The 144,179-nt window shown below is 39.8% G+C and overlaps 1 protein-coding gene and 1 long non-coding RNA gene across 4 annotated transcripts; both read right to left on the reverse strand.

The window, feature by feature from the left end:
• Nucleotides 1-5,906: 5,906 nt before the first annotated feature.
• Nucleotides 5,907-9,216, reverse strand: LOC129723363 (uncharacterized). Of its 2 annotated transcripts, none has more exons than XR_008727752.1 (3): nt 6,486-9,216; nt 6,324-6,398; nt 5,907-6,252 (listed from the first exon to the last, which is right to left on the reverse strand). It is a non-coding gene; the product is annotated as an uncharacterized LOC129723363 (long non-coding RNA). The 2 variants fall into 2 exon arrangements; XR_008727751.1 differs by having other exon boundaries at nt 6,477-9,216.
• A 2,416-nt stretch (nt 9,217-11,632) lies between these two features.
• On the reverse strand, nt 11,633-101,439 carry LOC129720837 (zinc finger Ran-binding domain-containing protein 2). 2 transcript variants are annotated; one of them, XM_055672650.1, is made up of 5 exons: nt 101,322-101,439; nt 100,835-100,921; nt 100,455-100,738; nt 90,849-91,203; nt 75,513-75,843 (listed from the first exon to the last, which is right to left on the reverse strand). In XM_055672650.1, the coding sequence occupies exons 2-5, from the start codon at nt 100,912-100,914 to the stop codon at nt 75,744-75,746; spliced, it is 819 nt and encodes a 272-aa protein (XP_055528625.1). In that variant the 5' UTR covers nt 100,915-100,921; nt 101,322-101,439; the 3' UTR covers nt 75,513-75,743. The 2 variants fall into 2 exon arrangements, with proteins under 2 accessions (XP_055528626.1, XP_055528625.1); XM_055672651.1 differs by lacking the exons at nt 75,513-75,843; nt 90,849-91,203; nt 101,322-101,439 and adding an exon at nt 11,633-12,012 and having other exon boundaries at nt 100,835-101,256.
• Nucleotides 101,440-144,179: the final 42,740 nt, after the last annotated feature.

A 144,179-nucleotide genomic window follows, 5' to 3' on the forward strand; every position in this document is an offset into this window, starting at 1 on the left:
GACCAATCATTTACTTATGATGTATATAAAATATAGAGTGAAACTAGTTCTGTAAAGTATCTATGTCATAAAAAATATGTTCTCAAGATAATAAAACTCGAAAATAAATATTTGATTCTTATATATATTTATATCACTTAGAACATTTAACTCTTTTCTTGAGAACCGTTCGCCCAATCGTTTTGTTGTCAAAGAATGAACTGTATATTTTTATCAAGCATTCCAATGAACGTATGGTTTTTGCTGGAGAACCATGGACAAATTAAGAAAAACGTGTATTTTCCTAAATAATTATAATTTTTCGAGCTTAAATTAAAAATAACTCGAAAACCAATGCCTTTAGAATGTTTACTACCATTTGATTTAAAAGGACTCTCTGCATCTTTTAAAATCATCAGAATACAAATATTTTGAAAAATGTTTGAATTAGAATTTTTATAAAAAAATTATTCTACCAAAAAAAATATATTTTTCATTTCTCCATCCTGGACTTTTTTTTTTAGAGTAGCGTATTAACGTCAAGCTTCTTTAAAAAAAAAAAAATTCAACTCTTTTTTTTTTAAATTGAAATTTAATAATTATTTTTAATTTTTTTTGGTCAAAAATTTTTTGTGTATATTTTTTTATAGCGCATTTTTTATTCCCTACAACTCATTCTCAGACAGTTTTTCTATACAACCAACGGTTTCTGGGCTACAATGCTTCGAATTAAACCTATGCCAAAAGGCATACGCCCTTTTAGAATGTAACTCATGGGTGTAAAAAATCTGTCCACCTGTGAAAAATGCTCAGTTTGCTAAGCCAAATACGTGTGCAAATTTTCGCGTTTTTCCAGGCGATTTGAAATGATTCTGCTCAGGCCCATATTTAGAAGATTTTGCTGGGGTTGTGAAAACTCGTACGAAGACCTATTGACCACAAAGTCGTCAATGAGGTGTACTTTGGCTGTCTTTCTACTACTGTTATTTCGTAGAAGCAGTTGATTTAACTTTTTTAATCCCAATTTTCGTTTTCTTTCCCCTTCACACTTTTCGGCTACTTTAACTTTAGTTAGAAAATGTTGAAATTCAAAAGGAAATTCTTTGGCAAGTTTTAAATGAAGTGAATAACATTCCAGAGTTGTGGAGCTGAGTTTACTATAAAGAAACTTGATGCTACTTTTCAAAAACTCCCGTTCCATATGTTTATGGATTGAAAACCTTAAATCAACTGCTTCTACGAAATAACAGTAGTAGAAAGACAGCCAAAGTACACCTCATTGACGACTTTGTGGTCAATAGGTCTTCGTACGAGTTTTCACAACCCCAGCAAAATCTTCCAAATATGGGCCTAAACTTCGCAATTCCTTCACGACCCAATATTGAACAATCGATCATCGATATAGAAGCTGGGATGGACAGTTGCAAACTTTCCACAGAACAAACTGGTGAAGTACGCCAATTTTTTTCAAAAATTACTAAGACACTGCCACGTCATGAAAATTCGTCTGATATAAAGACAGTTGAGGAATTACGTAAAAATCCTGTTTTCTATTTAAAAGCAGATAAGGGGAACAAAACCGTCATCATGGACAAGTCTGACTATGATGAACAAATAACCCAAAAAATTGATAAAGGTCCATATTAGCAACTGCGACTTAATCCTCTTGCTGATATGGTAAAACGTGTAGAAAATACAATAAAAGAATGCAAACCCGTTTTGGGTAATGCGTTACAAAATCTTCGTGTTTCAAATCCAGTTCTTCCAAGAATAAAGGGTCTCCCCAAAATTCACAAACCTGGAAATGAAATGAGAGAAATTATCTCAGCGATAGGGGCTCCCACAGAAAAATTGGCTAAATGGCTGGTAAAAGAATTTCAAGCCATGCCCCATAAAATTCCAAGTCGATCAGTAAAGAGCACCGGAGATTTCGTTGAAAATTTAGGATCCTCGGGTAACATCCAATCTGATGAGATAATGGTTTCATTTGACGTTACGGCCTTATTTCCTAGCGTTCCAGTGAATGAAACCTTAAACCTTTTAGAGGACTGGCTTCTTTCCCAATATTTTGATAATACTTGGAAAAAGAAAGTTGACAGTTTGTTGAAACTTTCACGCCTTTGCATGAAAGAAAACTACTTCACATTCCGTGGTAAATTTTACAAACAGACTAAAGGGGCACCAATTGGGAATCCTCTTTCTCCCTTTCTATGTGAGCTCTTCATGGCAAATATAGAAAGTACATTAGAGAAGAGGAAAATCTTACCGATTCGATGGTGGAGGTATGTGGATGATATTTTTTGTATTTTGAAAAGGGCGGATCTTAAAACTTTTTTTAAATCCCTTAATAATACCCATAAAAATATAAACTTCACAATTGAAAAAGAACTTAACAACAGTCTCCCTTTCTTGGACGTCGTTGTAATCAGAAAGTCTACGGACTTGGAATTTGAAATTTATCGGAAACCCACGAATACGAAACGGGTAATACCTAACACTTCAAACCATCCCTTCCAGCATAAAATGGCATCCTTCCATCATATGATCCACCGCATGGAAACTTTACCTCTAAGTGAAGTAGCCAAGCAAAAGGAACTGGAATATATTTTCGAAATTGCTAAACTTAATGGCTACAATGAAAGTATCATTCAAGCCATTGTTGATAAAAAGAAGCGTGCTCAAATTCGGAAATCTTTTACAACACTCACCCCAATAACAGAAGATCTGAAAAGGGTAGCCGTTGAATATGACGTTAACTTGACACGCCCCATTTCTACACTAGTAGAAATACCCAACTCAAAACAAAATTAGGGTCTACCAAAGACCCTATTGATACCCTGAACAAAGCTGGAATTTATAAAATTGCATGCAGTCACTGTGACATGGTTCACATTGGACAAACTAAACGTAACCTAGGGATACGTTTCAAAGAACATTTCGCAGAAGTGACCAAAGCAAGTAAAGTTTCAACAAATGCCCCACCACACCTTTTCAAATCAAAAGTGGCTGAACATATTTTTAACGAGGAACATCCACTAACTTCGGATAACATTCACCTCCTCCGCCCCGTTAATAATTTATGGAATTTAGACGTAGCTGAAAGTTTAGAAATTTATAAACAACACTCATGCACGCTTCTCAATAAAGACGCAGGTAATCACCCCTCATGGCTATTCAATCTGCTTCCCAAAAACCCCAGACATGGTACGGTAAACAATCAACCGCATAATTCCCTACCTAACTCCAATTAAGGGTGCTAAATTTTCATTTTTACCTACTACAAATAAAAAAACAGGATTTACGCTCTGCTCTTTACCGGTCCACATAAGCAGTGAGGAAGACTGTATGTCACAGTCGAAATGTATATTTGCGGACTGAATTTCAATATTTATTTCCAAAAAATTTAGTAGAGTATAACGGAAACCGATAACTATTTCTTTGATTGATATTAAGCAATTTTCAAAAATGTTGCTCATTACCACACAACAAAATTAAATATCTTAAGAAAATCAGGACAAATGCTAAAATATAAAAAATAAATCAGGACGCCCAAATAGAACTTCAAAATCAGGACATGTCCTGCTAAATCAGGACGAATGGTATCCTGATGTTGGTCGGTCTGCTCTCCCACACGGTTGTGATATCGGGTTCGATTCCCGATCAGGTCGAGGATCTTTTGGAGCTGTAAATTTTCTCGACTCATCACTGGAGCACGGTGTATCGTTGTACTTATCCTACAACATGCAAAATGTGCCGAAAACAATATTGATAACGAATTCTCTCAACTAATCTAGTAGATCGAGACCGCGTTAGCCCCCCAGACTAGCGTGCGATTGAGACAAAGTCTAGAATTTCTGTTGATAAGAGGATACAAACATTCTATATATTTATTGCACTTTGTTTGGATATTTTCAATGTGCTCCTTGAAGGTAAGATTTTTATCATAAATAAGCCCTAAATACTTAACTTGGTCAGACCAATTTAAGATTCCACCGTTCATCTTAACAACATGATTATTGGTGGATTTGGGAAAAGAAACTCTTGGTTTATGGGGTAGAATAATTAATTGTGTTTTTGATGCATTAGGAGAACACTTCCAATTCTGCAAATATGAAGAAAATATATCTAGAATTTTTTGCAGCCTACTGCATATGACACGAAGGCTATTTCCTTTTACGGAAATGCTTGTATCGTCACAAAACAGAGATTTCTCACATCCTGGTGGTAAATCAGGAAGATCAGAAGTAAAAATATAATATGAGACTGGGCCCAAGATACTTCCTTGAGGTACACCAGCTCTAACAGGCAATCTATCAGATTTTCTATTCAAATAGTTAACCTGAAGAGTGCGGTCAGTCAAGTAACTTTGTATCATTTTTGTGATGTAAAGAGGAAAACGGAAATTGGACATTTTAGCTATCAAACCTTTATGCCAAACACTGTCGAATGCTTTTTCTATGTCTAGGAGAGCAGCTCCAGTGGAATAACCTTCAGATTTATTAGTACGAATCATATTAGTTACTCTAAGTAACTGATGAGTAGTCGAATGCCCATGGCGAAATCCAAACTGCTCATTTGCAAAAATTGAATTTTCATTGATGTGTGTCATCAAAAAATTTGCTTACAGAAGAAAGGTTTGGAGTATGATTTTAGTTGTTCAACTTTTCTCATGAAATTTTCATTTCGCAAAAAAGTGAATCTATGTTTGATTTTCGTTTGTAAATCTTTAAAAATAACTTTCGAAGCAGGATCACGAGTTCTTTGATATTGACGTCTCCGTATGTTCTTCAAACGTATAAGAAGTTGAAACTCATTGTCAATGATTGGTGTATTAAATTTCACTCTATCCTTAGGAACTGATAAGTTTCGGGCATTGAGTATTAAACTGCACAAATCATCCAATGCTCCGTCAATGACAGCACTGTTGTGTAAAACATTATCACAATTCAAGCTTTCTTCGATCTATTTATTTATTTGCTATCCGTGAGTGTCCACTTGTGAGTGCCGTCAGAATTTTTTTTTTCGCTCTAATAAAAGATAGTTTTTAACATGTTTTACTACATATAAATCGCAATAACCATTATCAGATTATCAGTAACGATAAACTTCGTTTGCGTTTAGTGGAATACTCACAATTACTTCATTATTCGATCGCTTTATTTGAGCTTTTAATCTTCGCCTACCGGTACAATGGCAAGCATTTGTTTTTCTTGCACAAACGATTTGTCAAAGGAGGAGGAAATAAAATGTAAAGGATTTTGCAAGTCGACCTTCCATCTTCAATGTGTCAAACTCACGGAAGATATTAGGGATATTGTTCGGAGTTGCGGACAATTGTTCTGGATGTGTGCTGCTTGCACAAAAATGATGAATAATGCAACCTTTCGACAAGCAATCGCCTCCACCAACGAGGCTATGCTTCATCTTGAGGTGCAACAAAACAAAGTGCTAGAGGAGTTGCGAAGTGAAGTACAGAAAAACACCGCAAAGATCAATACATTCTTGATCTAACACCCCGTACCCCTAAGCGTGCCGCGGTTTTCAATTTCCCGGCACAAAATGCTAAACGTCCCCGAGTCGGTACCAGCGTGGAAACATCAGTGCCGAATCAACGCGTTGAATTTGTCGGGAACAGAGAAATCGAACCTGATATAATAGTGCCACTCGCTCGAGAGGATACAAAGTGCTGGTCGTACTTGTCGAAATTTGATCCACGCGCCACCGTGGACGAAATTTTTAGATTGGTACGCAGCAATTTGGATATCGAGCCGGCTTCGATAGTTGAAGTAGTAAAGCTAGTTCCTCGTGGCCGTAGACTGGATGAACTAACCTATGTTGCTTCCAAAGTGGGAGTGAACTCGGATTATAAGGAGAAAGCCATGTCTGCCTCGTCTTGGCAGAAGGGTATTTATTTCCGGGAATTCGAATTTACCCGTGCTGGCCAACCGAAGCCGTTTCGTGTCCCTCCGCCAGTCCAGCCAAACAACGAACAACCAAACAATGAGCAGCCTCCGACAGTCTAGTTCGATTTCACCCATGCCGATGCTTCCCGCTACAGGACACAATGTGTTTATCTCTCGTTTGCCTGAGCCGTCTGTTACAGAAACGAGTTATAACAAAAAGAAAAGCGAAATTAACTTGCATATATACTACTATATCGTTTGCAGTTAACCGTTGTGATAGATCCTCAACCAATTCCGATAAGAGCAGTGGTGGCGGTGTTCTCATTGCTGTTAATGAACGGCTTTGTAGCAATGTAGCTTTTGAATCCTCCTGCAATGAGCAAATAACCGTTAAGATTCAATTGGGAAAAACGGAGCTTATTCTATATTGTGTATATCTACCTCCCGACTCGAACTTTTGCCGTTTTGCATCGTACGTTGAAAGCATGCGAAACATAGTCGATTCGTCACTTGTAGCTGAAAGTAAAATCATTGTAATGGGCGATTTCAATCTGAAAAATACGATCTGGTGCCGTGAAACAGAAAATAATTTACATCTCTTACTGTTTGATGTCCGTTAACCAGAAGAAGAGCTCCTTGTTGATTCTATGGCTGCTTGCGGGTTTTTCCAAGTTTGCGACATCCCGAATCAAAACAATAGATTTATAGATTTGTTGTTTACCACTGACGATGAGTGCTGCCGGGTCGAGGTAAGTGATCCAGTGATTAGGAATGAAGTGCACCACAATGCCATGTCAATTGACGTTAATATGAGAGAGCTGCCTGTACCAGTCGAAACACAAAAGAAAATGGTTTTGGACACTCATTTGTGAGTGCACACATAACCGAAGAATTACTACATGTAGACTGGCACAACGTTTTTGTCTGTGATGATGCATTTAGCATGGAAGGTAGTATGCCCAGCGTTGCTTCTATGTTAGAGTCTCTAAAGAAAAAATGCATTTTTGATGCAATTGATGTTGATGCCTGCTTGGTGGAAACAGATACTGACTTCAATGTTGTTGTCTTCTATTTTGTGGTTTATGGTATATTGGCGCGTCATTGTAAAATGCGAAAAGTTAAAGCTAAGTTCAATTATCCGGCATGGTTTGATCAAGAAACAATAACACTGCTTACACAGAAAAAGAAGCTTTATAATAGATTCCGTCGAACAAGGTCAGAAGTTGATGAAAATGCGTATAGGCAAACCAGAAACGCCTTTGAAGATAGACACCGGTCACAGCATCGGCTGTACATGGACGAGCTACAACGAAACATTCAGTCAAACCCTAAGCATTTTTGGAAGTTCGTGAACGATAAGCGCAAAAAAAGTGGTATTCTCACGAATGTTGTATATAATTCTAAGAAAAGTGAATGTATTCAGGATGCTTCTGACTTGTTTGCTGAGCATTTCAAAAGTGTCTATGACCATAATGCTTCTGGTAATGTGCCTCAATTCGCGTCCTCCGAATCTAGTATGCCCATTCTAGCCGTATCTATGGAAACAATTCGTGAGAAAATATTGTCGCTGGATGTATCTAAGGGATCGGGACCGGACGGTATACCGAATTCATTGTTGCGAAGCTGTGTGGATGGTTTTTTGCTTCCGCTTCTCACGCTCTTCAATGCATCTTTAACGTAAGAAATTTTCCCGAAAATCTGGAAGATATCGCATATTGTTCCCAACCATAAGAATGGTTCGAAAATATCAGTCGCAAATTATAGAGGCGTAGCTATCCTTTCAGCAATACCAAAGATTTTTTTTTCTCACTTATTTTCCGTCGGTCTAGTTCCGCCACTGTTGTGGCCAATCACCGACACCCAGGGAGGCGACTCCACACCCAGGACCCTAACTCACGACCCGTTTATTAACGGACCGGCGCCAACGTCTTTACTTCCTTATGCGATGGAAGGCGTGATCCCAGAAATTTTTTCGCCTCAGAAAATCTCCCGGTGTCGGCTAGGATTGAATCTAGACCAGTTGGGTTGGTTGTGAGTGGATCACGCCACCTCACAACCATCGACACCTATGTCGGCGGTGGGATTTGAACCCAGGCGTCGAGCGTGGTTGGCGGAGACGTTACCAACCACACTAGGCCCCCGCTCCAAGCCAAAGATACCAAAGATGTTTGAAAGCATTTTTTACGAACATGCATATAAGTGGATTGAACCACAAATCCTCAGTTGCCAGCACGGATTTTTGAGAAAACGCTCCACCGTGACAAATTTAGTGGAATTTGTATCTAAGACAATACACTGGATGACAGAAGGCTACCAGGTTGATACAATATATACAGACATGTCTAAAGCATTTGACTTGGTCAACATAGATGCGATTATTGCTGTGCTAAGAAAGTATGGTTTTAATGGAGTATGTTTCAAATGGATACATTCTTATTTGTCTGGCCGGCTGCAATACGTTAGACTTCATAAGACAAATTCGAAATCGTTTGTATCTAGCTCGGGGGTGCCTCAGGGAAGCCATTTGGGTCCTCTGCTGTTCATTATTGTCATGAATGAACTCCCGGGTCTGCTTACTGACGTTTTCATACTAATATATGCGGATGATGTAAAGATTTTCATGCCAATACGATGCCCGAAGGATTGTGTGACGCTTCAGAACAATTTGTGCCGCTTTCTTGTTTCTTGCCAAATGTTTGGTCTAAACGTCAACGTCTCTAAATGTTGCGTAGTGTCATTTGGTCGTAAAACCAACAAAATCGCTTACGACTACAGCTTAGATACAGATGTAGTTAAAAGAACAACCTGCCATTGTGACTTAGGTGTAGAATTGGACAGCGAGTTAACCTTTAGAAGACACATCGAGAAGGTAGTGACGAAAGCAAACTCACAATTTGGTATGGTAAAACGTTTTGGCCGTGAACTGAATGATCCCTAAACAATTGTTGCAATATACAACGGACTGGTCCGCACAAGGATTGAGTATGCTAGCGTGGTTTGGCGGCCGTACTATAATGTACATATTAACCGGATTGAACGAGTACAGAAAAAGTTTGTACGGCTTGCGCTGCGCAATCTTGGATGAAGAGACGAAATGCCTGACTATCGGTCTTTATGCATGCTAGTGGGAGCCTTGGAGACCGTAGAATGCAGATCGACGTCCTATTTCTAAAGGATCTGGACTCAGGGAAATATAGTGCACCGTACTTATGCAGCCAATTGACGAGGTACGAAGGTAGAGCCGATCTAAGGAGGGTAAGGCCATTCCACTTGTCGAACAGGGTTCAAAATTATGCCAGGAATGAGCCGTTATATAGAATGATGGCTGCCTACAATGATCTTTGGCCATATGTAAAGCTGGAGATGCCAACGGAACAGTTGAAAACTAACCTTAGGCAATATTTTAACAGTAATGTGTAATACCTTTTTTTAAGTCTGATAACGGGGAAATCCTATATATCAATAAAGACCATTATTATTATTTGCTCTCAAACAACAGACATATATTGTCCAAATGGTGACTAGTTTACTACACTAAACATTAATACTATAAATGTCTAAACATAGCAACAAATTTAGAACGAAGCACTTCAATCGACAGATGAAAATCAAACATTGACGAAACTTTGTTGAACGCTCGTTGAAGGCCAATGATTGCACTATTGGAGCTGTAGTTTGTACGACGAAAAGGTAGGTGCATTGCAGGTACTCTCCGCAGAGTTCTGGATGGAGCAATTATATTGATCTGGCGAAGAATGTCAGGACAATCGATCAGTGCTGTCAGCACGTTAGACACAGTCATAGCACGAGCAGTTTCACGCCGAACTTGGAAGGTGTCAATATGGAGAAGTTGACAACGATCCTCATAAGGAGTGCTCCACATAGGCTGTCTCCATGGCAAGAGGCGAAGAGCGTAGCGGACGAACCGGCGCTGGATGCTTTCGAGGCGTTGAACAGCGTTGTTGTAGTGTGGTGTCCAAACCGTGGAGCAGTATTCGAGCTGTGACCGAACAAGCGAGCAATATAATGCGGTCAGACAACTTATGTCTCTAAAGTCGCGTGTCATTATAAAAATTAATCCCAACTGTCTGGATGCTTTGGCGATAATAAAAGAAACATGTTGCTTGAAGGTAAGTTTAACATCGAGAAGTACACCAAGATCTTTGACAACATCGAAACGCTGAATCGATTGATTGTTGAGGCTGTAATCGAAAAGTATCGGATGCGTTTTTCGAGTGAAGGTTATAACCGAGCATTTGGAGGGGTTCAGCGTCATACGATTAATTGCACACCGATTCCCGAATAAATTTAATTTCTGCTGAAGAGAGGATGCGTCTGAGTTGTTCACAATTTTGAAAAATAATTTCAAGTCGTCTGCGAATGCAAGGCGTGGGCCTCGTAGCGAATTATTAACGTCGTTGAAATACAGCAGAAATATCAGCGGTCCCAAGTGACTACCTTGAGCGACTCCAGATGATGCAGGGAAGAAATTGGAGAGCTCGTCTCCAATCTAAACGCTGATTGTTCGACCCGTTAAATAGGATTCTAATCCGATGATTAACTTTATCGAAAGCAGCGGAAAGATCGGTATATATCACGTCTGTCTGCGACCGTTCGTTGAAGCTCTTGACCACGTAGCTGGTAAAACAAAGTAAATTTGTGGCGGTAGAGCGTTTTGGTAGAAAACCGTGCTGATCATCTGATATGGCGTGCTGACAATGTGAGAAGATAGGTTGTGTGATGACCAGTTCAAACAATTTCGCTACAGCACAAAGAGCTGATATCCCTCTGTAATTTTCCACGTTCAACCTGTCGCCCTTTCGTGCACTGTAATTAGCTTTTCGAGAATCGTAGCGGCTTAGACAAGATACTTGCTGATATTCTTTGCTGATTTTAGTTTCTAGAACGAGAGTTAGGGCCGGATGATGACGTACGATTTTAACTAGAGGTGCCGGGGCGTAGGTTAATATGGGGGCAATGTCGCGGCAACTAACGAAACACAGGTCGAGACAACGTTCGTTTTCGTTAGTATTGTCGTTGATTTGCAGAAGGGTGGCTGTGCAGTAGCCATCAAGCAATGCTAGAGTACAAGAATTAAACGTGGAATGAGCCGGATCGGGGTAAAGAAAGCCATCGTGTGATGGGCGCCAGCATGAATCCGGAAAGTTAAAATCACCAAAGATAATAATTTCGTCACACGGTTTTGCTCTCCTGGCGATTGATGAGACCGATTGAACATGAGTATCGATTATTTCTTTGTCACGCGTTCTATCAGGTGGAAGATAAATGACGCAGATAAAAACATTTCTATCGGCCAATTCTATCGACACCCACACTTGCTCAAGATTACTCCAGGTACCCGATCAAAAAGACAAAACAAAAATGTAACAGAGGCTGTTAGTTTGTTATGTGAAAAACCATTCAGATTGTGTTTTAAATTTGATCCCGTTAAGTGTTAAAATAACAGAAATCATAACAAAAAATATTCTACTAATATCAAACCGATATCAAACTTTGTTACTAACGTATCAGTTTTCTATCAAAATAAGATAGCACATAGAACAGTATAATAACAACCATTGATATGAACAACAGGTTTTGATAGAGACGCAAAAATTGTTAGATTTGTTTCAGAACTACTTCTTTTCAGGCTTTGTTATTATAACTCATCCAGATTTAATTTTGTTATCAAAAGCAAATGGATAATACAAAATCGTATCAAAATATTTTATTTGTATCTTCCGTTGACAGAATTTTGTAATTTTTTAGTTATGCTTTTCTGATCGGGTAGTGTCGTCGATTCGATGGGCCTTAAGATTTCGACGAACTGCGATGAGCACACCTCCTCCAGTCGTTTTTCGGTTATTGTGAAGGCCGCGATCGCAACGAAAACCGTTATATTCATTCTCAAGCACGTAAGAAGATTGGGTGCGGTTGTCCAACCAAGTTTCGGTAAGCGCGATGATGTCGTAGCATCCTCTAGAAAAAGCAAGCATGTAATCGTCAATAGTAGAGTTCATACCGCATACGTTTTGGTAGTATAGGTGAATGGATGAGTCATGTCCGCTGGCAGAAGTCGATCGTGGTACGATATCGATCCCAATTGACCTTGTGATCATTAAACGCAGACCTGGTGGAATTAAAAATAGTTTCACGGGATATGGAAAAAGTTATAGGAAGATGATCAGAATCAAAAACAGCATGAATTAACAAATCACTGCATGAATGACTTTGATATGTTATTCAATTGTGGATGGATTCCTAACAGAAGGAGTATTTGGAAAAAAAACTGAATAAAATCCAGCCTAGCAATCCACCTCCGGGAACATCAATGCAATTCCACCTCCGGCAACATCAATTCTATCGAACCTGTGAACTATATAGTTGGGGTTTCTTTTTAGTTTAATGTTAGGCTTTAAAAGCGTTTCAGTCACAACTGTAATATGCACACCATCATGGGCGTAGCCAGAATTTCGAATTGGAGGGGGCAAGGTCTTCAAAATTTTAGAGGTAAAAAAATGTTAATTTGAAAAAATAGAAATAAATCTAAACACTAGTGTTGTTACATCAAGGCAACCAGTGAAAAGTTGTCCTTGACATCAGAGTGGAAAATTTGATTATTCTTTGTCCAACATCGAATATGAATAGATGTTCTTTAGTAAAAACTCTTAAGTTCATTTAAACCTTTGGACATATCATTTAGGCGACGAGGATCTCAAGAATCCACGAACATGGCAGAAGATAGAGTTGATCAGTAGCCGCAACCGGGAATTCAAGATCAGCAGATGGCGGCCCAGCAGCAGCAGCAGCCTCAATATCAGCAGATTTTGGAGTCCCTCTCATCGAACATCACCGAGTTTGTCTTCGACGAAGAAAACGGAGTTACGTTTGAACGCTGGTTTAACCACTTCCAGAACCTCTTCGAGAACGATGCAGGCCAGCTGAATGATGCGGCTAAGGTACGTCTACTTATTCGGAAGCTGGACACCCATTCGCACAGCCGCTATCTCAACTACATCATGCCAAAGCTCCCAAGGACGTGAAGTTTGAAGACACAGTCAAGATTTTCAATAAAATCTTTGGGCATCAAGCGTCAACGTTCCGGAAGCGGTTCATGTGTCTGCAGTTATTGAAATGCGATTCTGAAGATAATATCAGCTACGGCGGCAACGTCAATCGAGCCTGTGAAGATTTTCAGTTCCAGAATCTAACACCGGACCATTTCAAGTGCTTCATTTCACACTCACTCTCAGTAAAACTCAGCAAACAGAGAGCACTCAACCGCTGTTCAACCATTGTTGACCTCAGCCAGGTTTTCACTCGACGTAATGTGCTGAACGAGCGTTCGATCGTGCATGTTTCACATGGTAGAGCAAGTGCAATTTTGATTGCTTTCTCAGTCGCGGGAAGAAAGAACGGGCTTCAACTAGCAAGTCTCTAAGATCCTGCTCTTCCAAGCTCTTACGGTCTGCTCTCATGCTGCTGCAATGTTGATACTAAACTTCCACCTCTCCAACTTGTCAACTTTGTAAAAAATTACGAAAGCTTCGGTTTTGCGCTTGAACTCGTATGCGTATAACGTTAGCGGGATGCAGCAATGATAACGCGTAGACAGGTGCACCATCTTCACCGAACCGTGTTTCCAGTGAGTTTACAAGAGAATCAAGGGCTACGTTACAATACTCCAGGTAGTTGATGCAGGCGGATTTGCCCAGTACTTTCGCCGCTGCGATTTCCTCGGTGGATCAACTGAAAAACTTGTGCAATTCCGCGCAACATAGGGCAAGCATTTCAATCAATTATTTTTGATCTGGTTGATTGGCTGATACTTTACACAGATGTTTCTATGGGCTAAAAATTCTGCACCAATGTCAACAACTAGGAGGGGGGGGGGGGGATAACGCAACAATCTTCTCGGGCGTTGGACTATCTAAATCTATACTGGCTGACTTTTCAGCACCTGGTGGTGCCTGAACAGGATTATTTGTTTTCAATTTGTTGTTTCCTGATTTTGAATTATTACCTACAGACACACTAGCTACAGGAAAGGCTGGTGTTGTCTAGGGTTTGCAATATTCCCGGGAATCGATTTCCCGGAAAACGGGAATAAAAAATCGCATTTTTCGGGAATTCCCGGGAACCGGGAACAGACAAATGTTTTAGCAAAATGAGATTTTTAATCAAGTTGATCAGAAAAAGGTAACAAAAAATTGTTCAAATTTCATTCTCAATTCGCATGAAAAACAAATGAAATACAAAACATATTCAACTCAACATCAAAAATTCGTGATCGATTTTTGTAGCATATTTTTGCAGAAGAGGAAAATTAAAGGGCTTCATGTCGTTAAACAATCGCTTCAGATCCGCTGAAAACTTTCCGTTAAGCTCAAAAATTTTATTTCCATCTGTAAAACTTTGTTCAAGTCTGCTGAATCACCGCTGATGTTCGATTTCTAGAATACCTTCAAATCACCGATTACAGCTTTTGCTACACTCAATTGAAAATTGGTGTCCAATTCTTTCAGTTTGTTGAAGAGAAAACTAAGTGTTAGGCAGGCATTGGACGCGGAAAATATTTGCTATATTCGGTACGGACTTTTTTGGCAAAATGTTTTTTACACTACAGTAAATATTTACTGTTTACTTGAGCGGTGGCAAACCTATTCGCTATTTTTTTTTCGTTTAAATATATTTGCTATGCTATTGTGAATTTTTTAAATAAACTGCGTTTTAAATCTAGTTTTCATTGACAGAACAACATTTCAAACCCTTTTGAAGTTTATATCATTATTGATTAGAACGTAAGATTTCGAGGGAGAATTTTGGTTAATTAACTACGTTATTTCGTTGTTTCGCCGTTCGGTGGTTTTCTGTGACCGACAAACCGGAAGTAAACGATAGACTACTAAATAATCAGTTCAATACGAATCAAAATAAGACAGTCTTAGAGCATTTGAAGGCTTACTAATTAACATGCAAAGATGATTTTTACGTTGAAATATTATATTGACTTCAGGTTTTATAAAATGATTTATTTCAGGTCGCACCAGTTTGACTTATTTAATTTTATTGCGATATTGCATAAGAAACTGAAGTGAATCATACAAAATTTTTCGCGGAATTCGGGAATCCCGGGATCCCGGGAATCATTATTTTCGTTTTCGGGATGCGGGAAAAGCTGTTTCCCGGGAAATCGTTCCCGAGATTGCAAACCCTAGTGTTGTCTGAACAGTATTGAAAGTCTTTTGATTACCCACATTAATATTATTGACAACAGGTTGTTTTGAATACCTACGTTGTCTTGAGGAAATAATTATCGACCTAACAGGACAATCAAAGAAATTTGATTTGTGTTTACCCCCACAATTTAAACACTTGAAATTATTAGTGGTCTCTTTCACAGCACAGATGTCCTTTGTGTGGGAAGAGCCACCACAAATCATGCATTTTGTTGTCATATGGCAGTTGCGAGATTCATGGCCATAGGCAAACAATTTCGATACAGCACAAAGAGCTGATATCCCTCTGTAATTTTCCACGTTCGACCTGTCGCCCTTTTTGTGCACGGGAAACATATAAACCTGCTTCCAGCCGCTTGGAAAATTACCACTTGCCAGTGATAAGCGAAACAGATGTGACACGAGAAGAGGTAAAATACAGTTTTTTAACAAAGTGGCAGGAATTCATTCGGGCCCAGGAAAGCTCGAGTGTTTAAGCTTCCGAGCAGCAGTAAGAATTGCATTTTCGTCGAAGTTAATAGATGCGATGCAACTGTTTGTAATAGGAACGTTGTTTCCGGCTGCCGAAATTTGTTCAGCGGTAAGTGATTCACTGGAGAATACTGAAGAAAATTTGTTCGCAAATAAGTTACAAATAGCGGCAGTATTGTCAGCAGTCTCGTTGGCTGACACCATAATCGACGGCTATCCTGTTTCCTTGTGTTGTTCGCAGATGAAGTTCCAATTTTTTTTGGGATCGAATTTTAGTTTGTCTTCCATACGCCGTCGGTGCGCAGAAAAACATCTTCGGCTTAGTGTTTTGTAAGAGCTATTAATCCGGCGAAAGCGGTCGCGTAAGGGTAGGGGCGACATTTAGAAAATTTCCTGAATGCAGCGTTTTTAGCCCTTTTGATCGACGCAACTCCGGGGTTTGCTAGGGGCGTTTATTTGTATTCTTGCAGACCATTTTTGGAACAAATTGATCGATTAGTCCTGAGATTATGGAGGAAAATTTGGATACGGATATGTCGACGTCGGTTTCATTAGAAATGATACTCCAATCACTGTTATCAAGTGCTCGAATCATCGCACTCTAAATAGCTTTTCGAAAATCGCAGCGGATTTGACAAGATACTTGCTGATATTCGCTGCTGTTTTTAGTTTCTAGAGCGAGAGTTAGGGCCGGATGATGACGTACGATTTTAACTAGAGGTGCCGGGGCGTAGGTTAATATGGGGGCGATGTCGCGGCAACTAACGAAACACAGGTCGAGACAACGTTCGTTTTCGTTAGTATTGTCGTTGATTTGCAGAAGGGTGACTGTGCAGTAGACATCAAGCAATGCTAGAGTACAAGAATTAAACGTGAAGTGAGCCGGATCGGGGTAAAGAAAGCCGTCGTGTGATGGGCGCCAGCATGAATTTGGGAAGTTAAAATCACCGAAGATAATAATTTCGTCACAAGGTTTTGATCTATTGGCGATTGATGAGACCGATTTAACATGAGTATCGATTATTTCTTTGTTACGCGTTCTATCAGATGGAAGATAAATGACGCAGATAAAAACATTTCTATCGACACCCACACTTGCTCAAGATTACTCCAGGTAGTGTCGTCGATTCGATGGGCCTTAAGATTCCGACGAACTGCGATGAGCACACCTCCTCCAGTCGATTTTCGGCTATTGTGAGGGCCGCGATCGCAACGAAAACCGTTATTTTCATTCCCAAGCACGTAAGGGGCCATCCACATACCACGTCGCCAGTTTTTTAACGATTTTGACCCCCCCCTCCCTCTCCGTGGACAACTGCCCATATGAATTCTAAAAAATTGTATGCACCGTGTACGTTAGTCAACCCCCCCCCCCAAAGCTGTCCACGTGGTATGTGGATGGCCCCTAAGAAGATTGGGTGCGGTTGTCCAACCAAGTTTCGGTAAGCGCGATGATGTCGTAGCATCCTCCAGAAGAAGCAAGCATGTAATCGTCAATAGTAGAGTTCATACCGCATACGTTTTGGTAGTATAGGTGAATGGATGAGTCATGTCCGCTGGCAGAAGTCGATCGTGGTACGATATCGATCCCAATTGGCTTTGTGATAATTAAACAAAGATCTAGTGGAATTTAAAATAGTTTCACGGGATGTGGAAAAAGTTATAGGGAGGTGATCAGAATCAAAATCAGCATGAATTATCAAATCACTGCATGAATGACTTTGATTTGTTTATAACAAATCAGTTGTGGATGGATTCCTAACAGAAGAAAAACAACAGGAGCATTTGGAAAAAAAAGCTGAATAAAATCCAGCCGAGCAATCGTTAAACAATATTTTTCCATTGGAATTGCTTTGTGCATTATTCCACGATCGATGTTTTGCATTAAAATTACCGATGATAAAAACTTAGATTTATTTCTCGTGAGTTTTTGTAAATCTCCCTTGAAATGATTTTTCTGCTCACCAGTGCATTGAAAAGGTAAATACACTGCGGCTATAAATAAAATACCAATATCTGTTTTGATTTCAATTCCCAAACTTTCAATAACCTTCGTTTCAAGATGGAGCATAACACGATGTTTTATTCGACGGTGGATAACTATTGCAATTCCACCTCCGGCAACATCAATTCTATCGAGCCTGTGAACTATATAGTTGGGGTTTCTTTTTAGTTTAATGTTAGGCATTAAAAGCGTTTCAGTCCCAACTGTAATATGCACACCATCATGGGCGTAGCCAGAATTTCGAATAGGAGGGGGCAAGGTCTTCAAAATTTTAGAGGTAAAAAAATGTTAATTTGAAAAATAGGAATAAATACTAGTGTTTAGTGGTTGTTACATCAAGGCAGCCAAGCAGGCAGTGAAAAGTTGTCCTTGACATCAGAGTGGAAAATTTGATTATTCTTTGTCCAACCTCGAAAATGAATAAATGTTCCTTAGTAAAAACTCTTAAGTTCATTTAAACCTTTGGAATATCATTTAGGCGACGAGGATCTCAAGAATCCACGAACATGGCAGAAGATAGAGTTGATCAGCAGCCGCAACCGGGAATTCAAGTCATTCAAGATCAGCAGATTGCGGCCCAGCAACAGCAGCCTCAGTATCAGCAGATTTTGGAGTCCCTCTCATCGAACATCACCGAGTTTGTCTTCGGCGAAGAAAACGGAGTTACGTTTGAACGCTGGTTTAACCACTTCCAGGACCTCTTCGAGAACGATGCAAGCCAGCTGAATGATGCGGCTAAGGTACGTCTACTTCTTCGGAAGCTGGACACCCATTCGCACAGCCGCTATCTCAACTACATCCTGCCAAAGCTTCCCAAGGACGTGAAGTTTGAAGACACAGTCAAGATTTTCAATAAAATGTTTGGAATGCGAATCTGAAGGTAATATCAGCTACGGCGGCAACGTCAATCGAGCCTGTGAAGATTTTCAGTTCCAGAATCTAACACCGGACCATTTTCAAGTGCCTCATTTCACACTCACTCTCAGTAACACTCAGCAAGCAGAGAGCACTCAACCGCTGTTCAACCATTGTTGACCTCAGCCAGGTTTTCACTCGACGTAATGTGCTGAACGAGCGTTTGATCGTGCATGTTTCACATGGTAGAGCAAGTGCAATTTTGATTGCTTTCTCAGTCGCGGGAAAGAAAGAACGGGCTTCAACTAGCAAGTCTCTAAGATCCTGCTCTTCCAAGCTCTTACGGTCTGCTCTCATGCTGCTGCAATGTTGATACTAAACTTTCACCTCTCCAACTTGTCAACTTCGTAAAAAATTACGAAAGCTTCGGTTTTGCGCTTGAGCTCGTATGCGTATTACGTTAGCGGGATGCAGCAACGACAACGCGTAGACAGGTGCACCATCTTCACCGAACCGTGTTTTCAGTGAAATTACAAGAGAATCAAGGGCTCGGTTCCATTACTCTAGGCTAGTTGATGCAGGCGGATTTGCCATGTACTTTCGCCGCTGCAATTTCCTTGGTGGATCAACTGAAAAACTTGTGCAATTCCGCGCAACATAGGGCAAGCATTTCAATCAATTATTTTTGATCTGGTTGATTGGCTGATACTTTACACGAATGTTTCTATGGGCTAAAAATGTCGTTTTGTGCTATTAGAGTTATTGAATTCTGCACCAATGTCAACAACTAGGGGAGGCCGGCCCCCTTCGGCTGCGCCTATGCACACCATGGACTGTTAAAAAATTAAAAAATTCATCTTCTCTCGCTTTTAAAGAGCGAGCATTCCAATTTAGAAAATTTACAACATCATTTAAATTCATTGCTGAATTTCAATTTCATGACAATATTAGTTGTAAATTTTATACCTTCTTGAACAACCTCGTGCATCGAGTTACAGTTCAACAAAACGGACATTAGCTGCAGCATGATTCGTTGTAGGTATTCAATCTTCTCGGGAGTTGGACTACCTAAATCAATACTGGCTGACTTTTCAGCACCAAACACGAAAGGCTTGTTGCTGTTTGAATCCGGAATTAACATAAAATATAACATATAATAACAGGACAATCAAAGAAATTTTATTTGTGTTTACCCCCACAATTTTTTTTTAGTTTAAAATAGTTTATTTGACACGGCACGATACAATTTATGTTTAACTGAGCCAAGTACATTTTTTTTTTAATTCTAAATTAGCAGGGAAAAGAGGGAGGCTCATTTTTTATATCTCGCTGCCGACTACGAGCTAGTGGGGATTTAAGGTGAGAGGAGGGGAGTTACAATTTTGATTTTAACTATATTGAGTTACAGGATTTATTTATTTGTACATGGCTAAGCAGTGATGTTCCAGTTGAGCAGTTTTGGTCTGAGGTGTCTCCGCTTCCCAGAATGTCTCTAACGGGTACGTTCGGTTGTTTTCCTCGGGCCCGAAGGGAATCTATAAGCTCGGACCTAACACCACAGTATTCGGTACACGACCAAACAACATGCTCGATGTCATGGTAGCCATCGCCACAAACGCAGTGATTACTGTCTACAAGCCCTATACGAAAGAGATGCGTGTTTAACGTGTAGTGATTGGACATAAGTCTGGACATCACGCGAATGAAGTCCCGACCTACATCCAACCCCTTGAACCATGCTTTCGTCGATACCTTAGGAAACATGGAATGTAGCCACCGTCCCAGTTCATCAGAGTTCCATGATAATTGCCAACTGTTGAGTGTTCTCTGACGCAAAATGCTATAAAATTCATCATAAGCAATTGGTCTTTCATAAATATCGCCATCAATAGCACCCACCTTAGCTAAAGAGTCAGCCTTTTCATTACCCGGAATCGAGCAATGAGAAGGGACCCACGCTAAGGTAACCCGGTAATTTTTATCTGTTAAAGCACTTAAAAACCGCCGTATTTTCCCCAGGAAATACGGGGTGTGCTTCACAGGCTTCATCGATCGCAGAGCCTCAATGGCACTGAGACTATCTGTGAAGATGAAGTAGTGGTCTATGGGTAGGGTTTCGATGATCCCAAGAGAGTACTGAATAGCAGCAAGTTCTGCGACGTACACGGAAGCAGGAGCATCGAGTTTGTAAGAGGCGGTAAAATTTTCATGATAAACACCGAAGCCAGTGGACTCATCTAGATTAGATCCGTCAGTGTAAAACCTTTTATTATAACTAACATGATTAAACTTATTGGAAAAAATCTTAGGGATCTCTTGTGGTCGCAATTGATCCGGGATACCTATAATGTCTGTTTTCATGGTGGTGTCGAAGAATATAGCATTGTCAGAAGTACCTTAAAGTGCGACATTGGAGGAAACGTATGAAGAAGGGTTAATATATTGAGCCATATAGTCAAAATATAAAGTCATAAATCTGGATTGAGATTGAAGGTCGACCAACCTCTCGAAATTTTCAATTACTAATGGGTTCATAACTGTGCATCGGATTAGCAACCGGTAAGAGAGATTCCAAAAGCGATGTTTCAACGGGAGAATACCTGCTAGCACTTAAAGACTCATCGTATGGGTCGACTGCATGCAGCCTAAGGCAATACGCAAACAACGATATTGTATTCGCTCCAGCTTGATCAAATGTGTGTTTGCTGCGGAGCGGAAGCAGAAACACCCGTACTCAATTACAGACAATATCGGCACCCCACCAGGTTCTGGTAATCGTACGAAGAAAATTAATCCTCTGTTGGCATTTTCGTGTTAGATACCTAATATGACAAGCCCAGGTGCATTTAGAGTCGAACCAGACCCCGAGATATTTAGCGACTAAAACCTGAGAGATCGTTTTACCCGTTAGTAGGAGCTGCAGCTGAGCTGGGTTATGCTTCCTAGAAAAAACGACCAGCTCAGTTTTCTCCGGAGAGAATTCGATACCCAGCTTAAGAGCCCATTCAGACAAATTGTCTAAGGTATCTTGCAATGGTCCTTGCAGATCGCTAGCCTCGCTACCAGTAATGGATACAACCAGTGGTGGGCACCATTCCGCTAATCCGCTAATTCGCTAATAAGCGACGCTAAAATTCAGTTAGCGATTTAGCGATTTCGCTAATTTTTGAGCTGGTTAGCGAAACTGTTAGCGTCGCTAAAATTTTGGCCTTCGAAACGCTAATCGCTAATTCGCTAAATTTGGTAGAGAAGCGACAATAGAAATATTTAGAAAAACTGTGAATTGCTGATGGCGTACGTAAATTGTTTCGAAAGATGAACATACTTTACTGCGAAAGTTACTTTTGTCAGTTTTTTTACCCTAGAATGGAGTTCCAGTTATCGTACAAGCTACAGGAGCATTTTGAAGAACAAACACAAGGTCTAGATTGAATTTTCGGCATATCAAGAACTTTGGTAAATTGCAATGCGCTTGAAATTATGACAACTTTGGTTCTACTTTTTCGATTCAGATAATAATTGAATTTTTATGAGATCTGGCAGCACAGTACTGAACGGCTGCAACGCGTTAAAAATCGTTACGAATATTAGTGATTTTTTACACGATTTTTGGGTCAAAAAATCAATAATTTCAAGCAGGCTTATTAAGTCCGGTACGCCGCGTGTGAAATCCGTGAAATTCGTCAGGACAAGCAAACTTGCAAGTGGAAATTTGAATTAAAGATGCTGCTTCTGTCGACATGCCAAAATATGTCTGCTGTTTCTCGTTTCTTTGGTGATAGTTCATGTAAAGTGTTCGAGAGAGAGCGGGAGCGAGAACATGTAACCTACAAGTCAAGCATTTCGGTAGTGAAATCGGAAATCAGATAATGTATTCCGACTATTAAAAATCTTTTTCTCCTTTGAACATTCGGAAACCAGAAGCTAAGTATCCCTTTTATAACTGAATGTTTTAATAGCTCATTTAGACTGAAAATTACTACATCCATCTTCAATATGACAACATTCCAATTGGAAAAAAATCAATTGGAAAATTACGTACTATTGTTGCCTCTTAAGAGCTCTTTTTTCTTATATGTGTAAGATCTGATGGTGTTGCCGATCTGGCTTTAAAATGGAATACCTACTCGTGTTTGTCTGATAAAAAATGTAATTCCGCCGAGCGAAGAAACTGTTGACAGTTGTTGACGCCTTTGAAGTGTGTTGTGGTTGTTTTGGTGAAGGTTAGGTTGACATACGTGATGAATGTCGAAACAGGCATGCCAAATACTTGAGTTTGTGTTTATTATTTTTTATGTATTGGGATGCAAAATTTTTGCTGCTGGTGCCAGCAAGTGCCGCCTACTGTGCAGAGCATATCTTTCAGAGTCCACGGACAGATTTCTGATGATCTGATAAGTTTTTGTTTTATAACTTCTCTAGCTTTTGAAAAATAGATAAAAATTAAATATTGACCATAATAATGTTTAGGCGTTTTGTCAATTGATTTGAAATAATACATTGTTACCCGAGCCAATACGCATTTTATATACTTGTTGAGCTTGAAATGCATGCATTTTGCCAATTTTAAAATTCTAGATGTATATTTTCTTGTGTTGCGTTGACTATAAGAATGTCAGGTCGAGAGTCGGTTTTTCTTTTGTTTGCGTCTGACCTAGATATAAATTCTGCCGGAAAACAATAAATGTGATTCCATTTAGCTAGTTTCACTGTTCCGATTGAATGAGCGACTATTCGAGTAAGATTAGATTCGAGATAGATGAATGAAAAACTGTGCAAACGTTTGCCAAAACATAATAATCCTCATCGGTTACGCTTTGTATGCATGAGAGTTTTCAAGTTTATAAATTCAGTAGGTATCAAATCACAATTATTATTGTAAGTATTGAGGGTATGATGAGGTAGCTCGCGAGATAATCGAATCTTTAGAAAACGATTCACATTCGGATGCTAGGATATTTCGCATATACAGTATTCACAGAAATACTTTTCATGAAATGGACATGAGATATCTTTTAATTTAAGGGAATGTCGTAAAATATAGATAGAAACCTGAATACTTCGCGCATCACCTATTACTTGCAAGTTATTTTGGCCCAATAGTTGTTTTGTTCGCGCAATAGGTTTTGTGTTCAAATTTAAGTTTCTCGTAAAAAAAATATATAGCATCATTCAATTCCCGTCGTACTCCTAAAATCCTTAATCAATGAAACAAAACGTCTTAGATACATAGAAGATAGGTTCGCGAAAAGTATCTTAGTGGACGAGTGCCCATAAATACCGCCAAGAGTTTTATCGTATGTAGAGAAGAAACGCGACAAACAACTAACACAAAATTCCTATACCCGTGGTGCTTGTGGAGTGTGCAGGAGTATATCCGGCCTCTAGTAACAACAAGTATCGAACTAACACCCCTTTCCTTCCTTCCTTTGATCTACGTTCTGGACCGGCAGGCGTCGGTACTGACCAGCATGCAGGGGTTATTGGAGAAGCACATCGAAAAGCTAAATCCCAAGCAGGAATCACTAAATTCGATTTACAACTCCAAACGCTCTCGGTCAGTAACGAAGTGGCAACCGGTGGTGATCAATCAAGCTCAAGCTCAAGCTCAGATAATAATTGAATTTTTATGAAAACATTCCTAAGAGTATCTATTTTCAATGCAAGCTAAATAATTTTTGTTATTCTTGTTTTTACAAAATCAAATATGAATACCGTTTCGTGAACCTCTTACTGTAAATAGCTTTAAAAAGTAATTGTTTTCGTTTGTTTAACCAAAACAGATCAAAGTGGTCCAAATCTTACAAAACACGAGCAATAAATATAGCGATATGACTATTTACATATTAAAAAGTTAGCGATTAGCGATTAGCGAAAGTTCCGCTAATGTGGGTTTAGCGTTTAGCGTTTAGCGATTATCGAGCTAAATTTTCCGGTTAGCGACTTAGCGATTAGCGTCGCTAAATTTTCGGTTAGCGGTGTCCACCACTGGATACAACGCTATCGTCTGCAAGTTGCCGTAGCGTGCATGAATTTGCAAGACATTCATCGATGTCATTGACGTAAAAATTATATAAGAGAGGACTTAAACATGAGCCCTGGGGAAGGCCCGTGTAACTTATTCGGGAAGTTGTCGAATCGCCATGTGAGAAATACATATGCTTTTCTGACAACAAATTGAGCAAAAAGCTATTCACATTTGGTGAAAGTCCCTGCGATTGAAGTTTCGCGCTTAAAACTTCTACAGAGACAGAGTCAAAAGCCCCCTAATATCCATGAACGCAGAAGCCATTTGCTCTTTTCGAGCAAAGGCGAGTTGAATTTTAGTAGAAAGCAACGCTAGGCAATCGTTCGTCCCTTTGCCCCGGCGAAAGCCAAATTGAGTATCTGAAAGTAAACCGTTTGTTTCGACCCATTTGTCTAACCGTAAGAGAATCATTTTCTCCATTAATTTCCGGAGGCAAGAGAGCATCGCAATCGGCCTATATGAATTGTGATCAGAGGCAGGTTTCCCGGATTTCCGAATAGCAATGACTTTTACCTCCCTCCAGTCGTGCGGAACAATATTTAGCTCAAGAAACTTGTTGAACAGATTCAACAAGCGTCTTTTTGCAGAGTCGGGTAGATTCTTCAACAGGTTGAATTTTATTCTATCTAACCCTGGAGCCTTATTGTTGCACGACAGGAGAGCCATTGAAAATTCCAACATCGAAAATGGAGGCTCTTCCGTAGTTACTAATAACGCGTCGCGAAAGGTTTTCTGTTCCGGTACAGAGTCCGGACAGACCTTTTTGGCAAAATCGAGTATCCAGCGATCTGAATACACCTCACTCTCATTCGAAACGTCACGGTTCCGCATGCGCCTATCGGTATCCCAAAGGGTGCTCTGTTTCCCTCGACAACGCGTTTACAAACCGCCGCCAGTATCCGCGTTTTTTCGCTTTCATCAAGCTCTTCATCTGCCTGTCGAGTACCTCGTACCTTCGAAGCAGCTTAACAGAGCCGTACTTTCGGTAGTCCTTATACGCCGAGGACCTTCGCGCGTACAGTTCAGAGCACTCTTTGTCCCACCATTTGGTAGGAGGGCGCCGTCTAATCGTTACCCCGGGTATCGGTTCCGTCTGAGCTTGAGTCGCGGCGTCGATGATCAAGCCAGAAAGGAGCGCGTATTCTTCCTCCGGAGGAAGTTCCTCGTAAGTCTCGATGGATTCCGCAATAATCGTCTCATAAGACTTCCAATCAATATTACGTGTAAGGTCGTATGAGATATTGATTGGATCCGGGGGAGTTGAACCATTAGCAATTGAAATAACGATTGGAAGATGATCACTACCGTGGGGATCATTGATTACTTTCCACTGGCAATCTAACGCTAGTGATGTCGAGCAGAGGGATAGGTCAAGCACGCTTTCACGTGCTGGAGGATTAGGTACACGTGTCGCTTCCCCAGTATTCAAAAGTGTCATATTGAAGTCGTCGAATAAGTTACAGATTAAAGAAGATCGGTTGTCGTCGTACAGCGACCCCCATAGCGAACAGTGAGAGTTAAAATCTCCCAATATGAAAAAAGGCGCGGGAAGCAACTCTGCTATATCAGTAAGTTGCCTCTGTTCAATCCGCGCGGACGGAGGGATATATATCGAAGCAAGGCATAGGTCTTTTCCATTCATATTCGTTTGAATGGCAACGACTTCAATATTTGAGATCGAGGGGAGGTCGATTCTAAAAAAAGAATAGCACTTTTTGATCCCTAAAAGTACCCCTCCTCCGTGTGAGACTCGATCTCGACGAATAATGTTAAAATCGTGGAAATTAAGTTGATCGTTTAAATTGAGAAAAGTTTCACAGAGCGCAAACGCGTCACAATTGTGTGTGTTTATCAAATGAGAAAATAGATCGAATTTGGGGATGATACTTCTGCAATTCCACTGTAATACAGTGATAAAATTCCTAACCTCTTTCGACGTATTAGTCATCGAAAGATATGATAGCTGAAATGAGGGGCCAAGTTGCTGCTAGTTGCTTCAAAAAGGTTTTCACTGTGGGGAGGAGGGCAAGAAGAATATTTTGAAGGGGATCTGGTATGTTGAGCGTTTTAAATATCCAATCCACAATATCAGAGAAATTTATAAACCCTGTTTCTTTTCTATTTTCTGATTGAGCAAAGGGTGCACGAGAGGTTTTTGGTGCCCCAGGAAGCGGTGGGTACTCCTGGTTTGAATTGAAATTAAAACCAGGAGGTACTTGCTTCGTTTTTTTTTCACTACTTCCTTTTTGTGTTGGCTTATTGGTCATTCCGCTAGGGGTTATCTTACGACCTTTGCGAGAAAAATTAGAAGAGTTAAGCATTCTCCTTTTCCTAGATCCTTCTGGCATGGCATAAGAACACCCTTCAACGGGATCGTCAGATGTACCCTCATCGGTTGGCAAAAAGGAAAAGATGTTTCCTGTCGAGGGTGGCTCCGCACTTGCTGCAGCGTGCCTTGTTGCAGCAGTAGGTGGCTGTATGACCTAACTGCTTGCAGTTTTGGCAATGCATGACCCGCGGTACGAACAGGCGTACAGGCAGACGAACCCTGTCCAAAGAGATGTAGTTCGGCAGTGCAGATCCGGCGAATGTTACACGGAAGGAATCCGAAGGGAGGAATTTCTTCTTCCCTTCTTCGATGGATACTGAATGCAATTGCTTGACATCCAGTATCTTTACATTTTGAATCAGGGGGTTCTTGAAACAGCCAACCCCGTGACGCAAAATGTCATCGACCGTGAGGTTTCCTTCGGTAACCACACCGTCGATCTCCACGTCCTTGGCAGGGATGTACACGCGGTACTCTCTCGTGAAGAGCTCGTAGCTAGCAATTGCATTTGCTTGCTTCAAGCTACTCACGACAACTCGCAGTTTGTTCGGTCTAACCTTAATAATTTCGGTTACGTCCGAAAACTGTTTTGTCAGGTCCTTGCCGATTTGTATTATATTAAGAGGCTTCTTAATGGGCCTGAAAAAAACTATGAACGGACCTTTCGAAGCATCTGGGTAAGCTTTCATCCGTATTTTAGGTACCCTTGGTACAGGGCTAGGTAGCGGGGATGGTACAGGGGAAGGCAGGGGGGAACTGCAGGGGGAGATTTCAATCTCTTCCCCATTTGTTTCCACATCCAGGAATAGTTCCATCTGGTTGTTGTCCATTTTTGCGGGAGCGTTACGCTCTACCGCACACAAACGATAATTATCCGAATATACGGGGGATCAAATAATTGGTATTAAATCAAAAAACAATTTTTCAAGTTAAGATGGATCAAATGAAAAAAAAGACAATCGTATTGGGGACGAAAAATAATAATAATAATTATAATAATAATAATTATAACAATTATAATAATAATGATAATAAAAATAAAAATTATAATTATAAAGCGAATACTTCACCGAACGTCTAGGTCTTTTGCCTACACGGTCTTTTGCCTGATGGCTGCTAGTTGGATCAATCAGGAAGAGTGTCTCAGCAAAACAAACAATGCCGACATCGAATGATCCCGTTTTGTGTTGTATCACGGTGGTCTTATTTGTGGCGGCCTTGTATATGAGACTTGCAGTTGAATCCACTCACTCGGCCGTATGGAGATCCGTGCTGCTAGCGGGGTACCAGCGGTGCGAGGGAATGTTTTTGCTGCTATGATTCCAGCTGCGTGACCGGACCGGCCACTGGCGGGGTAGCCTGCCAGTGCGCAAAAGATGCTTCTGCTGATAAACTGCAGGCTATTGTTGTCGCACAGGGCACTGCACAAGAACGAACCGATAAAACAATACCCGTCGAACGACAACTCGTGTGCCGTATTGTTATATTTCGAATCAACCGGAGTAAAACAATTTGCGTCTGTTTGAAATGAAAGCAAAACAACGAATCGATTACCCCCACAATTTACACATTTGAAATTATTAGTGGTCTCTTTCACGGGACAGATGTCCTTTGTATGGGAAGAGTCACCACAAATCATGCATTTTGTTGTCATATGGCAGTTGCGAGATTCATGGCCATAGGCTTGAGGCTCCGGCATGAGATTATGGATGCCTCCATGTCTCTTGAAATTTTCCAGGGTGGCGACTCAATTTCCAAAAATAAATTCCCTGATATTCCCTGATTTTCCCTGATGTTCCAATTTTTTTTCCCTGAACAATTTATTTTAAACTGATTTAAGTTACGACTATCATAGGATTTTCCACCTAAATCTCAAAACTTAAAAGGATCTGACTTCAACTAGTTCCTACTGAAATTTTATATTTTTGTTGGAAAAACATGTTCGATAAAATTGAAAATAAGAATTACACTGGTCGACGAAAGTGAAAAAAAGCTGTCCTTAAGCTCAAATAGGTACCCTAGAAACATTATAGCTTTTAACCTGTTTATTTTGGTGCCCCTGGTAAATGCAGAAGTGCGACAAAAGGCCGCAGAGTAATTGCTCGCCGTATTCGTCGTTTTTCCGTTTACCTACGGGAAAATTTTATTGAAGTCTCTGGAGACTTGCGGCATTTCCGAAACGCCTAGGGGCAACAAAATTCACAGGAACACAGTGTTATCAACTAATGATTTTGGGAGACACCTGCTTTGAAAGGAAAACCAATCAGATTTGGAATTCTGATTGAATTATTGTTTTAAAATCTAGACTGTAAAAAGTAGAAAATTAGAAATTAACAATTTCGCAATCAAACCTTTATGCTAAACACTGTAAAATGCTTTTTCTACATATGAAAGAGCAGCTTCAGTTGAATAACCTTCAGATTCACTAGCTCGTATCATCATGAATTGATTGGTCGACAACTTGAAACCTCAGCTGGTTTCTTATCCGGATTTAAAATTCGAGTATTTTTGGCGTTTTTTAATAATTTGGCGAAATATTCATTTTGAAACAATTTCTGAGAATTTCTCAAAAACTTTAATTAAAATGTTTAAAATCCCATCGTCGCGAGGTGCTTTTATACTTTTGGAAATTTTAATGATAGCTTTAATCGCATTTAAGTTAGTTTCAATAAATTCTGGTGGTAAAAATTCCGGGGTAGAAATTTGATAACATTAACGTGTGACTTCGTCTTTAAATGGACTCACTATATTTCGAGTTATGAACACACTCAAACTACTGAGCAAGTTATTGAGTCTTCTGTTAATTGCTGGCAAGAAAGTAATCACCATTTTTAATTACTGGAACATGACAATGGCGATAGTGAAGCTTGCTTAGATGTTAGAAGGTGCGTCAATAGTTTGGAAGCAATTGCAAGAAACCAAAGAAAAAATCTCGTCTTACCACTGGTTTTTATAAAGAAAAGCGTAATAATTAGCATAAAATGCGCGCACTACTTGATGACTTGTTAGTACCTATTTGGATAATTTTCGAAAAATTTAGTCACTATTTCTTAATATTTTAGTCACTAAAGTCACTACTGTTGCATTATCTAACCGTTACGCCCTATACAAGGTTTCATCACTTCCAGGCATTTCATTCTCAGAAAGTTTTACTGTACAACAAAAAGTTCCCGTGCTACAATGCTCTAATCCAGTACCGCGAGATTTCAACTGAAATTAAGGCTTTAATTGCAGTTTAACAAATATACTTGAAATTTTTAACGATGGAACCATTTTCAACAGATCAATTTTTAATTTACAATAGAGTTTCGGCAAATTGTGCATGTGGTTGCTGAGTAAGAAGAGTTTGAAGGTCATTTATCGAGGAAAACCCAGCCACCAATTCATTAAGACCATGTGTGACCATGTGCTTTTCCCAGCCACCAATTCATTAAGACCATGTGTTGGATGAATTTTGAGAAAATAAATGAAAATAAAATAAAGGACCTCCTTTCTGGTAGCGTTGATAAAAGTGGGGTTATTCCCTACATTACATACATTGACATCGTTAGAAGTAAGGTATTCAAGTAGGTACTCATCCCTATTTTTGGTAACCGAGCTGCCCCAGATCGTGTGGTGGGCGTTGGCATCGCAGCCGATCAGAAACGGCTTGTTGATGACCTTGCAGTACCCCACTAGCGCAGCAATTTCGGGTGTCGGTATATCACCTTGGTCGTCCGGGAAGTAGGCCGACGCGACAACCATCTCCTGCTTTCCTCTGGTTGTCGGTACTTCAACCGCGACGGCAACGACATCACGTCGAATAAATTGTGTAATAGGTAAAAATTTTAGTTCTTTATTTAGTCCTTGGTTTGGACTGCGTGTCGCAGTAGATCAACCTACCTTTAGGAGCATTAAGTCCGAGAACTTTGGATTCGTTGATCCACAGCTCCTGGATGAGTGCAGCCGCTAGCTGCTCTTTAGCGAATCTCCTTCAAAGAACACCCGAGGCGCCTTTTGTGTGATGGAGATCCGCTTGCACGCAGCGAAGGTTGCTCATTTTACAGTGAAGTCTTTGTCCGGATCGGAAGATAATCCGGGTATTGGCTGACGGCTGCCAACAGCGGTTTGGCTGGTTGATGGAAGTTGTTTTTTCTCACTGTTTGGCTTTGGTTGCAGCAGTCGATTGGCAACAGAAGGTCGTCTAATACTCTGTGGCGGTTTTTGACTCCGAGGGGTGCGACTGTTCAGTGTTGATGCTTCACACTCTTGCGAGTCTTCAGCGAAACCGTCCGAGCAGCCGCCGGGTTGCGTTGTTTGGATGGTGGCAGGGCACTATCGGGGGAGCATCCTGCGCGTACCTTCCCAGCCGCAGGGTTGCGTTTTGGTGATTGTGGGGCACTCCCGGAAGAGTTTCCCACACGTATCTTTAGCCCATTCGCAGGATCGCTTTGCCTGGGTCGTGGCAGAGTACTCCCGGAGGAGTTACCCGCACGTACCTTCCCTGACATTGCGACGGAGTCTTTTCTGCCTGTGACGTTCGACCTTTCGCTTACCTTTAGGATGCGTGCTTTGCCGAAACCGTAGTGCAGTTCATGGTTTCCACCCTCAATGAGTTTGGCCGATTCTTCGTCAATATCCAGAACCAGTTCGACCGAGGTCTTTACCAATTTGCGGTTACAGACTCGCCACATTTTGGTAGAGAGATGGTCGTTCTGATTTTGGAGTGAACGAAGGATCTTCTCGTCCGGAGAGTTCGCACTGTACCCGACATAGCGTCTGGCCTTCGGCAGACCCTTCATGTGGTATACACGAAGCTGTGCTCCCTCCCACGGTACGAGAGAAGGTACCTTTATTTTTTAGATGGCAAACGTTTAACTTGGACTTGGTGGTTGGATTTTCCTGATCAGCAATGTGATCGAGGATGGAGGTCCGGACAGTCTGAAGCTGGTCCGTTGTGAGCAGGGAGCTCCCGCTATGTCCCTATATGTGGCCGTCGGGAGCGGCTTCAGACCCGATGACCCCAAACCAGTACCGTTCCGCAGTTTTTTGGGCTGTGGACACTTTGTACCGATGTTTGGGGACACCAAGTCGTTCGACCGCTGTTGCTTGACGGCGACTTGATTTGTTTGAGCAAGCTGCTCTGTCGGAAGGAGGACTAGCTTCCTGGCCTCTTCGTACGATAATCGGAGCGAAGATATATGCTCAGTCGCCGCCTTTACGCGTTTGATTTGGAAGGATATTGAAGTTTACAGTTGAAACAATAATGCATGGATGGCAGTTGATCGCATCATTTTGGGACTCTCTTACAAACTTTCTATCTCACCGAAATTCTATAGAAAAAACAGCTCAGAAAGATGATACACTAGAAAAGGGATTGAGAATTGAAGAACCACAAAAAAACAGAAACGGAGAGTGCTCCCAGGAGATATTTGTATTCAAAGGTACAACTGGTAAATGAGTAAACCTAGGACAACTGGAAGACATCCCAGGTCTATACCAATCGATTCTGGCGTCACTAGGTAGCAGAATACCTGCCTAGGCTCACACGAAGGACGAAATGGTTTAGTCGAGCTAAACCAATTTCCGAAGGGGATTGTTGTCATCGTTGACGAGACACTGCCAAGGAACTGCTGGCCGAAAGGCCGAAAGCACAGCAACGGTAGGTACCTTAACTTTATTTCTTTGGCGGCATGGAGTGCCCCCAGGCTGTTCGCACGTCACTGACCGGGCTACAAAACGCCAGTGAAAACGGAAGGACGGGAGAAGAAAAAAGTGCTAACGATTGAAGGTGCTAAGTAAAACGTGCGGCGATTAGAGCTTATTAAAACTTACAATTATATATAAAAAACCTGTTTCTACTCAAAACTATTTGAAAATTGTATTACCTTAACTAAAACTAAGTGAAAACAGATAAAATTGTGAGCGCATTGATAAAATTGTGAATCGAGCTGACGAACTAAAGTATGGTTGGAACTTACGAACTAAAGTACGGTTGGAACATGCGGCATTTATAAAAGTAAGCAAAATCGATTACAGTTCTACATTATAGCGTTACGCTGCTACCTAAAAGTGCTAGCAGTATCGCCGCTACCGATTGTCTTGATATACGTACACGAAAGGACACTAAACGTGAGTTTTCTGAACCTCATTGTTATTCATGCACTATATACACTTATCATAATCTTACTATTCTTAATCATGCATTTCATACACCTGATACTATAATAACTGATGTAAAACTATATAAAAAATGTAGACTAGATATGTGCTTAACCTAATACTTATGCTATACCGTGATTGTTTTCTCCGGTAGGAATTTTTTAACGCTAATTTGAATTGCGTTACCGTATACTAGAGTTACCTAAAATAAAACATTATTGAATCGGAAACTGTCTTTCTCGTTGCACTTGCAACAATCGGAGATTCAATGCAAAACATCAATCATGGAATAGCGCTCAAAGCAATTGCAATGGAAAATTATTGTTTAACGCTGGATTTTATTCAGTTTTTTTTTCTGTTAGGAACCCATCCACAATTGATTTGGTTTTAACAAATCAAAATCATTCATGCAGTAATTTTTATCAACCCATGCTGATTTTGGTTCTGATCATCTTCCTATAACTTTTTTCATATCCCGTGAAACTGTTTTAAATTCCACTAGGTCTGTGTTTTTAACCTCCCAGTTGGTCTCGGGGTACGATGCTGGTCGAACAAACCAGTTGTCGTGGGTTCGAGTCTCGGCTCGGGAGGTACTGTTAGTGTCAGTAGGATCGTAGCGCTAGCCCCGCAATTGTCCTGTACATTAAACAGTTGGCTGCGAAGTCTGTGTATAAGAAACAGAAGGTCGAGTTCCGAATCGGAATGTAGCACCAAGGCTTTGCTTTACCCTCCCAGCTGGTCTCGAGGTACGACGCTGGCCTAACAAGCCAGTTGTCGTAGGTTCGAGTCTCGGCTCGGGAGAGACTGTTAGTGTTAGTAGGATCGTAGCGCTGGCCCCGCAATTGTCCTGTACACTTAACAGTTGGCTGCGAAGTCTGTGTATAATAAACAGAAGGTCAAGTTCCGAATCGGAATGTAGCCCCAAGGCTTTGCTTTGCTTTGCTTTAGGTCTGTGTTTAATTATAACAAGGCCAATTGGGATCGATATCGTACCAAGATCGAAGAAAATAGTTATATAGTATCAAAAATAGTGCTGTCATGTAATCTCATACATATTTTGTAGTCTCGAATTTGTCACACGCACGGACGCTAGCGCTGATGCCGAAATGCACAACGACGCGCGAACACGACAGCAGTTGGTGCTAGTGTTACTATAGAAAAGTACTGGTATCATCCGAACGATGATTCTATTGAAAATAAAGTCTGCATATAGAAAAAACAGATTGCCACAACGCTCAGGTTGATTTATCAGCATGTTTCTTGGGAAGTTAGCGGCCAATTATTTTACTCTCTTTTATAAGCAAGCTTTTTGAAAGAATAATTCTAAATAGAATGATGACACATAATAAAGAAAATTCAATTTTTGCAAATGAGCAGTTTGGTTTTCGTCATGGGCATTCACTCATCACTTAAAGTAACTAATTTACTTAGAGTAACAATATAATTCGTACTAATAAATCCGAAGGTTATTCCACTGCAGCTGCTCTCCTAGGCATAGAAAAGGCATTCGACAATGTTTGACATAAAGGTTTAATAGCTAGAAGGTCCAATATCCGTTTTCCTCTTTACATTACAAAAATGATACAAAGTTACTTGACTGACCGCACTCTTCTGGGTAACTATTTCCTAAGTAACACACATTGTTATAGAATAGTTGACGTTACCTATTCCATGGCATCTCTATCACCAGAAAAGCGCAAAAATTGAAGGCTGCTATAGAACAAGTAGGTACCGATACTATATGAAGTATTCAGTGGTGGGCACCATTCCGCTAATTCGCCAATTCGCTAATAAGCGACGCTAAAATTCAGTTAGCGATTTAGCGATTCAGCTAATTTTTGAGTTGGGTAGCGAAACTGTTAGCGTCGCTAAAATTTTGGCCTTCGAAACGCTAATCGCTAATTCGCTAAGTTTTGTAGAGAAGCGACAGTAGAAATATTTAGAAAAACTATGAATCGCTGATGGCGTACGTAAATTGCTTCGAAAGATGAACATACTTTACTGCGAAAGTTACTTTTGTCAGTTTTTTTACCCTAGAATGTAGTTCCAGTTATCGTACAAGCCAGAGGAGCATTTTGAAGTACAAGCACAAAATCTAGATTGAATTTTCGGCATACCAAGAACTTTGGTAAATTGCAATGCGCTTGAAATTATTGCAACTTTGGTTTTACTTTCTCGATTCAGATAATAATTGAATTTTTATGAAAACTTTCCTATTCTTGTTATTTGTTATTTGTTATATTTGTTATTTGTTGATATTTGTTATTCTTGTTTTCACAAAATCAAATATGAATACCGTTCCGTGAACCTCTTACTGTAAATAGCTTTAGAAAGTAATTGTTTTCGTTTGTTTAACCAAAACAGATCAAAGTGGTCCAAATCTTACAAAACACGAGCAATAAATATAGCAATATGACTATATACATATTAAAAAGTTAGCGATTAGCGAAAGTTCCGCAAATGTGGGTTTAGCGTTTAGCGATTATCGAGCCAAATTTTCCGGTTAGCGACTTAGCGATTAGCGTCGCTAAATTTTTGGTTAGCGGTGCCCACCACTGGAAGTATTACAAAACTACATGAAAGCAAGCCAACTTGGTAGAATGAAGCGCAAAATACATCTCGAGTACTTACCTACGATAATACGCAAATCTGTTGCTATGACAACTGCTAAACAGCGCATGCGCAAATATATTGTTATGCGCAGTGCAACTAACGACAATCGTGTTTATCAGTGGCATAAATTGATGATAAAAAATAATATTAAACTTTTAAACATGAGTTGTTTTTTTTCGTGTGAATGTTAAAATAGTTTTCGCATAGTTTCAACGTTATCTGGACATAAAATCTAACAAAACTAGAAAGTGTTGTTAGATATACAATAACAAAAGTTGGAGTGATATTGTTTACACTGCAAGCGTTTTGTTTATCATCTGATGGCGCATTTTGACCCGCTTCGAACAAATATAGAAATCGTTCAAATAATTCAAATATTAATTTGATCAAGTGATTTTACGTTGGCTGTTGAATGTTACGACTCGTGCTGGGACTTTTAACCGGATATATTCGTGATCCGGTTTTCCGAAGGTCGGATCACGGATGGGTGAACGCATACTATTCGGATGATCGGATATTCGGATACGGATAATCGAATAGTCAGATATTAGGATATCCGGATATTTATTATCCGGATATCCGCAATTTTTTTTCTGTCTTTTGAAGCCCATTCAACTAAAACGCAACGCGAAAAATGGCTTCTTTCACAATTCCCCATCTCCTCGAAAGTAATTATTTACATAATTCTCATTGAACTATGGTCGGATACAAAATCCGGATATCCGTCTATCCGAAAATCCGGAAATTCTGTCGGATAATATCCGGATATCGGATTGATCCGGATTTTGGATATTTGTCGGATATCCGAGGTCGGATATCCGGATATTTTATTCCGGATAGTCCCAGCACTAGTTACGACCTTTGTTGTAAGGAAAAGCCCTTTACAGGTACGTAGTGTTGTTATTAGATGATGTATTGTCTTACGAAGAGATAAAGTGAGGGTATTGTTATTGCTGAGCTCATGTCTTTGAGAAAATCTTCAAAACCGACAAAAACGAGCTTGTTTTCGAAACGCGCTTGTAGTACACATATAGGACTCTTTTCATTGTAACTTATTTTCTAACATGTTTTGTGTGTTACTTGGGTTAAATGGTAGATTGCGTGTTAGAGCTACTGTACCTCAAGGAAGTATCTTGGGCCCAATCTTATATATTTTTACTACCAGGATGTGAGAAATCTCTGTTTTGTGACGATACAAGCATTTCCGTAAAAGGAAAAAGCCTTAGTGTCATATGCACTAGGCTGCAAAAAAGTTCAGATATATTTTCTTCATACTAATGTGAGATTTCTCCTAATGCATCAATATTTTTCCTTATGAACCAAGAGTTTCATTTCTCAAACCCACCAATAATCACGTTGTTAAAAATTTGTTGTTGTTGTTTTAAATTCATTTTTTTGTACTTGACAAGAAGGTTTACAATTTTCCTACAATTATATTCATTAAAATGCGAAAGCAATTACAGTTTATTAGTGCTAGGATTATCCGGATTAAAATATCCGGATATCCGGCATCGGATATCCGACAAATATGCACAATCCGGATCAACCGGATAACCGGATATTATCCGACAGGATATCCGGATTTTCAGATAGTCGGATATCAAGATATCCAGATTTTGTATCCGAACATAGTTTGAAGAGAATTGTGTAAATATTTACTTACGAGGGGATGGAGGATTGTGAAAAAAGCTATTTTTCGTGTTACGTTTTATTTGACCAGGCTTCAAAAGATAGAAAAAAAATCACAAGAAGGTTGTATGCAAAGCCACGACCGCAAGGTTGAAGTAGAATACTTTTACAAGAAAGATAACCCGGCTGCTTGCGTGTCAGTCATATTTTCTAGTAAATAAACGTTGACCGTTCATTGGCAGTATTGTAATTTCTTTTTGTCTGATATTTTGAATGAAGTTCATTGAATATTTTTAAATTTTGTGCAAATGAGAAGTTGAAGTGCTGCCGAATTGTAATATGCACATTTAATACCACATCATTAAACGGGAACGGAACAAAGGCTACGGTTATGCAGAACGCGAATGCCAGCGCGATGCGATTCGCCTTACCGTGGTGAAATGTACAGCTCTTTTTAAGGCGAAGTAGAGCTATACATTTCAACAGATTTCGTCTTGCCGAATCGCATCGCGCCGTTATTTGCGTTCTGCATGACCGTAGTCAAACACTAAGCGACGCAAACACGTAATAATAATCAGAGTAAGCATGTAGATGAAGATAATTAACTTTGTATTATAGCGCAAAACGAGAAAATATTAACTTTTCAAATAATCATTTGTGTTCTTCAAATTTCAGTTGTTCAATTTAATATCCGATGAAATGTTTGTTTATTACCTGATGAAGCTCTTATATAGGCCAAATGATGCATTTCCAATTTACTAGGTCCATAGCTCTGCCGACCGTGCTCGGGAAAGCGCGGTATAACGACCAATCAGAGGTCGAATTTTGTGTTTTGACAAGGCTTAAGAGTTTTCAATAGTACAATAGTTCGAATGATAAAATTGCAATTTCATGCATTTGGTAGGAATCTTAGAAGATTTTCTAATCGATTGCTGCAAAAACGACGGAAATCCATCGAAAACTAACCGATTTATTAGCATTTGAAATTTTTCTCACTTTTTTCAGTTTTAGATTTTCATTTCACATCTCTATGTAGGCGATCTTCCTGAGAGAAGTATTCTAATTCAAAATTAAATCTTCATTAATTCATTTGTTGTCCTTATAAGGACAATTGTTCAATTTATCATAGGATGTAGTGTATATCTTACATCTCTGTGTTACCTTGATAGTGAGGACTAAGGCGCACGGTCAACACAATGAGAAAAGTGTTTTCACATTGAAAACTAGACACGGCTTTACTGGAGGAAGTGTTGGCAAATGCATCTACCGCTTATACCACCGCTATCATACGAAAGCGCGTCGTTTCATGTGGGGAATATCAACAACGAAAAATGACGCGCGACTAAGCATAACCCGAACTGTTTCGCCGTGCTGCTCCCATTTACCTTTACATCGGCCTCAGGGAAGTACCGGCTGCATCTGCATCTACCGCTGAGGCTGTCACTATACTGCTATTGGTACCAAAAGCTATTAACTCTTCAAATAAGTGTTTTATTTGTTCTCAAAAGAACAATTGTTCAATTCAAAATCGGATTTACGCAATCGCATCTCTGTAATATTACCGACAGTAATATTCTTCTGAACAAAATGATACAACTTTCCCATTAGGCCTCTGCCATAATAGACGCGAAGAGCGACGCGAACAGATTCGCTCAGCTGTAGGTTAATGTACAGCCATCAGTAGTGCTGTACATTAACATACGGCCGAGCGAATCGGTTCGCGCCGCTTTTCGCGTCTACTATGGCATAGGCCTTAGAGAAAGTTGCTGGCTGATGTATTCACTTCATGCAAGCCTGCTGCTGATGCTTCCCGCTATCACACTGAAACAGCATTTTAGTGAAGGGAGTGTCGTTGCATCAGCTGACCCTGCTACTATCGATGCTAATATACTCACTGCAACAGCTACGCTATGCATAGCCATGCCACAGTTGTGGCCGCTATACGCTGGCCCAACTGCTGAGCAACTGCAACGCTATCCGTAGCCATGCCACAGTTGTGGCCGCCATTGGTATCCGCTGTACCTGCATCTGCTGGCCCCGCTGCTATCGATGGTGAGATCCGCTGAAACTGCTACGCTTATCCGCAGCCATGCCACGGTTGTGGCCGCTATCCATTATCGATGGTACCCACTGCTCGCTCCCGCTGCTGCTAAGGGAGGACTGCTGTCGTCGCTGTTCAGAGCTACTATGAGCGGCTTCGACTAAAACAGGCTCTTATATAGGGATGAAAATAGGAATGAATTATTTTTCGTACGTGGTGAAATGATATAACTTGAAAAATATGTGTGACTTCATTCCGGCTCAGAGCGATCATTTGATAAGCTCCACCTCTTTTTCCAGTTTCTAAAGTTTTTCCTCAGTTTCGTAGCACGGATGCACAAAAATAATTTCTTGTCGAGCCGGACCGATAACACTCTCATTGAAGCAACAAAATAACATGTTTTGTGTCGTGTTGTGCAGCTTGGTTGAAGAAAATGTTCCCGTCCCCGTGTCGCATGTAAGCAGATTATTGCGTTCAGTAGACAGTAGATAGTGTATCCAGCGAATAAACACCGATGGTGCTCTCACACACGCAACGGTTTTAACCCGTATCTTATTGCGGTTCGTAACATCAAGCGATTTCGTTTGCTCGCTGTTGCGTGTTGCATCATGTTGCAACTTGGCAGCTGGGAGACGACGAAATTCTGTTTATGCTGATTGATTGAATCGACTTCATATTAGCTCTGCATAGTCGAACTAACTGCTTTCGTGAATGCGTACTAACAGGGCAGTTAATTATTCAATGTCGGTTATGCTGATCGCGCCTTTGCGCTGCCCCTACAGTGGGGTGTCTACTAAATAAAGTGAAAATTAGACAACTACAACAGAATTTGATTGCATCCCGCACAGAATGTCTGCTTGTGTTGATGCCAGAAAATCATTAACCTTCAATTATTTTTTTATTTGCCTTGAGAAAAGCATGTTGCGGTTCGAAATCGGTTGGTAGTTACAACCTTTGAGCTGCCCTAACATTGGGGGAGTTAAGATACACGGACAACATGCACTATTTCACATTCAGTAAATTAGACGGGTGCGACAAATTTGAATTGCTAGGATGCAACACAGAATGCTTGCTTGCGTTGACAAAAATTATTAACTTTCAATGACTTGTTTATTTGCCTTAAAAAAGGCATTTTGATTTCGGAAATTGGATTTCCTGATGGCAATCATCATGCTGCCACAACACAGGGGGAATAATGGCTGTCTGGCGACAAACGCTGGGAAAAACCGCGCTGCTCCTGAGACGTGGTGACCAACCACAGGGCTAGTGCTGCTGCTAAGGAAGGACGACTGCTGTTGTCGCTGTCTAGAACTATTATGAGCGACTCCGGCTGAAACAGGCTCTTATATAGGCCAAATAGCATGTTTTCAATTGCAAGGTATATGATCCTGTCGACCGTGCTTGGGAAGCAAGCATATAACGACCAATCAGAGGTCGAATTTTTCGTTTTGACAAGGCTTGACTAATTTCAATAGTACAATAGTGTGAATAATAAAATTACAATTATCTTATTTTGGGAAGAATCTTAGAAGATTTTCCAATCTATTGCTGCAAGAACGAAGGAAATCCATCGAATACTAACCGATTTATTAGAATTTGAAATTGGACATATTTGTCACTTTTTTCGGTTTTAGATTTTCATTTCACTTCCCTATGTAGCCGAACTTCCTGAGAGAAGTATTCTATTTCAAAATTGCGGATATCCGGATATCCGACTATTCAATTATCCGTATCCGGATATCCGACTGTTCGATTATCCATATTCGGATATCTGGATAGTATTCGTTCACCCATTCGTGATCCGAGCTTCGGATAACCGAATCACGAGTATATCCGGTTAAAAGTCTTAGCACAACAATCTATCAATGAAATAAAACTCTAAAAAAAATTAATTGTCACCGTTTGTGGTAGAACACACCAAATAAACTCTGAATAAATGTTAGTAAATAATTAATTTCATCACAAAACATCCCCTCAATATCAAAAACAATATCGCACGCTTAGCCTTGGGGCTAATAGCGGTTTCGATCAACTAGATTAGATGAGAGAATTCGTAATCGATATTGTTTTTGGCACATTTTGTATGTGTAGGATAAGTACAACGATACACCGTGCCCCAGTGCTGAGTCGAGAAAATTTCCAGCTCGAAAAGATCCTCGACTCGATCGGGAATTGAACCCGATATCACAACCGTGTGGGAGAGCTAGCCGACCGACATCGCTAACCACAGAGCCACGGGGACCACAACCCCTCCTATTAAAAAAGTTGCTTTTGAATCAAATGTTGCTTTGTGTCGCTTGCGTGTGGGCAAACCCCAACAGCAAGGACAGGTGCGACAGCAGCCAAAGTTGTGATATCAGCAGCGTGAATAGTAACTTGCTGGTGTGCTTCGAACGCCGCTTAGTGAGTTGCAGGTTGCAGCTGCAACAAGTTCAGCTGATCCGTCTCGAAGACAAAATTTACTCGTCGAATTGAACTGCGTAGCTTAGTAAAAATGTTTCTAACATTTGGAATTATCTCTCTCGCGATCGATAGCCTGCGTGTTGTAGTTAATGGGGAAAGTCGTCGAGTACTGTAAATTAAACAGATGCTCAATATGCGGTAAGGTATCATCACAATTTTCATCAAAAGGCTGGTTTATTTCAGTGGTTCCCAACCTTCTTTATTTTTTTTCGCTTTAATAACACACACTCTCGACCTTTGGCCGACTCTATTGTTCAAGTGTATGCTGTCCTTACTCGCTACGGTTCGTTCTGGTTTCACTAAGAGAAAAATATACTGCCGTTCCACGCATTACTGTCCCATGTTACATTTTAGTCATTTCTACTTTTCATCACCAAACGTCTATATTGACTATATTTCCAGGAAAATACTTCAACAATAATTTTTTATTCTAAAAATCTCTCAAAAAATACCAAGTCTGTTTGTCCCATTGTTGAGTTTCCACGCATGACTGTCCCGCTAGAGTAATCTCCACAATTAGGAAATTATATATCATTATTACGAGGCGTAGGGTTCAGAAATCCTTAAAACTAGACGTTAGGAACTTCTAAAGATGGCGGAGAGTAGAAGAGAGGTCTTCTTTCTAAAAGGCAGGGGCATTATTTTGAAATACACTAGCTATCTCTCGAACAAACTACACATTTTATGGACATTCAATCATGAAAACGGAAAAAATGTTAAACAAAAACACATTGGAATCCCAAGAAACGAAAACAATTGCTTCTATTGTTTATCAGTCGTAGTTACTTCATTTCTCTGTAGGCAAGCATTCGTAAAAACTCAATTTATTTGCTTGAGCAACTCTATAAAGCATCGACAGCAATGATTGCTTACGTTCTGCGGTAATCCTTCGAGGAGACTTTTGAAACACAAGGTTTTAGTACACTGTAAAATTGTTGTCAGTGAACTTTTTTTTGTTTCTTGGTAGGTTGCCATTAATCAGGTTTTTGCCGTCCACGGAATCTGATGCGCTGCTGAGATCAAATACGTTAAATTCATCATCACTGTCATTACTTCTGTATACTTGCAACATGGCCAACGAATTCATTTTCGGTTCTAAGCGAAACATCCGGCAAATAAAACAAGTCGACGCACACAATACACGACTTAAACAAAACAAACAAACTAAATCGTCATTTGCACGAGTTGGTGGCACGATGCGGAATTCACAGTGGGAGTGTTATGCGTGGAATTTGCCAATTTATCCTATAATTCTAGGCATAAGAGCCCCACTGAACATTTTTTTCTGTAAACGACCGTAGATTAAAAAAGATTAGATGAAGTATTTGATTGTTTTCATTGCATATGTTGGTCTTTGAGGCAATTTCAATCATAAAATCGCTTTTTGATGTGCCATTTCGCCTCAGATGGCAAATACTTTTCAAATCTTTAATTGCATTTTTCTCAGCTGTCCGTTTTGGAACATAATGTTATCCGGAGGTCGAAAACTCCAAGTGAACCGTCAAATCGAGGCTCCAAGTGTGCAAAGTAAACAAACTCAGGTGTGTTACTTTTCGTACAGAATGTGTATTGTAATCAGTACAATTGTTTTTTTTTTGTCTATATTTTTGAGTCATTCAGCCGGCGGTTGGTTCACCTCATAAAGTACAATTGTTGTGAATCACGTGCAATTATGGTTTGGACGGAAAATGTGTTCGTTATGCTCGTATTATGAATAATGCATTGAAAATTAAAAAAATGTATAAGCAAGCTTTGAAACTCAGTTATAAATCCTTACAAAGTTTCGGAATTTCATTACATCCTCTAGTGCGTATGAAAAGTCATGCGAAATTAATTGTGGTTGCCAGAATTGTTTGGAATAGAATATTAGCACTGCTTTTCTCTTTGCGTATCTCATTATAACACAGTCCCTAGTTTTGAACAGTCCTGGCCAAAAAAAACAACAACTTTCCGCAAAAGAGGGAGAATCATGTGAAGACAAAAGAGGAAGAATCATGTGTTGCCCCCAGTGATGGCATGAACTCGTGCAAAATTGAACTGAGTAACACTTTTCCAGATTTGAATCCAACTTGAATCTGCTTCCTCTCGATAGTTTGAGTTTTTTTGCACCGCAAACTCTGATCGATTGAGTTTAAATGCGTGCAATGCATGCAGTGCACGATGTATCCAATGATGCAGGCGATAATGTGACGCGATGAGTTTTGTTTTTAGATCGAATTTATGCTTTCATAGGACAATGCAACAAACTGTTGCAGCAGACGCGGCGCGAATTTCATCGCAATTCGATTTTTATGCAATTGTTGTTATGCAGGATTCAAACTCAAATCTAACTCAAGTGTAATGCACTGTTAGTAGGGTTTACGTGCAAACCGACAATAAATGTGCAAGCAAGTTTTAAAACTCACTTGGATACGAGTGCAAAGTCACACTGCCTACTCTGGTTGCCCCTTCAGCTGAAATGGGTCCAAACTTTATTTTTGTATCAAAAATTTATACACAGAAGCCAAGGCAAAAAAGTGTTGCACTGCGTTTTTTATGTTTATTATACTCAACAAGACATTGAGACAGTTGAGGTGTTATACCACATACATAAGACATACGTAACACTGGCGTTTTTTTCTGGTACACGTTGCCCCATAGTACTCCGTACCTCGTCCAGTCCAACTGCTCGACAAAAAATGAACAAAATGAATTTTCTTTTTCTCGGCTTTATCGAGCCCAAAAGCAAATCCCATAATGAATTGTCAAAAAGTTATTTACAAAATCAATGCAGCATTTTTCGAGTAGGTACGAGACAAATGCAGGGTTGCGCAGGTACACTGCCTTAAGGGGTTTTATACCTTTTTGGTCGGAAAAAACGAGGGAAGTTTGAATTTATTTTTAAGTGCATAGCACCACTTTCATTGCATCAAAGTGGTATTTTTCTGAAAGTACAGTTTATCAACAACAAGAAAATACGTCTCAGCGGATCAACCGAAATCAAAAAACTCATATTATTTCAATAGTTTAGAAGTTTGCCGGGTCCTTGAACGATCGCTTTTATGAGTATTTCGTTTTCAGTACAAACGGGAACGTTTTTCCTAAAAAATGCCGCAAAATGTAACTGTATGTCTCAAAAAGCGATCAAGGACCGGCGAATTTTATAACGAAAATTTAAAAAAAAAAAAGATGAGGGAAATCGGTTCAGTAGTTTTCCCGCAATCAAGATCACGGCAAAGTCATTTTCCGAAAAAAAACTATTCCGATATAATCGCGTGTAAAGTTTCAAGTTTAGCTTATGCGGCCGTGGCGAGGCGCGTTGCAAATCGCTCTAACTTTCTTCCTATTGCTCAGATCTTTATGAAAATTTGTGGAAATGTTCTCAAGATGTTGTATTTGAAGATAATGTAATAAATTTTTTTTCGGTGTTTTGAAAACTAAAAAGGTATATAACCTCTTGAAAAACTACTCGAATAGTGATTTTCTTCAGAACGTGGTACCATTCGAGTAGTTCATTTTGTACCAACTTTTTTTTGTAAGATTTCTTCCTGAGTGTTTTTTTTTCCGTGTTGGGTATTTTTGTCACTGCGACCAATTTTTTGATATTTTGTGACATATTCCCCCTTTTTAATTTTGCTTTGTCAGGATAACGTATCACTATTGGAAGTGATCGATATAGTCTGGCCAATAGCATTAGTCCAGTCCGGTATTATACTTCGTATGAAGCGCACAACCGTACTGGGATTTGTTCTCTAGATTTCAGAGGGTTCCAGAATACCTCTCTCGAAAACTTATATCTTTTGATAAAAATTGCCGGACATCGGCATAACAGATGTTCCGATTCTTCTTTTTCCATGCCACATACTCGATATGTATCATCTTGAAGTTTTTTCATAACCTTCAAATGATAACGGCTCGGACAATGGCCTGTTATTAAACCAGTATACGTGCTTAGATCTTTTTTTGAAAGATCCAGTACTTTACGAGTCATAGAAACGTTTGGAGTGATGAAACGTTTCGACTGCCTACCGATGAAGGTGTTTGTCCAGTTGGATTCCACTTTTAGAGTTTCCCATGCTTTTAGTTCCGTTCTAAGGGAACAAGCTGATAGACCACAGAAGGGTTCTGGTCCTATGAACTGATGAGACGAGTCCAAGTCCAAGTCTTGCCAGTTCATCAGCTCTTTCGTTCCCATCTATTCCACAGTGACCAGGAACCCAGTATAAGTCTACTTGATTATTACAAGCCAGTGTTTGGAGTGATTGAACACACTCCCAAACTAGTTTTGATGTGCATGTCGCAGACTTCAAAGCCTTTAACGCTGCTTGACTGTCGGACAACATGCAAATGTTTGAGTGGCTGTATTTCCTGCGTAGGCATATTTCAGAACATTCTAGTATTGCTTAGACTTCAGCTTGGAAGACAGTTGGCCATTGGCCCATTGGAACTGACAGGTCCTGGGCCAGTTACTCCTGCTCCCACTCGATTGTTCATTTTTGAACCATCTGTGTAGAAAATGATTGATCCTGGGCGGAGATAGGGACCATGCGTTCTCAAACATCACGCTCAGGTTCAAATACTCGAAATCGTCTTTCAAAATTGTATCTTTTCTCCATCCGGTCTTCATTGTTGATCACTAGGGGATTGATACGAATAGTTTTTAGAATACCTAGATGACCCGTTAAATCACCCTCAAAGAGCTTTAAATCACCCTCAAAGAGCTTTAATTATTCGTAAGGCACTCTTTTCGGCTTCTATTTGTATGAATTGATGCAGTGGAAGCATAAACAGTAAAGCTTCCAATGCCTTGGTGGGTGTGCTTCTCATTGCACCCGTTATTGAGAGAGTGGCTAGCCGTTGAAGTTTTTCCAACTTATCTTGTTTTTTTCAATTTGCCGTTGTATAAAAGTTTTTCCAGAGGTTTGAGTTCGACCGTAATGAAGTGTGTTCGAAATTGTAACCAAAGTCTCAAATCATGAGAATTCAAGTTTAATAATTGAAGTACGCTAGCATGATTATTGCTTAAAGCTTATGAAATTTATTATTTTACGTAAAAACAAACCAAAGTATTTTGTAAAACGACAATGAATACAAAAACTGTTTGCGATGAATATTTTTTTCGAGCAACACGATACCTTTCTGTTATAACGATACTCATCGCAAAAAAATGCTTTTTTTCCTTGGTTCAAACTGACAGTCAATTACAGCTCATTTTGGTTCATTTTGACACTCACACAGCTTCGTATCCGTCTCTCTCTCCCAGGTCGTTTCGAGGCCTCAATTGATGTTGAATAAAAATAAATAATTCGTAATTATGTTATGTACGGCCTCAGGTTTTATTTCTAGTGATTCTGCCTTTCGTGCTTTTCAAAATTCGACCTTTCATATTTTCGCCTTTCAAAATAGTTTGCCTTCATTCCGCGTCGAATACTCGACAGAAACGGACGTGCAAAGTGGTCGTTCCATTACAATCCGGTCCATGTGTACGAATAGCAAAACAAAAGAGTATATAATTCGCGCTCAAGGCCACACTAGATAGCAGTGCAGTAAAATTTCCAATCACTCATTTGAAAATGATAAATATAAACGAATCGCTAAAACCTAGCAACCTTCCCTTCAACGCCAAATCAATTCATTCGCGACCCAGCAACATATCTTCACCTGTTCACTCATTTGAGTGACCACTTATTCTTTCGAGACATTGCACAATCTCAGCAACATGGCAGTTACTTGTAGATTGAAACAAGCAGCATTTCATTTGAGTCAGTCGTTTGTATTTCAATTGATTTTCGCGAGTGGAATATGCTGGACTCAAACGCCAAATCAATTCATTCGCGACCCAGCAACATATCTTCACCTGTTCACTCATTTGAGTGACCACTTATTCTTTCGAGACATTGCACAATCTCAGCAACATGGCAGTTACTTGTAGATTGAAACAAGCAGCATTTCATTTGAGTCAGTCGTTTGTATTTCAATTGATTTTCGCGAGTGGAATATGCTGGACTCAATTCATTTTAGAAGAACAAATAAAACTAATATCGTTCAATTTCTGCCGTATGCAACGTAAACTGCACCGGTTTGTGTTATTTTGATTTTTGAGATGTTCGACGCTCAATTTCTTCGCGCGAAGCGGGAGGGAAGAAGCAGCTGCAGCAAAAAAAGGAGCGAGTTTAAATAACACTCGAGGTTTAAGTTTAGGTACCCGTGGTATTATTGAACTAATATCGTAGTGAGTCTGACATCAGATATAGAATAAATGTATGCAGGTATTGATGCTGTACGCCGGCCTGCTGTTCATTAAATATTAATTTATTTAGCCGATTGTGTTTTGTTCACAATCAATGTACTTAGGCTGACAACATTGCATTCATTCCTGGTATCGATAGTGATTTATTGTTTATTATATTTCGCGACGCACCGTAGTAACTCATTCGCAAACGAATACGTTCAGATATTCAAAGGAAAACAAACTGCAGTTACGCAAATGAAATGTTTACCATTATGAGACGATTGGGAACTGTTTCATTGTTCATTGTACATTTTCGATTGAGTATGAAATTTCACCGCACTGCTAGATAGTGAGTTGTGTCGCTACGATTTTGTACCCGGCTCGCTACAGTGCCTGTATTGGTACAAAAATACCGGCTACAGCTTTGATCTGTGCACAGTGAATAGATATTTTCTTTTCAAAGCCAACAGTTGACAGTTGAGTTGTGTCGCTGTGTAGAGTGATTTCACGCCCGGCTCGCTGCTGGTGGCTGTTTGGTGCTGCTGTATTGGTGCTGCTGGCTGTAGCGGCTGCAGCTTTGAACGATCCGACAACCAACCCTGCTGGGAGGAAGAAGTAAAGAGGTACGTGTTCTTGTCGGCGCTAGTGCGCTAGACTTAGCGCGATGGATGTAAATCCCTCGCCTCCCGCACCACCATCCCCAAACCCCTCTGACCCTGACCCTTCTGTTACCTCCTCCCCTGTTCATTCTTCAGTCCCCCCTCGCCCCAGACTTTACCCAGACGGAGCCCAGGGCAGCTATACTGTCTATTTTCGGCCAAAGGTGGGACCAAAATCGAAACAGTTGAACATCTTGCAGATAAAGACCTAACGAAGGAGTACAAGGGCGTGACCGAAATTTCCAAGGTCCGACCTAACAATCTCCGTGTCGTGGTCAGTAACCTGAAAGAGGCCAACGATATAGCTTGCTCTGAGCTCTTCACACGCGAATATCGCGTTTACATACCCGCACGAGACGTGGAGATCGACGGTGTTATAACCGGTTCGAGTCTGTCCGTCGAGTGTATATTGGAAAGTGCTAAAGGGTGCTCTAAGAAAAATTTTCTTACAGCATTCCTCCCAACAGTTAGATCATTTTTGAAGCAGTTGACTGCCCAATGGCCCCTCCTTGCAGCGATAGTATCCTTCGATGCCTAATTCAACTGCGTATATGAAGGATTCTATCTCTGTCTTACAGTGGAATTGTAGAAGTATTTTACCAAAAATTGATTCGTTTAAAGTTTTGATAAATAAAAACAAATGCGATGCATTTTCCTTTTGTGGAGGAGTACTTTTAGGGATTAAAAAGTGCTGTTCTTTCTATCGTATTAACCTCCCCTCGATTCCAGGCATCGAAGTTGTCGCATGTCAAATGACAATACAAGGTAAAAAGCTTTGTATTGCCTCAATATATATTCCTCCCAGAGCACAGGTCAGGCAACGGCTGCTCTATGATTTAATAGAACTTCTTCCCTCGCCACGTTTGATTTTGGGAAACTTCAACTCTCATGGTGTGGCTTGGGGTTCCCCTTATAATTATAACCGCTCCTCTTTAATTTATAACCTTTGCGATGACTTCGACACGGCTTTTTTTAACAAAGGTGAAATGACACGTATCCCGAAACCTCCAGCGCGCCCAAGCGCTTTGGATCTATCCCTATGTTCGACGTCGCTACGGTTGGATTGCACATGAAAGGTAACCCTCGATCCTCACGGTAGCGACTATTTGCCTATTCTTATTTCAATTACTAACGGGTCAACTCGCATGCGACCAATTGACATTCCGTATGACAAAAGCGGTCGAATCGATTCAACATCATCCACCACTTGAAGAATACAACCTCCTCGCGGGCTTGATTCTCGACGCCGCGTTGCAAGCCCAAACTAAGAAATATCCCGGCGTAACGATCAAAGAACGGCCTCCCACTCCGTGGTGGGACCAAGAGTGCTCCGATGTCTACACGCGACTATATACGGTATTCGGAGCTTGATACCAAGCTTAAAAGCTTGGCTAAAGCAAAAAAAGTAGGAGGTTGTATCCAAGACACGACCGCATAACTGACGTAGAACTACGCACACTATTAACAAATGCATTGTTGTAGGTGTTTCATTAATGAGTCAAAGTCTACTAATGCTTGCTTTGTGCTGCCTCAACAGTGGGGTTATAAAGACACTGAAATCATGAGCTGTAAAAGCTGTGTCACACTCTGTAAATTAGATGGCTGCGACAGATTTAAATTGCTACTATCCAGCACAGATTGCTCCCTTGAGTTGTCAAAAATTATTAACTTTCAATGACTTGTTTATTTGCCTTGAAAAAAGGCATTTTGCTGTTCAAAATTGGATTTGGTGATGACGATCTTTATGCTGCCCCAACAATGGGGGAATAATGGCAGTCTGGCGAGACACGCTAAGAAGACCCGCGCTGCTACTGAGACATGGTGACCAACCACAGCGCAAGTGATTTAATTAATTTAAAGGCAGCCACAGGCGCAACCCGCTGTTACTTCTGAGTGCTGTATCTGCTTTTACTGCTGTCAACGTTGTGGACGGTCCATCCAGCTCACCTTCCGACTAATGAATGTAGCTAGTTTTCCCAGAAACATTCTTTCATAGCCGAAGGGTGCTACCAAATATCTTAAAATAACAATATAGTTCACTCTCGAATTTTTTTTCGAATATATTTCCGTGAAGACAGACAGGCAACACCCCCTGTTGTGGTGAAAAAGGTAACTAAACTCATTGCACAGTGGTACAGTAAGGCAATTTGAGCGGACATAAGCTTTTCGTTGCGATTTTGGTTTGCGGTTTAAAGCCATAGTTTTTGTAAAAAGTTGTCATAGTCCTAGTCCTAGTTTTAGTCCTCTATTTGTGTGCGAATGAAAATTAGGGTGGTCCTAAAATCAACGAAATAAAAACAAACTAACTTGTTTTATTTGCATAAATAATTGTTAACATTCTTTAGCAAGCTTGTAGACCAACTAATTCTAAGTAACTTTGTAAAAAACTTTTTTGCAGACATTAAATTTGGTTTCCAAAAACAGCCTTTTCGCTCTATTTTTTCAATTCAAATTTAAAAACAAAGTTTTCTCCGGTAACGTTAATCAAAAATACGCCAATTTTGACAAAAAACATTGTCGATATATTGTACAGATGAAGAGTTTTCACTATTTCTATTTTAAAAATAGGCCATTTTGATATATTGATGTCTCCGTTTAGGGCAAACATAAATAATATTTTTTGGTATCATTTGAAAGAACAAATATTGTATAAATATTGTGAAGAAATACAGAAAGTTGCTTAAAATTAGTTGATCTACAACTGTACCGGTGAATGTATACATTTATTTCTGCAAATAAAAAAGTTAGTTTTTTTAATAAGTCGATTTCAGGACCGCCCCAATTTTCATTTGCACATAAAAAATAGACTTAATATAAGAAACAAGTTCTTAGAAAAAAAAATGTACTCTAAAACCACATAATCGCATCGAAAAACTCATGTCCGCCTACATTGCCTTACTGTACCACTGTGCATTGTTGTTGAATTTCTGTGAGCGTGTGACCTACATTTTCACACACGAAACTGAATTTACTCATTTTTGGATTTAGTTAACTCAATTTCATACTTTCACAGAAATAAATATGTTGCAGATTTCGTGCGTATATTGTTTGTATGTAAAACTAACGCCATTCCGGGAGTTAAATATTGATAATATAATAGATGTAGCCTATCGAGGCACGTAGAAGAAATATTCAAACAATCAGGCCACGACGTGTAAATGGTAAACAAATCCCAAGTTGCTATATACGTGGATCCCTGTGTAACTTCACTAGCTCAGATCCATCACGGGAAGCAACTACGAAATGTGCGGCCGTCAAGCTCAAGCTCAATAATCAGGCCACGAAGTGTACAATTGAATGAATGTTTCAATTACCTCGTGGAAAAGATAAAAGGAAAAACCGCACAATGGTTGTCAATAGTCGTATATGGTTGTTGTGCAACTTTTAGCTTAGATAACACTTGAATGTTCTATAAATTTAACAATTCAAGTATGGATGCATATAATGTGGTAATTGGTTTTAAAGTTTTATTATATTATATTATATATAAAAGATATTCAACAAAACAAACTTAATTAGTGATAACAACTGTTATGCAAAAACTATTATTTAATGTTTAGTTTTCTTCGTTTTGAAGTATTTTTTGTTTATTTTATCCCTCCGAATTCTAATCTTCGTATTAATCACTTGCAGCTTTGCTTTAACCAGCAAATTCATGTATTTACTAGCTGACCCAGCAAACTTCGTCCCGCCTATTTTTGTGTTTAATTTAATAATTTTCAACAATCCAAATTCATTGATTTCTTGCGATTTGTTTATATAGTTTGAAATTATTGGTTTTGTCGGAATGACAACATCCTCGATTTTTGCCTCTAGTACATCACCTCTATTCCGAAAACACTCATATTGGGTGGTATTCAGTTATTTTCGTTGTTTTCCAGGAACTGCCCAAGTTACCATAAGCATTGGGAGATAGCATTTTATTAGCACTAATTCAGCCTTGTTAATGCCAAATAGCTTTATATCATGTTTTTTAATGTTTCGTGGTTTCTGAACCGTCAATATCAGGAAATGATAAAAGTCACTGTTGAATTCCAAACGATGTTGAGGAAGAACACATGCTCAAAATACACCATATGTATTCGTTCTGAATATTTTTTTGCATTCGTTCCAGACACAAAATAATTAAGGTTTAATTTTTTTTCGTTTGTTTCCGTAACTCACATGTCAGAAAAGAGAAATCTCATGGGTGCTCCAAATCAGCATGAGTGATGCATATAAATGGTTGCCATCTGCAGCACTTTATCAGCTCGCTATTTCGCCTTTTTAACATTATATCAGATATATACAAGCATTCAGGTCAGAATAAATTCTTACCCAGAATTCTGTAATAAAATATAGTATTGTTGTAGGGCAATGATTAAGTGCTTACTGGTTACTTGGTTACTAGATGGTGTCCAGGGTCAATGCTTGGCTTCAGTGTTGCTGATTAGTTGCACTCAGTTCAGTGGCAACAAAGCATGCACTCATAAATGAAACGAACGCGTTGATTGTCCCGTGCCATGGTGAGTGACTCACGTATGAGAAGTTTTTTTCTCTTCGCACCATCTTCGCTTCGGACCCGATCAGATCAGAGGTTTTTTTCCGTGGTAATCTCATCACTCAGAATATTCAGATGATTCGAATCATTCACTTCATTTGCATCGTTCGCACCGTTCGTACGATTTGCATCAGTCATATTTTTCTGGTCTTTTTTTTTTTGGGTGAACCGAAGCGATTAGCTTTCTTCAGCCAACAGTGCTGCGTAGTTGTAGTTGTGAAAATAGGAAGAGTCTAGCAGTGATGAACTGCCGCGCGTTAAAAACAAAGATGAAGGATGTTGTGGAGGATAAAGCTGCTGCTACAGGGGCAATAGAATATAGGTGCCTTATCGATGCTTTCAGTTTTGTTAAATTCATTTTAAATTTCAGAAACCAATAATCAGTTGATTTCAAGAAACATAAAAATAAAAACATACATTGAAAGAATGACATTTTTTTCTTTTCAAACATCTCGAACAATACGTGTGAACATCTAAACTAATTCCTTAAACTATATTCCGCAAAATTTATTCTGTCAAGAATACATCCCTTCTCAGATGTAACGAACACCCTATTCGATAAACAGGCAATTCGCTTGCCCACCCTAGGCGGCGACGTTTGTTTGGGTCTTGTACGAATCTATTCTTACCAAAACCAACGGTGTTTTTTTTCCTTTGTAAACGTCATTGGTCTTTCCCGACGCTTCGTTCGCTTCGTAAGATTCGTTCGCTTCAGCTGTTAGTCGAATTGATGGTGAGTAACTTTTTTTCGGGTGGCCGAATGTGGTAACTCAGTGAGATACAATAGCAGGAGAAGAAGTGAAGGATAGAATACACCCAAACAGTTCAGTAAGCACTGTTATTCGCACTTGATGATGCGATAGGCTGCAGCTTTAGTACCAAGTCACTAGTGAGCAGCGACGATGATGAATCATGAATGATTGTGATAATCAGCAACTTTGCTTGGCTTCTATACATTTTTTCAATTACGGAAATATTCATATGCAGTAGTATTCGGCTGTTTCCCGGAAGTTGCCATCTCACAATTCAAAATGGTGTCTGAGGTCAATTTCTAGCTCCATGCATCATTCTGGTTGAAGAAACACTCATATTGGGTGGTATTTGGTCACTTTAGGCTATTTTCCAGAAACCGGAAGTCACCACCCTGGATTTTAAAAAGGCATTTGGAGACAATTTCTGGCCCCTGAGCGTCATTCTGGTTTAAGAAACACCAATAATAGGTGTTATTTAGTCAGTTTTCGGCAGTTTCCCATTCACCGGAAGTCGTCATCTTACAAATCATAATGTTGTCTGAGGTCGATTTGTAGCTTCAGTGCATCATAACAATCCCGGAAATACCCATAATGAGTGTTATTTGGTCTTTTGCCACTGTTGTTTAGGTACCAGAAGTTGCCACATGGGATTTCAAAATGGCATTTGGAGACAATTTCTGGCCTCTGAGCATCATTCTGGTTAAAGAAACACCCATATTTGGTTGTTTTTGGGTCACTTTCGGCAGTTATCCAGTCACCAGAAGTCACCATTTTACAGCTCAAAATGTTATCTGAGGTCGATTTGTGGTTTCAGTGCATCATCACGATTTCAGAAATACCCATATTGGGTGGTATTTGGTCATATCTCGCTGTTCCTCAGAAACCGGAAATCGCCATCTTGGATTTCAAAATGGTATTCAGAGACAATTTCTGGCCTCTGAGCGTCATTCTGGTTAAAGAAACATCCATATTAGGTGGTATTTAGTAATTTTCGTCTCTTTTCCAGTCACTGGAAGTCGCCATCTTACAATTCAAAATGTTGTCTGAGGTCGATTTGTGGATTCAGTGCATCATAACAATCGCGGAAATACCCATATTTGGTCATTTGCCGCTGCTTTGCAGAAACCGGAAGTCGCCATCGTGGATTTCAAACTGGCATTTGGAGACAATTTCTGGCCTCTGAGCGTCATTTTGGTTGAAAAACACCCATGTTAGGTGGTATTTGGTCATTTTCGGCAGTTTTCCAGTCACCGGAAGTCGCCATTTTATAACTCAAAATATTTTCGGAGGTCGACAAACGTACAAACCGTGGAACACGACCCATGGATTGCCTCTTACATAGGCGAACTTTATTATTATAAAATATTCGGCCGAGTCCACTTCACAATAAAATGTGCATTTTTTTCAGTGTACCCATTAGGGTAATATTATTGTCAAAAGTTACTCTTTTTCACAAGTGTGTAGAACAAAATCAGAAGTGGCGCACCTAGCGGTCGAAAAGGTAACTAACGCTTCTGTCATTTTCAAATTGGCTTCATAATTTCACGTAAGTGAACTATATTGGTATTTAAGATATTTGGTGCTACGTGATAGGCCACGCCCTTCTTTTCAGTTGTTTAATTCTCTAATATTCTTTAGACGAATTATTCCACAATTCGCATTCGATATTTGTTTCCAGCGAATAAACACCGATGGTGCTCTCACACAGGCAACGGTTTTAACCCGTATTTTATTGCGGTTTGTAACATCAAGCGATTTCGTTTGCTCGTTGTTGCGTGTTGCATCATGTTGCAACTTGGCAGCTGGAAGACGACGAAATTCTGTTTATGCTGATTGAATGAATCGACTTCATATTAGCTCTGCATATTCGAATTAACTGCCTTTGTGAATGCGTTCTAACAGGGCAGTTTGTTATTCAAAATCGGTTATGTTGATCGCAGCCTTTGAGCTGTCCCAACAGTGGGGGTTATAACTAAATTAGCTACAACAGAATTTGATTGCTAGGATTCCGCGAAGAATGTTTGCTTGTGTTGATGCTAGGAAATTTTCACCCTTCAATTACTTGTTTATTTGCCTTGAAAAAAGGCATTTTGCTGTTCAAAATCGGTTGCTGATCGCAACCTTTGTGCCCCAACAGAGGGGGAGTTAAGATACACGGACAACATGCACTGTGGAAGCTATTTCACCTTCTGTAAATTAGACGGCCGCGACAGATGTAACTGCTAGAATCCGCACAGAATGCTTGCTTACGTTGTCAAAAATTATTAACTTTCAATGACTTGTTTATTTGCCTTGAAAAAAGGCATTTTGCTGTTCAAAATTGGATTTGGTGATGACGATCTTCATGCTGCCCTTACATGGGGAATAATGGCAGTCTGGCGAGGCACGCTGAGAAGAGCCGCACTGCTCCTGAGACGTGGTGACCAACCAGAGGGCTAGTGCTGCTGCTGCGGGAGGACGACTGCTGTTGTCGCTGTCTAGAACTATTATGAGCGGCTTCGGCTGAAACAGGCTCTTATATAGGCCAAATAGCATGTTTTCAATTGCAAGGTATATGATTCTGTCGGCCGTGCTTGGGAAGCAATCATATAACGACCAATCAGAGGACGTAATTTTTGTTTAAACAAGGCTTGACAATTATCAATAGTACAATAGTTTGCATAATCAATCAACAATTTTCTACATTTTGGTGGATGCGTGTATAATTTTCTAAACAATTGCTGCAAAAATGAAGGAAATCGATTGAAAACGAACCGATTTATAAGCATTTAAAAAGGGACATATTTCGTCCCCTTTTCGGTAATAGTAATAGTAATAGTTGAAGAATCTACCCGGCAATGCCAAGAGGCGCTTGTTGAACTTGTTCAATAAGTTCCTAGAGCAAAATATTGTACCGCAGGATTAGAGGCAAGTGAAGGTGATCGCCATCCAAAAATCAGGGAAACCAGCTTCTGATCACAACTCTTATAGGCCGATTGCAATGCTATCCTGTATCCGGAAATTGATGGAAAAAATGATACTCCGTCGTTTAGACCATTGGGTCGAATCAAATGGTCTACTATCAGATACTCAATTTGGCTTCCGCCGTGCCAAAGGGACGAATGATTGTCTTGCGTTGCTTTCAACAGATATTCAGCTGGCGTATGCTCGCAAAGAACAAATGGCGTCTGCGTTCTTGGACATTAAGGGTGCTTTTGATTCCGTTTCTATTGACATTCTTTCGGGTAAACTTCACCGACAAGGATTTTCTCCAATTTTGAACAATTTTTTGCACAATTTGTTGTCAGAAAAGCACATGCATTTTACGCACGGCGATTTGGCAACTTTTCGCATTAGCTACATGGGTCTTTCCAGGGCTCATGTTTAAACCCCCTTCTTTACAACTTTTATGTAAATGACATTGACGAATGTCTGGCAAATTCATGCACGATAAGACAACTTGCAGGCGACAGTGTAATCTCTGTTACAGGAGCCCCAAAGCTGCCGATTTGCAAGGACCATTGCAAGATACCTTGGACAATTTGTCTGCTTGGGCTTTACAGCTAGGTATCGAATTCTCTCCGGAGAAGACTGAGATAGTAGTTTTTTCTAGGAAGCATGAACCTGCTCAGCTTCAAACACAATTAATGGGTAAAACGATTTCTAAGGTTTTGGTACACAAATATCTTGGTGTCTGGTTCGACTTTAAAGGCACCTGGGGTTGTCACGTGAGGTATTTGATGTAAAAATGTCAACAAATAGTGAATTTTCTTCGTACAATAACCGGACAATGGTGGGGAGCCCATCCAGGAAACCTTGTAAGGCTTTACCAAACAACGATATTGTCTGTTATTGAGAACGGGTTTTTCTGCTTCCGCTCCGCAGCAAACACACATTTGATCAAACTGGAGCGAATACAATATCGTTGTTTGCGTATCGCCTTGGGTTGCATGCAAGGATGGAAAAATCACTCACTCAAAAAAATTGATTTTCATTTATCAACAATGATACGGCTACTTAGTTACAGAAATAAAAAAGAATCGTTAGTGATAATTTCAGGAGAATCAATACTGAAAATTTTTGTTTCCTGAAGACGAAAATTCTCTCACCGATTTTTTTTCAGTTCAATAGTTTTAGGCTGCAATTTTTGCAAAACATTCAACATTGAACCAACGACATAAAATGATACCATACTTTAAAGATTTGTCTCACAATGATGTGAAATTGGACTCTTAAAATATAAAGTATGGAAAGTATCAAACTATTCACTCGATAATTCTCTAATGTATTTCTTGGTAGAAACCTTCAAACTATAAGGCAATTAAAATCTCAGTCTTGCATGTATTTCATGTAGGGTAGCGAACGGCTTCGTCAGTGGTTTTCTTCGGCAGGTTTTCTACAGCGATCTTATGCAAGAACCTGCCGAAGAAAACCACTTCCGGAGCCCTATATTTAGGGATACCATCCGTCCTGATTTAGCAGGACATGTCCTGATTTTTAGATCCTATTTGAGCGTCCTGATTTATTTTTCATATTCTGGCTTTTGGCCTGATTTTGATAGTCAATTTTTGACGTAGAACTACGTTTTTCTTCAGCCTACCGCATAGGGATGTAAATAAGAAAACTATTAACGAAAAGGGGACGAAATATGTCCCTTTTTAAATGCTTATAAATCGGTTTGTTTTCAACCGATTTCCTTCATTTTTGCAGTAATTGTTTGGAAAATTATACACGCATCCACCCAGATATAGAAAATTGTTGATTGATTATGCAAACTATTGTACTATTGATAATTGTCAAGCCTTGTTTAAACGAAAATTACGTCCTCTGATTGGTCGTTATATGATTGCTTCCCAAGCACGGTCGACAGAATCATATACCTTGCAATTGAAAACATGTTTCAGCCGAAGCCGCTCATATTCATTCTTCGTCTCACGCTTGGTGTGTACAGACTTGTTTGTTACAACAACTGAAAGTTTTAGTTTACCTATCACATTCGTTTATTTTACCTATCGCATTCGTTATACAACAGTACGTTGTCGTGTCCCAACGAAATGGGAAAAACGGGTTCCAGTAAGGAGCAAAACAATAAGCGTCCTTGTGACCCTGCTGAAAAGGATGATGGAATCGCCAAGAAGATACTAGCTGCTAACAAGTTTGCATCGCTGGCTGACCAAACTACCGAGAAAACGGAAAAAAGGAGAAAATGCCACCTTTCTACATAAAAGGTTTCCCGCCTGGACTAAGGCAACACTTCAATGAACTTATCAGCAAAGGGCTGATAGCTACCCTGAGGCTATGCACGGACGGCTACAAAATCGTCGTTCCATCCACCCCACATTACAAGGCAGTAGAGGCTTACCTGAAGCAAACAAAAGCGGAGTATTTTCCTCACGATATTGCAGCTACAAAACCATTCAAAGTTGTACTGCGTGGTTTACCGGAATTGGAACTGGACGAGTTAAAAACGGAGCTTGTCGCTTGCGGCCTAGAAGTGGAAGCAGTATACAAAATGATAAGACACAACAAAGCCATCAAGTATCGTGATCAGTTATACCTGATCCACCTGACCAGGGGTTCAACTACACTGAGTACAGTGAAAACAATCACCGCCCTATTCAACATCAACGTGCAATGGGAGCGATACAAACCGATTCATCGCGATGTCACGCAGTGTTCCAATTGCTTGAACTATAGACATGGCACAAAGAATTGCCACATCAAGAGTCGCTGCATGAAATGTGCAGGTCCGCATCGAACAGTGGATTGTCATGTTGAGGAAGCCGAACAAATCAAGTGTCTCAACTGTGACAAAGAGCATGCTACGAACAGCCGTTCCTGTCCAAAACGAGCAGAATTTATCGAAATTCGACGTGAAATTGCCAATCGCCAGCGACCGTCGAATAGAAAAAGTGTACAACCTAGCGTTACACCAACCCCGCCAGCGACTTCAAGTACGTTGCCGTTTCCACCTCCTCCAACTGGTGGTGTTCCTAGCCGGGACCCCCCCGGATTCTTGAGTTATGCACAGGCTGCCAGCATGCCCCCAGCAAGTAGCAATTTGTACTCGATGGAACAGCTTTTTTTTTTTTCCTCTGTATGCCTGAAGGGCACTGGGTACTGAAATGCCGCTGCGACATTCTTGCTGATTGTCTATTGTGGCGGGCCCCGATTCCTGGGCACAGGTTACGGATTGCTCGTACTCATTGATGGAGTAGAACTGTTTTGTTGTAAACCTGTACCAAATGGAACAGCTAGCTACGCTGTTTCTTAAACTCGATCAGCAAACAAAGGCTTGTCGCACCAACCAGGAACAGATTGCGGTCATGATGACTTTTTACTACCGTCATAGATCCATTCTTTCGAATCCTTAACTGGAATGCCCGCTCTGTGTCCAACAAGAAGTTAGAACTTCTACATTTTCTGAACACACACCACATCGATGTCGCTGCAATAACCGAAACACATTTGAAGCCGAACATAAACTTCTGCCTGCCGGAACACTCGGTAGTCAGACTGGACCGCACAACCTCAGCTGGGGGCGGGGTTGCAATCGCCATAAGGAGACGACTACCATACAAATCACTACCGAGTTTCAACACAACCTTTGTCGAAGCTGTAGGAATCGAAATTACCACCACTGATGGACCACTCACATTTATTGCGGTCTATTGTCCGAAGCAGTCTCGACGGGCAAATGGAACCACGGTGAAATTGAAGAACGACATCCAAAAGCTGTCTAGAAGAGGAGGCAATTTCGTCATCACAGGTGATATCAATGCTCGCCACTCCGCTTGGGGTGACTCCAGGTGCAACTCAAATGGTAACATCATCGTAGAAGATTCCGAAGCTGGATATTACTATCCCGCTCATCCGGAATTGCCAACTTACATCTCTCCTGGTGGTGTAGGCTCTAAGCTTGACATTTTTCTGACCAACATCACCGATCGATTTTCGATTCCGAAAACCATAACAGAGCTCTCCTCGGATCATCTTCCGGTCATCGCTGAGATTGGTGCTAACGTAGAGCGGCGTCAAGTTCAACAAAGAAGAAATTACCATCGTGCAAATTGGGTTCAGCTGCAGCGGTATGTTGAAAACCATCTTGATGCGGACATCACTTTGAACAGCACTGGAGACATCGATCGTACTCTACAGTCCATGATAGACGTCATCCAGGAAGCAGAGTGCCGCGACATCCCATCTGTTCCAGTGACACGTAAGTTTGCGCAAATCGACGATAACACCAAGCGCATAATTTCCTTGCGAAACTCGCTGAGAAGGCAATATCAACGTACCCGCAACCCTAGGCACCGATTCTACGCTAGACAGCTGACAAAAATCGTTCAAGAACGTCTGAAGAAAGTGAAAAACAGACAGTTTGCAACCGAATCACGTAATTTTCCCAACTGCTCACGGTCATTTTGGCGTGTGTCTAAAGTGTTAAAGAACAAAACGAAACCCATCCCGCCGTTAATAGTGAATAGTGAAACTTTGCTAACTTCCCGCGAAAAGGCTTGTGCTATCTCTCAGCATTTTGCCGCTTCCCACAATCTTGGTCGTGATATTGTGAGTGGAATCGAACCAGCTGTCAGTGAATCGATAGTAATTCTGGCCCGCACACCGAATATCTTACCACCTGAACAGCGGATAACAGTGGACGAGGTACAAAACAACATTAAATTCTCTCGGAACATGAAGGCTCCCGGATTTGACGGAGTGTTCAACCTTGTGCTCAAAAACCTTGGACCAACAGCCTTGTCTGTGGTGGAAAAAGTGTTCAACCGATGCCTTGAATTGGCGTACTTTTCAACAAAGTGGAAACTGGCGAAAGTGATTCCCATTTTGAAACCAGGAAAGGATCCCACATGCCCCAAAAGCTACCGTCCCATCAGTCTGCTTTCTGCCCTCAGCAAGGTATTCGAACGATGCATCTACAGCCGTATTCTGTGCCACGCAGAAGTGAACAACATATTCCTGGACGAACAGTTCGGTTTTCGCAGAGGCCATTCAACAACATATCAACTGCAGAGAGTAACAAAACTCATCAATCGGAACAAGGAGCTATCTAAAACAACTGCCATGGCCTGCCTGGACAAAGAAAAAGCATTCGACAACATGTGGCACGACGGGCTTATCTACAAGCTACAGCGCTACAACTATCCCGTTTATCTAGTGAAGATTGTGCAAAACTATCTTACGCTGCGCAAATCTCAGGTCTGTGTGCTGGGTGGCCTGTCTGACCCATACGACGTAGAAGCTGGTGTTCCACAGGGCAGCATCCTTGGTCCTGTTCTGTACAACTTATTCACATCAGATATTTCTGAACTACCCAATGGAGGCATCCTGTCGCTGTTTGCTGATGATACCGCCATTATGTACGAGGGCAGACAGATCAATCAAATAGTTAAAAAGCTGCAAACTGGGCTTAACGTCTCTGTGAATTACCTCACCTCATTGGAAATTTGTGTGAATGCAGCAAAAACTCAGACCATAGTCTTCCCACATCGGAATAGTCAACGTTTGGTGCCGACAACAAAGATTCGGTTGAACAATGTGGATATTCCCTGGTCGTCAAATGTTCGCTACCTTGGTTTGACCTATGATCATAAGCTACTTTATCGCCCCCACATTGAACAAACAGTAACGAAAAGCTTAGTGCTAATGAAGAAGTTGTACCCGCTAATCAACCGAAAATCGAAATTATCCGTCCTGAATAAATTGACGGTATACAAACAGGTCATCCTGCCGAGGCTTCTATACGCCTCGTCGATCTGGAGAACCTGCGCGAGAACCCACCTGCAAAAGATTCAACGGATCCAGAACAAGTTCCTGAAAATGATCTTGAACGTGCCCTTCGGAACCCGAATATCAGAAGTGCATCAAATAGCTGGTATCGATATGACCGAAAACATAATCTCTGCACACGCTGAAAACACTAAAAACAATGCACTTAACTCTAGTGCGGTGCTCATTCGTGAGCTTTATTTATAAGTAGCTAGGTATATTTATTTAATAATTAAAACTCTAATGACGAGCATTAAAATGTAAATCATATACGTAGAAAAGGAAAAAGTAGTAACACTTATAGTACATTAAAAACATCAGAGTTGAAAAGTTGATAAAATTGAATCTCTCACAATGTTCAAAAAACAAATGTATAATGAAAATACCGTAAGAAAAAATAAAGAATATTGAATCCAAAAAAAAAAACCGAAGCCGCTCATAATAGTTCTGGACAGCGACAAGTTGTCAACAGCAGTCGTCCTTCCTTAGCAGCAGCACTAGCCCTGTGGTTGGTCACCACGTCTCAGGAGCAGCGCGGTTCTTCTCAGCGTGTGTCGCCAGACTGCTATTATTCCCCCGTGTTAGGGCAGCATGAAGATCGTCATCACCAAATCCAATTTTGAACAGCAAAATGCCTTTTTTCAAGGCAAATAAACAAGTAATTGAAATTTAATAATTTTTGACAACGTAAGCAAGCATTCTGTGCGGATTCTAGCAGTTACATCTGTCGCGGCCGTCTAATTTACAGAAGGTGAAATAGCTTCCACAGTGCATGTTATCCATGTATCTTAACTCCCCCACTGTTGGGGCACATAGGTTGCGATCAGCATCCGATTTTGAACAGCAAAATGCCTTTTTTCAAGGCAAATAAACAAGTAATTGAAGAGTGAAACTTTCGTAGCCTCCAACACAAGCAAACGTTCTTCGCGGGATCCTAGCAATCAAATTCTGTTGTAGTTTATTTAGTTTTAGTTTACCCTCACTGTTGGGACAGCACAAAGGCTGCGATCAACATAACCGATTTTGAATAGCAAACTGCCCTGTTAGAACGCATTCACAAAGGCAGTTAATTCTAATATGCAGTACTGATATAAAGTCGATTCTATCAATCAGCATTAACAGAATTTCGTCGTCTCCCAGCTGCCAAGTTGCAACATGATGCAACACGCAACAACGAGCAAACGAAATCGCTTGATGTTACAAACCGCAATAAAATACGGGTTAAAACCGTTGCGTGTGTGAGAGCACCATCGGTGTTTATTCGCTGGAAACAAATATCGAATGCGAATTGTGGAATAATTCGTCTAAAGAATATTAGAGAATTAAACAACTGAAAAGAAGGGCGTGGCGTATTACGTAGCACCCTTCGGCTATAAAAGAGTGTTTCTGGGAAAACTAGTTACATTCATTAGTCGGAAGGTGAGCTGGATGGACCGGACCGTCCACAACGTTGACAGCAGAAGAAGCAGATACAGCACTCAGAAGTAACAGCGGGTTGCGCCTGTGGCTGCCTTCCAATTAAATAAACCACTTGCGCTGTGGTTGGTCACCATGTCTCAGTAGCAGCGCGGTTCTTCTTAGCGCGTCTCGCCAGACTGCCATTATTCCCCCACTGTCCAATTTTGAACAGCAAAATGCCTTTTTTCAAGGCAAATAAACAAGTCATTAAAAGTTAATAATTTTTGACAACGTAAGCAAGTATTCTGTGCGGATTCTAGCAGTTACATCTGTCGCGGCCGTCTAATTTACAGAAGGTGAAATAGCTTCCACAGTGCATGTTGTCCGTGTATCTTAACTCCCCCACTGTTGGGGCACAAAGGTTGCGATCAGCAACCGATTTTGAACAGCAAAATGCCTTTTTTCAAGGCAAATAAACAAGTAATTGAAGAGTGAAAATTTCTTAGCATTAACACAAGCAAACATTCTTCGCGGGAACCTAGCAATCAAATTCTGTTGTAGTTTATTTAGTTTTAGTTTACCCCCACTGTTGGGACAGCACAAAGGCTGCGATCAACATAACCGATTTTGAATAACAAACTGCCCTGTTAGAACGCAATTCGAACGAATTCGAATATGCAGAGCTAATATGAAGTCGAAACAAATATCGAATGCGAATTTTGGAATAATTCGTCTAAAGAATATTAGAGAATTAGACAACTGAACTGAAGGGCGTGGCCTATTACGTAGCACCCTTCGGCTATAAAAGAGTGTTTCTGGGAAAACTAGCTACATTCATTAGTCGGAAGATGAGCTGGATGGACCCTCCACAACGTTGACAGCAGTAGCAGCAGATATCGGCTTTCAGCAGTAACAGACCATAGCAGCGGGTCGCGCCTGTGGCTGCCTTCTAATTAAGCACTTGCCTTGTGGTTGGTCACCATATCTCAGGAGCAGCGCGGTTCTTCTCGCTTCTCAGCGTGTGTCGTCAGACTGCCTTCATTGCCCCACTACTGAGGCAGCATAAAGGTTGCCATCAGCAAATCCAATTTTGAGCAGCAAAATGCTTTTCTCAAGGCAAATAAACAAATATTTGAAGGTTAATAATTTTTTGACAACTGAAGCGAGCAATCTGTGCTGGATAGTAGCAATTTAAATCTGTAGCAGCCGTCTAATTTACAGAATGTGAAACTGCTTTTACAGCTCGTGTTTTCAGTGTCTTTATTACCCCACTGTTGAGGTAGCACAAAGCAAGCATTAGTAGACTTTGACCCATTATTGAAACACCTACATCAATGCATTTGTTAATAGTGTGCGTAGTTCTACGTCAGTTATGCGGTCGTGTCTTGGATACAACTTTCTACTTTTTTTAGCGTAACTTCTACGATTTCGGTTGTGTTCCGAAACAAATTTTATAGAGAAATCTTCTGGGTGTTGAAATCAATAGACATCTAGTAATTGTGAAGTGACGAGACAGATCCTCGTTTCAACAAAATGTCCCTCTGAAAATCGTCCCGCGAAACGTGTCACACGCCTTTGAAATGCCCCTTGTTTTCGAAAAAATTGCGCCACCCGATATCATATTTTTTCACTACGACAGTGTGCCTCTTAGACAATCATTCTACTCATTTATCTGCCTCTTCACATAAATAACAGTTAAATCCATGAAGCGTAGATCCAATAAAATCATTGGTACAAACATTACGCTGTCGAAACTTGACCTTTTTGTTTATTAGGTACAGATTTTTTTTGAAGTAGAATACTTCTCTCAGGAAGTTCGGCTACATAGGGATGTGAAATGAAAATCTAAAACCGAAAAAAGTGACAAATATGTCCAATTTCAAATGCTAATAAATCGGTTAGTATTCGATGGATTTCCTTCTTTCTTGCAGCAATAGATTGGAAAATCTTTTAAGATTCTTCCTAAAATAGGATAATTGTAATTTTATTATTGTACTATTGTAATAGTGTTATTGTACTATTGAAATTAGTCAAGCCTTGTCAAAACGAAAAATTCGACCTCTGATTGGTCGTTATATGCTTGCTTCCCAAGCACGGTCGACAGGATCATATACCTTGCAATTGAAAACATGCTATTTGGCCTATATAAGAGTCTGTTTCAGCCGGAGCCGCTCATAATAGTTCTAGACAGCGACAACAGCAGTCGTCCTTCTCAGCAGCAGCACTAGCTCTGTGGTTGGTCACCACGTCTTAGGAGCAGCGCGGTTTTTCTCAGCGTGTGTCGCCAGACAGCCATTATTCCCCCCGTGTTGGGGCAGCATGGAGATTGCCATCAGGAAATCAAATTTTGGAAATCAAAATGCCTTTTTGAAGGCAAATAAACAAGTCATTGAAAGTTAATAATTTTTGTCAACGCAAGCAAGCATTCTGTGTTGCATCCTAACAATTTAAATTTGTCGCACCCGTCTAATTTACTGAATGTGAAATAGCTTCCACAGTGCATGTTGTCCGTGTATCTTTATTCCCCCAATGTTAGGGCAGCTCAAAGGTTGTAATTAGCAACCGATTTTGAACCGCAACATGCTTTTTTCAAGGCAAATAAAAAAATAATTGAAGGTTAATAATTTTCTGGCATCAACACAAGCAGACATTCTGTGCGGGATGCAATCAAATTCTGTTGTAGTTGTCTAGTTTTCACTTTATTTAGTAAACCCCCCCACTGTAGGGGCAGCGCAAAGGCTGCGATCAGCATAACCGACATTGAATAATAAACTGCCCTGTTAGTACGCATTCACAAAAGCAGTTAGTTCGACTATGCAGAGCTAATATGAAGTCGATTCAATCAATCAACATAAACAGAATTTCGTCGTCTCCCAGCTGCCAAGTTGCAACATGATGCAACACGCAACAGCGAGCAAACGAAATCGCTTGATGTTACAAACCGCAATAAGATACGGGTTAAAACCGTTGCGTGTGTGAGAGCACCATCGGTGTTTATTCGCTGGATACACTATCTACTGTCTACTGAACGCAATAATCTGCTTACATGCGACATGGGGACGGGAACATTTTCTTCAACCAAGCTACACAACACGACACAAAACATGTTATTTCGTTGCTTCAATGAGAGTGTTATCGGTCCGGCTCGACAAGAAATTATTTTTGTGCATCCGTGCTACGAAACTGAGGAAAAACTTTAGAAACTGGAAAAAGAGGTGGAGCTTATCAAATGATCGCTCTGAACCAGAATGAAGTCACACATATTTTTCAAGTTATATCATTCCACCACGTACGTAAAATAATTCATTCCTATTTTCATCCCTATATAAGAGCCTGTTTTAGTCGAAGCCGCTCATAGTAGTTCTGAACAGCGACGACAGCAGTCCGCCCTTAGCAGCAGCGGGAGCGAGCAGTGGGTACCATCGATAGCGGATAGCGGCCACAACTGTGGCATGGCTGTGAATAAGCGTAGCAGTTTCAGCGGATCTCACCATCGATAGCAGCAGGGCCAGCAGATGCAGGTACAGCGGATACCAATGGCGGCCACAACTGTGGCATGGCTACGGATAGCGTTGCAGGTGCTCAGCAGTTGGGCCAGCGTATAGCGGCCACAACTGTGGCATGGCTATGCATAGCGTAGCTGTTGCAGTGGGTATATCAGCATCGATAGTAGCAGGTTCAGCTGATGCGACGACACTCCCTTCACTAAAATGCTGTTTCAGTGTGGTAGCGGGAAGCATCAGCAGCAGGCTTGCATGAAGTGAATACATCAGCCAGCAACTTTCTCTAAGGCCTCTGCCATAGTAGACGCGAAAAGCGGTGCGAACCGATTCGCTCCGCCGTAGGTTGATGTACAGCTCTACTGATGGCTGTACATTAACCTACAGCTGAGCGAATCTGTTCGCGGCGCTTTTCGCGTCTATTATGGCAGAGGCCTAGTGGGACAGTTGTATCAGTTTGTTCAGAAGAATATTATTGTCGGTAATATTACAGAGATGCGATTGCGTAAATCCGATTTTGAATTGAACAATTGTTTTTTTGAGAACAAATAAAACACTTATTTGAAGAGTTAATAGCTTTTGGTACCAATAGCAGTATAGTGACAGCCTCAGCGGTAGATGCAGATGCAGCCGGTACTTCCCTGAGGCCGATGTAAAGGTAAATGGGAGCAGCACGGCGAAACAGTTCGGGTTATGCTGAGACGCGCGTCATTTTTCGTTGTTGATATTCCCCACATGAAACGACGCGCTTTCGTATGATAGCGGTGGTATTAGCGGTAGATGCATTTGCCAACACTTCCTCCAGTAAAGCCGTGTCTAGTTTTCAATGTGAAAACACCTTTCTCATTGTGTTGACCGTGCGCCTTAGTCCTCACTATCAATGATAAATTGAACAATTGTCCTTATAAGGACAACAAATGAATAAATGAAGATTTAATTTTGAATTAGAATACTTCTCTCAGGAAGTTCGGCTACATAAGGATGTAAAATGAAAATCTAAAACTGAAAAAAGTGAGAAAAATTTCAAATGCTAATAAATCCGTTAGTTTTCGATGGATTTCCTTCGTTTTTGCAGCAATCGATTAGAAAATCTAAGATTCCTACCAAATGCATGAAATTGCAATTTTATCATTCGAACTATTGTACTATTGAAAACTCTTAAGCCTTGTCAAAACAAAATTCGACCTCTGATTGGTCGTTATACCGCGCTTTCCCAAGCACGGTCGGCAGAGTTATGGACCTAGTAAATTGGGAATGCATCATTTGGCCTATATAAGAGCTTCATCAGATAATAAACAAACAACTGTAAAACAAGAGAAGACCATATGTTTACACTCGGTATGTTTGTCATCCAATATGGGCGATAGATCACTCAATATGCCTGTTCTATAAGGAATAAGGCTATTGAATTCACTGAATTCCTCAACGAGAAAAATATTGACATCGCAGTTGTAACAGAAACGCACTTAAAACCATCTGAAAAATTGTACCTGCCTTGTTATCGGGTCTACCGATTAGATCGTAATGGTTCCAATGGAGGAGGAGTCGCTATAGCAATAAAAAACAACATTGCCTGTCGCTTGTTGCTTTCCTTTCGGTTGAAGCTCGTCGAAGCCATCGGTGTCGAGGTCAACACATCTCTCGGTTTAATCAACATTATAGCAGCATACTGTCCTAAGCAAGCAAGTATCAGAAATGGTACTGTCGACTTATTACGAAGTGATTTAGCAAAGTTAACACGACGTCGAGAAAAGTTTGTAATTGCTGGTGATCTCAACGCCCGACATGATCTTTGGGGAAACCTAAGGCGAAATCGCAATGGAATCGTATTAGCTAAGGATTTGGACTGTGAACTATACAACATTCTGGCTCCGGACTCACCAACAAGACTTTCTAGTTCAGGGATACACTCCGTGCTGGATATCTTTTTGACAAACTTAAGCAACAACTACGTTCCAACCACCTTCGATGAGCTCTCATCTGACCATTATCCGGTGGTTTTATCTCTGGGAGCAACTGCTGATTCGGCGCATACTAAACTACTACGCAACTATCATCGAGCGAACTGGGAAGAGTTCCAACGTATTGTGGATCAACGCGTTTCATCGGAGCAACCGCTATCTACTCTGGCTGAAATAGATGAGGTACTATCTTCCCTTCAACAAGCAATAAACGTGGCTCGTGGTTCCTGAACATATGCAGGTGAGTACCTCTCTCCAAATAGACAGTACTACCAAGCACCTTATAAGGCTTCGTAACATTTATCGCCGTCAATACCAGAGAACTGGCAATCGTGACAAAAAGAGTATGGCCAATAGTCTTACCCGAATCATCCAAGAGAAAGTTATTGAACTACGAAACAACGATTTCCAACGTAAACTTAGCCAAATACCTCCTCATTCCAAACCCTTCTGGTCTATGGCAAAGATTTTGAAGAAAAAATCAAAACCTATTCCTCCACTCAACCCTTCTGAGAACCCGAATGATGGCTACTGTCTTGTAACACCTCTGGAAAAGGTTAATGCGTTAGCATCGCAATTCGTTTCGTCGCATATGCTGGGACAGGCCGTTATTAGTCCACATACCGAAACGGTGAGAGAGGGAATAAATACGATTGAAAATTCAAATTGCTTGCTTTCGAGAGAATGTAGAATAACAGCCGATGAACTAATCGGTCTGGTGAAGTCAGCCAAAAATATGAATGCTCCTGGCTTTGATGGTATACTAAATATAGAGCTTAAGCACTTAAGCTGTCGCATGTTCACGTTGTTATCAGACATATTCAATAGATGTTTAGAATTGAGCCACTTTCCTGCGTTGTGGAAATTGGCCAAAGTAATACCTGTTCAAAAACCGGGTAAAGATCCTACTAGCCCAAAAAGTTATAGGCCGATTAGTCTTCTATCAGCTCTTTCGAAACTGTTCGAGAAAACTATTCAAAATCGAATTCTATCATATGCTGACGAGAACGGTATATTTTTGGATGAACAGTTTGGGTTCAGGAAAGGACGGTCAACCATACACCAACTAACTAGAGTCTTCAAAACTCTTCAACACAACAAATCGGTGTCTAAGACAACAGCGATGGCGCTCTTAGACATCGAAAAAGCATTTGATAATGTTTGGCATGACGGGCTGATATATAAACTGCATATGTTTAATTTCCCAGTGTACTTAACGAAAATTATCAAGGATTATTTGACTGATAGAGCATTTAAGGTTTCTTTGTACCATGCCTTATCCCAAGAACATACCATCCCAGCTGGTGTACCACAAGGCAGCATATTGGGACCAATACTGTATAACTTATACACCTCGGATATTCCTCCACTGCCTGATGGAGGTGTCTTATCCCAATTTGCAGACGACACGGCAATAATGTACCATGGTCGAATTATTCGTGCATTAACGAGAAAACTACAGACTGGCCTAAATGCTTTATCCGAATACTACACCAGCTGGAAAATCGTCATAAATACAGCCAAGACTCAAGTGATATTATTCCCTCATTCAAAATCTCCAAAACTTGTTCCTCCACAAGACTGTAGAATGCGATTTGGCGATCATCTCCTCCAATGGCTGAATGAAGTAGTGTACTTAGGTCTAACATTCGACAATAAACTGCTTTTCAGAGCCCATGTCGAAAAAGTGATCACCAAATGTAATCTACTTATAAGAGACATGTACCCCCTAATAAACAGGAAATCAAAATTGAACATCAAAAATCGATTAGCTGTGTACAAGCAAATTATTTATCCTGCAATGGAATACGCGATTCCTGTGTGGAATGGATGCGCCCGGTCTCATAAACTGCGACTTCAACGTGTACAAAACAAAATACTAAAAATGGCTTTAAACTTTCCACCATGGATAAGAACGAGCGAACTACATAATCACGCCGGAATCGAACCTTTAGAGCAAAAGTTCCTTAAGTACTGTCAAAAATTTGGAGTGAGGTGCTCAAGTTCTGTGCACGAAATAATTCAAAATTTGAATTTAGGTTAAGTAGCTAGGGTATTTTAATAATTAAAGTTAACAAATGTTTTGTACAACATGAGCAGGTTTGAGAAGTAGGCATAAAAGCATCAAATTTCAAACAAATTTTCTTGTAAAAACATATTAAAAACAAAGATGCATAGCCAAAAGGCTGATCACTTAAAATGTAAACTATTGCTAAATCCAAATTGATATAAATATACAAAAAATTTATTCAAAAAAAAAAAAAAATAAACAAACATTTCATCGGATAATAAATTGAACGACTGAAATTTGAAGAACACAAATGATTATTTGAAGGGTTAATATTTTCTCGTTTTGCGCTTTAATCCAAAGTTAATTATCTTCATCTACATGCATACTCTGACTATTATTACGTGTCTGCGTCGCTTAGTGTTTGGCTACGGTCATGCAGAACGCAAATAACGGCGCGATGCGATTCGGCAAGACGAAATCTGTTGAAATGTATAGCTCTACTTCGCCTTAAAAAGAGCTGTACATTTCACCACGGTAAGGCGAATCGCATCGCGCCGGCATTCGCGTTCTGCATAACCGTAGCCTTTGTTCCGTTCACGTTTAATGATGTCGTTAAATGTGCATATTACAATTCGGCAGCACTTCAACTTCTCGTTTGCACAAAATTTAAAAATATCCAATGAACTTCATTCAAAATATCAGACAAAAAGAAATTACAATACTGCCAATGAACGGTCAACGTTTATTTACTAGAAAAAATGACTGACACGCAAGCAGCCAGGTTATCTTTCTTGTAAAAGTATTCTACTTCGACCTTGCGGTCGTGGCTTTGCATACAACCTTCTTGTGATTTTTTTTTCAGACAACTATTAGCATACAGACATACAGAATAATTGTGGGGCTAGCTCTCTGATTTTATTATAACAGTCTCTCCTAGGGTGGGTTGTGAAGCTATCACAACTGACTTGTTAGGCCAGCATCGTGCCTTGAGGGGGTCTTAGGTTTAGATCAAATTTGTGCCGAAAAAGAGGGTGTTCTGAATTCTACCTCCGACCAGATGGTATCCCTACCTATATTACATGAAAGCTTGCATGTAATATACTTGAATACATGCTTTCTGGAAATCTGTTTGATGCGCCCCGGCCACAATACCAGTATCTAAATTCCTATTTCTAGAAGACAATACCCCGTAGAACATCCAGCTTTTATTTTCGCTTACATATTTCAAAAGAAGAAAATAAGCCTCTCGGTTTGGGCGTGTTGTACCTATCTACACGTGTGAAAAAAAATCGAAAGCGCGAAACGAAACAAACAAATCAAAGTAATCGCGAGTGAAAATTTTTCACCACATATCCTTTTGAAATTATCGAAAGCGATAGAGAATCAGTTTGGACTACTGATTAATCATCACTTGAACTATTTTTCCCATCCTTGGTTGCATGCAATCGACCCATACGATGAGTTTGGAGGTCTAAGCTGGAGTACTACCATTGAAAAACCGCTTCTGGAGCCTGTCTTCTCGTATTCTTATCAAATGTGAAGTCTTGAACCGTCCTGTGATTGAAATTTTTGAAAGGTTAATCGAACTTAATTCTCAAACCCGTTTTTTGACATTGTATTTCAATCACATGTCCCAAAATATTAACCCTTCTTCGAATATTCCAAATCGTGTCAACTTATCAAATACTTCTGATTCTACTGTGTTTTTTGATACATCCATGATAGAAGAACAACTGTGGTCCCCGTGGTTCGCGATGTCTGTCGGCTAGCTCTCCCACACGGTTGTGATATCGGGTTCGATTCCCGATCAGGTCGAGGAACTTTTCGAGCTGGAAATTTTCTCGACTCAGCACTGGGGCACGGTGTATCGTTGTACTTATCCTACAACATGCAAAATGTGCCGAAAACAATATCGATAACGTATTCTCTCAACTAATCTAGTTGATCGAGACCGCATTAGCCCCCAGGCTAGCGTGCGATATTGTTTATTATTATGATAGAAGAAACTCGTGGAATCCCGGATCATTTACGCGTGTAGCAGATCCCCAAATTTTTTTCCAATAAATATCGAAAAATCTACTGCGACAAAATGTTCTACACTGACGGTTCACTTCTTGATGGGTCCACTGGCTTCGGTATTTTCAATAACAATTTAACCGTCTCCCATAAGCTCAATAATCCTGCTTCTGTTTACGTCGCAGAATTAGCTGCAATTCAGTACACCCTAGGGATTATCGAAAAAATACCCACGGACCATTATTTCATCTTTACGGACAGTCTCAGTTCCATTGAGGCTCTTCGATCGATAAAAGATGTTAAGCACTCTCCGTATTTCCTGGGGAAAATACGGGAACATCTGAGTGCTTTATCCGAAAAATCGTATCAGATTACCTTAGCGTGGGTCCCACCTCACTGCTCGATACCGGGTAATGAGAACGCGGACTCTTTGGCTAAGGTGGGCTCAACAAATGGTGGAATTTATGACAGACCAATTGCCTTTAATGAATTTTTCGCATTTGTGCGTCAGAATACGATCATCAGTTGGCAAAATGCTTGGACCAGAGGGGAATTGGGAAGGTGGTTACATTCCATAATCCCTTGAACCCGTGGTTCAAGGGGTTGGATGTAGGTCGGGATTTCATTTGCGTGATGTCCCGGCTTTTGTCCAATCACTATAGATTTGACGCGCATCTCCGTCGTGCTGGGCTCGGGGAAAGTGGTATCTGTACCTGTGGTGAAGGTTATCACGACATTGAGCACGTTGTTTGGTCATGCCATGTACAACGTGACGCCAGGTCTAAATTAATAGTTTCCCTTCAGGCCGAGGGTAGACAGCCAGCTGTTCCTGTTCGTGATGTCTTGGCGAGCCGTGACCTATCCTACATGTCCCTTATATACGTTTTCCTGAAATCCATCCACGCCCCAGTTTAGTCCTATCCCCTTCCGCCTACATCCAACCTAACGACAAGAACACGTTAAGACCCCGGATCCGGAAACAGCAATCAGACTCGCACGATACTCTCAAGGCCCGAGGGAGACAACCCAATATGCCAGTCCGTAATATCTTGGCCCAGCAGCGGAACAAATTTAATATGCTGCTTACCTATGGCAATGGAAAACCAACTAACAACAAACCAGTGCTTTTAATGCAAAACATTCTAGCTTTGAGTTAGATTTAGTTTCAGCTCGTAGTCGGCAGCGAGGATAAAAAATTTGCTTTTAGTTATTAAGATACTTTAGAAAGTAAACTACCAGATATAATTGGCGCCGTTAAACTTTTAATTGTATTTGTGCCGTGTCAAATAAATTATAGATGAAGAAAATAAATAGTTTGCTATGTGTGTACGTTCAAAGAATTCTGCCTTTCATGATTCCGCCTTCCGTGCTTTTGTCTTTTGTGATTCTGTCTTTTGTGGTGAACCCAAAACTTATACATTTGTGAAAAATACTCAGTTTGTCAAGCCTAATACAAGTGCAACATTTTATTCGAGTCTAAAATGGTCGAATTAATGTTTGCGTATTTTCAGATCATTGAGCACGATTTTACCCGTTATTATATGCTTGTCTGATACAAAAATGATTTTCGGTGATATGTGCCCATGATCCTGTCATGAATGCCTCAGTAATTGCGTTCAAATCCTTTATTCCCATTTTTTCAATTAAGTCCCAGAAAATTATTTCATCGAAATAAATATTAAAATAATGTCATATCTCAACGTTTTGTTTATCTATAAGACACTTGGCATAAAAAATATTCGATTTCGCATGGTGCTTTTTTGGTGAAAAAGTGTATCGGTTTGGAGCTTAACTTCCTGAAGTCCGATTGAGCTCAAATTTGACATAAAAACTTTTTATAAGATTACGAAGCTTTTAAGTCCTACTGTGAAACAGAATTCGAAAGCCAAATTTATCCCACACTTTACATTGCCATTCGACTACCCCGCCATTTTTCAAAAAAGTAATGTCTTGGTTCGTTATTGTTCGGATGTGATATTTTTCGATTATAATATCAGTTGGGTTAGATAATTAAATGCAATTTATTATAATGAAACTTATGACTAATACAAAACTGAATCATTTTTAGAAAACTAATAAGATAATCTTTGATCGTATCACTGAGTCAACGATGGAATATTTTTTTATCAGTGAAACGGGAGCTTTCAGTGTCGACTACAAAAACTAAAGGTTATGTAAAATATTCCTGCAAAAAAGGCTTTTCTTTAACCTTTTTGCGTTTTAGGTGGCAGATTTAACGCCGATATGGCTTTCTGTATGAAGGTGACCGCGATCTCGAGCGTGAATGTCTTATACCAGAACAATTGGGTTGCTTCCTATCGCGATTGTGACGGCTGAAATACAGTTTATATTATTTGTTGTATTTGAATTAAAATATTCATTGACGTAGGGTAATAGGTACACATAAAAATTAAAACATAAAGTTTTTGCTCTTAACGGTTACCTTGAAAGATGGATGTTATTTTCAAGAAACAGTTAAATAATTTACTGTTGATCATGTAGTTGGTCACTATATTTGCCTAGTTTTTTGAATTAGCATGGATTAAACATGTTGTTTCAATTTTTGCGATAGTGCTGTATCGCTCTTTTAAGATGAATAAAAAAAAATCTTTCAAAATGAATAATAAATTATTGTTAGTGTAGTTTTTCCTATTGTTTTATTTATCAAACGAGAAACATCGTTTGTTACTACTTTTGTTATTTACATAATTGCTTATATTTATACCATCAACAATATTTATCAAAGTAAACAACGAAAACGAACGGACGCAACAAATTTTGGAGTCTAAAGGGGATATTACCTACACGAAGCAAATATTTGGTATATTTCCCACGAAACTTGTTTGCACAATATTTTTCTTCGGGCAAAGCAGCAAAGCCTCTTTGCTAATTTTGTTGTAAATATATTTGTTGTGCTATTAAGGGGATTGGGGGCATAATGAGCACATGGGGCCAAATGAGCACCCCTCGTTTCTGCGAAACTACGTATTTTATAATACAATATGGTATGTGGAACTCTTTCGTAGTTTCTACAGTATCTCTTTTTGTAAAGCAAAAGTGATTTGTCTTTCTGAAATATATCAAAAAAAATCAACTTGGTTCCCGGATGTTGAAGAAAATATTATTATTGCGCACTACAAAATAAGCTTTTACGGTCGTTCAAATGGTTTAATCAAGTATGTAGACACTTCAATATGACGTATGGGCCATACCTCAAATTTCACCATCATTGAAGTTTTGATTTTTAGCTATAATAAGGCTGTCACAAACTTTATTTTAATTTTATGTTACCCCCCCCCCCTTCAAAAATCTTGAATATTGGAAGGGGAAGAAAAAAAAGGCTCAAGCCGTTTTGATCGTTTTATTGGTTTTTCGACAGCAAAGCAAAGCAAGCAAAGGCTACATTCCAGTTCGGAACTCGACCTTCTGTTTATTTATACACAGACTTGCAGCCAACTGTTTTAGTGAACAGGACAATTGCGGGGCTAGCGCTACGATCCTACTGACACAAATAGTCTCTCCCGAGCCGAAACTCGAACCTACGACGGCTGGCTTGTAATTTATCTAAATAGTTTGTCTGTTTCCATAGTCAATTTTTGTTGACAGTGATGGTGCGAATAACATATTAGAAAATCTTTAAGACTGAATTGGTCAAAAAAGGCCCTGCAGGAAGAATTGACGACCATAAGGCGCGAGGGAACATTCGCGAAACAAGCCGCCAAGTACCACGGCCAGGGTTGCCACATTTAAATCTGTGTTTTCCCTTGAAAAAATCTGAGCATCTGTATCTGAAACAAAATATCTGTAAAAAAAATCTGTATTGTTTGAACATAAAAAACATTGTATTTTTCAAGTTTTTATGGTACATAAACAAATTTTTTAGCTAAAAAAGGTGTGAGGAGTTGAAAATATGTTCAATTTGCTTAGAATTTAATAAAATAAAATTTGGAATGTTTATAAAAATTAATGTCAATTTCGGAAAATCTGTATATCTGTACTTTTCGACGAAAATCTATACACCTGTACATACAGATTCTGTACCGTTATTCCAGCCAAAAATCTGTAAAATACAGATTAATCTGTACATGTGGCATCCCTGACCACGGCAAACATTGTCCCGTTTGTTGTACTTATACATACCTTCAAAGTGTGTTTTATAATAGCGTTGCAACGAATAATAGGGCTGAGAAGTTTTTTTTGTGAAAAGTACCAAATTTTTATTTTACAGAATAATGGTTTAAACCTGAGCTTGTCAAGGGTGATTCACTTTAAGTCAAGAATAATTTAGTTTTCAATTTTTCTCATCTTATCATCATGTTTCGTTTATATTCGGCCGTCTGTATAGCCGAATATTCGGCCGAATATTGTACAGAGCATGATTAAATGAGAAGAATCAAAAACCAAATTACTCTTGCATTAAATTACCCCTGACAAGTAAAATGAACGAGCGGGGGCCTAGTGTGGTTGGTAACGTCTCCGCCATCCACGCTCGACGCCTGGGTTCGAATCCCACCGCCGACATAGGTGTCGATGGTTGTGAGGTGGCGTGATCCACTCACAACCAACCCAACTGGTCTAGATTCAATTCTAGCCGACACCGGGAGATTTTCTGAGGCGGAAAATCTCTGGGATCACGCCTTCCATCGCATGAGGAAGTAAAGCCGTTGGCGCCGGTCCGTTGATAAACGGGTCGTGAGTTAGGGTCCTGGGTGTGGAGTCGCCTCCCCGGGCGTCGGTGATTGGCCACAACAGTGGCGGAACTAGACCGACGGAAAATAAGCGAGAATAAAAAAAAAAGTAAAATGAAAATTCGGTACTTCCCACAAAAGAACTTTTTTCCAGCCCTAGTATTCGGTGCAACTCTATTTTATAAGGGTGCTCATTATATCCCGTGGGTGCTCATTATGGCCCAGTGGGGTGCTCATTGTGCCCCACATACCGATTGATCGCTAATTTTTGATGCATGATTCTAATTTGTGTTTTCAACCTTATACGATTTTTTTTAATTCGCGAATAGTGTACCTTTAATTATAGAAAGTTAATTTAAGTTTTGCACCAGAGACAATTTAAATTTTTTGTCGTTTTCAATGCTTGAATCAGCAGCCAAGTTAGGGTGCCCCTTACACGATGCGAATTATTGTCAGAAAACAAACTTCGTAGTAAATTAATATCGAATTTCTTTATTCCACCAGATCACCTTGTTTTGACCTGGAAGCGCACTAACTGCTGTCAAAACCCTTCTTTATTCGCTCCATTTTGATCCAGTTCTGACCTGCCGTGCTGCCCGAAGCGCACTGTAAAATTTGCCAGCTTCAACCCGCCACCGCACGTGCTAAGTTCGTAAACAATTTTCTGGCATATCTTTCTTACTTGCGTCTTAAATGGCGATGACGTTTCATTATTCCTCGGCAGTTTTGCCCGCACAGAGTGGAATAAAGAAATTCGCTATAAGTAAATCTAGTTTTCATTGCATATCTTGAGTGTCATTTGGAAACTTTACTTTTTTGTTTAGGTTGTTGTGTTGAACTGCTCTGACTGTTCAATACTTTTGGCTTTCGGACATTTAACTCGACACTAGGAAATACCGACTATTTCCGACTTTTCGAAAAATCGGTATTTCGGTATTCATAAAAAAAGAAACCGGTAAAAAACCGGTATTTTTATTTTTTTCGGATTTATACAAACCAGGGGCGACTCGTGTTTTTTAACCTACTTGTTCAACTACAAAATTCTGAAAATCATAGTTTGGGGGAAGTACAGTTATACCTCGATTATACACACCCTCGATTATACGCACCCTCGATTTTACGTACTTCGATTTTACGCACATTTTACCTCGATTTTACGCACACTTTATTCAAACACATTTTAAATTCGTATGTTTTGTTCAATAAATTATGCGTAATGAAGGGTTATATATTAGACATGGTTCACGAATAAGGGTCCGTCCATGTAGACTGGGAAAACTGCCGAAAACCGGGAGACAGTAACAACCAGACCTCTATTGCGAAACAGCGAACTTTTTCAAGGTTGTATACGTGTCTAACGCGTAAAATTTTTGACGTCGTACGCGCACAATCTCTTTTGGTGTAATTTACTAAAACTTTTATATAAAACGTGTACTGTTACAAGATAAAGGAGCTGGTTTCAATGCCTCCTTAGCATTAGTATGTGGGTAAAAATAAACGTGTGAGTCACAAATATACTCTCTCCTCTCTCTGACACACACACACATACACACATGCGCGCGTGCACACGCTCACACACACACTTATACGCACACATATACGCGAACACATATACCACATACATTCACACATCCACACACATATACGCACATCCACACACATATACGCACATCCACACACATATACGCACATACACACACATACACACGTGCACACGCAAACACACATACACATATATACTCACATACACACACGCCCATTTCATTGTTTTAAGTAATTCCTCACAAGCATTTTGCATATGTTCTGGGAGAGTTTCCCACAGCACATTAAAGAACGTCTATTATTTACGTAACGTAAATAATTACCTTCTTCGACCCCGCTCCTATGTCATTCTCTTTTTTGACCCTAAATTTTGTTTCTATGAGTTGTCGGGATTTTTAACCCCCCTTTCGAACGTTACATACTAATTGGATGACCCCTACATGTTTTCTTGCATATTTCCGATCACGGAAGTTGATTTTGGGCTATCAAAAAATTTAAAAATGTTGATTCGATTTTATGCACAATTCGATTTTACGCACATTTCAAAAACGAGAATGTGCGTAAAATCGAGGTATACCTGTAATGACAATCATGTCCGCGAAAAACGCAAGTCATTCTCACTGTACTATTTAAAATAAAACTAAAAAATTTACATGAATTTTGGTTTTAAATTTATCTTTTGCTCAGCGTCTCAGGTTGCATCTATGGACGTGTCGCTGCATAATTATGGTTTTGCATTCATGAGTACCTATGCTTCATTACGATTCAGATTTTTTTGTAAGATTTGGACCACTGCGACCATTGTTTTGATCTCATGTGGTCTACGATCCAGATACAACACTGGATAAATTCAACAGTGTTTGGAAAACTTCAATGAATGAATCCTGTGAAATGATTACGAAGAACATAATTTCGAAACTCATAGGAACAAAAAAAAAAACTTTCAGATTTTTATTTCAATTTTCTTTCACATTCGCCAAACTGAATAACTTCAAAATTCTTAGAGAAACAATATCTGAAACCATGGGCGCAACTGAGGAAAATTTCTATGGGGGGCTAGTTTTCATACATTTCATTTGAAAAAAGAGAAAAAAAGAGTTAAAATGCGTAAATTTGATAACGCATAAAATAGTGTCGTAAAAGTAGGAAAAAATCACTTCAATCGGGATTGAATCTCCAAAGATGTATTGAATATCTTGACCACAGCGTCAACGCCAACCTCTTTCAGCAACACTGATTCGATATTGAGGAGAGCTAGCTCTTTGGTAAACGGCTGGGCAGTGCGTACCAGCAATACACCCGGACCAACTGGCCAGCTAACATAAAATAGACCCTAGTGTGGTACAAGGCATAATGCCATATCCCTACTTTTACGTAGTACCGACTGGAATAAGAGTAACCAAGGGAAGATCGGTGAACCGGTGGAAACTTGGTCGTATGTTGACAGGGAAGGGGTAGCTGTTCTCCTTGGATAGGGGCGGCTTAAACAGCGACTGATCCGAAGCGGACTGTTGAGTTCAACAATAGCGAATTTATTCCACCAGCTCACCTCGTTTTGTCCTGGAAGCAACCTAACTACTGTCAAAACTCTTCATTATTCGCTCGATATTGGCCCAGTATTGACCTGGCGTGCTGCTCGAAGCGCACAGTAAAATTTGTCAGCTTCAACCCGCCACCGCACGTGCTTAGTTCTTAAACAATAACCCAACACGGCAGCCTCGTCGTGAGACTAGGCATCGCAGCCCTAGTGAAGCATCATGCTAAAATCGAGTCTAGTGCGACGAAGCAAAATGTTGACGATGTATCTGATACGACCGGTAGTCCTCTGCGGAATCGATATAACGACGCTTCTGGCAGAGGACCTTAACACCCTTGGAGTTTCCGAACGCAAGGTGCTACGGACTATCTAGGGTGGAGCAAGACGGACGACGGATGATGGCGACAGTGCATGAGTCATGAACTGCACGCGCTGCTTGAAGAGAACCCTATTGCATACCTGGCGAAAGTCGATAGGTTGCGGTTGGCCGGTCACGTCGTAAGAATGCCGGACGACAACCAGATCGAAAGAGACTTGCGGGTGTTGAGTCTCTGGATCGTCTGGGAAACTGGCGAAACACAGCCCAAATGCTTGATGCTCTGATATGAAGTATGGAATATATTTATATTGAATACAATCATTCTCTGGACAATTCTAGGGGGGCTTAAAACTTTCTAGGGGGGCTTAAGTTTTTAGGAAACTGTTGAGAAGAGTAAATGAATGAAGAAGAAAATAAAATGATGATTAGACAAGAATCCGAAGGAACCGAAGGTAAATACTTCTCTATTTTATTCGATGTTCTTTGAATAGTTCGTCCAAATTTAGTTGAACCCGAGAAAGCATTTTTCTCAGCTAGAAATATTGCTAATTAAATCCGCTATGGTATGTGCGACGAAGCTTTGACCATGCTGTAGCTATTTCAATGTAACTTTTCCAAGGGGCAGTAATTTTTAGGATGAAATTCTTTATTGATTGATTTTTTCATCCTGTAAACACTTTGTTTCAAGAGCAACTTGTCCATAACTAGGTTCAACCTGTGCAATGCACATGGAGATGCCAAACAAGAAATAAATTCCGAATCCAAATTTATATTTATATATTATTTTTTTAGTTTTAGCTTGAAATAGCACAAAACGAATAATGACTAGCGTTTTCTCGGGACCATGATTGTGATGACTGCCTCAAACTAGGATTTTCAGAATTTGTAGTTGAACTAGTTGGTTCGAAACTCACTAGTTGCCCCTGTAAGTATGAGTGTGTAAAGAGATAAGCTGTTTTATTTAGAAAATAAATTTAAATTCAATGTTGCTTCTGTCTAAATGTATTTATTATATATACCGTTATGTGATTTGTAACGCCTACCTAAGTTGGTAGCATTCATTAGCCCTATAATGATTTATGAATATTGTGATAAGTTTTTTTTTTTGCAAGGTTAAGAAAAATACCGAAAATACCGGGTTTTTTCACCTCTCCAATACCGGTATTTCGGTATTGAAAAAAATATCGGTTTTACCGGTTTTTGTTTTACCGGTAAACCACCTTACTCGACACGTGTGTTCCGTATGAAATCAAGAACAGAAGAGAACATATATTTAACATTTGGCCCTGACGACTCTGTTGATATTGGTTTGGTTTTTACTTGCGAAAGTGAAGGAGGGAAATATTTTTGCTTTGGTTTTTACACATAAATTGACAATTGTATATGAGAATTCGCATAGGTGCGAACAGCCTTAAAAATCTCTTATACTTGTGTCAGGGCCATTTGTATTACACGTTTATTAGAGAACACTAGGGACGTTGCGATACCATCGATTCTAACACAGAATCGATCCTTCTACTAGCGATACTTGAATATTTGGTATCGATGTTTTACCAGCGATACTTCATCAATATCGATACACACTGCTCAGTATCGAAAAAAATCAAAACAGCCTAAAGAAGAATGAACGAAACAGAAAATTTGCTGTTTCCTGTGCCATTTTGTTGCATCACAAGCATGCATGCCATCTCATCAGCGATGTTAATTCAACAAAAATTTCTGTAGATTAACCTACGGGAACGATCCTCTTCTACGGTGTTCCGAAGGTCAAATCTACTGAGCCATGCGAGCCGCTTTTTTTGAAAACGGGAGCTTATAAAGGAAAAGCGTAATCGGCCTTCGGTATCTGCAGAAGCTGGTTTTTTCTAGGTTCAGTAAATGAATATGAACGGTTTAATTGAATTAAACGTTTTCATCTTGAGGAATAAATTAAAAAAAAGAATTATGATTTTTATCTATAATGAACTGGTATCGCACAACGATACATGTAGGTATCGATACCTTAGCCTCAATACTATCAGAATATCAGAACATACTTTGGATACAAGAATCGATTCTAAGTATCGATGTTTAATGGCATCGCAACGTCCTTAGCAGAACACTGTAATTGGCAATTGGGCAGAATCGAAATACACTCTTAACATCCCCTTTCAATTGAACAATCCTAGTTGATCACGGAGCATTTTGAATCTTGGTGACGCCAATCATTTGGTCATTGAATCTGCTATTTGTTGTTGTGTACGCACGTACTTGAGCTGCAGCTTACCCTTTTCAACGAACTCTCTTACAAAGAAATACTGAATTTCGACGTGTTTCATCCTTTTCTGTTTTCGAGGCTTCATTGTTAAGGCGATGCACGGTTGGTTGTCTTCAAAAACTTTATTTGGCTCTTCAACCATTTGACCAATTGACCCCAGCAAAATAACAATCCACATCAGCTCACAACTGGCAAGGCAGAGCACCATTAGTTCTGCTTCTGTAGTCGATAGGACTACCGAAGACTGTTTCTTGGTCGCCCATGCTACTGTTGAACCGTATAATTTGATTACAAATCCCGATACTGAGCGACGATCATTAGGGTCGTTGCCCCAATCAGCATCCGTATGGGGGAGCTCCGTAGCCGCAAGGTTATAGAGTCCGCCTTGGTAAGCGAAAGGTCGTGGGTTCGAATCTTAGTAGAATCAGGCCATTTGGTTGCCAAAGGACTTTAGCATGGGTTTATTCTCAGGTTTCCCACCAAGTACCTTTCCTTCAATCTGAATTCTACAGTACCTCTGTTGACTCTCCTTCTAACAAAAATAAGTCCCTGTTATAATTAAATTAGTGTGGGTATAGTATAGTAGAGTAGTAAGTTTGAAACGGAAGGGTAAAACTTACACACAAGCACGGATATAAATGATAGTTGATGTTCACAAGTTGATGTTCAATTGTTTTACGCAGGTAACGTAGAACACGCTTCAAATGTACCCAGTGTTTCTCTGTTGCACAACATTGGATCCCAGCAAAATAATTTACTGCTATGCAAATGTCCGGCCTTGACGTTATCATTAAATACATGAGGCAGCCCACCAGTTCTTTGCATGGCTTACTGGTGAACTTCCTAGAATCCTTCGAGAGTTTCAAGTGTGGCTCCTTTGGAAATAGCAGATGGTTTGCATTCATTCATTCCGAACCGCTCGAGAACACTCTTAATGTATGTCTTCTCATCGATGTTCATCGATCCCTCATTTCGGCGGCGTTGTATGGTTAGACCGAGAAAGCACTTGACTTCTTGAAGATCTCGCATCTCAAACTCCGCCGATAGTTTTCGCTTCAAATCGACGATCACTTGTTTCGCGTTCCCGATGATAAGCATATCGTCAACATGAATTAGTACATGCGTTGTCATGCCATCCATCGTCTACAAACTATACAGGCAGAAATCATGTTCGCTTCGTTTGAACTTAAGATCAATCATAAATTCATGAAATCGCTGATTCCATTTCCGCGAGGCCTGCTCCAAACCGTAAATTGCCTTATTCAGCCGACAAACTAACGATCCACTCTGCTCAAAGCCAGACGGCTAGCGCATGAACACTTTTTCATCCAAAGCTCCGTTCAGAAACGCACACTTAACGTCCATTTGGTAAATATCCCAATCAGCTTGAGTAGCAAGAGACAGCAAAATACGCAAAGTGTACTGGCGAACAGGTTTCTGAATAGTCAAAACCTTGACGTTGGGAGAAGCCGCGAGCAACAAGTGTGGCTTTGTATCGTTCGATTTCACCCTCACTATTTCTCTTCACTTTGAAAACCCATTTGTTATCAACCACTCGTCTCTCTTCAGGTAACTCAATCATTCTCCACGTTTGATTTTTCTCCAATGAATCCAGCTCATTCTCGGTTGCTTTCTTCCACATATGCCAATCACTATGTTGTTTTAATGTTTCGACGTCTGATGGTAGATCTTCTAGAAACTCTTCAGCTCTTCGGCTTCTAGGCACGTCACTCTCCTCAGATGGTTCTCTACTTGCTTCTTCAAACTGCATATCTTCTGAATCCGATTCTTTGACAGCACTTTCCAGCTCCACCGTATCCTCTGTAGCAGTTACGGGACAGTACTCAACCAGAACTTTTTCACTATGTATTTGATTCACATTTTGTGTCTTGCATTGACGCAAACTTGCCTTCATCCAAAATCACGTCACGGGCAACGCAGATTTTCTTCCCGTTCCAGCAACGATAACCATTCGGAGCGTATCCTACAAAGACTACTTTTTCACTTTTGGAATCTAATTTATTTTGCAACACCTTTGAAACATGCACGTAACAAACGCTTCCGAACACACGAAGTTTTTCAACATCCAGTTTCCGCCCGTTCCATGCTTCGTAAGGTGTTATGTCACCATCAATCGCAACACTGGGGCTTCTATTCAAAACATACATCGCGGTATACACTGCTGCACTGCGCCCCACATGTTTTTCGGTAAACGACATGCTTTTTCCACTATAGTACGATTTAGTCTCACTAACACTGCATCTTAAGATTCTGGCATGGTTAACATAAGATGAAAAATCACGTCTTCTTCATCCATTTTAGCGCCAGCACCTTTGATTTCATGATCGAAACGCAAAAAATGGTCTTGCATCTTTTCGTTATCGTTGAATCGCATCGAAAGCAGGCGTCGCTTTAGCAGAGAACGATTGGTTATGCTTTCTCGCTCTAAAACGTGATGCAATCCATTCCATATTCGCTTTGGGCTCTCTATATTACTCCGTTCAAACAATCAGTGTTACTCAGTTTTTGACGTTTAGCATAGAAATATAAAACAAAGTAGATGTTACTCAGTTTAGGGTAAAATTGAAGGAGCGTGTAACATAAGCTAAACTGAAAATGACTTGTTGAAGCTAAATTCTAATATTCTTTGGCGATTTTATCTTTACCTAACGAAATCATTCCAGTTTCACTTTAAAGCACTGGCAAGTGCGCGTCGTGAAGAATCTTCACATTTGAATGGAAGTGACACATTGAAATCGATTTGCTTTAACTTGCTCACACTAAATTTCCGTATGAACAAAGAGAAAGTGCAATCAAATATTCGCTGAGTAGCGAATTGACTAGCAAAGAATCGACGAAACATTAGACAAAGCAAATATTTACTTTTCTGTTTAGCAAATACAACCGCGAACATATTTTAGCAAATAATTGAAGCAAATATTTGCTTTATGTAATACCCACTTAAGTCTTCAGTACTTCGGTTGTGCTGATGATAAAGGGTGATTTTTTAAGAATTTGGTTTTTTTTACAAAACGCATAGAAATTACAAAACTGTATGAAATCTTTATTCGAGCCGATAAATTGGTTTATGCCATTTACTTCTTAAATATACAGGTCGGACTCGATTAAACACAGTCTTTGAAAAATTTTCACTATATATAATCGAATCCTGTATATAATCGAATCAGAATTTTTTTTTTATTTTGCATAAATATTTTGCTGTTTTTGAATAAATAAGAAGGATTTTTTTGAATAACCCCCTTAAAGTCGCAAAAAACCTTTCTTACAAAAATATATGTATATATAATTGAATCAGAAAAAAATTTTTTTGTTTATTTTGCATACATCTTTTGTTGTTTTTAAATAAATAAGTAGAATTTTTTTGACTCACACCCTTAAAGTCACAAAAAACCTTTCTTACAAAAATATATGTATGTATAGATTTCGTAGTTATTCTTTATGTTATTGCAGTCAGCCATGGCAAGAACACTACACCATGCTGCACTGGTGCCACTTTTGCATAGAAACACTACACGGCGTGTATTGCAACTTGCACTGCGTGATGTGTATTGGGTAGATAGTAGATTAGTTAGATTAGCGACTTGCGTATTGGGTAGATAGTAGATTAGCTAAAAACATTACCTTTATTTTATTTAAATTTTTGCTCACCAGTATTGATTTCAACTTTATAAAAAAAAGGAATTGAAAAGAGTCAATCTCTATCACCTCAACCTTAACATTGAAATAGTAATATTAGGGTCCATTCAAATTTAACGTGACATAAATATTGGACTTCCGGAAAACCCTCACAACTTTGTGTAGCATGTTTCCAATACTCAGCACACCAGGCATAAAAAATTTCCTCAGCCCTGCTTGCGTTATGTAACATTTGAACGGACTTTTATGAATCAATAAGGAAGCGCTTATTTAGAACGTAACGCAAGAATAATTATTGTTGATCTCCTTTCCCCCTCTGCCATGCTTTTTGTTTAAATTGTCCGTATGGGTTCCCTGGGCTTGGTGGTTGAGCTCCTATCTCGGGTTCTTATAGCTTTACGGAATCCTAAGATGGAGCCAGCTGTATGAGAGTTTTGACAGCCCGAGAGCGTGTTCCCGGGTGGCGGATGGGAGCTAAGGGAGATGATGAGAGTCAGATACCTATGTTGTAGTCTTTCCTACTCTGATCTCGGCAATCTCCTATGTGATCAATATCAATTAACACTAAAGAATTTTTCTCACACGTGGACCAGACCACTTAGTGGAAGCTCTTTTCTTGTCTATATCCATGAATGCATTACAGTCCCACATGATACTTCTTTAATTATTAGATAAAATGAACTAATGCTTTTACTTTTTTCCTGGCAGTGTGACTCTTATGCATTTATGGATGGACTGTAGTTAAACGTGAACTTAAATTCTTCACTTTTTACTGTTAGTTCCATGTGCAAAGTTGTATTGTTGTATGTAGTATTATTTAGTAAACGTGTACGTGGTTTCTTTATAGACTACATCGTTTATATATACATTCTTTTTCTCTTTCCCTTTTTGTTTTTTTTTATATTTAACTTTCACGATTTTATTCCGAGCTTCATAATGAAACTTCGAGTTTAGATGTCTAGATATGTGTTGAATTCACCAACACAGCGAAATTTGATCAAGGAACCACAGTTCTTCGTTTTCAAAGCTACGTATTATTTTATCATGTTTTTTTTTGTTTATTGATTAGCATATGTTGATAACAATAATAATATTATGTTCTGTTTTTATTTTTATTATTGTTATTATTGTTACGATTATTATTGGTTTTATCATTATTTTTATTATTATCGTCTTATCATCATTATTTTTCAGCATAGTAAACTCAACAAACAAACAGATGCACATACATTTACACACACACGCACTCACACTTACACACACTTATTAACATTCAGAGATCCTTGCCATTCCTTATCCTTCGGCAGTTAATTGACTAGTTATAACTCAGGGGTCTTGCCAAGATGCTACCCCAACAAGACAGTATTTTTGCAACTTGCCCAGGGTTATTCTAGTTAATTACACAGATTTTAATTGACCAGCTGGTTACTGAGGCTGTGATGCCAATCCTCTTATCACTGGTATAGCATGAATGGTGCCTCATCACACCAGTGACCCGGCCCTTGGCCCCCTTCTATACCACACAAATACAAATACAAATACAAAATTTTCCGTATGGGTTGCAACACTTTGGCAACCCAACACTCTTTCCCGTTTCCTGAGCGTTACATAATTTGTAAACGTTCCCTGGCGATATTTCTGTTTTGGATCAGCTTTACTTTACTTGAAACATTATGGCTCAAAAATCAACGTTTTGGGTCAAAAAATGTTGCGTTGCGTCATATTGGACTGAAGGGAACGTCCATTAATTACGTACCGTAAATAAAAACTATTTTCGATCCCCTCTTTCCTCTAGGTAACGCTATTTGTATAGATCTTCAAATTTTTTAGTATTGATTGCGACGTTTTGTGAGATATTTACCTCCCCCTAAGCGTTACGTATTTTTGGACGATCCCTATACGACATTGCTGCTTTAGGTAAGTTATATTTAAAATTGACAAAAAAAATTTTTTTTTATGATTCGATTATATACAATTTTATATAATCTAATCATATATAATTAAGTCATCATATAATCTAGTCTGTATATAATCGAGTCCGACCTGTAATTTCATTCAAATGTTGGCCACGGCTACGTTTTAAATGGTCCATACGAAAAGTCCATTTTGGGTCACCTTTTCGAGCGGCTGGTATCTCGCGAATAACGCGTGTAATGTTGTCTTCCAAGGCTGGAATTGTTGTTGGCTTATCCGCATAGACGAGAGACTTAACGTAGCACCACAAAAAATAATCTAGCGGTGTTAAATCGCATGACCTAGGCGGCCAATTCTCCGGTCCATTTCGTGAGATGAATTGCTCACCGAACTCATTCCGCAATATGTCCATTGATTCGCGCGATGTGTGGCACGTTGCTCCGTCTTGCTGAAACCTCATGTCAACAAGACCCAGCTCTTCCATTTCCGGCAATAAAATCAGAAATCATCGCGCGATAGCGAGCGCCATTGACCGTAACGTTGCGATTTTGATCATCTTTGAAGAAGTACGGACCAATGATGCCTCTCCAGCGTGTAAACCGCACCAAACCGTGCATTTTTCTGGGTGCATTGGCGATTTTTGTATTGCCTCTGGTTGCTCTTCGATCCAAATGCGGCAATTTTGCTTATTAACATACCCATTTAACCAGAAATGAGCTTTGTCACTGAACACAATTTTTCGGTAAAAAAGTGGATTTTAAACATTTTTCACAGAGGACGAATTTTGGTAATAGAATTCGATTCATTGTAAGCGTTGTTCAGGCGTTAATCTGTTCATGGTGAAATGGCAAACCAAACTGAGTACATTAGACTTTGACAGCTGTCAGAATTCCCGCGTGAACTGTCAAATCTGAATACACGAAAAACCAAATAGCAAAAAAAAATCACCCTTTATAATATGAGAAACGATTTCACACGTGTTACAATAATTATACGACTGACATTGTTTGCCAGATCCCGGTACTACCACTAACGGGCTACTGTTTGAGTAAATATTACTTTGAACAGATTGGTAAATTGCAAGATGATGCCTGTCGCTTCTGTAGCTTAGATTATTTTTTTTCGACTTTGTGGGTTATATTAACAATAGGACAAATAACAAATGACTCCTTTCGAGCTCAAAGCAAAACTGGCAGTGTGTAAAGTGCTCGAAAGTAGCAAAAATCTGGACCACCGCTGAAGATGCCCTAAGGCAGCAAGTAAATTTGCGTGATTGAAAATAAAATATCATCTTTTTGAGATTCACCAATTGTACAGTTACCGCTAAATAAAAAAAAAATCAAGAGACTATATACTTATATATCTTGTTGAAGTACAAAACAGCCCTACGTCAAAATAGATTGCTAAAATATAATTATGCATACTTAGGGCTTTTCGATCTAGATCGAGAGGACGTTGGCGATGATCTAGAACTCGAATGATTCTTAACTTTTTGTCTTAGTTGAACTGTTTTGTCTTCTTCATCATTTCCCCATAAATCATATTTCGAAAGGTCCTCATTATCGTCATCTTCATCATCATCGTCGTCATCGTCATCATTATCGTTGCTGGTTGATTTTTTGTACGACCTTTCAAACAAAGCTTCTCGATGATTGGTAGTTGTATGTTCTGAAATTGTGTTTCTTTTTTTTCTGCGTCCAAATTCGTCATATTCATCATCGGATTCTTCGTGTTTTTTATATTCCACCACTCCACGATCATTATAACCTCCACCATATCCTGTAATGAAGACAATATAATAAAATGCGATATCGCTGCTCTAGCCACATATTAGGCAACATGTTTTCAAACAAATACTAGAAATAAGGAAAATTATTTTCTCTTGTTTAGAGACAAATAAATTTATTTATGAATTTAAATGGCACCATCAAAAGTGCTGCTCTTACTTTATCTTATGTCGAATTCGTTTTTACGTCAGGACTATCCCGTCCCGGACTACGCTTTCCAGCTGAAAAAAAAAAAAAAACACTGTCCGAGCAGTTGCAATGGTGTGCGTTATACCAGAGGTAACTGTCACTTTTGTTTTGGTCATTTTCGCCATTGTCTTTTATCGCATTTGTGCAACTGTACGAAAAATTTGCCAATTTACTGAAAAATGACAAAATAACAAAATAAAATAAATAAAATTCAACCTGATGTTTGACACGCGAAGAACGATAATCAAAGCAAACCGATTTCGACACATTTTTTTTTGACTTTGACACATACGTGTGAATGTGTTGGTGTCTTCAAAACTGCACTCTGTTTCTTGGGCGGACTGTCCGGGACAGAAAAAGGGTAGTCCGGGATTGTCCGGAAAATGAAAAAAAAAAAAACAGTGATAGGACAAAGTGTAGTCCGCGGGGTAGCTACACCGCAAAAACGAAAATTTGAAAATTGCTCAATAAGTGTTTTCGATTCCAGGTCGCAACGCTCACTGCGATCGAATTCTTTCCATTGGTTGAATCTCGGTAGAGTAACATGAAGAATCTTTCACGCTTTGGCCGTTACCATTAAGCATCTGGCAAAGTTTAAGTTGAAACAGTTTACGAGTGTTGAATTTATTAGTATCTACTAATGCGTAACAATTTAAAGTGGTTTGATGAAAGTGTCTCTTCAGAGATACACTCAGTTTTTTTACTAGGTGTTTTTCTACTTGGCTTTTCGAATTAACGGGTTTTTCACGCGGATTTTTAAATCGAACGATTTTTTAATTAACGCGTCTTTCCACGAGGTACATACCAACGCGTAAAAAAACTAAAAAAACTTATTTACTTAATGTACAGTAAAGAGTTTTATATTATGGGTATTCATGTCGAGCACGTATACAAATACCCAGTCGTGAAGATACTCACCTCCATTAACGAGTAATGGAAGATACACAGTTTACGGCTGGGTATTTGAATACGAGCTCGATGTGAAGACCCCTATTGTATTTCAAAGGGTAAATCACATATTACGCGTATATTTGCTCATACATCGACGAATAGAATGGCTAAGTCAAATTTGTGCCGAGAAAAGGTGTCCTGATTTCTAACTTCGACCAGATGGTATCCCTATTCGGGAGCTATGTAAGAGATCAATAACGGTACTTGCCACATCTTTACAATCAGTTTTTAATTGATGAAAACGTGTTAATTCGATTCAATTTATTGCTTCCTTCCGACTTTTCTTCCTTCTTTGAATTAAGTCGTACATAGCTAAAGGGTGGAACGACAAAAAAGTGCTAAGACAAAATAACGTTTGGTTTAGAGGATGTTTATCCCTAATTTAAAAATGATTGGTTTTTTTTCTTCATGAAGTTCATACATTACACTATCAAAAAAATTGGTTGGTTCTTCTACGGAGAAAAACGTATGCTCGGGCCTTCATTTTCAAATACAGTCGAATCCCTCTAAAACGACACTTTTTATAGCGACAAATCTCGCTATAGCGACATTCTCAATAGTTTCTTCTGTTTTATACTAAAATTCTTCGTTTTATTGTGACATTTCGCTATCACGACCTTCCTCTATAACGGCATACCAAAACTAATACTTGTCATTCTTTATTGCGACAATAGTACAGCCGAATCTCTCTATAACGACATTGCTAAATCTATAACAACATTCGCAACGGTACCTTCTGTTCTACATATGCAAAAATTCTTCGTATTATTGCGACATTTCGCTATAACGACAGTCCCTTGCGGTGTCGCTATAAAGGGATTTGACTGTACTGCATCAGATTTTGTACAGTCGATTTATCGACCTTCTCAGCTGCTACCAGGGGACTATAAACGTCACAAATTTACCTACAAAACATAAATCTCGCTAAACATGTGAAAAGGGCCCATGTGCCATATGTAAACAAGCCACAATTTCACGTTTTTTAATGAATACAAGATGAATTTTCCAGTACAAATGAGATTGTTTGATTAAGAGTAAATTCTTTTATCAATAAATTTTGTTGGTTAGGGCAGATTTCGCTTGTATTATTCAAAAAACGAGAAAATTTGGCTTGTTTACATATGGCACAGGGCCCATGTGCCCATGTTTCACATGTTTGGCGAGAAATTCATTACAGCGTCAGTATTTCATTGAAAATTCTTACAAAACTAGGGGTGGGCGAAACGGCTTTTTTGCAAGAGCGGCTCTGAACCGCTCACTCACCGTTCTGACCCGACTCATATGAACGGCTCATGGTTCACAATGATTCACGAGCGTTGACAGTTCGTGTTTTCTCGGTAAACTTCGGGTTCGCGCGAACGCATCAGTTCTGGTGCGTTCAAAGAACCGTGGCTCTTTTTCGTGACCTTTTTCGACGATCCATACCCTTAGGATAATCTGGTGAATTGCACTACACAGCCGCTCGCATCCCAACTTTGAAAAGTTCGTCCGGTAAGCCATCCTTCCCAGCGGCTTTGTGGTTCTTTAGCTCTTTGCAAGCATTCTTCACCTCGTCCAATGTTGGTTGGTCCACAGCTTGTCCATCCTCCCCAAATTCTATCCTGTTCCCTTCGACGACTCTCCTACCTTCCTCACCGTTCAACACCACTTCAAAATGTTGCTTCCAACGCCTGGCCACCTGCGATTTATCGGTAATCGGGTTCCCCTCCCTGTCATTGCACATGGCAGGTACTGGCACAGTCCGGTTCCTGATTCCGTTGATCGTTCTATAGAAGCTATAGAAGTTCGTGTCGTGCCTGGTGAAGCAATTCTCCACCTCCGCGAGGACGCGATCGTAGTGCTCACGTTTCTTACGGCGATGAAACCTCTTTTCGGCAGCTCTTGCCTCCCGGTATTTCTCCCGCATCTGACGCGTTACACGATTAGTTGCTATTAACATGTTGGTGTAGGCTCGGTTCTTCTCCTCCGTCAGCTCTAGGCACTCAGTATCGAACCACCCACTACGCGTGGTTCCCGTTGTCATGCCTATCACCTCTCGCGCTGTTTCGCTGACCGCATCATGAATGTGCTTCCACTGCTCGTTCAGGTCCACTCCAGTTGGTTCACCGATCCGTCTATCAACTTTCCGAGTATACTCTGCAGCAACTCCTTCCGCTGATAACCTCCGGATGTCCAGATGTATCTTCCTCGCCGATCTCGATTTAAATACATTGGACAACCGGGCGCGAATCTTGCCTACCACGAGATAGTGATCCGAGTCGATGTTTGGCCCTCGAAAGGACCGCACATCTATGACGTCTGAAAAGTGACGGCCGTCGATCAGCATGTGGTCGATCTGCGAGCAGGCCTCTCGTTGTCGTTGTCGTTGGTGGTAGAGTGAAGGCTTTCCCTACCAATAACGGGACGAAAGAACACCTCTCGTCCGACTTATGCGTTCGTATCTCGCATTTCTTGCCATTCGTTTCAATATGCCACCAATTGCATCGCATGGGCCTTCATGGGACAAGTCGCAAAATAATACCACTCTGCATCGACTGTTCATAGGTAACCCAGAAGTTATTGGTTGGGTACTTTACAAACAGTTATTATTAGTAAACAAGTAGGTAGTGTTGCACGACAAACATATTTTTTATAAAACATTCGGCAAGGGGGAACGTGTAGGTAGGCGCTTGAGTTATTTATCCAATCGTTTTGTTGTCAAAGAATGAATTGTATATTTTTGAACAAGCATTTCAATGAACGTATGGTTTTGGCTGGAGAATCACGGACAAATTAAGAAAAACGTGTACTTTCTTAAATATTAATAATTTTTCGAGCTTAAATTAAAAATAACTCTAAAACCGATGCCTTTACAATGTTAACTACCAAGAGCTTTTCGATTCAAAATGACTCTTCGCATCTTTTAAAATCATCAGAATATAAATATTTTAAAAAATGTTCAATTTAGAATTTTTATAAAAAAATTAATCCACCATAAAAAAAAAATTTTTCATTTCTCCATCCTGGATTTTTTTTAAAAGTTGTGTATTAACGTCAAGTTTCTTAAAAAAAATAAAAAAAATTAACTCCTTTTTTTTAAATTGAAATTTAATGCTTATTTTTGGTTTTTTTGTGGTCAAAACATTTTTGTTTGTACAGTGCACAATGGTCCAGAAACCAAATTTAGGGGGAAATTCGGGTCTAGAGCTCTATAGCAACATTTTAGAGAAAAACTTTCTTCTACAAAGTTGTTACATATGAAAAAGCGCTCATTGAAAAATTATCCAAAATTAGGGTGACCAACATTTTCGATGCAATCAGGTATCTAACTTTTTTATCTTTGTAGATAGAAGAAAAATTTGTTCTACAATGTTATAGCTCCATTAATTTTAAGTAACTTTGTGAAAAAAGTTTTTCTATATCTTTGAAAACAACCAATTAATATTGAAAAAACATATTTTACGCTCTAACTTTTTTATTTCAAGTTTCATCTCAAAACTGTCTTTGAACGACTTTTAGAGCTTTTTAAGAGAAACAATTTTCAATGCTGCCATCGTAAATATCTCAATTTTACTCAAAGTTATTAATATTTTTCATAGAAAAAATATGCGTTTTTCATTTGTATGTCATTCTTTTTGGGGCAAACATAAAAAATATCTCTTGGTCTCATTTTGAAGGGCATACTTGACTTTATAAATGGAGGAACTTTTAGAAATATGTTAATTTTTAAATTTGAGTAAATTCAATTTAAAAACAAGCCGAAAATTTCAATAATTTTATATATTATGCATATAAAAGCACCCAGATTTATTTTTTGGTATTTTTTCTTATAACTAGACGTAATTACCTTTAATTTGACCCAAAAATATCGAAAATCGATCAACTGGTTCAAAAGTTATGAATTTTTTTAAAATAAAATACATATATATATATAGGAAAAGGCCGGTTGCTGCAATTGCAATATTCATTCAATTATCGCATGAATGCTTCATGGTCAAATCGCGCGCGATATCCGCTCTGACATAACAAATCTTTCGAACGTATTGGATAACTGGGAAAAGAGGTGTGACTTAATTATTCCTAGTTATACCATTCTACAACTTTCCAAAAATTTTATTTCGTATGTCGTAATACTAATGTACGAAAAATACATCTCATTCATTCTGGCTCAGAGCGATCTTTTGATAAGCTCCGCCTTTATTTTCAGTTCCTACAGATTTTCTCAGTTTCATAACACGGATGTACAAAAATGATTTCTTGTGAACATTCTGTCGAGCCGGACCGATAGAGCTCTCATAGAGGCAACGAAATAACATGTATTGTGTCGTTTTGCACGGCTTGGAAGAAGAAAATGTTCCCGTCTCCGTGTCGAACAGAAGCAGATTGTTGCGTGTTTGATATTGCCTATGGTAGACATGAGTATGAAGGTGGAAATTCTGCTGTGATGTCAGACTATAAACGTTTTGTTTTAAGACGCACTAGCGTAAGTGCTGCATTTCTGTTATCTGCTACCATCCAGCACGAGAACAAGTATAAATTACAACCAGCCATTTTCAGGGCCACCGACACGTTCTTGAGGCAATGTTGAATTTTTCTTGGCTTGCAAATGCTGAAATTTGCGGTTTTCTGTCTGTTGCACATGATGAAAAATTTTAACTACCTCAATCACATAATTGTAGAGCACCAAAAGGTGCTATTATATTTCACAACAGTAACAACACTGGCAAGTTGGTTCAATTATCACTATTTCGGATAACCATTCGCCGATGATTCTAGTTCTCCCGTTTCCTCTAGCAGAATTGCCTGCCACTTTCAATAATTCTGCAGCTACCGACAACTTCATAACAGCCGCCAGATAGACAGGTGCTTAAGTATCAACGCGCCCAGCGCGATCAGCCAGAAATTGAAACCCGGCTTTTCTTTCTCCGTCACGATCAGCATCCAACGTTCGTTTGGTATCGGTACAGTCATGAAATGAACAAAGCGCGTGTCAAAATCCTTCGCACAGTAACACGCAACACCGTGATGTTATACTGTTGCTTGCCTGCTATCTGCCTTTATCCGCCAAAACACAAAACTGTACGTGTTAGGTATAAAGCTGCGTGTGCGAGAGCTCTATCGGTCCGGCTCCGTCGGCTGCCAACATGAAATGAAATTAATATTTTGTGCATTCGCATTACGAACCGGAGACAGGAAGAAACTTGAAATAAAGGCGGAGTCTTGTACCTGTAAGACTCCGCCTTTATTACAAGTTCTTTCCAGTTTGTCTCTGGTTCGTAAGTTACAACATAGCTCTAAAAAATATCAGGAACAGAAAGCGACCTCGAGTAAACAACAACAACAACAAAAAATCGTTTAGAAAGTCAGTTCGGTTATATCTGTTAGTGTCGACTGTGCTTGTGAAGAGAGGTGGTGATTGATTGCTTGGTATGATTTAGACAATCGATGTTATTTATCAACTTTTCAATAGTGTATCTCAAACAATAAGTTATTTTTGTTACATACATTTAACCGTAAAAGAATTTGTGATCGGTTGATGCCAAAACCTTAAAATTCTGAAAAGAAATGACTGATATATAAGCACTCAAAAACTGACCACTTTTCCCTGGTTTTCCCTAGTTAAAATACTAGATTTTCAAATTCAGGCGCCTAACATCGATATACACGTTAGTCAACGTCAAAAATAAATTGGACTTTGATTATTTTCACTAATTCGAACATGTCATAAACATGCTGGAAGTGACCTAAATGGTAACAAAGATGCCAGAAGGGATGGCAAAGGTAATATTTCGGAACAAAAATTAAATATATGTATTAAATAATGGAGTCTAAAACTCCGGATAATCGAGTCCGACCTGTACTCCCTGATATACACTGAACCAAGTATTCACTAATTTGTTATTGGGAACGTCACAACACTTTATTTATTTCATAATCTAATTCATGTTATGTGAATACGATAAACTTCATGAAAAAACCAGATGAAATTTGTTAGAGCATTAGTGATGCATATCAATGGTATACTTTTTATCTGTCAACCTGATAGCTTTTATGTGAATACGCTTCATGTGCGTGGACAGATAATAGTTATGAGATTTTCAGATGTGAAAAAAATGTGTTTTTCGTTCGTGTATTTAAGATGGCGAATGTTGCAGATAGTTTTCTGGAACACAACGTAAGCTTAGTAAAATTACGTAAATTCAAAAATAAATTAAATCTATTTTTTAGAGAGTGGAATTCAGCTGTATTAGCTCCTAACATTTTCGTTGGACAACTTCAAGAACAGTTTGGAGCAAAGTTCCGTTGAATGGAGTTAAATTTTATTTGTAATGTAAGTTTTATTTACAATTATGTTTATTTATTATTTGTAACATACCATCATTGAAATAAATGGACAAATTCAATCTCTTATATTTAATCTTTTAATTTCGAAAAAATGCAACACTTCAAACTACCAGACCGAACATTACATGCACAAGCACATGAAGTATATTGAAAAAAACCAATAATTCTCATCGCTGTAAAACACATACAGGACATGTGATTATTCCAATGAATATCACTAAAACCGTAATGTGAGTTTCTAAGTGACAATCACATAAATGCTATTGGAAAACCTACATAGAAAAAGACTATATATGTTTTCCAATAACTTTTACATGATTACTTGGTTCAGTGTAGGTTTATAGAACAGAGTTAACTCCCCAAAACCGAAAACAGTGGCCGAGCGTTTTGCATGGTGAGGGTAGTTTTTCTGCATTGGAAGTAATTCAAAACTTGAGCCAAATGTGAAGACAGTCCCCTTATCACCAAATTGTTAATTTATGAATTAAGACTGATGTTCAATCATAAGGATGATATTGATATTGTTTGCACAGGGAAGTAAATAGAGAAGACATAGCTAGTTCATTGTAAGTTAATAATTTCTGTGCTACAGTGATATGACAGTGTGACGTAGATCCATGTGATCAGTTTTTCAGTACGGCCAAAAACGAATGAATTTCTCACCACTTTTGTATTGAAATGGGTGCCTACGTCCCTTTTTTTGATTTTATACAAAGTACGAATAAGTAACAGCAAAAAGGAAGATACTAAAAGATAGGTCTTCGAATAATAAACAAATTTGCATGAAAATCCCATTTTCGAAAAAATGGCCTTTACCCAAGTAACCAGTAAGCACTAAATCATTGCCCTACAATTCACACATCACAGAATTCTGGGTATTCTGACCTAAATGCTTGTATATATCTGATATAATGTTAAAAAGGCGAAATAGCGAGCTGATAAAGTGCTGCAGGTGGCAACCATTGATATGCATCACTAATGCTGATTTGGAACACCTATGAGATTTCTCTTTTCTGACATGTGAGTTACGGAAACAAACGAAAAAAAAAATTTAGAACCTTAAATTATGCATAATAAGGTAACAATAAAATACTTAAGTTTTTAGTCAACATTATGACTCCAAACAAATGTAACAATCATAACAGGAAAGGGCGAAGGTGAAACAATTGTTATACCAAGGATACCACTTTTGCCCTCAGGTCTACCGTTCAACTTCAAAAGGCTTCAATTCAGAATTGAATTCTCTATTACTATAAGTCAAAGGGACAATCCATTAAACAATATGGAGTAGATTTAAGATCGCCGTGTTTTATGCCACGGTCTATTATATGTCGCTTTCCCGAAAGTTGGCTCACCTGCAAATTTATTTATTTTAGCTCCTGATGGAGAAACGAAAAATGTGGTACATAAACAAGTTTGTAACTAAAATAGAAATAAATATTTGAAATTATAGGTTGGCAAACAATATATAAGCATATAGAAAATTATGGAACATGCAGAAGTTTTTACACGAGCCGGGTACATACAGCTAGAGTCAAATAAATTTAACCATTACACTGAACATCAAATATTTTATCGGAAAAACGTCAAATATTTGACCATTGGTCAAATAGTGTACTACAGCCTCAAGATTGTTGGGGCTCCATGTGAAACCAGAGAATAGGTTCTGAAAAATCGATTACCTTGACCGACTCTATGTAATAAAAACAACAAAAGAAAGATGTATAAATAGTTATAATGCTAGTGACATTTTCGATCACAAATCCAAATTTTACCTACCAGTTCGTTCCTCTACTTCACAAAACCGTGGTGCGTTACACAGGTTGCATGTGTGCCTTCGAGCCCAATTTACATTAGCACATTTACTGCACTGCCAATCTTCAGCACTGAACAATCCTCGGGATTTTTCTGCAGCTGCCTTTCCAATTTCAATTCCAACTTTTTTCTTGTTTCCAGATTGGGACTCACCACTCGCATTGCAGTTACTGATAATTTTCTCCAAAGGACGTTCTCTGCCGCATCGGTTGCATTGATTTCGCCGGGCGAAATTCAAGTTTTTGCATCTTTACATACGAAAGCAGTGACGTAAGATAACAAACAAGAATCAGATCAATATTTTTCCTTCCAATGTCATTGAAAACCAAGACATCTTTTCTTACTCAGTATCCTGACAGATCCAATCGCCATCTTTGTTCGATCCAATTTTTCGCGTTTCCTCCGGTTTACAGTTAGAGCTCATTTGAGGTCTGTAATATTGTTTATTATAAACTTGATAGTACGATTATTGAAAACCGCTTCGTTAAAAATTTTAGAACGTCGTGCGCTACAAAATAAACTTCACTGAAATAACATCAACAACAGAGATGCCAGATGTTTTTTAAAATGTCTACAACTGCTCGCGCAGCCGAATGTGAACAAAAATCTGCACACATTTTGAGAAAATCTGCGCAAATATAAGAAGACACTGACAAAAATCTACAGAAACTTTAAAAAATCGGCAAATATCTGCTAGTCAATGAAAATCCGCACACGGAATCCAAAAATCTTTGTTTTATAGATAAATCTGCACATCTGGTTTCCCTGATAGGGAAAAAGAGAAAAACTCGCACGCCCATTTTTTGTTTTTGCACAAAATAAAATCCGTACCAAAAATAGCTGAGAAAGATGTCACTCATTTTTGTTAAAAGTGGAGGGATTTATCAGATACAAATTCCCTCTTTGCATGACTATTTAATACGGATGAGCGATACTGACGAAAGTATCGATACTTTGGTATCGCGATACTTCAATGGGCTTCGATACCAGCAGAGTCTATGTGTATATAGAGTCGCGCGAAGAGAAAATCTATAGTTCCGGCAACACAGTTTTTGTGCCGTTTGTTGCCAAGAACTATACAGATCTGTTTTTCAACACGCATAAGCGAATATAACTGTTTTGGAATTCTTCACAAAATACACAGTTTTGAAAGATTAAACCGGTGTTGTTTTGTTAAATTTAAGTGAACCAGTGTACAGGTTTAATGTTGGATTAAAATGTGTAAGTAAAACTTCGGAAAAACACATATTCTTTATTACGCTCAATTACAACACTTTTAATCCACTCCTAATATTATCACCTTGTTTATTTACATTGCTCGATTGGTACTAGCGAACCTATACATTAGAGAAATGACAAGACACTCACCGTTAAGGCAACTGTCAACATCAAAACGGATAACAGCAATGCAAAATGATACAACTCGCCCGTTTTGATGTTGACAGTTGCCTTAACGGTGAGTGTCTTGTCATTTCTCTAATGTATAGGTTCGCTAATTGGTACCATAGACTAAAGAGACATAGATATCCAAGCTGGGCTTCGCTGCATATAATCTCAAGGCAACACTATGAACTTGCCATCTGTAGGCCGTTGGGTGAACTAAAGCATATCCACTCGGAAAAATATCATGGTACTCCTTATCATTTCAGTGGTGAGCTTGACCAGATTCTCACACCCAGAAAAATATCATGTTACTTTGATGTTACTTGAAATCTGATTTGTACGGCGGTTTTCAATCGACTTTACAATATAATCTAGATGATTTGCCATTTCAATTTATTACAACAACAATGCAAAGAAACCTCGCGTAATTTTACAAATTAGCATGAGTCACAAAATGTAAAAATCTCATAGATACTCTCATCAAATTGTCGAAGGTGACAAAAAGAAAAAAAAAAAGCTTCGCATTCACTTAAATTATTTTAACATTGTTTATGTTGTACTTGACGTTCGTGAATTTTGACGAAATAAGTTATGCTATGCTTTGCTACTCGTTGTAAGTGAATTTTGAGGATATTAAGAGACGTATATAACAAAGATTTTCAACGCAGTAATGTAAAACCTTAGTTAAAAATAGCGTTTAGCAGTATTCACCAAAATAAATATTGTATCGTTTTTGAATAGAACCTAAAAGGATGAGCGAAAATTTACAAATTTAATTTTCTCAGTTCTTTGCAAATATTAATAAATCGATTTAAACATTCAAGCAAGGAATAGTGAATTTGATAATGAATGAGATCACAAACAATAATCTGCAACGGAAACTACAAACCGAAAGGAAGAACATCCTTCAGCAACATTTGACGGCTGAGGCAGAATTATTAACCCAATCAGTTCCGCAAAGGGATTAAAGCTGTATAGTGGTTCTCAATCGACTATTAAAATTGGTACAAACAACAAATGAGTTATGCTAATGATGACTAGAGCAAGATACCTGACATCATACATTTTGCTCGCAACACCTTTATAACGGTGCCATCTGATGATCTCAAACTGCACACTTAAAACTGGATCTCGAGCTCGGCAACATCCGAGCTCACTCGGCAACTTTGGATTCAACCGATATTTCAGCAAAAAAATGCCGGTTGCCGACAGTCGTCAGATCATTTTGCCGGGACTTCGTCCAAAAAACTAAGCTTGACGAATCTCGTCTCTATTTTTTGCCGAATTTGTCGTTAAACACTGTTGAAGCCGAGATCAGCAAAAACATTACTGGTATCTCGGCACAAATTTTACTCGTTGCGTGTTTCGGCAATACAGCTGTCATTCTCATGAACGAGTTGCCGCCATTTTTCTTAGTGCAAATTTATGCGTGTTACGGGTGAGCAAACAGGAAGCAAATACAAGTTTGGCTGAAATTTGTGCAAATTACAAGTGTTTACAATCCGGTAGCCGAAAAAAATGTAGAACAGATTGGTGGGAAGTGGCTGGAACTCAAAAAGTGTAGTTCCAAATCGTGTGAATACAATATTGTATTTGTTTTAAGGATAGGCATTAGACGTAGTTTTAGACTATATGTTTAGCTCAATGCCCCACTGGTGAGCAAGATAAAGAAAAGTATTCAAGATTTAGTATGAATAAAAATTCTTACTAAAACTCATCGAGCTTATATTTTATCTTTTGAAAGAAAACTACCGAATGCACAGTGAAACTATTCTCTGCGATTGGATTCCACTAAAAAACGGCTCTTAACTGTGCCGAACATTCAGCTTATATAACCGAATGGTCGTTAAACTGGTTTGCCGCTTCTCGGCTGGATTTTCCGAGAGCACAGTCAACTGTGTACCGCGATTCTCGGCATAAAATGACAAATGTCAAATATTGATTTTCCGAGATTCTCGGCAAAAGAGATTAAGCCGAGATGGTTGCCGAGTACTCGGCAGTTCAAATCTCGACACAAACAATAACGAGATTCGGCGAAATTTTTTAAGTGTGTGTGATTATTAGCAAAATCGATTTATCATGCTCAATCCGCTAGATGAAAACGAAAACAAGATGGCAATACCGTATAAGGATATTGAAAATTAAATGACAGGACCATACAATGATATTGAAAAACATGCTTCACCTTTTATCACCTTGTCGTCATTACCAAATTAACGGTATACAAATTAGTTCAATCACAACTACTACTAGTGTGAAGTTTTTATCTATTTCTAAATAATCATTTTTACAATAACGACCAGGACGCACCAAATATAAACGGTAGTGTTACCTATGAATAGTTTATCACAACAAGATATAACCCTCATTTCAAGAATTTGCACTGCTAAATTGAGTGATTTTCCGGTTTAATTGTTTGTTTATGTTCACTCGAACACCGTTATCAGTCAAATGTTAGAAACGAAAATTAGTTAATCTAAGAACCAGAGTGATTTGCGCATCGGGAAAGCAAAACCTTTCTTTTGATGCTTATGAAAATCACTCAGTAGTATCGTAGGTGTTTTGGTTTGTTCCTCTTTCTCGAAGCTACGTAGCCACGCCTTAATTGCAAAAATCTGCTCTGAACTCGATACAAAAGACTACGTGTAGAAAATTCAGCTTCAGTTTAGTTTGTTACACATAAGCGAGAGCAGTGCAGCTGTTAAAGGTACGCGAGATTGAGAAACGAGAGCTGCATACGAGTCAACTCAAAATATTCATGGTGCGATTATCAGCGTTCTGTAGCACGAATTTTTAACTGAATATTATGGAATCGGTTCTTTTCAGAACTATAGATGCTTGAAGATAAGAGTTATGAGAATTTTCGCAACTACTACTAGTGTAAAATTTTCATGTATTCATGCATCGTTAGTTTTAAAATAACGACTATCAAAAATAAATGGTAGTGTTACCTATGAACAGTTAGGCGCAGCATATAATAATATTTAGTTTAGCATATATTAAATATTTAGTCCTACGTCACCATTCCATACAACTCCTAGGGCTGTATACCTTGTAGTATTTTTTTAAAATCATCATTTAGAAAGTATTGATACCGGAACCTCATCTCTTGCGGTGAGTATCGATGCCAAAATACTCGATACCGTGACGACCAATATCGATACCGTTGGTATCGATGCTAGTATCGCCCATGCCTACTATTTAGACTTCTGTGATAAACATTCATTGCCCAACTTCTTATTCGGGTTATTCGCGTTGAAAGAGATTTTGAAGGCTGTTCGCACCTACGTGAAAACTCATATGTAATTGTCAAAATGTGCGTGATGACAAAAGCAAAAATATTTCCTTCCTTCTTTTTCGCATGCAAAAACCAAACAAATATCAGCAACACCGTCAACGCGAATTGCAGATTCCATCTGAAACGCGAATTATAGACAACTTGCAAGCAAAATGCAGATAACGTGCACGCCAGATTGATCGTATGCCTTCGTTAATCGTATCTATACCAGGAGGATGACATCTACTAGAAATCATGTATCGAACATCGTTAGCAATATGGCGGCATTTGTGTACATGTGTACATGTATGTAGAACAAATGTTTTTACACATTATTTGTGTTTATACTACAGCCTGTGAATTAGAAATAAACAGTATTGTAGCGTCCAAGTCCGCTCTGTAGACAACCCGTCTTTACGCCTTTAGTCTACTTCCAAGAATGAGCACACAACGGGTTTCTAACAGTCGTTTGGCTTTATACTCCAATACCTATACAGCTAGCAGGGGTGTAGTCTGTGGTTCGGAACTTCTTGTAATATTACTCTACATCCTTCTTCCACTCTATCGAAAAAAATACATTTAAAAAAAACAAGTTTGTTTTCAGAGAAAGATCAATGTTTATTCAAACTTAATCCCATTACAGACTATATCAGGTTGGAGATTTTCTCATCCTAACCGATCGTTTCGGTTCTTTAGCTGAGTTATTCGATGAATTCCGTTTATTTCTTATTGAGGTTTGAGATTGATTCGCTGATTCTGTATCCAAAATCATCGATTCTGTATCCATCACCCTTATTTGTCCTGGCCATTTCTTGAGGTGGCTGATCGGCCGTCTATATCTTACACCTTCATCGTTCATAACTATGGTATCACATCCTGTTCGTTCAATAACTTTAAAACGCTCTGGTCGAAAATTGGGTTCCAGTTTACCAATGTCATGATTTCTTATCATCACCATATCTCCAACAGAAATATCAGAGAGCTTAGCATTTCTTTTTTTGTCTGCGTATATTTTTCCTGCCATTTTTTTCATCGCATCGTGATCACGAATATCTTCGCTTCGCAACTCCGGTTCTGTCCTGCGACATGGCAACAAGTCCTTAACCGGTTTACTCATCAAGAGCTCGAGCGGTGCTTTTTCTGTAACAGAATGAGGAGTAGTGTTGTATGTATACACGTATTCAGCAAGTGCTTTACGCCAATCTCTCTTCATAACTTTGGCGATACGTAAAGCTCTTAAAATGCCCCGGTTCTGTCTCTCAACAAGCCCGTTAATTTGAGGCCAGTACGGGATCGTGTTTACTAGTTTGATGTTTTTCTCCCTGCAGTACGTTGAAAACTCGTCGCTCGAAAATGGAGGACCGTGTTTTTGCAGCTGTGGTGGACTTCATCTCAACGACCTTCAAATACCGACTATAATAGTCCACCAACACAAGGAACGTCGCGCAATCCTTTGCCGAGAAGAAGTCAATGGCAAGATCTTGCCACGCTCTCTCCGGCATTCTCTTCCTATGCATCGGCTCTGGCGGAAACTGATTACTAACAGCTGTGCAACCCAGACACTCTTGAACCTTTTCGGTTACATCACGGTCCATACAAGGCCACCATACTCTTTCTCGAAGATTTCGACGCATGGCGACAATACCCGGATGACCACGATGTGCTATGTCTAATGCTCTAGACCGCAGTTTTTGAGGAAGTACAATTCTGTCATTCTGAACAACAACTTTATCGATGATCCCCAATTCGTCAGCGTATGCCTGATAACGGAAAAGTTCCTTGGGCCAATCATGGGTTTCGAGAGCTGTGATGACTGCTCACAGAATTTCATCATGACAGGTTTCAGTCCTGATTTCTTCCAAAGTGATTGCTGTCGGATCCTGTCCAATTGCAAATAAAAAATGCTCAGATTCATCGTCAAACGATGGTTCACTCTGAGGACAAAGTCGAGACAGGATGTCGGATATATTAGATGACCCCGGAACGTATTTCACCACAAAGTTATAGGGCTGCAAGCACAATGCCCAGGCTTCTGCTCTCGAGCATGCTCGTCGGCCGTCTCTATACTTTCCACCAAAAATGTACTCGAGAGCCTTGTGGTCAGAGAATATGGTAAACTTCAGCCCAAATAGGTAGAGGTAAAACTTTTCTACCGCCCACACAACAGCCAAAGCTTCACGTTGCGTTTGGGGATAGATACGCTCGGCATCAGACAAACCTTTCGACGCAAAGCTGATCACTCTAGGTGTACTTCCGGAATCCCTTTGTACAAGGACTGCACCCAGTCCTACAGGGGAGGCATCAACATACAGCTCCGTAATGTCATCTGGATCGTAAAATCCTAGCGTTCTTACATTTTTAGACAGCTCGTTTCTCAAGTCGTTGAAGGCTGTCAACTGATCTTGTCCGAACGAGTTAACGGCTCCTCGAACAAACTGGCGCAATGGTTCTGTCCTAGTCGACAAATGAAAAATGAAGTGTCCAACGAAATTGATGAGTCCAAGGAAGCCCCTGACTTCCTCTTTGGATTGCGGAACACGGAAATTCTTGATTGCCGATGTTTTCTCCGCCGACGGACTGATTCCAGCTTCACTCACTTCAAAACCGAAAACCTCGATATCCTTCACGCGGTAGACACACTTGTTTTTATTCAACAGAGCATTATTTCGTTTCAAAACCGATAACACTTCTTCCAACCGAGCATCATGTTCTTCAAGCGTTCGCCCGGATATGATCACATCATCGATGTAAATAATGATTCCCTCAATCCCTGCGAGCATTTGAGTCATAATTCGCTGAAAAATTTCAGGCGCGCAGTTGATGCCAAACATAAGTCTTTTAAAGCGCATCAATCCTTGACTCGTCATGAAAGTGGTTACGCTGCGGGAATCTGGATGAAGCTCCACATGATGGTAGGCCGAAGTAATATCCAAGCGAGAAAAATATTTGGATCCCTTCAACTTATTGAGCAACGTTTCAATCACCGGTAAAGGAAAATACTCGCGTTGGATGGCTTTGTTTGGAAACTTCATGTTGATGCACAATCGCACATCATCTTTTCCCTTTGGTACACAAACCATCGGCGAAATCCATTCAGGAACTCCGTCGACCGGTTCAATGACATCTAACCGCAACATTTCATCGATCTTTTCGTTAACCTTCTTGGCCATAGGTTCAGGTACACGGAGGTAAGAAATCTTTCTCGAAGAGATGTTCTTGTCGATGGATAATTTGACCAGCACATCCGGAAATTTGGGAAAAGAAGTTCATTCAGTGTCGACACTTTGTACATCTAGTCCCACCTTTAATACTTTGAGGTCCTCCGCCGTTCGCTTACTCAACAAGCATCTATTTGCACCTTTAATAACGAAGAACTCTGCGTAACTATTTGGTTTCGATGGATTAACCGAGATCCAGCTCTCAAAAACAATCAACACCTTAAGCAACTCGTTACAAGCATACGCGGTGAACCGACGATCAAGAGGAGCTTTCAGTTTGGAAAGCTTCGTTTTGCTGTTCTGTAGTTGCGCCCAAACATCGGTAGTCACCGTGTTGATTGATGAGCCAGAGTCAACCAAAAAATCCACCAGGCAACTGCCAACCAAACACGTTACGATGCCATCATTACAGGGAACTTGGTATCTCTAAATGATCAACCGAAAACAAGAAGAAATCAGCTTTACTTTATTTGTCAAATTTAAATTTCATACAAAACAACGTTTAATGGTGAAAATAATCGAAATTATTCTTAAAACTTATCTCTATTATACCTTGGATATATCCTCCGATTTAGGACGACGGGGAAGCTCTTCAATCCAGCCACTATCATCCCGCAAAGAGTTTGCTTCATCAGTCGTTCGCTTCCAAGTGATGCCCTTTTTCGGTCTGCTTTGGTTTGAATCACGACACTTCCGGACGAAGTGCCCAATTCGGCGACACTGATTACACCGGGCTTTTTGAGCCGGGCAAATAGATGAGTTCGAAGAGTGCCTGTATGAGCCGCATCGACCACACTCCGCTTGGTAACGTTCTCGCTGGTTTTCTCTGTTAAATTCAGAATATTTCGTACCACTCTTCATCCGAGAAGAACAGAACCGGAAGGTAATTCATCTCTAAAAGGCTTTGATTTTTCCTTCTGTCTGATGAGAATCTCGCGATTGACCGCGTAACTAATAATTTCGTCCAGGTTCATCACATCCTCCAGTCCTTTGTCTCGCATACGCTCGTCACGCGCCCCCATAGTGACTTGCTGAAGAATTTCTTTCTCTTCCCTGTCCTTGAACTCGCATCGCGCCGCCTGTGCACGAAGCCGTAACAAATAGTTGTTGAATGTTTCTTCATTCTTTTGTTTCAGGGAACGAAATACCTCTAGTTCAATACGGTCATTGCGTTTTCCCACAAAGAATTTTGTCAATCTTTTAATTGCGTTGTCGTATTCTGGTACTTCTTGAGGACAATAAGGCACCTTCACTGGTAGCGGATGAATTTCCTCCGGGGAAGGACCAAGATTGTAATAAAAACGTTGCAATCCACGACCACCAATAGTCATGAGCAACACGAACTTATCGCGTTGTCCTTCCACCTCCCGTAATTCTAAAAGCAGCTCGAATGACCGGTGCCACTCTTCCCACTCTCTCCTCGAATCTTGCGAGTCGACACCATCGTTGAATGGCTCCAGTGGCCATTTTGATTCGTCTCTGAAGCTCATCTGCAACGATAAATTTATGTATGGAAAATAAAGTCAGTCCACCGAACATAATGCAACTTCCAGATTGCAGATTTATTTAGATGTTCTTAATTCTTCACAAACAGTAGCTTAATATTTGAACTGATCTACCTCTATTTCGATTTTATTTCACACTTCTGTAATGGCGTAAAGTCGATTGAATCACAAATTCAGCTTGTACAATTTACTTCTATTCTCACGAACCGTTCAACTAATAAGAGTAACTGTATATACAAATTGCACTACCAGCCGCAGCCTGCAGAGGCACAGAGAGAGAACAAATAAAACTCTCTGTTGCAGTTTTTTTCCGATGACACGCATACTCCACCACAAATAGAATTCGTTTGATTTCTCTTGCTCCTCTTTCTGTATTAACCTCTCCACCTCACATTTCCATTATTGTTCATACTTCGGCTTAGAACATGTCAAATCTCACCAACACTAATCTCTCTATCTACCAGCGGACGTTTTATAATTGCAAGTTTTCTTACTCTCTTTCTTCTCATAGCTTTTCAAGTGTGAGTGGGAGCTGGAATCTTTCCAGGAGAGATTCTGCTCATGCTCTGCAGCGTCTTGCTGGTCTAGCAGATAAAACACTCTATGCGCTTCGGTGAAAAAAAACCGGACTCGCCGCCTCACTTACTAACCCACAACTACAACCTCATCTATGTTCTGCAGCATTTTACTGGTCTAACAAAGAGAAAAATGATCGTCACAGTGCGCTGCGGTACAAGCCGGTCTCGCAAAAACCTCTATTTTTGCTTCCTCGCGCTTCGAATTATCGGTCTCGCACTTTCAGGTTTGCACTCTTCAACTTTTAGTTGGACTAGTGTTGTTAACTGATAAAACTGGCTACAGCTCACGCACTTCTCACAACTTTTGATCCTTCCGACTGCGCCAAATGTAGCGTCTTAGTCCGCTCCGTAGACAACCCGTCTTTACGCCTTTAGTCTACTTCCAAGAATGAGCACACAACGGGTTTCTAACAGTCGTTTGGCTTTATACTCCAATACCTATACAGCTAGCAGGGGTGTAGTCTGTGGTTCGGAACTTCTTGTAATATTATAACTCTACAAGTATAAATAACAGTTCACTTATTTAATACCGTTCCACACACATTACGTGATCAAATTGATAAATTTGATCGTTTTTAGTTTTATTTTGTCATCAATAGATAGGGCAAACATATGGAGCAGTTGCTCGAAAATTCTTCCCTTTAGAGTAAACTGCCCATTTTCCGGGTACCGCTAGTGTCAGCGGACCATTGAGATGTTGGGTACACTGCAAATATATGAGATTTGACAGCGATAGCATAGTCCTGATCTATACAGTCTATCGCGTTCACTCTCGTATGCTGGTATACGATAAAACTGACGTACAAGTTGTTTGCATTTTGCTTGCAAGTTATCTGTAATTCGCGTTTCAGCGGAAATTTGCAATAATTCGCTCTGTCAAATTGACACTTCAGTAGCGCAGTGGCAGTTTTCTTGGGTTCATTGTTGGTTTTGTTGTTCATTTGCAACATTGAGTATATATTTTTGAGTAGCTTTTTGAGCATTATCAAAACAAAACTAAGTGTTGCATGATTGATTGGGTGATACCACAGAACAGATATGCAACTTCGAACAAAACTCTGCAGCAAATCGGTACCCAAGCTTTCGCATTCATTTTTTGCTGTTCCATCCTACATTGATTTTACAGTGCATCGTTCGAACAATTCGCTCCAATAGTTTGAACATGTACCAAAAAACTATTTTTTTTTTGCTTTAATGACCAGCCAAAAAGGTGATCTTGAATAGTTGAATCTATCAAAATCAAGTTAAGACAGGATCGCATTCAAGAGATCTTTAAAGTGGAAATTCAGTAACAATTCACAATCAACGTCAATGAAACAAATTAAACTAAAAATCTTTCAACCATTCAAACATTGTCTAACAAATTTTCTTGGATCGTACACCTCACGACTGCTGAAACTATTTTAACCTGTTAGTTGAATATTTTCGTTGGACTAGGAAACCGAATTTCTCGATCAACGACAATATTTTTTTCTCGTACCGGTTTTTATACCTAACATTGCTAGAAATGCATATCAGACGCGCTGTACAAGCACTGCTTACTTCATTAGGTACAATGTAAAAATTGATTGTCGTTAGTCAAGATATTCAGTTTTCAACTTGGGCAACAATGAAATTCATTAAAAATATATCTACATTAAAACCGTTGCACGTATGCAGGTGGTACTGTACGTTTATCATGAAAAGGCACCCTCGCTATACCAGTACCGGGGAGAACGAAGGATTCTCTCGATGAAAAAGCGGCGAGAGCTCATACAGTCCTTTTGTTGAATGAATGGAATATAAGCGTAATGAAGTTTCGAGTGTAAAATGCATGCTCTCCAGCGCTAGATGTCGATACTTAAAATAAAGAGATTTTGCCTCGTTTTTGGTTCTTCAGTTGAACAGATGTGGTGATACTGAGTATCGATACTTTCTCAATTGGGTTGTTGGGCTATATCAGTTTTTTATATCATCTGAAAGATCTGCATTTTCTAAGTAAAACGTGATTAAAAAAAATTCTATCGTTGTCCTTCGCTTTTTAAATCACGATTTAAAACTGCTCGAAATCTGCTCGAAATCGCTACAATGATAGTTCGCCCATATACCAACTGTCATTGTAGCGATTTAGAGCGAATTTTTATTCTTCATTTATAATATACCAACTGTCATTGTAGCGATTTAGAGCGAATTTTTATTCTTCATTTAAAATTCGAAGGTTGATGATATAAAGTTTTTAAAAATCACGTTTTGCTCAGAAAATAACACACTTTCAGATGATATATAAAATATCTTGTAAGATACTATCCGTAAACAAATCACACAATTCGCGCAAGAATAAATTTACTTTTAAGTCAGCAAAAGAAAATCAGCAAAAGAAAATAAAAATTTCGCAGTCAATGCAGGCACTTTGTTGGCCCCATTTTCCATTCGACTTACACGATCTAAAGTGCACTAATACATGCACGATTGGAAAGGTCTAGAGGAAAATTGGCCCTGACGACTCTGTTGATATTGGTTTGGCCTTAACTTGCGAAAGTGAAGGAGGGAAATATTTTTGCTCTTGTTTTCACACATAAATTGACAATTGCATATGAGAATTCGCGTAGGTGCGAACAACCTTAAAAATCTCTTTCACTTGTGTCAGGGCCAATAGGCGGGTCTTTTTATCTGATAGTTAGATGGATTTGACATAATGGAGGTTGTCGCACAGACAAACAGACGTACCACGAAATTCATTTCCGTGGATCAAAATAACGGTCATTTCAAATGAGTTTTAAATATCCGGAATATTCACGCTGCAGCGGTGGTGGCGCTGATGTGCCTTTCCCTTCGAACTCAGTTGACAGTATTCGAGCACCGTGCTGCCAAAATCAGCAGAAAAGCTGAAAGGTTATCTTTTGCGGAATATGTCCAGTAGGTGTCGCACAAGTTTGCAATGTATGCCTGAAGGCATAGACTGAAGAGACATAGATATCCAAGTTGGGCTTCGCTGCATATAATCTCAAGGCAACACTATGAACTTGCCATCTGTAGGCCGTTGGGTGAACTAAAGCATATCCACTAGGAAAAATATTATGGTATATAACTGAGTTTCAAAGCTTGTTTGTACATTTTTTTAATTTTCAATGCATCACTCATAATACAAGCATAACAAACACATTTTCCGTTCAAACCATAATTGCACGTGGTTCACAACAATTATACTGATTACAATACACATTCTGTACGAGAAGTAACACTCCTGAGTTTGTTTACTTTGCACACTTGGAGCCTCGATTTGACGGTTCACTTGGAGTTTTCGACCTCACTCTTTGCGTATCTGTTCATAACACCGTCTGTAGACTTTACAATATAATCTAGATGATTTGTAATTTCAATTTATTACAACAAAACTGCAAAGAAACCTCGCGTAATTTTACAAATTAGCATGAGTCACAAAATGTAAAAATCTCATAGATACCCTCATCGAATTGTTGAAGGTGACAAAAAGAAAAAAAAAGCTTCACATTCACTTAAATTATTTTAACATTGTTTATGTTGTACTTGACGTTCGTGAATATTGACGAAATAAGTTATGCTATGCTTTGCTACTCATTGTAAGTGAATTTTGAGGATATTAAGAGACGTATATAACAACGATTTTCAACGCAGTAATGTAAAACCTTAGTTAAAAATAGCGTTTAGCGGTATTCACCAAAATAAATATTGTATCGTTTTTAAATAGAACTGTGATGAGTGAAAATTTCCAAATTTGATTATCTCATTTCTTTGCAAATATTAATAAATCGATTTAAACATTCAAGCAAGGAATAGTGAAATTGATAATGAATGAGATCACAAACAATAATCTGCAACGGAAGCTACAAACCGAATAGGAGAACATTCTACAGCATTGTTTGACGGCTGAGGCAGAATTATTAACCCAGTCAGTTCTGCAAAGGGATTAAAGCTGTATAGTGGTTCTCAATCGACTATTAAAATTGGTACAAACAACAAATGAGTTATGCTAATGATGACTAGAGCAAGATACCTGACTTCATACATTTTAACACATAACGGTGCCATCTGATGACTTAAAAATTGTGATTATTAGGAAAATCGATTTATCATGCTCAGTCTGCTAGATGAAAACGAAAACAAGATGGCAATACCGTATAAGGATATTGAAAATAAGATGACAGGACCATACAATGATATTGAAAAACATGCTTCACCTTTCACCACCTTGTCGTCATCACTAAATTAACAGTATACAAATTAGTTCAATTCTCGTTCACGCGCAGCGAAACTCGTGTCCGCTGCATACTGCAAGAGTAACGTATTGTGTACTAGTCATCTTTGGTTATGCTTAAAAACATATTGTTGAAACGACTATGAACGATGAGTCAAACTATCATTAAAATAATTAATCCATGTCATGGTCATCTCAAACATTGACATTTATTTTAGTCCTGTTGTAATAAATTATTATTATTATCTAGACCATATAGATTAGTCTGTTAAAAACAACGCACAAATCTGACCAAGCCTAAAAAGATAGCAATTACCTTAATATTTTTCTGTGTGTGCTCATTAAATGTAGTTCACCCAATCGCCATCATACTCGGAGGGGCGCCACATTTTTGTTGCCCGTATTGTCGGATGAGTTGGATATCTATGATTCAATAATATAAGCTGAAGGGCACTGGGTACTGAAATGCCACTGCGACAGTCTTACTGATTGCCTTTTGTGGCTGGCCCCGATTGCTGTGCACAGGTTACGAATTGCTCGTACTCATTGATGGAGTAGAACTGTTTTGTTGTAAACCTGTACCCCAATTAGGTACAACATAGTTGATAAAACTAATGACCTGCTTGGGATTAGAGCTCCATACTTGATATGGAGTTAAAAGGTAACTTCTTAAGAAGTTGTATCCAGAGGAAGCAAGAGCTCGTTCAACACTACACTGATTTTCTTGAAATGATAGAAAGCGAGACAGTGTCCGGTAAGGAGTCCCGTGATTATCCGTAGTTCATTACGATTTAGCCTAAGTAACTTTCTGGCGGTTCCGGGGTTCGGATAGATTAACTTTTTAGCTTGTCTACAACCCTGTACCTGTTGCCATTGGGTTGCTATTTCTAGCCTTTCCCAAGTTAGTAGTTCGCTTTTGATAGCGGAATCGGACGTACCCAGAAACGGCTCGGGGCCAATGAACCGCTGAGCTGATCCCTGTCTTGCTAGGTAGTCAGCTTGTTCATTACCCTCGACTCCGCAATGTCCGGGCACCCAAAACAGAAAAACTGAGTTCTGCCGGGAGAGTTCCCGTAGAGTTTCAATGCATTCCCAAACAAGTTTGGAAGCGCATTTGACGGACTTAAGTGCTAGTAGTGCTGCGTGACTGTCCGAGAATATACTGATTTTCGCATGTCTGTAGTTGCGTTTCAGACATATTTTTGCGCAGATATATTTTGCTAATGCTAATTATACCTCTGCTTGAAAAAAGATGGGACATTTGCCCAGGGATAATGTTTCCCTGATACCGGGTCCCTATACCGGATCCCGTAAGGGATCCCATTTTCGAGCCATCCGTATAAAAACTGACGATGCCAGGTGGAAGATTAGGCCCTCCATTGTTCCACATAGAGCGGTTTGTTTCCATCACTCTACACGGAATATCCATGTTGGTCCTAACGTCCATCCAGTCGGAGACTGTAGTTAATAGCGGAGTAAGTTTGAATTCCCTAAGTATGCGAAGGTGGCCGATTTGGTCCCCTTCGAGTACAGTTATCCTCCTTTGCAACCGTAGAGTGCCAAGCTCTGCTTCCTTTTTCACATGAAGATGTAGAGGCAGTAGGCAGAGCATTGCTTCCATGGCTGCAGTTGGAGTTGTTCGCATAGCGCTGGTAACCGAAAGACATGCATGTCTTTAAACTTTTTTGAGTTTGGCTTGCGCAGTCTGGTTTCAGTCCCCAGGTCTTACCGAACAGAGTCCTGCAGGCCTAGATCGCTGAGATCGCTTTCTTAGCGGCATGATCCAATTGTGCAGACCAATTCAGTTTCTTATCCAGAATAATTCTTAGGTATTTGACTTCATTGCTGAAGCCCAGTCTGACTCCATTCAGTGTTGGAGGAGTGATGGAGATCTTCCTTCGTCTACTGAATGGAATTAGGACTGTTTTTAAGGGGTTTATGTTTAGACCCTCCTGTAGACACCATAACGTGGTGGCATCCAGAGCCGCTTGCATTCGGCTCGACAGTGTTGCTTCATCTTTACCTCTGACGATGAGGACGATGTCATCAGCGTATCCAATGACCTCGTATCAAAGCCGTGAAAGCTAATTGAGAAGTGCGTCGACAACTAGTGACCATAGCAAGGGCGAGAGAACTCCTCCTTGTGGGCATCCCTTGATCACTGACATTGTTACAGACGAATCTCCCAAGGTTGCTGTGATCACTCTGCTAGAAAGCATTGCGTGTATCCAGCTCCTTGAAGTGTGGGCGATAGGCATGTTGGTTCCTATTCAGAGGGGAATCGTTAAGAAACTCATCACGGATATTTTTATCCATTATTTTATAAATCAACATGAGAAGTGATGAAGTCTGACTTATGGGTCTGAAAGTCTTAGGTTGGGTTTTATCCTTTCTGCCAACTTTGGGGATAACCACTACATTTACCTTCAGCCAGTTATCCGGAATATGACCCAGGATAAAGCTGGCTCTGAAGAGGTTTATGAGTTCGGACATGATAGCTGCGGCCGATTTTTGTAGAAAGATGGGTAATATGCCGTCTGGACCTGGAGATTTCATAGGGTCGAGTGAGCTTAGAGCCCAACCTATTGAAGCCTCCGTGAACAGTCGGCGGGCCGGCAGGATGGACTCCCGAGACGCCATATGTCTCGAGTTGTCCCGCCGCGACCCATCACTATTCCGTTCTTCAGTCTCTGTCGATCCGGGAAAGTGGGTGTTCATGAGAACCTCCAACGTTTCCTTGGTAGTGACAGTGAGGCATCCATCCTCTTTCCTTACTTGTCCTAAACCGTAAGTATGGTTTTGGACATCGCATTTTGGAGCCGCGCAGCTTCCGGCAGAGTTCGGATCCTTTCACAGAAACTTACTCAGGATTTCCGTTTAGCTCGGCGTTGTACCTAGTGAGGGACGCTCTGTAGTCATCCCAGGTAGATGTGATGTTTTGCCCTGTTGAACAACCGCCTAGTTTCCCGACAAAGTTCACTGAGTTGATCATTCCACCAGCGTACGTCACGGCACACTGACCGCTGTGTTAGTGGACAGTTTGCATTAAAAGCATCCATGATTCTGTTTTGTAGATCATTTGCTGCCGAATTCAGGTCAACTGAATTTCGAATGTTGCTGTAACTAAAGGTTCGTGAATCGATCAGGTGTTCCTTAAAGGATTCACAATCAGTATTCTTAGGATTTCTGAACAGCTCTCTTTTCAGAGGGTTAGCCTCTATATTGAAAACAATGTGTCTGTGGTCGGACAAACTAGGTTCATCGGAGACATGCCAATTTTAAATCCTTCCAGAAATAGAGGCGCTACACAGAGTGAGATCAAGGACCTCCTGTCTGATAGCGTTGATAAAGGTGGGGTTATTCTCTACATTACATACATTGACATCATTAGAAGTAAGGTATTCGAGTAGGTACTCACCCCTAGTGTTGATATCCGAGCTGCCCCAGATCGTGTGGTGGGCGTTGGCATTGCAGCCGATCAGAAACGGCTTGTTGATGGCCTTGCAGTACCGCACGAGCGCAGCAACTTCGGGTGTCGGTATATCACCTTGGTCGCCCGGGAAGTAGGCCGACGCGAAAACCATCTCCTGCTTTCCTCTGGTTGTCGTACCTAAGCTTTTTGAAGCAATGATAAACAAAAAGTTATTCCACCAAATAAAAAATAGAATAACCCCAACGCAACACGGTTTTTTTTTTCAAAGGGCGCTCAACAACAACTAACTTACTCGAGTTTATTAACTTCTCTTTGAACGCAATGGATAAAGGTAATTATGTTGTAACCTTATATACTGACTTCAGTAAAGCTTTCGATCGCATTGATATACCCCTGCTTCTCTCCAAGTTACGAAAAATTGGAATTCATCCACAATTACTCAAATGGATTGAATCGTATTTGACAGATCGTCAACAAACAGCCAAATTTAAAGGTAGACTATCGAAACCTATTCAGGTAACCTCAGGAGTTCCTCAAGGCTCTCACTTGGGCCCTCTACTATTTATATTATTTGTAAACGACATTTCCTTTATTCTAAAACATGTAAAACTCTTATTTATGCCAACGATATGAACCTTTTCATTGAAATTAAAAACGCTGATGATGTAAACGTAACGTAACGTATCGAGATAAAATATTTTTACATTTGGTCCAAAAAAGCCTTCTTCAGCCAAACGTAAAAAAATTTAGTTCGATGGCTTTTGGCGGAAACATGCCAAGCAATATTTTTTCCTTAGGAAATCGGGTAGTAGAGAAATGTGAACGAGTTAGGGACTTAGGAGTCATACTCGACTCAAAATTAACATTCACTGATCACTACAATACAATTATTAATAAGGCTAGTAACATGCTCAGTTTTATAAAGCGTTTATGCTATAATCTCCCAGATCCATACACAATAAAAACACTTTATAATTCCAAGACAGGTCACTTTTAGAATACTGTAGCATTGTATGGTTTCCGTTTTCTGCAACACATGTAAACAGAATAGAATCAGTTCAAAAACAATTTCTGTTATATGCAATTCGTAATCTACGATGGACGTCATTTCCCCTACCATCATATGACGAACGCTGCAGACTTATTGACATCCAATCATTAAAAGCCCGTCGTGAATTCGCAATGATGTCATTTGTTAACGATATCGTATCTCAACGTGTCGATTTACCCGAAATACTATCAAAACTCAATTTTTATGTACCTTCTAGAAATTTACGAACTCGGACTTTGTTTTCTTTAAATCATCAACGAAACAATTATGCTAAATACGGGCCTATTAATCAAATGATGTTAAGGTATAACCAACACTGTGAAGCAATTGACTTTTCTATGTCGAGAACTAAATAAAAACAATTTTTCAATTCAACGCGCAATTTAAATCGATAGAAAACATTTATTGCAATAATCCGCCAAGTAAAGAAATTATTATTCAATTATGTATAAACTCTTTTTTTTGCTTCCACTAGTATAAATAACATATAGCATGTAAGTTAGTTTTAAACATATGTAGTCTACTTTTGTTTGACGAAGAATAAATTAATAAACTTCAACCGTTATCGCGTTGAATAGATTCTGTAATAGGTAAAAATTTTAGTTCTCTATTTAGCAGAATTGCAGTCCTTGGACTGCGTGTCGCAGTAGATTAACCTACCGTTAGGAGCGTTAAGTCCGAGAACTTTGGATTCGTTGATCCACAGCTCCTGGATGAATGCAGCCGCTAGCTGCTCTTTGGCGAATCTCCTGCAGAGCGCCGGAGGCGCCTTTTGCGTGATGGATATTCGCTTGCACGCGTGCTGCATTCGCTTTGCAGTGATGTTGCCGTCTTTGTCCGGATCGAAAGACGATTTGGATATTGGATGACGGTTGCCAACAGCGGTTTGGCTGGTTGCTGGAAGTTGCTCTTCCACACTGTTCGGCTTCGGTTGCAGCAGTCGATTGGCAACAGAAGGTCGTCGCGCACGCTGTGGCGGTTTTTGACTCCGGGGGTTGCGACTGTTCGGTGGTTGATACTTCACACTCTTGAGAGTCTTTTGCGGAACCGTCCGAGCAGCCGCGGGGTTGCGTTGTTTGGGTTGCGGGTTGCGTTTGGGTGGTTATGGGGCACTCCCGGAGGAGTTTCCCACGCGAACTTTTAGCCCATTCGCAGGACCGTTTTGCTTGGGTGGTGGCAAGGTACTCGCGGAGGAGTTACCCGCACGTACCTTCCCTGACATTGCGACGGAGTCTTTCCTGCTTGTGACGTTCGGCCTTCCGCTTACCTTTCGGATGCGTGCTTTGCCGAAACCGTAGTGCAGTTGATGGTTTTCATTTTCGATGAGTTTGGCCGATTCTTCGTCAATATCCAGAACTAGCTCGACCAATATCCAACTTCATTCGTTGTTTTGCTTTCGTCTCGATTAGACGCAAATTGTTCATCTCCGTTTGAGTTTGCAAAATAACAATACACGAGTTGTCGTACGGGTGTTTTTTTGTCGATTAGTTCTTGTGCTGCGCGATAACAATAGCCGGTAGTTTATCGGCAGAAACATCTTCTGTACACTGGTAGGGGCAGGCTACCCCGCCAGTGATCCGATACGCAGCTGATATATCAGCAAGAATAATTCTCCCGCACCGCTGTTACCCCGCTAGCAGCACGGACCACCATACGATCGAGCGAGTGGAAGTCAACTACAAGTGGCATCTACAAGGTCGCGTGTAGGATACGGCCACTGTGTCACAACACGAAGCTGGATCGTCATTGTTTGTTCTGCGGAGACGCTCGATTAATCCTACTATCAGCCGTGAGGTCGTGACTTAGACGTTCGGTGAAGTATTCACTTTAGAATTTTTATCATTATTATTAATAGTATTATTATTATTGTTATTATTATAATTATTATTACTATTATTATTATTATTATTATTATTATTATTATTATTATTATTATTATTATTATTATTATTATTATTATTATTATTATTATTATTATTATTATTATTATTATTATTATTATTATTATTATTACTATTGTTATTAGTATTAGTATTACTGCCTTTTTTTTAATTTTGATCCATTGTAGTTTGAAAAGTTGTTTTTAAAATTTAATAGCAACTACTTGACCCCCCCCCCACATTCGAATATTTATCGTTTGTGTGCGGTAGAGCGTAACGCTCCCGCAAAATGGACGACATGCAGGTGCAACTATTCCTGGATGTGGAAACAACTGGGGAAGAGATTGAGATCTCCCCCATCAATTCCCCTCTACCTTCCCCGCTAACTAGCCCCGTACCAAGGGTACCGGCAACACGGGTGAAAGCTTACCCAGATGCTTCGAAAGGTCCGTTCGTAGTTTACTTCAGGCCCATAAAGAAGCCTCTAAATATAATTCAAATCGGCAAGGACCTGGCAAAACAGTTTTCGGACGTAACCGAAATTACAAAGGTTAGACCGAACAAACTGCGAGTTGTTGTGAGTAGCTTGAAGCAAGCAAACGCAATTGCTAGCTACGAGCTCTTCACGAGAGAGTACCGCGTGTACATCCCTGCCAAGGACGTGGAGATCGACGGTGTGGTTACCGAAGGAAGCCTCACGGTCGATGACATTTTGCGTCACGGGGTTGGCTGCTTCAAGAACCCCCTGATTCAAGATGTAAAGATACTGGATGTCAAGCAATTACATTCAGTATCCATCGAAGAAGGGAAGAAGAAATTCCTCCCTTCGGATTCCTTCCGTGTAACATTCGCCGGATCCGCACTGCCGAACTACATCTCTTTGGACAGGGTTCGTCTGCCTGTACGCCTGTTCGTACCGCGGGTCATGCATTGCCAAAACTGCAAGCAGTTAGGTCATACAGCCACCTACTGCTGCAACAAGGCACGCTGCAGCAAGTGCGGAGGCAATCATGCTGAGACCGCTTGCAGTGAGGATACTGAAAAGTGTCTTTACTGCGAGGGAACTCGGCATGACCTTTCGGCGTGTCCCGCGTACAAACAGCGCGAGGAAAAAATAAAGCGTTCCCTCAAGGAACGATCAAAGCGCTCTTTCGCAGAAATGCTGAAGAGTGCTGAGCCACCCTCGACAGGAAACATCTTTTCCTTTTTGCCAACCGATGAGGGTACATCTGACGATCCCGTCGAAGGGTGTTCTTATGCCATGCCAGCAGGATCTAGGAAGAGGAGAATGATCAACTCTCCTAATCTTTCTCGCAAAGGTCGCAAGATAACCCCTAGCGGAATGACCAATAAACCAACACAAAAAGGAAGCGGTGAAGAAAAACCGAAGCAAGTACCTCCCGGTTTTAATTTTAAATCAAACCAGGAGTACCCACCGCTTCCTGGGGCACCAAAAACCCCTCGTGCACCCATTTCTCGATCAGAAGATAAAAAAGAAACAGGGTTCATAAAATTTTCTGATATTGTGGACTGGATATTTAAAACATTCAACATACCAGATCCCCTACAAAATATTCTTCTTGCCCTTCTCCCTACAGTGAAAACCTTTTTGAAGCAACTCACAGCAACTTGGCCCCTCATTTCAGCTATCGTATCTTTCGATGACTAATACGGCGAAAGAGGTTTGGAATTTTATCACTGTATTACAGTGGAATTGCAGAAGTATCATCCCCAAATTCGATCTATTTTCTCATTTAATAAATACATACAATTGTGACGCATTTGCGCTCTGTGAAACCTTTCTCAATTCAAACGATCAACTCAATTTCCACGATTTTAACATTATTCGTCGAGATCGAGACTCACACGGTGGAGGGGTACTTTTAGGGATTAAAAAGTGCTATTCCTTCTTCCGAATCGACCTTCCCTCGATCTCGAATATTGAAGTCGTTGCCATTCAAACGAATATAAATGGAAAAGACCTATGCCTTGTTTCGTTATATATGCCTCCATCCGCGCGGATTGAACAGAAGCATCTCACTGATATAGCAGAGTTGCTTCCCGCGCCTTTTTTGATATTGGGAGATTTAAATTCTCACTGTTCGCTATGGGGGTCGCTGTACGACGACTACCGATCTTCTTAAATCTGTAACTTGATCGACGACTTCAATATGACAGTTTTGAATACTGGGGAAGCGACACGTGTACCTAATCCTCCAGCACGTGAAAGCGTGCTTGACCTATCCCTTTGCTCGACATCACTAGCGTTAGATTGCCGGTGGAAAGTAATCAACGATCCCCACGGTAGTGATCATCTTCCAATCGTTATATCAATTGCTAATGGTTCAACTCCCCCGAACCCAATCAATATTTCCTACGACCTTACACGAAATATTGATTGGAAGTGTTATGAGTCTATTATAGCGCAATCTATCGAGACTCACGAGGAACTTCCTCCGGAGGAAGAATACGCGTTCTTAGCTGGCTTGATAATCGACGCCGCGACTCAAGCTCAGACGAAACCGATACCCGGGGTAACGATTAGACAGCGCCCTCCCAACAAATGGTGGGACAAAGAGTGCTCTGAGCTGTACGCGTGAAGGTCCGCGGCGTATAAGGACTACCGGGAGTACGGCACTGTCAACCTGCTTCGAAAGTACGAGGCACTGGGCAGGCAGATGAAGAGCTTAGTAAAGGCGAAAAAACGCGGGTACTGGCGGCGGTTCGTAAACGCGTTGTCCAGGGAAACAGCGATGAGCACTCTTTGGGATACCGCCAGGCGCATGCGGAACCGTGACGTTTCGAATGAAAGCGAGGAGTATTCAGATCGCTGGATACTCGATTTTGCCAAAAAGGTCTGTCCAGACTCTGTACCGGAACAGAAAACCTTTCGCGACGCGTTATTAGTAACTTCGGAAGAGCCTCCATTTTCGATGTTGGAATTTTCAATGGCTCTCCTGTCGTGCAACAATAAGGCTCCAGGGTTAGATAGAATAAAATTCAACCTGTTGAAGAATCTACCCGACTCTGCAAAAAGACGCTTGTTGAATTTGTTCAACAAGTTTCTTGAGCTAAATATTGTTCCGCATGACTGGAGGGAGGTAAAAGTCATTGCTATTCGGAAACCCGGGAAACCTGCCTCTGATCACAATTCATATAGGCCGATTGCGATGCTCTCTTGCCTCCGGAAATAAATGGAGAAAATGATCCTCTTACGGTTAGACAAATGGGTCGAAACAAACGGGTTACTTTCAGATACTCAATTTGGCTTTCGCCGGGGCAAAGGGACGAACGATTGCCTAGCGTTGCTTTCTACTGAAATTCAACTAGCCTTTGCTCGAAAAGAGCAAATGGCTTCTGCGTTCATGGATATTAAGGGGGCTTTTGACTCTGTCTCTGTAGAAGTTTTAAGCGCGAAACTTCATTCGCAGTGACTTTCACCAAATTTGAATAACTTTTTGCTCAATTTGTTGTCAGAAAAGCATATGTATTTCTCACATGGCGATTCGACAACTTCCCGAATTAGTTACATGGGCCTCCCCCAGGGCTCATGTTTAAGTCCTCTCTTATATAATTTTTACGTCAAATACATCGATGAATGTCTTGCAAATTCATGCACGCTAAGGCAACTTGCAGACGATAGCGTTGTATCCATTACTGGTGGCAAGGCTAGCGATCTGCAAGGACCATTGCAAGATACCTTAGACAATTTGTCTGAATGGGCTCTTAAGCTGGGTATCGAATTCTCTCCGGAGAAAACTGAGCTGGTCGTTTTTTCTAGGAAGCATAACCCAGCTCAGCTGCAGCTCCTACTAACGGGTAAAACGATCTCTCAGGTTTTAGTCGCTAAATATCTCGGGGTCTGGTTCGACTCTAAATGCACCTGGGCTTGTCATATTAGGTATCTGACACAAAAATGCCAACAGAGGATTAATTTTCTTCGTACGATTACCGGAACTTGGTGGGGTGCTCACCCAGGAGACCTTCTAAGGTTATACCAAACAACGATATTGTCAGTTCTTGAGTACGGCTGTTTCTGCTTTCGCTCCGCCGCGAACACGCACATTATAAAATTAGAGAGAATACAATATCGTTGTTTGCGTATTGCCTTGGGTTGCATGCAGTCGACCCATACGATGAGTCTTGAAGTGTTAGCGGGTATTCTTCCGTTGAAACATCGTTTTTGGAATCTCTCTTACGGGTTGCTAATTCGATGCACAGTTATGAACCCATTAGTAATTGAAAATTTCGAGAGGTTGGTCGACCTTCAATCTCAATCCAGATTTATGAATTTATATTTTGACTATATGGCTCAAGATATTAATCCTTCTTCATACGATTCCTCCAATGTCGCACTTTTAGCTACTTCTAATAATGCTATATTCTTCGACACCACCATGAAACAAGACATTTCTGGTATCCCGGATCAATTGCGACCCCAAGAGATCCCTAAGATTTTTTCCAATAAGTTTAAACATGTTAGTTATGATAAAAGGTTTTACACTGACGGATCTAATCTAGATGAGTCCACTGACTTCGGTGTTTTCCACGAAAATTTTACCGCCTCCTACAAACTCGATGCTCCTGCTTCCGTGTACGTCGCAGAACTTGCTGCTATTCAGTACTCTCTTGGAATCATCGAAACCCTACCCATAGACCACTACTTCATCTTCACAGATAGTCTCAGTGCCATTGAGGCTCTGCGATCAATGAAGCCTGTGAAGCACACCCCGTATTTCCTGGGGAAAATACGGCGGTTTTTAAGTGCTTTAACAGATAAAAATTACCGGGTTACCTTAGCGTGGGTCCCTTCTCATTGCTCGATTCCGGGTAACGAAAAGGCTGACTCTTTAGCTAAGGTGGGTGCTATTGACGGCGATATTTATGAAAGACCAATTGCTTATGATGAATTTTATAGCATTTTGCGTCAGAGAACACTCAACAGTTGGCAATCATCATGGAACTCAGATGAACTGGGACGGTGGCTACATTCCATTTTTCCTAAGGTATCGACGAAAGCATGGTTCAAGGGGTTGGATGTAGGTCGGGACTTCATTCGCGTGATGTCCAGACTTATGTCCAATCACTATACGTTAAACGCGCATCTCTTTCGTATAGGGCTTGTAGACAGTAATCACTGCGTTTGTGGCGATGGCTACCATGACATCGAGCATGTTGTTTGGTCGTGTACCGAATACTGTGGTGTTAGGTCTGAGCTTATAGATTCCCTTCGGGCCCGAGGAAAACAACCGAACGTACCCGTTAGAGACATTCTGGGAAGCGGTGATCTCCAGTACATGACACAGCTATACGTGTTCATAAAACACGCTGGTATTAAAATATGAAACTCTTCTATCTATTTGTTAGATTACCATTCCCGCTACACGCTGAAAGAAGATGATACACTAAGCTGGAGACACTCAAACGAAGACTCGGCATCTTTATGTTCACGCAGACACCTCAGTCCAAACTGCTCAAATAGAACATCACTGCTTAGCCATGTACAAATAAATAAATCGTATAACTCAATATAGTTAAAATCAAAATTGTAACTCCCCTCCTCTCACCTTAAATCCCCACTAGCTCGTAGTCGGCCGCGAGAATAAAGAAAAGGCCTCCCTCTTTTCCCTGCTAATTTAGAATTTAAAAAAAATGTACTTGGCTCAGTTAAACATAAATTGTATCGTGCCGTTTCAAATAAACTGTTTAAAAACTAAATGTCCAACTTGCGGTTACAGACTCGCCACATGTTGGTAGAGAGATGGTCATACTGATTCTGGAGTGAACGAAGGATTTTCTCGTCCGGAGAGTTCGCACTGTCCGCGAAGTACCCGACATAGCGTCTGGCCTTCGGCAGATCCTTCATGTGATATACACGAAGCTGTGCTTCCTCCCACGGTACGAGGGAAAGTACCTCCCTTTCCAACCACTGCACTGAGTCGGTGTCGGCACAGGCAAGTTGCAGGAAGCCATTTTTTAGATGGCAACCGTTAAACTTGGGCTTGGTGGTTGGATTTTCCTGGTCAGCAGTGTGATCGAGGATGGAGGTCCGGACAGTCTGAAGCTGGTCCGTTGTGAGTAGGGAGCTGGGGTGGGTAGCAGAAGTAACCGCAAGGCTTATAGCTCCCGCCATGTACCTAAAAGTGGCCGTCGGGAGCGGCTTCGGACCCGATGACCCCAAACCAGTGCCGTTCCGCAGTTTTTTAGGCTGTGGACACTTAGTACTGGTAGTACTGGTGAGACACCAAGTCGTCCGACCGCTGACGCTTGTTTGTTTGAGCAAGCTGCTCTGTCGGAAGAAGGGCCAGCTTCCTGGCTTCTTCGTACGAGAGACCGGAGCGAAGATTTTTGCTCAGTCGCTGCCTTTGAAAGTCGCGTGACAAGGGGTGCCGATGATTCGGGTTTCCCTTCGTCATCGAGCCTTGTCTCTGGACCGGGAACTAAGTCCATTTGACTTTCGTCGTTCCCTTGTGGAGAACGTAGGAATAAGGATGAAGCAGAGGGTCCTCCGTCCAGCGATTCGCTGTCGAGGTTGAAATCATCCTCATGCTCCATCTCCTCCGTTCTACCCGGTGCGTTTGTTTTTATTGGACTACGCTCCGATAAGTCCATGGATTCCGGCAGAAAAAGGCTGCCGGTGGTTGAATTTTGTGAAGTTTTGTCGTTCATGCAATTTTAAGTTTAGTAAAGTGGGCAATGTATGTAGTTTCGCGGGAATGCGAAGATGAACGGGAATAGAAGATGTGACTAGAATTAGAAAAAAATTTCCCTCGTCCAGACGGGTTCTAATTATAGTCACACCTTCTATTCCCGTTAATCTTCGCATTCCCGCGAAACTACATACATTGCCCACTTTACTAAACTTAAAATGTAAGTCAATATGACAAAAAATGAAATTAGTTCGTGAAGGTTCATAAAATTCCCACGAATCGCTGGGTAAAGAAGAGTCCGCTGCATCAGTAACCCGCGTGATGCAGTAAGGGCTAATTACTGTGGAGGGTGCCTTGGTGCTCCACAGGCTCCGTTAGTGGCTGGGTATTTATTAAACCCCCCCCCCCCCCACCACGTCATCCATCGGCACGGGTCGCATAACACCTTAGCTTAGGGGTTTTAACCATTGGATTTTACGCAACAGCCATGGTTAAGAGCTGTTGCAACCATCCTCCTTTACAGGGGCTTTGGACCCTCTGCTCCAGTTCTCAATAATTCAAGTCTATTCGTAAAGGCTAAACTGAACCAAAAGAACCGTAACAGGCGGAGTTGTCGCACAAGTTAGTCGGAACCACAATTTTCTTAGAATTTTATATGCAGTGGTATGTCTGTTTGTCTGTGGTGACGGACCTCCCTCTAAATTTTGGCATGTGTCAAGTGTTACAGTTATCGAGCGGCATTCGATAACTGCAATGTAAACATGTTGCAGTTATCGAACGACGACTAATAATATAATATTAAAATGATATAAAGTTTTAAAAAATCACGTTTTGTTCAGTTACACTTTTACACACTTTCATGTGGTATATATCGGAAATCCGTGAATAGCTAAACAACCCAATTTGGATGCAATCTGAAAAGGAAAGCGTGAAAAACAAACGCTATTCAATCGGTTTTCCTAATATTGCAAGTGGCAATCCTTCTAACAACGATAAAATATTACTTTAGATTTTTTTCCGACATCAAAAAATTTCGTGTTCGGTTGTGTTTTGGTTTTGCAACTTGAAAAACAATAACAATAACAAACGTACAAGCAGTGTGGATTACCCTATGCCAGTTTGGCGGCTACGTGGGTACACATTCAAAAACTGAAAACTGATGTTCGGATGAAATGTTTGTGAGGCAGAGCTACCAGTTCTTTAGTTCGAACCTGGGAGGAAGAAACGCATACTACACTCAAAACAGAGAAACGCACAAGCGTTGTTTTCTGATAGCGTGTAACTATCTTCTTGCTGTAAAGCCTGTAGTACACTCTTTGTCTAATGGTCAAATATTTGACCTTCTGACATAATGGTCAAATTTATTTGACATCATGGTTGTTGTTTGCCCGTGTTTGACCAAATTTTTATCTGTCAAAAAGTGGTAAATATTTCACGCTTGGTCAAAGAGTGTAATACAGGCTTAACGCATGCATGACTCAAACGATGTTTGTAGTAACATCAGAAATACTGAATATGCAAATTCTACAGACTAATTTTTCGAGTCTGTGTTTTTTTCCAATTTGCCGTTGTAGAGGCGAACTTCGATATAAGGTACCCTCGTTATAAAGTACCTTCGATATAGCGTCACTCGATATAAGGTACATTTTACCTCGACATAAGATACATATTATTATGTTACATGTTATTATCATTATTATGTTACAAATAACTCCGAAATTGGTATGGAAACTTCTATAAACAATATACAGTCGCCGTTCGATAACTGCAAGACTTTTAACTGCAACGCTTTTTAACTGCAAGACCGATAACTGCAACAGCTTTGCAGTTATCGGACCTCAATCCGTCAAATCTGATGTCAAAGTCATATTTGACATTGAAGTGGCAGATCTCGCGGGGCGATTCTAAATGCATTCGAAAATGAAAATTGTTGAATCTCTAGAAACATTTCAAAAGAACTCTTTCATTTCTTTCGTTTTTTTTCGTTTTCGTTTACTTGTTGTCTCTTTATTTTGGATGGGAGATTATAGATCTCCACTTTTAATCAATGAAGCAAAATCACCATGTTATGTGGTTCACTTTTCGTAAGTATTATAAGAGAAAAAAATATCCCTTGTGCATTGTTTGGCTAGCTTTCACTACTCAGCGAGGCAGTGCGTAGTAGATCACAAACAATACTTTATGACCTAGCGTTATATAGACCATTTTACGAACTGACAGGTGTCACGGATCCTGCTGACATTGATGTTGCTTTGACTTGCGTTATGTCAGCGGTTCCGAGCTTCCTGTCAAAATTTTATTCATGAATTGAGTTCAGAAGCGTCTCGTAAAATGGTCTATTGTAGTGGTGAACCTTATCTTCGCCTACATATTAGTTATGTAAAGTAGTTACTAAAACCACATCTGTGCTAAAACGCAATAAACTATGATGCGGAAATATGAATATCAAATTGATTAATCGAATAGCTTGTCTATTTTAGTTTTCTGCTATTTTTTTGCCACTATTTCATTAAAGAAATACATATCGACATCATTGAAAACAGAAATGGTACTGACTGACCCCCCTCTAAATTTCGGCATATGTCAAGTGTTGCAGTTATCGAACGGCATTCGATAACTGCAATGTAAACATGTTGCAGTTATCGAACGACGACTGTATTGGTTATCTTGTCAACGTTTCTGGTTACTATTGATCATTTGGGAAGTGTTCATAAAATACTCCACACTTATCGAAAGTTTGAAAACCCGTACGAAAAGTTTAATGTTGCTGAAAAAACATGATATAGCGTGGTTCAACATGGATGGGAACGGAGGAGCTGATAAAAAAAACGCAAAGTTTGATTCCTGGAAAATTTGTTTGAAATTTTAAAAGACAAAATTTTATTAGAACTCGGATTGCTAGAAATGTTTAAAACATGTGCATTTTTTCATAAAAAAAGTGCTTTTTTTTTATCAAAAATGCATTTTTTTATCAAAAACATCATAAAATCTATGAAAAAGTTTGAAATATGCTTAAGGTATGTTCGGCAGAATAATGTATTTCTCAAATATGTAAAAATGTTAAGAATATAGTAGGCCTCTGAAAACACACCCAAACACTACAAGGTATACAGCCCTAGGGTTGTATGAAATGGTGACGTGGGACTAAACACTATAATTAGGAGATTTTTTGTTACAAAATATACAGAGTCTGCAGACAGAATCAATGTGTTTGCACAGCGACTGTACGTATTTTTATATTCACCCCTTACCAGGAAATAAATTTTTGAAATATATTCAGCAACACTCGAAAGAATATCGTTTATATTTGGCGATATTATGCCTGTAGTATTTTTTTTTGTGCAAACAACATGTATTTGACAAGGCACAAGCATATCGTGCTTGTTGAAGAAGCACCGAGAATTTCTCGTAATGCGTCAAAGTTAGAGTTAACTCTGTATCCTCAAAGACCAACTATTTACGTTATCATAATGAATGGTTTTGTCTTATTTAACTCTGATTTAATTAAATCTATAATATGGATCTTACTTTCAAAGTAATACGGAAGCCCTTACAAAGGTTCATAAATTGGCAAACATAAAAAGATATTGACAGTTTTAAAATAGTTTATTTGACACGGCACGATACAATTTATGTTTAACTGAGCCAAGTACATTTTTTTTTTAAATTCTAAATTAGCAGGGAAAAGAGGGAGGCCTTTTTTTTATTCTCGCGGCCGACTACGAGCTAGTGGGGATTTAAGGTGAGAGGAGGGGTGTTACAATTTTGTTTTTAACTATTTTATATTACAGAATGTATTCATTTGTACGTGGCTAACCAGTGGTGTTCTATTTGAGCAGTTTTGGTCTGAGGTGTCTGCGTAAACATAGAGATGCCGAGTCTTCGTTTTAGTGTCTCTAGCCGGGTGTATCATTCTCTTTTAGTTTGTGACAGAAATTGTATTCTAGCAAATAGATAAAAGAAATCAAATTTTAATGCCAGCATTTTTTATAAACCCGTATAGCTGTGTCATGTACTGGAGATCACCGCTTCCCAGAATGTCTCTAACGGGTACGTTCGGTTGTTTTCCTCGGGCCCGAAGGGAATCTATAAGCTCAGACCTAACACCACAGTATTCGGTACACGACCAAACAACATGCTCGATGTCATGGTAGCCATCGCCACAAACGCAGTGATTACTGTCTACAAGCCCTATACGAAAGAGATGCGTGTTTAACGTATAGTGATTGGACGTAAGTCTGGACATCACGCGAATGAAGTCCCGACCTACATCCAACCCCTTGAACCATGCTTTCGTCGATACCTTAGGAAAAATGGAATGTAGCCACCGTCCCAGTTCATCTGAGTTCCATGATGATTGCCAACTGTTGAGTGTTCTCTGACGCAAAATGCTATAAAATTCATCATAAGCAATTGGTCTTACATAAATATCGCCATCAATAGCACCCACCTTAGCTAAAGCGTCAGCCTTTTCATTGCCCGGAATGGAACAATGAGAAGGGACCCACGCTAAGGTAACCCGGTAATTTTTATCTGTTAAAGCACTTAAAAACCGCCGTATTTTCCCCAGGAAATACGGGGTGTGCTTCACAGTCTTCATCGATCGCAGAGCCTCAATGGCACTGAGACTGTCTGTGAAGATGAAGTAGTGGTCTATGGGCAAGGTTTCGATGATCCCAAGAGAGTACTGAATGGCAGCAAGCTCTGCGACGTACACGGAAGCAGGAGCATCGAATTCGTAGGAGGCGGTAAAATTTTCGTGGAAAACACCGAAGCCAGTGGACTCATCTAGATTAGATCCGTCAGTGTAAAACCTTTTGTCATAACTAACATGTTTAAACTTATTGGAAAAAAATTTAGGGAACTCTTGGGGTCGCAATTGATCCGGGATACCAGAAATGTCTTTTTTCATGGTGGTGTCGAAGAATATAGCATTATTAGAAGTATCTAAAAGTGCGACATTGGAGGAATCGTATGAAGAAGGATTAATATTTTGAGCCATATAGTCAAAATATAAAGTCATAAATCTGGATTGAGATTGAAGGTCGACCAACCTCTCGAAATTTTCAATTACTAATGGGTTCATAACTGTGCATCGAATTAGCAACCGGTAAGAGAGATTCCAAAAACGATGTTTCAACGGAAGAATACCCGCTAGCACTTCAAGACTCATCGTATGGGTCGACTGCATGCAACCTAAGGCAATACGCAAACAACGATACTGTATTCGTTCCAGTTTGATCAAATGTGTGTTTGCTGCGGAGCGGAAGCAGAAACACCCGTACTCAATTACAGACAATATCGTTGTTTGGTAAAGCCTTAGAAGGTCTCCTGGGTGGGCTCCCCACCAGGTTCCGGTAATCGTACGAAGAAAATTAATCCTCTGTTGGCATTTTTGTGTCAGATACCTAATATGACAAGCCCAGGTGCATTTAGAGTCGAACCAGACCCCGAGATATTTAGCGACTAAAACCTGAGAGATCGTTTTACCCATTAGTAGGAGCTGCAGCTGAGCTGGATTATGCTTCCTAGAATAAACGACCAGCTCAGTTTTCTCCGGAGAGAATTCGATACCCAGCTTGAGAGCCCATTCAGACAAATTGTCTAAGGTAGCTTGCAATAGTCCTTGCAGATGGCTAGCCTCGCTACCAGTAATGGATACAACGCTATTGTCTGCAAGTTGCCTTAGCGTGCATGAATTTGCAAGACATTCATCGATGTCATTGACGTAAAAATTATATCAGAGAGGACTTAAACATGAACCCTGGGGAAGACCCATGTAACTAATTCGGGAAGTTGTCGAATCGCCATGTGAGAAATACATATGCTTTTCTGACAACAAATTGAGCAAAAAGTTATTCAAATTTGGTGAAAGTCCCTGCGAATGAAGTTTCGCGCTTAAAACTTCTACAGAGACAGAGTCAAAAGCCCCCTTAATATCCATGAACGCAGAAGCCATTTGCTCTTTTCGAGCAAAGGCTAGTTGAATTTCAGTAGAAAGCAACGCTAGGCAATCGTTCGTCCCTTTGCCCCGGCGAAAGCCAAATTGAGTATCTGAAAGTAACCCGTTTGTTTCGACCCATTTGTCTAACCGTAAGAGGATCATTTTCTCCATTAATTTCCGGAGAAAAGAGAGCATCGCAATCGGCCTATATGAATTGTGATCAGAGGCAGGTTTCCCGGGCTTCCGAATAGCAATGACTTTTACCTCCCTCCAGTCATGCGGAACAATATTTAGCTCAAGAAACTTGTTGAACAAATTCAACAAGCGTCTTTTTGCAGAGTCGGGTAGATTCTTCAACAGGTTGAATTTTATTCTATCTAACCCTGGAGCCGACAGGAGAGCCATTGAAAATTCTAACACCGAAAATGGAGGCTCTTCCGTAGTTACTAATAACGCGTCGCGAAAGGTTTTCTGTTCCGGTACAGAGTCCGAGCAGACCTTTTTGGCAAAATCGAGTATCCATCGATCTGAATACTCCTCGCTTTCATTCGAAACGTCACGGTTCCGCATGCGCCTGGCGGTATCCCAAAGAGTGCTCATCGCTGCTTCCCTCGACAACGCGTTTACGAACCGCCGCCAGTACCCGCGTTTTTCGCCTTTACTAAGCTCTTCATCTGCCTGCCCAGTGCCTCGTACTTTCGAAGCAGGTTGACAGTGCCGTACTCCCGGTAGTCCTTATACGCCGCGGACCTTCGCACGTACAGCTCAGAGCACTCTTTGCCCCACCATTTGTTGGGAGGGCGCTGTCTAATCGTTACCCCGGGTATCAGTTTCGTCTGAGCTTGAGTCGCGGCGTCGATTATCAAGCCAGCTAAGAACGCGTATTCTTCCTCCGGAGGAAGTTCCTCGTGAGTCTCGATAGATTGCGCTATAATAGACTCATTACACTTCCAATCAGTATTACGTGTAAGGTCGTAGGAAATATTGATTGGGTTCGGAGGAGTTGAACCATTAGCAATTGATATAACGATTGGAAGATGATCACTACCGTGGGGATCGTTGATTACTTTCCACTGGAAATCTAACGCTAGTGATGTCGAGCAGAGGGATAGGTCAAGCACGCTTTCACGTGCTGGAGGATTAAGTACGCGTGTCGCTTCCCCAGTATCCAAAACTTTCATATTGAAGTCGTCGATCAAGTTACAGATTAAAGAAGATCGGTTGTCGTCGTACAGCGACCCCCATAGCGAACAGTGAGAGTTAAAATCTCCCAAAATCAAAAAAGGTGCGGGAAGCAATTCTGCTATATCAAGGAGTTGCTTCTGTTCAATCCGCGCGGATGGGGGAATATATAACGAAACAAGGCAAAGGTCTTTTCCATTCATATTCGTTTGAAAGGCAACAACTTCAATATTCGAGATCGAGGGGAGGTCGATTCTGAAAAAAGAATAGCACTTTTTGATCCCTAAAAGTACCCCTCCACCGTGTGAGTCTCGATCTTGACGAATGATGTTGAAATCGTGGAAATTAAGTTGGTCATTTGAATTGAGAAAAGTTTCACAGAGCGCGAACGCATCACAATTGTATGTGTTTATCAAATGTGAAAATAAATCGAATTTGGGGATGATACTTCTGCAGTTCCACTGTAACACAGTGACAAAATTCCTAACCTCTTTCGACGTATTAGTCATCGAAAGATACGATAGCTGAAATGAGGGGCCAAGTTGCTGTGAGTTGCTTCAAATAGGTTTTCACTGTAGGGAGAAGGGCAAGAGTTGAATGTTTTAAATATCCAGTCCACAATATCAGAGAATTTTATGAACCCTGTTTCTTTTATGTCTTCTGATCGAGAAATGGGTGCACGAGGGGTTTTTGGTGCCCCAGGAAGCGGTGGGTACTCCCACCGCGGTACCCGCGGTACAAACAGGCGTACAGGCAGACGAACCCTGTCCAAAGAGATGTAGCTCGGCAGTGCGGATCCGGCGAATGTTACACGGAAGGAATCCGAAGGGAGGAATTTCTTCTTCCCTTCTTCGATGGATACTGAATGCAATTGTTTGACATCCAGTATCTTTACATCTTGAATCAGGGGGTTCTTGAAGCAGCCAACCCCGTGACGCAAAATGTCATCGACCGTGAGGCTTCCTTCGGTAACCACACCGTCGATCTCCACGTCCTTGGCAGGGATGTACACGCAGTACTCCCTTGTAAAGAGCTCGTAGCTAGCAATTTCGTTTGCTTGTTTCAAGCTACTCACGACAACTCGCAGTTTGTTCGGCCTCACCTTCGTAATCTCGGTTACGGCCGAAAACTGTTTTGCCAGGTCCATGCCTATTTGTATAATGTTAAGAGGCTTCTTTATGGGCCTAAAGTAAACTACGAACGGACCTTTCGAAGCATCTGGGTAAGCTTTCACCCGTGTTGCCGGTACCCTTGGTACGGGGCTAGGTAGCGGGGAAGGTAGAGGGGAATTGATGGGGGAGATCTCAATCTCTTCCCCATTTGTTTCCACATCCAAGAATAGTTGCACCTGCATGTCGTCCATTTTGCGGGAGCGTTACGCTCTACCGCACACAAACGATAAATATTCGAATGTGGGGGGTGGGGGGATCAAGTAGTTGATATTAAATTTTAAAAACAATTTTTCAAACTACAATGGATCAAAATAAAAAAAAAACAGTAATACTAATACTAATAACAATATTAATAATAGTAATAATAATAATAATAATTATAACAATAATAATAATAATAATAACAATAATAATAATAATAATAATAATAATAATAATAATAATAATAATAATATTAATAATAATGATAAAAATTCTAAAGTGAATACTTCACCGAACGTCTAAGTCACGACCTCACGGCTGATAGTAGGATCAATCGAGTGTCTCCGCAGAACAAACAATGACGATCCAGCTTCGCGTTGTGACACACCTTGTAGATGCCACTTGTAGTTGACTTCCACTCGCTCGATCGTATGATGGTCCGTGCTGCTAGCGGGGTAACAGCGGTGCGGGAGAATTATTCTTGCTGATATATCAGCTGCGTATCAGATCACTGGCGGGGTAGCCTGCCCCTACCAGTGTGCAGAAGATGTTTCTGCCGATATATTGCAGGCTATTGTTATCGCACACAAGAACTAATCGAAAAAAAAACACCCGTACGATAACTCGTGTATTGTAATTTTGCGAATCAAACGGAGATAAACAATTTGCGTCTAATCAAGACGAAAGCAAAACAACGAATGATAGAAAGATATGTTAAACAAAATTTTTAACAAGTTCCAGCAAAAAATCGTAGCAATCAACAATTCCATTTTTGTTTGTTGCTTGATTAATTTTTTTTTAATGGGGGGGATTTGTTAGTAGCTTAAGTATTTATGATAAATATTAGTAAACAATGAGTATGTGTGTCCAATCACAAATGGTGACTTCTCAACACTGTTAGAAATTTGTAATTTTCATTATTAGGATTTGTTTGCTTTCGCAATTAGGACTTATCGTTCGTAGGGATTTAAACCTACTTGTCAGAAAAGGGGAAGTAAACTTACAACTAACTTAATTGCTAAGTTATTGGCTATAAAGAGAGCTTATCGTAGCAATTGAGGATTGCAACGATTTTTGTCGAAAATTGGTAATAATTTTATTTGACATAGCTTCTAATGGTTCAACACCAGTAAGTCTATGTAATTCGAGTGTACCAAACCAAGGAGGACGCTTCAAAATCATTTTCAGAATTTTATTCTGAATCCTTTGGAGCGTTTTCTTCCTTGTTGAACAGCAACTTGACCAGATCGGTACAGCATAAAGCATTGCTGGTCTAAAAATTTGTTTGTAAATCAAAAGTTTGTTTTTTAAACAAAGTTTAGAATTCCTGTTAATGAGAGGATATAAACATCTCGTATATTTGATGCACTTGGCTTGTATACTCTCAATGTGCTCTTTGAAAATAAGTTTTTTATCATAAATTAGTCCCAAGTACTTAAGTACTTAAGTCCGACAAGGTTAATTGTCGGACCAACTTAAAATAACCCCATTCATCTTGACAACGTGATTATTGTTTGGCTTGAGGAAAGAAGCCCTAGGCTTATGCGGAAAAATTATCATTTGAGTTTTAGAAGCATTGGGAGAGATTTTCCACTTTTGCAAGTAGGAAGAAAAAATATCTAAATTTTTCTGCAATCGACTGCATATGACACGAAGACTTTTTCCTTTTACGGAAATGCTTGTGTCATCGCAGAACAATGACTTTGTGCATCCTGGAGGCAAATCAGGAAGATCTTAAGTGAATATGTTGTACAGGACTGGACCCAAGACTGAACCTTGAGGTACACCTGCTCTAGCAGGAAATCTATCAGATTTGGAATTCTGATAGACAACCTGCAGAGTTCGGTCAGTAAGATAATTTTTCAAAATTTTGATTAGGAAAATTGGAAAATTAAAAGTTTGCAATTTCGCAATCAAACCTTTATGCCAAACACTGTCGAATGCTTTTTCTATATCTAAAAGAGCAGCTCCAGTGGAATAACCTTCAGATTTGTTAGCTCGTATCATATTAGTAACTCGGAGCAATGATGAGTTGTGGAATGCCCATGGCGAAATCCAAACTGTTCATTTGCAAAAATTGAATTTTCGTTGATGTGTGACATCATTCTGTTGAGAATAATTCTCTCAAACAGTTTACTTATTGAAGAAAGCAAACTGATTGGTCGATAACTTGAAACTTCTGCTGGGTTCTTATCCGGTTTTAAAATTGGAGTAATTTTTGCATTTTTCCATAATTTGGGAAAATATGCAATTTTAAAGCAGCAATTGAAAATTTTTACTAAAAATTCCATCGTGCTCTCAGGGAGATGTTTGATTAGTATATTAAAGATTCCATCGTCACCAGGTGCTCTCATATTTTTGAAATTTTCAATAATTGATTTAATCTCATCCAAGTTAGTTTCAATTATTTCTGCAGGTTAAAAATTCTGGGAAGAAATTAAATCAAATTGACGTGTGACTTCATTTTCAATTGAACTCACAAAATTCAAATTTGAGTTATGAACACTCTCAAACTGCTGAGCAAGTCTTTGAGCCTTTTGTTCATTGGATACAAGAAAACGTTCACCATCTTTTAAAACTGGAATAGGCTTTGAAGGTTTCTTAAGAATCTTCGACAGCTTCCAAAAAGGTTTTGAATATGGTTTCAATTTTTCAACTTTAGTTTCAAAATTTTGATTTCTCAGAAGAGTAAATCTATGTTTAATCTCTTTCTGTGAATCTTTATAAATAGTTTTAAAAACAGGGTCACGAGAACGTTGATATTGACGTCTGCGGACATTTTTCAAACGAATTAGAAGTTGAAGATTTTCGTCAATTATTGGTGAATCAAATTTCACTTGAGCCTTTGGAACAGAATAATTCCTGGCATCAACAATTGCACATTTTAATGCTTCCAAAGCGGAATCAATATTCACTTCGTTTTGCAAATCAAGCTCATTATTGAAATTTCTCTCAATATGAGTTTTGTATCTTTCCCAATTAGCTTTGTTATAATTAAAAACAGAGCTCATAGGGTTTAAAACTGATTCATGTGATAAAGAAAAAGTTATTGGAAGATGGTCAGAATCAAAGTCAGCATGTGTGATCAAATCACTACATACCTGACTTTGATCTGTTAGCACCAAATCAATTGTTGAAGGGTTTCTTACAGAAGAAAAGCATGTAGGACAATTCGGAGACAAAATAGAATAGTATCCTGAAGAACAATCATTGAATAAAATTTTGCCATTGGAATTACTTTGAGAATTATTCCATGAATGATGTTTAGCGTTAAAATCGCCGATTATGAAAAATTTCGAACGATTTCTGGTGAGTTTTTGTAAATCACCTTTAAAATAATTTTTGAGCTCGCGTGTGCATTGAAATGCTAAATATGCTGCGGCAATGAATAAAATCCCAAGTTCAGTTTGAACTTCAATTCCCAAAGTTTCAATAACTTTCGTCCCAAGATGGGGAAGAGCACGATGTTTGATTCGGCGATGAATAACAATTGCAACTCCACCGCCGGAACCCTGAATCCTATCATATCTATGAACCACGTAATTGGGATCATATTTTAATTTTATGTTAGGTTTCAAAAATGTTTCAGTAATAATTGCAATATGCACATTATTTACTGTTAAAAAATTAAAAAGCTCATTCTCATTGGCCTTCAATGAGCGAGCATTCCAATTTAATATTTTAATTGTTTTATTTAAAATCATTGCTAAATTTTAAATTAGAAACAATTTTAATAGTAAAATTTGTGCCTATTTGAATGGCTTCAAACATTGATTTTGCCTGCAACATGGCGTTCATAAGATCGAACATTGCCTGTTGCAAAAAAGAAAGTTTACCTGCCGTAATAGGCCCCAGGCAGTTGACATTAGAAAAAATATTTTCGATAGCAATATTAGCTGGGGTAATAGGTGTACAATTATTTTCTAGCGTGTTTTGCTTACCCATATTAGCGGTCATTTTCGAACTACCAACATTAGGCGGTATAATGTTCGAACTACCTGTAACCTGTGCATATGTTAAACGGGTATGCAAAGGAGTAGGTAAACTATGCGTCACTGGTACGCTTGGAGAATTTTGTTTTGAATTTTGTTTACCTTGCCTTGCCTTAACAATTGCTAAACGGACTGGGCATTGATAAAAATTTGACATATGGTTGCCGTTACAATTCGCACAGCGAAAATTTTTACTCTCTTTCACAGGACATGTGTCCTTTTTGTGAGAAGAGTCTCCACAATTAAGACATTTTTGGTCCATGTTACAGAATTTGGAACCATGGCCATAACGTTGGCAAGTACGGCATTGGGTGATATGCTTTTCACCTCCGCCATACTTCCTAAAAATTTCCCACTTTACACGCACATTATACAAAGCATGTGCTTTTTCAAAAAATTTTAAGTTGTTAACCTCATTGCGGTTAAAATGAATTAAACAATTAACAAGGGAAATTCCAGTTCTCTGACTGTTTTCGCCTCGTGATTTTTGTTTCATTGAAATTACTTGGGTAAGGGCTATGCCAAGTAATTCTGTTAAAGTAAGTTTGATCTCATCAACGGATTGATCGTTGGTGAGACCTTTCAAGACAACCTTGAACGGCTTGGCGTTCTTGGTGTTGTATGTAAAAAATTTGTACATCTTGTCAGTTAAATACTGAACAAGACGATCACGACCCTTTACTGAGTCGGCTAATAAGCGGCATTCACCTCTACGGCCAATCTGATAGGTAACTTTAACGTCAGAAACAAACGTTGAAAGTTCCTTTTTGAATATATTAAATTCAGAAGAAATAGTTACCACAATAGGTGGAACTTTCTCCTTTTTTGAAGATTTTATATTTTGTATAGTTTCATTATTAATAACTTCCATTTCACCAGCTTCTTGCTCAGGCAAAATATCAAAAGGATTGTCACTACAGACACTCGATGTGTCAGAAAGAGATGCCTCTCTTTTCCTCCCCGCAGCGATGCGAGGTTTCTTTTTCCGTCCAGCCATTTCAGGTGATACGAAAAAAGTTAAAACAAATGTTAAATTCAAAAGTAGGTAGTCTTGAGAAAGACTGATGGGAAATAACTTTCAGGTAGTCTTTAAAAGACACACTGACAAAACACAAACTTTGGAGCTATAGCAGTCAAAGACCAGTCCACAAGCAACCGAAAAAACGTCTGATCTGTAGGACAGTTCAAGACGCACTCGTTTGTTGCTTGATATTTTTTTTCATTTGCCTACAACTACATTAGCTGTATTACGAAGACAGCTAATATACGTTTGTTGGGGTAAAGCTTAGAATAATATCATCTAACAATTTCGAAATGTAAATTCTAAGAATTCTAAGAGATTCTAAATGAATCTTAGTAAATAAACCAAAACATTCACAAGCGTTCGCAAGCTCTTACTCTTCCATGAATGTGTATATTTGGGAATTTACTCTTTCGATACTATTCGGTCACGATTATTTAGTGAATAAGAAAAATAAAATTAAATAAATATCCGTTGCAAAAATTGAATCATTTTTATGAGATAAACGTTCAATCATCATTAGCAGCAGCATTGCAGTTTTTCCTCGAGCACACGAATAGAAATGTACGAACAAAAGTGTACCACTGCAATACGAATAGTACCGCTGCTGTACGAATAGAAGAGTACCGCTGCAATCATAGACGACGAGAGACCTGCGGTTCTTTATTCCACTGGTACTGTTGCTTTTACCGCCATTTTTTCTTTCAAGACATCAGATTTTATTAGGTTCTGAAAGCAGGTTTAGAAATTGTTCAAGAATGGGGATTGCTTTAAACTTTTCGGAAAACTTTTACTTGCGAGACATCATATTAGCCTTGTTCAGACTACGTCGGATATCACCTGATATCGCCAGATGATATCCGATATCACCTCGAACGTTCACATTAGAGTGAGCTGATATGATTTGACATTTGCTTTGGTAATTGAAAAGAGAAGAAAACAAAATCAGGTCAAAGCTGAAACAAGACAACAAGAGCAATGGGATTAGGATAGAAATGTCAGCGAGTTGGCTCGCACCAACGCGAACTCTCATATGCAATTGTCAACATGTGCGGGATGAAAATAACAAAAATATTTCCTTCCTTTTTTCTCGCATGCAACGAGAAGTTTGAGATTTGTAGGGTTGCGTCAAAAGTCTTTTGGCCGTGTTTCCAGCTGCTTGAATTGTGATTATTATTGGTTTTCGAACATGATATCCACGATAGCATGTAGCCGAAGTGATATCCGTTGACAGCTCGATTGTATAAGTTTTTTCAGTTGTATAAAAGTTTTCAGTTCGACCGTGATGAAGTGTGTTCAAAACTGTAACCAAAGCCTTAAATCACGGGAAGCGCAAGTTTAATAATCAATGTACGCTACTAGCATGATTATTACTTAAAGCTTATGAAATTTATTATCTTACGTAAAAACAAACGCAAAATATTTTGTAAAACGACATCTAATACAGTGATGATTCGCTCGTTGGGTGTTCGCTAGTTGGGCTGTCACCCAACTAAAAAGCACTCTAAAGTCAGAATTCAACGTCATTCAAATGCATTTCAGGGGTCCGAAAGGTGAAAAAAATATTACTAACATAAAATCATGTTATGTATGATAAAAAAATTTGTAAACATGTTTAGTTATTACGCTTAATCCATTCAGCATTGATAAGTTTGTTTTTCGGAGCTATTAGCTGGACACTTCATGCAGATAATCTCTGGCATAATCAATCGCGTAATTTGAAAAGTACATGTTATACATTTACAACATTTTGTGTGTAATTTAGAGGTTTCTTCTTTTATTTCTTCAACGCCTTCACCGGAAATATCCAGCGTAGCGATCCTCCATTTTCTAGGCAAGAAGCAGAGTGATGTGCTTGCGCTTTATCGTTTTGCTTCTTGTTGAGTTTTTGTATGGAAAAGCATTGCCCAAATCTATTTATACAAAAGAGAAGTTTTGTATGTATGTATGCAGAGCCGGATTTATGATTGTGGGGGCCCGGGGCCCAGTTTACAGTGGGGCCCCAAAACACCGACAAACTGACATGAATCCTCGAACAAAAATGTACGATTAATCTGCTCAAAAATTCAAATCTAAATACGTTACAACACTAGCGCCACACATACTTGGGTTCGCGCAACAACTCTATCGTACTACAGATGACCAGAGATGCCAGATGTGAAGGCTTGTCTTTATTTGGAAGATATTTGAGCTCGTATGAAGACGTGAAAGCCTAATAGTCGGCGAATTAGTTGAACACAATTTGATGTATTTACTCTGATGTTTGGTAACTTTAAAAATTCCAGTATAGATGTGTTCACATATTATTAATGTGTGATGACATGTTTCGTGATGCGTGATGAAATTTGAAAAAATGACCTGGCATCCCTGTAGATGACTGATCAGCATTCCGTCATATCAAACGTCACACCGTTCGCCCTGTCAACAACAACAAAGCATTCAGTCGTCGGCGTGTGAACGAAAAATCTTTAGTTGATTTTTCTTTTCAAATAATCTCAAATATAAGGTTTCAAAAGCGTAATTAGGCAAAAAATCATTTTGAAAAGCGAGAATGATTGATGACTCATGTTATCGCGAAGGTAAACACAGGTACGTATAGCGATTGCCGGTTCTGGGTGTTGTTGCACAGCAAGAAATGTAATCTTCATTTTCCCTTTTTCTAGGAGAAAGAAACGGAGTCATTTGTTTGTTGACACACAGTTAAACTGAACAGCAAAAGGGCAATTCTGCTCTTCTGAATGGATTCTAGTAAATCAACGAAAATAGTTGGCGACGGCCCAGAGGAATAATACAATATTATTTAAGGAAATACTCTGGGCGAAGAACTTCTAGTGGTTATGCGGGATTTCTGACACCAGCTCTATGAGTCAATGCGAATATTGTTTTAGGAAATACTCTGAGAAGTGGAAAGAAGACGCAGATTTTGCATTCCCTGAAATCTGTTTTCATTGTTCAGCTTTAATGACAGCCAGCTCCCAAGCTGTGGCTT

Source organism: Wyeomyia smithii, chromosome 2 (genome assembly GCF_029784165.1).
Source record: "Wyeomyia smithii strain HCP4-BCI-WySm-NY-G18 chromosome 2, ASM2978416v1, whole genome shotgun sequence".
NCBI classification, from domain to species: domain Eukaryota; kingdom Metazoa; phylum Arthropoda; class Insecta; order Diptera; family Culicidae; genus Wyeomyia; species Wyeomyia smithii.

Coding starts and splice junctions, on each gene's coding strand:
- LOC129720837 (XM_055672650.1), bottom strand. CDS start 100,914: ATGAGCTCTAACTGTAAACCGGAGGAAACGCGAAAAATTGGATCGAAC. Junction 100,739..100,834: donor TGGATCTGTCAGGATACTGA/GTAAGAAAAGAT, acceptor TCGTATGTAAAG/ATGCAAAAACTTGAATTTCG. Junction 75,844..90,848: donor TCTAGATCGAAAAGCCCTAA/GTATGCATAATT, acceptor ACTGTATTTCAG/CCGTCACAATCGCGATAGGA.